Genomic DNA, 144,179 nt, shown 5'->3' with positions numbered 1-144,179 from the left:
AGGCTCCAGCTGTGGGTGCCCCTGCAGCTGGGGGGGACCAGGGTCATGGGCTCCACTGTTGCTGTTACCTGGTTCTCCACAGGCTTGGGAGCTTGTGCCACACGCACTGTCTGTGCTGCTGCTCCCAGGTTATCTGGGGGTATTGGCAATCCCACTGTCAGAGGTGCTGGGTTCACAGGTGTCACTGCCACTGCCAGGTGGGCCAGGGTCATGGGCAGCACCACCACCACTACAGAGGGAAGAGTACCTGCATCAGAAGCACCACTGGGGTTCCTGAAGACTGGTCTCTGGTATCTGCGTGGTTCCTGGAACCTCATGTGATGGGCACCATCACCACTGCCAGGATAATGGGATCTTAGATGCAGCCCCTGCTGCTGGAAGGGCCAGTGTCGGAGGCACCGCTGCTGGGGGAGGTGGAGGTGGCTGAGTCACAAAGACCACTGCAATTCCTGAAGCCTCAGGTTGTGGGGGCACCACCCACTACTGCTGAGGGAGGGGGGGGAGCTGAGCCACTGCAGTTCCTGCAGCCTCTGGTCTCTGGTGCTGGTGCAATTCCTAGGACCTCAAGTCATAGGTACTGCCACTGCCGGGGGTATTGGGGTCTTGGATGCAGTCCCTGCTGCTGGGAGAGCTGGGTCAAATGCACCACCACTGGGGGAGTGGCAGGGGCTGAGTCACAAGTATCATCAGGGTTCCTGGAGCCCTTGGGCTTGGGCCACAGTGATTCCTGATGCCTCTAGGAGTGTGGGCTGCCTGGATATCTGGAGCCTCTGTTTGTGGGCATCACCCCAGTTTCTGAAACCTCCAGTCTCAGGAACTGCTGCCACTGCTACCCCAGTTCCATCGCTTCCAGGAGGTTCAGTCCATCCACCTTCAGATGAATAGATGGACGGATCTCTCAGATGTTCTGGTATGCTGTGCAGAGATTCCTTTGTTGATCTATGGATGTCCTACTGGTTGTAATATAGAGAGGAGAGACAAAGGGAACAACTCACTCTGCCATGATGCTGACATCACCTTCCACTCTTGGCATTATTAATTCTACTTTTCTTCTCCTTTTTCCCTGAGTGAGTTTCTGATCTTACTGCCAATCTCTGATGGCCAGGATTCTAAGATGCCGCTTCATTGCCTCGCTCTTTAAGCTTTACAGAACCATCTCCACACCCACCCCCACCTCCATCCCTAAGAGAGAAATTAAGAATCCATTTGGCTAGGGCTGGCTGAAGGGTATTTGAGTGACACCATCCTGGGCCACTAAAAAGAACCAGTTCCCAGGGGTGAAATGAAATCTTTGCTTTTCCAGGATTCCTCCCCTCCTATTCAGTCTCAGACATCTGGGATATACCGCATTATCCAGCTTTATTCACCGTCTCATCCCTGTGTCTTACAGGGAATTTGATCAAAAGAGAATCCCAGAATATAAACCAGCCACACCTGCAAATTTTATTACAAGTATGTTGTTTGTTTGTTCGATTCAGAAGAGGGTAGGATGGTGGAAAATCAAGAGCTATGGGAAGACTGTCCTTACAGCTCAGCTCCTCTGCTGTGGGCTTCTTTCCAGTTGGTGCAACAGGAGATCTGGGGCCTGTGTTTGCTTTTCTTGGCACTCAAAGAGGTGGTGTCTGTAGCTGAAGACACTGGGGCTGTTGCCAGAGGCCCTGCTGGAGCTGCGACTGTGTGATTCCAGGTTCCAAGATCTCATCTGCTTGCAATGATGGGGAACATTCTGATCTTGGCAAATGCTCTCATGCCAGCACTCCGTATCCACCCGACTCTTTTCCCTACTTCTCTGACCCCCAGCAGAGCAGCAGAGTGACCTTTGGACACACACAGCTTGGCAGCGCCACTGTCTCTGGAATTCCCATATCTCCCTGGGGAACTCACCACAGTGGACACAAACACAATTACAAACTGCTAGTGACCTGGCAGCGCATTAACCACAAGCCCCAAGAGGAGAAAGGAGGGCGAGTCTTTCTTCCCTGGTAGTTGGCCCCACAGCCCCGCAGACTCCTGAGGTAGATGCCCCAGAGTGGGCCTACTTCTGACACTGAAGTTTTCTGCCATGCAAATTAACACAGCCTGAACAAAGTTAGACAAACAGAATACATCCCTTTAAATGGGAGATGTGATCCCCTTCTGTAGACTATTGCTGGTCACTAACATTAGGGTGGGTGTTCTCCACCAGTGCCTGAGCCAAGGCCCCAGCTATCATTTTGACCCCTTTGGAACTTTGGATGTGGTCAGTCTATAGAGTCTTCCAACACTCAGGCTCCTGGTTTGTCACCCCACCCTCTATTTCCCATTTGCATGACCCTCCAGCCCACTTCCTGAAACTGTGCCTCATTCCCCCAGGCAGCAGTAGCCCCTCCCAGGTTCTCACAACCATACAAGCCAGTTCCACTCCCTCCTATACTCAACAGAAAGGGTCAGCTCCTCCGCATCCCATGCAGCTCTGAGCCGGTGTTTCTAGACTTCTAATCCACAGACAGGAGAGACAAAATCAAACCCCATAAATTCACTCCCTTTCCTGGTTTTCACCTCCACAGGAACAGCATTTCTAGCTCTTCTATCCCAATCCCTCAGGCTTTTTCCTGGTTACAAAACAGATAGTTTAGAGTTTTTGGTCAACAGTGTGATTTTAGTTGAGAAACAGTCTCCATTCATCTGATATAATGTTTTAAAGTAATAATTATTGAGCTTTGCTATGTACTAGGTACCTGATAAATACTATCCTATTCAATCCTTGCAACCACCCTTTTGTGGATGAAGAAATTCTTAAGAGCTTAAGTTGCCAAAGGGGACACAGCTGTCAAGTGGTAGAGCCATCACCCTGGGGCTCCTCCCAGCTTAATTTTCTGATAACACCTCTCATACTCTCGTGTCCGTTAGGATACTTTGGGCTTCAAGAATATACACCCCCAATTCAGGCTGGCTTAACTGATTAGGATATTTACCTTACATAATAGGAATTGTTGAGGGTGGATCAGACTTCAGGGCTGCATGATTGAGCATCTTGACAATGCCACCAAGGATCCAAGGATCAAGTTTCTTTCATCTCCCCACTCTGTAAACCCAATCCAAAGGCTGGCTCCCCTCAAGAGTTTAAGATGGCTGCCACGAGCAACCAGCACCACATGCTCCCTTGCTACTGTCCCAGTGTGGAGGGGTGGGGATGGGAACACTCCTCCAGTCATGTCTGATTGGAGAATTTAGGTCATATGCCCACCAGTGGACCAAGAACAGGGGAACAAACAGAGTGATTGGTTTAAACTAGATTCCCAAGCCAATTGCTGGCAAAGAGGATGGGATGACCCTGATGGATTTAGATTATTCAGGACCTGGGAGGAGATCACTTTCCCCTACATGGGGAAGAGGAGGACATCTGGGATCTGCTGAGAAGGAAAGGGGGATGGTTACTACAACCATGGATTTCACAGTTTCTCCATCAGGGTCACTGCATATAGTTTTGCAGTTTGCACTCCAAGGTGCCTAGATTAAGGAGTGAATGAGGGCTGCTCTGCTCACCAAGCTGTGCACCCTGGTGCAGAGCTATGTCTGCCCAGAAGCAGGGGTGCCTACCCTAACCTCCAAACACAGAATCTCCTGTGTCCACCAAGCCGTGTACCCACAGGCTGCAAATTCCTAGAGGCGGTGCCTTTTTCTAACTTGCACAAAGGTACCTGTGGTGGGGACGCTTAGATTCCCCATGAAGAAAGGACTAGCTGTCCAGCTGTGAGGAGTGCAATCAGCTGACAGCCTCTAGCTGTTAGCTCCTTCAGAGTCTGCCTCAGCTTTCAAGGGGAGTTCATGCTCTTTTCTGCATGGTCCCAAGCCAGTGACTAAGCAAGATGGCCAACCAACCAACAGAAGACTGCTCTAATGGGCATTCCTTGTCCTGGAGCTCCTAGTCAGGAATACAAAGAGTTTGTCAGGTTGCATCATGATCTGATGGCTCCCCGCTGGCCAATCCTACTTCTTTGCCTTTTCCTTTCACTGGTGTTAACTCCTCAATAAGCCTTTTGTCCTCCTAACTCCATTTCAGCATCTGCTCCCTGGAGAACCCAACCTGCAATAGCACCATGATAGATAGCTGTGACTTTATCTACACCTTCTGTCTCTACTCTACCCACATATCTCACAACTCCAGAAAACCTGTCCTTCATCAACTACACTCCGCCTATCAGGCTAAAACTGCTTTTTATCTGCCTCATGACCTTCAGTCCTTTGACCCTCCTCCATTCTTAGTCCACCAGCAACCACCTAGTTTCGTTTCGTCTTGCCTCAGCCTGGACCCCATCTCAATCATGACTTGGCTAGCACCTGATTTCTCTCCACCCTTAGGCCAACCCCCAGCCCTGGGAGAGCTACAGTAAAATGTCCCTTCTTTCCTCCTGCTACGAGCCCACTGAAAACTGGGTTTAATGACCTAATGACAAATCCACACTATCTAATTTGAACTGGGCCCTTAGGGCTGCTCAGTGATTATTTTACTGATCTCTGCAGACTCCCACTGCATTGATGCCAAACGTTTTCATCTCTCTTTTTTTCCTAATGTCCCTTCCTCCTAATTTCTCCTCGAGCCTGGAGGATGGATTGTTAACCTTCTTCTTTTTATATTGATCAAGTTTGTAGTCCCTGAACGTCCCCCTTTGAGTAGGCGTCCATTGCTTTTACCTACCCAGATCCATTACACACCAATTTTCTTGGGAAGAATGGCCCCTCTCCTGTTCCCAATTCATGCAGCTCCAGTGGGCTGGTTCCCAAAGCTGAGTATGTGACTCAGGCCTGGTGGGCCAGTGCACAGTAAATGACTCAGAAATGGGCATATGAACTGTGGGGGAAGAGGGAGAATCTCCCTCTGCCCTTTTCCTTAAGGTTTTTATGGCTGGCCAAATAATTAACAAGACAGGTTAGCAGGAGAAAATAATATCAAGTTTAATAACATGTATACATGGGAGAAAGCAGGGACACTGCGTTTTCTCAACACAATAACAGAAATTCTCGTCTTAAATACCATGTTTAGCCAACGACAAAGGAGGATGTTGGGGGTGGGGGGAGTCAGTTATAGGAGATTACCACTAAAGCACAGTAAACAAGAGTAAGGTTATTATGTAGATTTAAGGCCTCACCTTCTACATTAATAAGCCTCTAGAAATGAGGCCATCCTCCCCTCTTCTCAAAACAGAGAAGGAGATACCTTTACAAATGGAGATGTCCCTTATAAATGTAAATGTTTGTCTGGCAGCTCCTTGCAGGGCCATCCAGAGAATGTGGCCAGACAGACAGAATTTCTGATAAGATGGGCTTGTTGGTGCCTTTCCTATTTTAACATTTATCCTATATTATCTTTATAGCCATCATGATAGAAGATCTGTCTCAGGAAGGAGCCATCATGTCAAATTTTTTAGGCAGTTAGTGGAGGAGGTCAAATGTCTCACAGAGAAAACAATTAAGATAAAGAGATATATTTTAGGATGGCCAAATCTTGATCTCCCACAGTCTCGCCTTTAAAACTAAAAGTTTCACAGTCCTTTTGAAACTTAAAGAAGTTTCATAGTCTAGAAGCTGAGTTGGTAGGCTGTTTCATTTCACTGAACACATTTTTTAGTCCTGATAATAGATCAGTTTAATTAAGTTTATTTTAGAAGGTGGTGATGCAGGTGGGCTCTCAAGGTTACGCCTATATTGTGGAAGCAAGCAATCAAGTATTTTATAGAAGCATTTTTATGTAAACAAAAGAAAAACAAGGTTAACGGTTGGAGCAAATTGGAAACGAGTTTGAGTTAAGAGGACAGCCAGTTAAGAAGATTTTTAGATGTCAACGTCAAAGTATCTTTTGCAGTTTAAAATGTCTCTGATGGTGTCGTCAGGTCATCTCTTAAGTTTATATCAAGTCCATCAGCTTTAGTTTGTAAGGCTTCAGGAAAAAGGGCAGGTTCAGTTTTTAGTGATTTTAAATGAAAATGATGGAAAAAATCAAAAATGTTAGTTTGGACATCTGTAGCCAGATATTTTAGGAGACTAGAAGAAATCAAGATCTAGTCCAGTCAACAGACATAAAACAAAAACCTTAAAAGACAATTAACAAAACTAGGATCTAATATCCGCAAATGTATACTATAGTTTTTACTGAAATATAATTTTTCTCTCTAAAATCACCCTCATTTTTATTAAGATAGCCAAATTAAAACTAATTAGTTTGCAAAATAAGTCTAGTTCCAATAGAGTTGGCCCAATTATTTACATAAGTACAGCAAGAATAGCAATTGATCACATAGGCTCTTTTAAATCTGCTTTGCTGGAACTTTTTGTAAGGAATCTCACATTGAACTTTAAAGGCCTCTCAAGGCCAGGAAAGCCAAGCCAAGGATTTTGTCATCAGACTTCGCCTGTAATATCTACAGATTTGGGTGAATTCCTCTCTTCCGAGGTTCCCCCAAAATATTTCGAGGTTCCTTGTACCTGCCAGATAAGTGACATTTTTTATTTATCCTGGTAAGTGCTGCTTGGAACATAAGGTACCAGGCCAATATTTCTACGTGGCTTTATTCCATAAAGTCTAATCTTCATTCTTCAAAATCTGTATGGTTATATCGCAAATATGATGTTCCAGTCACAACCTTGGTAATATAACCAGTGTTTCTAATTGTGTCCTGTTATAAGGAGAACAGATTTCTATTGAACTTATGCAAATAACTATATTGCCATGAAAACAACAATATTTACTTACTAAGAGTTTCCGAATCCTGGAGGGATCAGGTAGAGAGAAAAAGATAAATATTTTAATTTTACTTACAAAAGTATCATTTACCAAATTGTTATAAGTCATAGCTAGCTCAGGAGAAAAGAGAAAAAGTTTTTCTTAAATCTGAAAAAACAAAACATTAAAAATTCAGCAATACTTCAAATGAAAAATCATAAAAATTATAATCATCTTTATCAGTTCATTCAGTCCTGTGTAATCCATTCTCGATCCCATTCTTTTTGTTAGCAGCTTCATGAAGTTATCAGTCTCTCTATCAGATTTCTGTAATTTTTTACCAAGTTCAGTTTTATGATCAGAAAGTTTGTCAGAAACCTGTACTCCAGTATAAATGCCACAGTCTTTTCTATGAATTTTTTTGAAGTTGAAACATTTTACAAAAGCATTAGAGCAAAGAAATAAGTCTGTAAACAAGACCTCAAAATGGCAATTGACAAAGAAATTTGGTTAATTTTGTGACATACAACACTTTAAAATAATAACCAGAATTATGATTGATAACCAGGACAGATCAGAATTTCAGTAATGTTATATAATTTTAAAACACCTATATCAATAACATTTACCCACAAAATACCACCTAAGCAGGCTGATCATCACTTGTCTGACAATGCTTTTTATGTAGTTTTGCATACTGAATAAGCCTAATAAGTTTACTATCTTTTTCCTTACAGGAAAAGAGCAAATTTCTTTGAGAAGTTTCAGGGCCCTTTGAAAATTCTCAAAGAAAAAAAGTAAAAAAAAGACTTTATTTAAGATATGAATTTTGGGGAGCTTGTCAAAAACATAAAAGGGCAAAGCAAACAGAGCATTAACAGTCTAAAAAGCCTCAATAGAGAGACCTCAGTCTTTTGAACACAGGAAATTATTTTAACAGTTTTTTGGGGGTTTTTTTCTGTCTTTTAGGTAGACTTACCCAAAGGTAAAGAAAAATCTTTTATAACCTCTTTATCAAGTTCAAGAAAATTATCTTTTTAAGAGAAATAAGACCAAATTATAATTTTGTACCAGCTTACTTCTGATATTAAAACTCATTTACTTAATTAAATTTATTTCGATCTTAGCCAACTTGACCATGCAAAAACTCTTTTTCCAGAATTTCTCTTTTACAAACTTTTTATAACTTCCTTTTTACATTCAGAATTTGTCTCGTGTCTTTCTTTTCCCTCCTAGTACTTGAGGACAAATTTATCTTTCTTAATCAATCAAACAAAATATTTTTATTCTTTGTATCTTTTTTATATATTTTCCCTGTACACAGATATATTTTTTTAAATTTTTAGTAGCTTCAATCACATATATTAATTAGAAATTTTAGCCTCTAGAAACCTTAATTTGTAAGTAAAAACTAAGTAAACAATTATAAACTTTCTTTTACATTAGTATCTTGTGGCTTGGAAAATTTATGAACACTTCATAACTTCTAGAAATATGTTACTTTATAGTACAATCTTTTAATAAAACACATGTTTACCAATAGACCCAAAACACCTTTTAGTTTTCCTGTAATGAAAAGCTAAAAGTAGACAAATGTACATTTAGCAATCAATATCTAATATCTCATCTTATTTGGAAACGATCTAGATACTCAATTGAATTTTTATCATAAAATTTAGCAAAACTCTAAAGTTTTAAGTCACCAAAAAGAGTTTGGAAGCTCTAACCACCATAACACATAATTATTGTTTAAAGTTTATCTAACATTCATCTTTTTCACAACTATTTAGTTACTTATTCCCAATAATTATTTAGATTGCCTATAAGACTTCATAAGACATTAGATAAAATTAGCCATCATTTAAATTACTATTTTTGTTAACCAGTTCTGTAATAGAAATAAGATCAGTTTTTTTTTACAAAATTTCATGTAAATTTCATCATCTCTTATACCTCTAGACATAGTTATCATTAAGATTCTTATCAATAGGTCTTGGTCTTCTAATTTTGGACAAGGGAAGCATTCCCAGTCAGACATTTTAAAACATACTCAGGCAAAGTTGATGTAACCTCTTTATATAAAATTAGCTCAAACTTCTAACCTTTATAATCTTATCAACACTTATACTTTTACATGTTCTCCATTCAATTGTAACCTGAGTCAAGGTCTTAAGGCTATTCAAATTTTTCCCTTCCTTTTTCTGGCCTTTTCTTAGGTACCAAATAAATAATTATGTGAGAGCTCTCAAAACAATTTTTTTCCCCTAATTTAGAAGTTTTTCCAATTCAAAGGATCCGTCGTCTGGCCATTGACGAGTAGGATCTTCATTTCTATATTTATTCCAATAATGACTCAATCCAATAAGCCTTTTTAAGGAAAGACCCGGAGGTAACTTTCCACGCTTAGAATAAATCTTTACCATGGAAGCAAGAGGCGCCCCTGGTGAGGGCGCAGATGATGTAGCCCCCATGATCCACAGAATTCACTCCCAAAGATATTCAGAGAAAGTAAAGACCTTCGTTGCACAGGCAGTAAGGACAGTGTAGTGCTCCGGTCTCCCACAATAGTGTGGGACGCCTCCAGCCACAGACCCACTAATCTGTGACACTGGGCGGGCGATACTGGAATGGGATTTTTCCAGCACTAACAAGCAAAGAAGGTTAAGATGACAAAAGCCCTTATGGACTGGGTCCTTTATGACAAACTCCCCTGAGAGCTTGGCACAGCCGGACAAAGAGACAGTTCGGAACCCCAGTCTATTCGACTGGCCACCAAGGGGCACCCCGGTAAATGCACCTTCCGTATGGTGGAGACCAAGGAGAATATTCTCACTGGTCACAAAGCCAAGTTCTCAGGACACAGAACAAGACAAAGACTACTCTGGGAGGAAAAGGGATCAAGATCAAAACCAAGAGGACTCTACCAAATTTAAACCAAGAGTCACTAAAAGCACAAGAAACTAGTTTCCCAAATATTTTCTCTTGCCAATCTAAATTTAGAAAGAGAAAAAAATTCTCACTGCTTGCTTCCGCCGGACCCCGAAGATAGAGATTCCGGGAGGCTGACGTGGTAAGAAATCTTACCTTTTGCCGGCTTTCGTCAGGCGTTCCCATATCTCATCATCTGCAGTAGTCCAGGGAGAAGGCAGTTCTTCCAGCCAGAGAAGGCAACTTGCCAGCCAGTTAGGGTCCCTTCGTGGTCGCCAAAACTGTGGGGGAAGAGGGAGAATCTCCCTCTGCCCTTTTCCTTAAGGTTCTTATGGCTGGCCAAATAATTAACAAGACAGGTTAGCAGGAGAAAATAATATCAAGTTTAATAACATGCATACATGGGAGAAAGCAGGGACACTGCGTTTTCTCAACACAATAGCAGAAATTCTCGTCTTAAATACCATGTTTAGCCAACGACAAAGGAGGATGTTGGGGGTGGGGGGAGTCAGTTATAGGAGATTACCACTAAAGCACGGTAAACAAGAGGAAGGTTATTATGCAGATTTAAGGCCTCACCTTCCACATTGATAAGCCTCTAGAAATGAGGCCATCCCACCCTCTTCTCAAAACAGAGAGGGAGATATCTTTACAAATGGAGATGTCCCTTATAAATGTAAATGTTTGTCTGGCAACTCCTTGCAGGGCCATCCAGAGAATGTGGCCAGAGAGACAGAACTTCCGATAAGATGGGCTTGTTGGTGCCTTTCCTATTGTAACATTTATCCTACATTATCTTTACAGGCATCATGATAGAAGATCTGTTTCAGGAAGGAGCCACCATGTCAAACTTTTAGGCAGTTAGTGGGGGAGGTCAAATGTCCCTCAGAGAAAACAATCAAGGTAAAGAGATATATTTTAGGATGGCCAAATCTTGATCTCCCACAGTACCAAGCCAGACCAAGGAAACCCTTGTCAGACTATTTTGGGGGAAAAAAATTTGCTTTTCCCCTGGGGATTGGTAATCTGTAAAGAAATAAGCCTGGAGCTGTAAGCCCCCATCTTGCTCCACAGGGAAGTGCCTGCCTAAGGAAATGCTAGAGAAAAGATCTGATCCCAATGGCATCCTAGATCTCCTAGACCCACCTGTCTTCAAGTCATCATACCACAGGACTTTTCAATTATATGATCCAATAAATTCTCTTTTTCACTTAAGCCAGTTTGAATCACATTTCTGTACTTGCAACCAACGGTTTCGACTGTAGCCTCCTCTCAGTCTCTAAATTTGTTTATATCTTTACTGTTCTGACTTTATCTGTCTCTGACAGAGGTACCATTCTTGTTTGCATAGTTTTCCTGCTATGCCTTATTTTTCTTTGGGACCTTACTGTATCAATTTCCTTTCTCCATTGACTTCTTCCCCATTGCCCATATTCGTAACTGGTATTGTCTGAATAAATATTACCAAACTATTTTAAAAGTGTAATCTTTAATGAGAACAGCCAGAAGGCAGTTCTGAAGGTGTAGGAACGTGGCTCTCTGAGAGTGACCTGTCCTGCAGGTAGGTAGGGGAGGGTCATTCCGAAGGATGGCAGGAGAAATTTCCTCAATGGCACAATCTCTATCCTTCCGTGTCCTCTTCTGCATGTTCCTCAAGGAAACTAAGATTTCACTCCACACTCACTCTTTCTCTGGCAGTCAGTACGTCATTCCTGAGAAATTGCTTTGTGGCACACAAAGGTGAGCAGAATATGAGCTGTATCATTCTGTGTAATAGATTCTGCCGAGTTCAGAGGACTTAAGAGGAGAGAGCAGAACTGTGTACACTGACAGCCCTTAACTGTGCTCAGAAACTCTTTAGTGCTCAGTTGTTGGGTTGTTTCTCTGTTTGTTTTCTTTTTTATTTAATTTTTATCTTAGATCAATATATTTATGTGATTTAAAATTCAAAACAAGGGGCCGGCCCAGTGCAGTTAAATGCACGCGCTCTGCTGCTGGCGGCCCTGGTTCGGATCCCAGGCGTGCACCGCTTGTCAGGCCATGCTGTAGCGGTGTCCCACATAAAGTGGAGGAAGATGGGCACGGATGTTAGTTCAGGGCCAGTCTTCCTTGGCAAAAAGAGGAGGATTGGCAGATTTTAGCTCAGAGCTGATCTTCCTCACAATAAATAAATAAATAAATAAACAAACAAATAAAAAATTCTAAAAAAAAAATTTAAAACAAAATTAAAAGATAGATACAGAAGTTTCACTCCCCAATCCCTCCACCTTTTCTATAAAGTTTTCTGAAGTTTTTGATTTATACTTCTGTGTTTGTTGTCTATTGCTGTACAATAAATTATCACAAACTTAATGGTTTAAAACAAAGGATATTTATAATCTCATAGTTTCTGTGGGTCAGAAGGCTGAGCAGGGTATAACAGAGTTCCCTGTTCAAGGCCTCACAAAGCTGAAATCAAGGTGTCAGCCAGGACTACAGTCTCATCTAGAGCCCAGGCTCGTCTTCCAAGCTCATTCAGTTCCTTATGGTTGTAGGACTGAGGTCCCTGTTTTCTTGCAAGCTGTGGCCTGGGGTTGCTCTCAGCTCCTAGAAGCCTCCCTCAGGTCCTAGCAATGTGGGTCCCTCCATATGCAGTTCACAACACGGCTGTTTTCTTTCTTCCCAGCCAGCAAGAGAGCATCCTACTGACCAATCCCACCCATGCTCAAGAGGAGGAGATGACACAAGGCATACACACTACGAGGACAGAACATTGGGAGCCATCCTAGAATTCTGCCTACCACAGTTTCCATTGTTGTTGAGGTTTATTTTTTTATATAAGCAAAGCAAAAATGCACACACATACACACACATCTCCTCCTTAGATAAACAGCGGCATATAAAATATATGTTTCTCCATCTTGGTTTTTGCTCTTAATAGTATATCTGTAGCCCATTTCATAACAGCATATGGACATAGTCATATTTTTTCAGCAGCGTAGTACTTCCTTTTGTGTATATACCAAATTTTATTCAACCATTCTCTAACTGATGGCCATTTGGGATTTTTCCAGTATTTCTTTTGCTATTACAAATAGTGCTGCAATGAAAAGCTTTGCATAGTTTTTTTTTTTTTTTTTTTTTTTTTGGTCAAAGAAATTTTGCTAGATATTGCCAAATTCTCTATATAAGGATGACACTATTTTACTCCCCTTCCTTCAAGATGTCCCATTATAGATTTAATTTGTGATTTTCTTTTTGTGAGTGAGGTTAAGTAACTTAATATAAATTGAAGAGAAATTTGTATTTCTTTTTCTGTGAACTGTCTGTTCATGTTCTTTGCCTATTTTTGTCTTGGGTTGTTGGACTTCTCTCAATTTCTAGAAGTTCTTAGAGAGTTTAGCTCTTTTTACGTGATATGAGCAGCAAATATCTTTCCCAGTTTGTCACTATCTTTTAACTTCATATGTTGTTTTTGCTACAAAGAAATTTTCATATATGTCGTTGAATTTGTCTGAGCTTTTCTTCTATGGCTTCTGAATTTTGACTCAGAGAGAGAAAGACTTTCCCCATTCAGTGTTTACAAAGGGACTCATCATGTTTTTTCTTGTACTAGCATAGTTTCATTTTTTACATTTAAATCTTTGATCCACTTGGAGTTTACCCTATTATATGGTTTAAGGTATTAATCCAACATTATCTTTTTCAAATGTCTTCCCAATCAGTAATTTTTCAATCCTCAGGAAAACTGAGGAATAAAAGTCACCAGAAATCAAGGTGAAAAAGAAAAAAGCTATTATAAAATGCTTCATTGCAGGCTTTCTCAAGGCTGTGATAATGGGAAGTAACACTGCTTAATTATCTGGCCAGGTATGCCATGCCAACCACTAGAAACCTTCATTGAGCTGGACTTGAAGAACACTGAAACCATGTAGACTGTGGTGAGAATATGAGGACAAATCATTGATTTCAGAGTAAGAACTTGTGTACTTCTTATGCTTGAGTTGATGAAGCTTCCCCTTCTCAACAAATGCTATCAAACTTCAAAATCTTAATCTTCTCTTATTTTTTTCCTTTTAAGTTCAATTATTTATAAAATTCCTTAAAGTACTCTTGGTTTTGAATTTATAACACATTAAAATTTACTCTTTTTGGTGTACAGTCTATAGAAAGTGCAATATACCTACATAATCTTTAATCATCTATTTAGAGGTAATATTAGCACTTCAAGTAAAATGTAGAAGAAGGCTTACAATCACCTAAGTCTCTTTAGCCTTCCTTTTATGTTGTACTTGCCATTTATCTTATATCTACATACATTGAAACCTTGAACAGTCTTGCATTTTTGCTGTCAACAGTCATTTATATTTTAAAGAATTTATGAGGGAAAAATATTCTATAACATTTACCCAAACATGTGTATATTCTTCCTTCATTCCTGATATTCCCATTTTTCCCCTTGTATCATTTCCCTTTAGCTTGAAGAATTTCCTTTATCTTTTCTTTTAGAACAGGTCTGCTGGCAAGGAATTTTCTTAGCTTTGTTCCTCTGAGGATATCTTTGCTTCCCCATCGTTCCTGAAGGATATTTTCACTAGATGCAGAATTCTCAGTTAATAGTTCTTTTCTTTAAGCACTTTAAAGATGTTGTTCCGCTGTCTTCTAGGCTGTATGTAATATTTTCTTTTTCTATGGCTGCTTTCAAGATTATTTTTCCTTACTTTTCGTTTTCAGTGGTTTTATTATAATGTGTCTGGTGTGGTTTTCATTGAGATTATTTTGTAATCTTATGTGTTTCACTAAATTGGAAAGTTTTCGGCCATTATCTCTTCAAATATTTTTTCTGCACCTATTTCTTTCCTCTCTTTCTGGGACTGCAATGACATATATGTTATATGTTAAAATATTGTCCCATAGGTACCTGAGGGTCTGTTCATTTTTTAGAAACCTTGTCTCAGTTCTTTACATTGGATGATTTCTATTGATCAGTCTTCAAATTCACTGACTTCATTCTCCATTATCTCAATTTGCTATTGAGCTTATCTAGTGAATTTTTTTTTATTTCACACATCGAATTTTTCAGTTCTAAAATCTCCATTTGCCTCTTTAGTTTATAATTTCTCTCTTCAAAATTTCTATCTTTCATTCATTTCAAATATGTTCAATTTCACTTCGTAGAGGATGATTACAATAGCTGCTTCAAAGTCCATCTAATAATTCCAACATCTGGATCATCTCAAGGTTAGCATCTGTTGATCGTATTTCCTCTTGAGAATTGGTCATATTTTTCTGCTTCTTTGTATGTTGAGTAATTTTGGATTATATTCTGGACATTTTGAATATATATTATATTATGAAACTCCAGGTCCTATTAAAATCCTCTATAGAATGTTGACTTTTTAAAATTTTAACAGGCTTGGGCCAGCCCCGTGGCTTAGCGGTTAAGTGCATGCGCTCCGCTGCTGGCGGCCCGGGGTTCGGATCCCGGGTACGCACCGACGCACCACTTCTCCGGCCACGTTGAGGCCGCGTCCCACATACAGCAACTAGAAGGATGTGCAGCTATGACATACAACTATCTGCTGGGGCTTTGGGGGAAAAATAAATAAATAAATAAATAAAATTTTAACAGGCAAATAACATGGTTAGATTCAGAGTGTAAATTCTGTTTCTCCTTCTCTGGACAATTAGTTTCAATGTCAGTTCTGTTTTCAAATCTTTTTCTATGCTGCTTTGTTCTAGACCACACATGCGCTTCTCAGGGAGTAGTCTTGAATTGTGCAGTAATTTATGTCATAGATCACTTTTTAATACCTTCGTTTTGCAGCTTTGGACCTTTTTTGTACACACAAAGTTCAAGTTTGAGACATAAGATTCCAATATGGCATTTTTTTCCATCAAGTCTAAGAATTATGTGAATGTTACAATACAATCATAAAGTGTTTTTTTCCATTACTATTCCTTATGCCATTTGTTGTTACTCTCCTACCATTTCAACTTAATAGTGATTTATATTTGAATCACAAAACTAATAAAATTGATTTTCTTCTTACTGTTGTTAAAAGAATTTTGTTTTCAAATTTTGTTTGTTTTTTTAATACCAAAAGCCAATACGAGTCAAAGACATTCTTCCACACCTTCGCCTGATTTTAATCCAATTTTCCCTGTTAGTCTCAGTTTATCTCACTTTGGCAAAGAGCCTTCTTGTCTTTCCATCTTCTCTGAGGAAAACAAATGGATTTATGTTTGATTCTCTCATTCCCCAAGTATTTATCGAGTGCCTATCACGTGCTAGATACTGTTCTAGACATTGTTCAGTTAAAAAAAATAACTACCTGACACTGGAATGCATAGGATACCAGAGAAATTGGAGAATTCATTTCTCTGGAGTTTTTAAGATAATTGCTTGTCTAGTCAAGATTATTAACTGGAGGATGGCTTAAGGTGGGGAATAAACAGTCTCTTCTCAATGTTCTGAGTTCAGTGAACTCTCAAGACTGAAGTAACAAGGAGATACCATCAAACAAACCCAAAGCATCTCTGAGAGAAACCAAATTGTTTATAAGCTATTATCTCTCAAATTTTAGCCCCTCCATACCATTGCAATTATACATGTTCCTACTTCTCATGCGTCTCCCCAGAGCCCCACAAGTTTTGAAGGGAGGATAAATCCATGATGTCTGAGAAGTAAGCTAATGGCCACAGTCCAAATATCCCATCTTGTTGTCTTGGGGAAATGCTTTATATTCGAATTGTTCCCATTTTTTCCACACTGGTAAAGTCAGTGGGAAAAATATATAGTGAGCTAACTGGGATAGGAAAACAATTTTATTGTTCTATGAACAAATTTTCTTAGTATGTGTGATTAGCCTCAAATAGAATGAGCCTTCACTAATGAGAGGAGCGTAATACACATCTGATATAATACCAACTGCTTTTTAAAAATATATAATAAAAGTGATGTCAGAAGGAAACGTAATTAGCTTGCATGATTCAACCTGGGTTTAATTCTGTTTATTGGCTGTGTGATGTTGAACAAGTTATTTAACCTCTCTAAGTCCCGCTTTCCTCAACCATAACATTGGGAGAACAATAGCTATGTTATAGTTTGTTAGAATTCAATGTCTAACACAATGATAATTAACATTACGTGAATATGAATCCAAAGTCAGTAAAACTTCTAGAAGAGACTATATGCATCTGTCTGAAAAGTGTTCTTGGGAGAATTTATCCCAGTCACTTTTATATATTTTATAAATCGAATAAAGCAGAAGGATTTCTTAAAACATTATCGCCTAAGGCAGAAGAACAAATCTTCCCTTTTAATAAATGTATCCTTACTTCAATATCCAATTCAATTCAATTAGCCTGGATATTTTTGGAAGGACCTGACTATAATAATGCATAAAAGTTTGTCTAATAGCTGGCCACAAGCTTTTGCTGACACTTAATGAAATCTGTTTAATTACTCCAGTGGCCCCTATATTGGCTGCTGTGCTGGGGTCATTGGAAAACTCGACCCTGTGGTACTTGGGATACAAGAACATCTTCTGCTGATTGAAGCCTGTACCCTGTGGAAACGTTTTAATGTGATCCTTGAAGCATGTCCTAAGAAATGCTGTCAACACATATTCTTCCTTGTCAGGCCTCTATTTGATCAGGAATACTCAAGAGCTCTGTCTTTCTGCCTGTGGTTTACCACATTGTCTCCCATTTGCTTTCAAATCTGGTTGAACTGTGTTCAATGAAGCAGAGGTAGCTGAATTAGAGGGACGTCATCCACATTGGTCCTCCAGAGAAAATTTGCCATCAGATAAATCACTAAATCGGCTACCATGTTCTGATGCACAGAAGCCACGTTCTTACCACCTGATCATTCACTTGCAGAAAAACACATTCTCAATATCGTGAGCAAAGGGGCATGCCCAACAGACCACATGGAAGCTACAGTTGATCACAAACCCCCAGTATAAAGAATTTCAAAAGAAGAAGGAAAAGGCAACAATAAAAAGACAACTTATTCATAATTCACACTATCACAGATGATTTTTTTTAATAACAAATAAAAGTTTTTCAGAGACTACTATTTAATATAAAATAAAAGATATGACATAATCCTTAACAATCCATAGCTGCCTATATAAACATAAATGTTGTATATTATGAATTGATAAATTAGGGTAACTGGGTATTAATACACATAAGAATTTGCCATATCCAAAGGTGTTGAGATGTTCCCCCAATGTGTGTCGCTGCTTCTTTATTTGTTTTTAATGCATAGGAATTCCCGGGGAATAAAAAATTGCCTTATTTGTGATCATCTCACCAATTAAAAATCTTAACGTCATGGGATTTTTACTAGTTCTGAGAATGGAGAATGTTCCAGTGCACAGAACTAACTTGGTCTGGCTTTTTGCTTCCAAAACAGCTGGTGTTTACAGTAAAAGTAAGGCTTACATTTCTTTGAATAAGGGATAGACTATTTAGAAACGTGATTATTAGAGAAAATTTTGATTTCATTAAAATAATTCTATGTTAATAATTCTGTGTTAATCCAAGGAAAAACTTCAAAACTACAATCTACATATTAACCCATTTGAGGTAAACTGGAATACTTTCTTGTACTGCATTTTCATTTTATGCATTAAATAGTCCTTTCATATTAAGGAAAGATACTTTTAGAATTGGAACCTTTCTTTCCTAATCACAGAATGTTACAAGAGAATAAAATTCCTCAACTTGACAGTAATAAATAAGAACTAAACTAGCCTTTCTCTTTTGCTCTTCCTCAATCACCAATGATAACCATCAAGATATTCCTCCCCAAAAAAGTTCAGAACAGAGGCCAGCCCATGGCATAGTGGTTAAGTTTGGCACACTCTACTTCAGCAGCCTGGGTTCACGGGTTTGGATCCTGGGCACGGACCTACACCACTCCTCAGTCATGCTGTGGCGGTGACCCACATACAGAGTAGAGAAAGATGGGCACAGATTTTAGCTCAGGGTTAATCTTCCTCAAGCAAAAAAAGAAGAGGAATATTGGCAACAGATGTTAGCTCAAGGTGGATCTTCCTCAGCAAAAAAAAAAAAATTCAGAACAGTTACAGAGTGATGAACCTACCTACCAGAACACTAGGACATTGAGCTAAAGAAAGATGATAGGAATTTCTGGACCAAAAAGAAAATAGTCACAACAAAAATATATAAAATACCTAGAAATAAAAATAACAAGAAATGTTCAAGACTGTTGTAAACACAACAATAAAACAAACAAACAAAAACAACAAATGAAATTTGAAAAACCTAAGACAGATCTTATTACTGGATAGGAAACAGCAATTCTGAAAAAATTTTAAATGATATCAAACTAATCTGTATGTTCATTCCAATCTCAAACTGTTAACAGTGATTACTTCTGAGGAGTGGGGATGAGGAAAATATTTACAATACATGTGACAGACAAATCTCCCAAATAGCAATTGATAAAAATAAAACAGTAGCTCAATAGAAAAATATGGACAAAATATGTGACAAGTAGGTCACAGAGGAGGAAATATAAGTTGGTTTAAAATATATGAAAAGAAGCTTAGCCTCATTCACAACAGAAAAATGTAAAATAAGACACATCTAAGATATCATTTTTCACTTACCAAGTTGGCAAAAACCAGTTTGATAGCACTCTGTTGGCACGGCTGTGGGTAAATAGGAACTCTTGTACGTTGGTTGACTATTATTATATTGCTTGTATATTATGAATTAGTTACATTTCTATGGAGGGCAATTGCATAATATCTATTGAAATTATAAATGCTTGTATTCATTGATCCAACAATCCCGTTTCCTACAGATATACTCACATACATGGAAAATGACACAAAGTTCATCATTGAAATACTATTTAAAATAGTAAAAGATTGCAAACAGCCAAATATCTTTTGGTTGAGGACTAATTAATAAAGTATGGTACATCCATACAACTTAATATTATTCAGCTGAAAAGAAAAGGAAAAAATTCTTTATGTACTGATATGGAAAAACTTCCATGATATATTATTAAGTAAAGAAAGTAAAATACAGGAGAGTGTTTAAATATGCTAATCTTTATGTATAAGAGGTGAAAATACCAATACATATTCAAATGCATAAGAATATAACAACGGTTGTTTGGAAAAAGGGGAGTGGATTACAGGAAATACAGGGGAAAGTCAGAGGTGAGAAGGAGAATTTTCACTATATACCTTTTCATAACTTTGGATTTTTGAACCATGTGAATGCATTCCCTACTGAAAAAATTTTAACTGGATATTTTTTTCTTTATGATTTGGAAATAAACCTTTTTACACTATGAAATGACTTTGTCAATGTATCTGTGACAATCTTTTTTTTTAGTAGAACCATGGTAAAGGCAATTATATTTCAATTAGAAATATTCATTGCTTTCTCATATTTAACTTTAACATAAAGTTTATCACATTACTATAATTTAACAAACAAACAATTTCCAAATATCTTGACTATACCAATCTCTCCTGATATTGAAGCAGGTGCAGGAAGATAAAGGGGAAAATAGATTTTATATTATATCGTATATCATATACAATATGTATTTATAAAGGAACTGAGGTTAATTTTTAGACAATATTGCACTATCTCAATCCCTTATCATTGGTTTAAACTTGTCACTCAACCAACATTTTCCACAACAAATTGACTCTTGTTCACATATAAAGAAACAGTGTGTGTTCAAACAGTGCCATATTTACTGACTAGGAAAAAAAATAGCACATTCTGCCCTTGAAGAAATGTAATGAACGTGTCTATGGAAAAAAGTTCCATGGTGCCCAGTGGTGAAGGGCACAGAATTTTGGAGTAAGACCCATCTGGATTGAATCCACTGCCTATGTGACCTTGGGTGAGTTACTTCATAGCAGACTGTTTCCTCACAAGGCTGTTTATTAAATAAGATTATGCATATAAGTGGTTTAGCAGACACCTACATAAACTCTATCTTCATTATGAACCGTCTGTTCTTTAAATATCTCCACGTTCCTGTAGACATATAAGCTTGCAGAGAAAAGAAATAAGAAGAACACAAAACAGGTAGAAAAATGGAGAAATCAGTGGCCTCTAGGATACAATTTGTGGGGTTTGAAAAAGGCTCTCCTAGTCAGACACATCTCACCAAAGGGGCTCACAAGGAGTCTGGAAACTCTATTTGAGAAATTCAGCTGATTTGTCAGGCTAAGCTCCTGCGAATATGCACTATCTCTAGAAGGAGATTAATCCACTAACTATTATTATTTAGCGTAGCACATTAAACAAATGGTACTTTAATATCTACTAGCGGAATCCATCTTAGAGAACAGCCTCTGTTTGGTGAGATACAGAATCCTGATGTGCCATTTGGACTGTGGAAAGAGTCCCCGGGCATAGCTTGAATGAGGCAGGAATAAGAGAAAGGGAGCAAAATTGTTCTGCGTAAGAAAAGAACAGGGATTTGTGCTTTGGGAGCATTTGTTAGTCAGAGCAAAGGAGGAGACTATGAATTAGGGAGAAGAGAAAGGGAGCTCTGGGTCCTCCTTCCAGTCCAGAAGGGTGCAACTGCCCAGTGGCGGGAATGGTCAAGGGCTTTTAAGGACAGAAATGTCTGAAGTTTAATTGTAAGTGGTGTGCATGGCTCCATGGCCCCAAGCCCTTGGCAAGACCTCACACATAGCCCTGAGTTGTCAGGACTTTGGGCAGTGAAGGGCTTTGAGCGATGTCCAGGAAGAAGACTCGTGCAAAAGCAGGCAAATAGTACAGAGTAGGATATATGCATAGTGGAGAAGACTTCCAGAAGTGGAAAGGCAGAATAAAAGGGCCTTGGTCTGGAGCGTAGGCTCCTGCAAGAATCCTCAAACGCAGCGGAGATGGCAGTGGGGGCAAGGGACGCCTCCTGTCCCATCACTTACGGGAGGAAGCGTTGAGTCCATTTAATTAAGTCTCAAAGGATGAAGTGGCCTGGCTGCATGTTGGCTGTACTCTCCTTCATCCCAGCTCTCTAACATCTGGGAAAAAGCAAAGAGCAGGACCCAGAGGGCCTAGAGTCCAGGGTTGACAGGCGAAGGGTAACAGGAGAAAGCTTGGGAGAGAGAATGCATAAGGGGCATCAAATGGGGACAACTTAACAGTAGATAGTTGTTCTGAATAGAGAGGGGCACCCATGGTTTGAGCAAGCCCTGCACAGATTACAAGTTAACATTTCAAATATTATTCACCTAAAGTTAAATTTGGTATATGCTATGTGGGTAAATGATCAAATACTAGATTACCTGTGAAGAGTTACTGAGAGGAAAATACTAAATCTGTAACATGACAAAAACAATGGAAAGAAAAACTCCTGGAATGGGGGGAAAAAAAAACATGAAAATGGTACTTTTTCTTCCCGGCAGTCTATTTAAAAGAGTTAAATTAAGACATGAAATGATCATATCAGCCTTAATTCTCTTCTGTTATTAATTGAACACCTTCTTGGAAACAGGTAGATAAAAGTCCCACCTTGGCGAATTTGAGATAAGAGTGAATGGAAAGGAAGAGAAATTAGCAGGCTTTTCCAGTTCACACTCAGAACCATCGCGCTCTGTTTGTTCAAAGCAGCCTACAGACGCATAATATTAAACTGAACCTTTAATGTATTCTGATGTGGTGGAGCTTACAAACATAAGTCCTGTTCTTAGACACTTATCTTTGTACATAGTAGGGGCCATAAAACCAGGTGAACAGCAAAAGGCTGTTGTGAAACAAGATAAATGAAAGTTCCATGTGTTATAAAGAAATTCAAGCTGCTTCCTATGATGAAAAATATATAGATATACATATACACTGTAGATATTCCTCAGCTAAGGATAGTAGATCCTATAAGGCATTAGTTTACAGGTATATTAATATGATAAAAGAAATTATAAAATTTGGTTCTTTGCCTGAAGGAAGACTTGTTATAAACGGTAAAACTGGCCAGATGTCCAGTGATCCTAAACATAGGTAAGCTTCCGCTGTGAAACCCACCACCTCACAGGAAATAATGAGAGAAACAGCCACACTCTGTGGAAAAGATCCACCAAGAAGTAGCCAAGATAATTTCCTTCATTTGACCATAAACCCATCAAAACTTCATGGAATGTGGTTACTTTATTTATGCAGTAACTGTGTTCAGTCAACCACACATGCAGTAGCCTTCTTAAATAATGAGAGAGACAGAGAGACTGCCATGGGACCTGTTCTCTAATAGGAATTCAAGTATCAATGTAAATCTCCAGAATCCTAAGGAATTTTCTACTGAAATCAACAGTTACCAACACAGACTGACCTAGAAATAGATTATATCTTATTCCTCCTTGGTTCCTCAAAACACTTATTTTTAAAATCTAGCTACTTAAAGTGAACCACTTTAGAAAAAGAATCCAAAAGGAATAGAATCAGATATATTGATTCTGAGAGCTGATCATCAACTATGGGAATGAGGAAACAATCATTTTTTAATGAAAATTGGCCCGTTATTAATGTGGGCCATAAAAACAGTTGGAAGTCTTGATCACGGTGATGTCATGAAAGCTAGGCCTATTTGATACACCAGGTATGACCCACTTTTTCTTCTAATTTGTATTTTGTCAATGGCTTGGTGCTTGGTGATGCAGTAGATGCTGCCCAGCAGTTCTATCTGAAAACAGCTGTTTTCCCATCCTCAGTCCTCCAAAGACCAAGTTATCCATGGAAATATTTTGACAAAAGGATCGCTTATTTTAAAACATGAAACAGGGCTGGCCCGGTGGCGCAAGCGGATAAGTGCACGTGCTCCACTGCGGCAGCCCGGGGTTCACTGGTTCGGATCCTGGGCGCGCACCGACGCACCACTTGTCAAGCCATGCTGTGGTGGCGTCCCATATAAAGTAGAGGAAGATGGCCACGGATGTTAGCCCAGGGCCAGTCTTCCTCAGCAAAAAAAGAAGAGGATTGGCAGATGTTAGCTCAGGGACGATCTTCCTCACAAAAAAAAAATGAAATACAAAACAGAAAGTTACAGCCAATAAGCAATCAAATTAGCACCAAATGTTACATATTAAAGATAGATTTTAATAAAGATAACACCCATTATGGAAATGCCTAAAGTAAAAGGTAGAGAGTTCTGGTGCGTCAATATGTTTCTCTCCTCCTAGTACACGACACCACATATTAGAGTTTTCAACGGCACAGATGATGTTAGATGTTAAGGGGGGTACAACTACATATTATCCCTTTTTTAAAAAAAACCTTGTTTATTATTTCATCACAGAGGTAAAGCTGTATAACCTGTAGAGCAGCTGTTTTTTTAGGCCATCAGCTGTCATTTTGAAATTTTTGAAGCTGTGGAGCCATTTCTTCAAACAAAGGCTAGAAATCCACTTTATAAGAAGTGTAACTGCTCTGGCTAAGGGGACCAGAAGGAGAGTCAGACCCAAAGAAAACCTTTCCCAAATCCACGTGTAGAACCTGCCCCCTGTTTCCTTGAGAAGGAAAGAGTAAACGTGAGCCTTGGGTACAAAACTGGCATTGTTTTATTTCTTTATTTCTTATTTTATTTCTCAAAAATAAAAATGTGTGAAGTTTAAAAATTTCTAGGCAAAACCACACTTTGGAATTAAAAAAAATAAGCAAAAAGGCTCTATGGGTCTGTAACAAGATCTGAGCATAAATTTTAACAGAACTCGCTAAAAATTGTTAGCTTAACCTCTCTTGTTCTTGCCTCAGACTGTCGGCCTCGGGGTTCTCTTTGTTCACGGCATCCAGCAGCCTTCTCCAGAGCCGCCAGCCTCTCTATCCTGCAGGGAGAGAAGGCAGAGTGTTCATCTGCGCATATTACCCCTTCAAGCAAAATTTTTAAAGTAAGATTGTACTGGCATGCAAACTGTTTCTGTCTTCAATTTTATAATTTTAAATAGATTGATTTCACTCTACAGGGTAGGAGGAAAAAAATCTAAGTCTACAGTCGTTACTGTGATTGAGGTTTTTACTACAGGTGAACAGATATTGCCATCTGCTGTTGAGAAAAAATAAAATGGTTAAGTCAAAGTTTTTGGCCTCATTAAGGTTTTGACAACGTAAATTTAAAACGGAAAAATATGGTTTTATGAAAGTGGTCAGTTTCTTCTCGCTTATACAGATGTTTAGTATTCATAAAGTAGTTTGATAACTAAAGAGAATAGAAAATATAACAAACTAGAAAACTTTCTTCCCTAATATCAGAAAAATTGCTATGTGTAATTATTCTTACTTTTAATTAAAAGTTGAAAGCAAATCATTATTTTCTTGGTTTCCATTTGGCCCACCATTTTGGACACTACAATGAAGAAGAAATATACGTAAATTATCCCCTTTTAATTATCTTAACTTCATTTCAAAATTCAAGTTAAGATATAGATTCATTTATTTTTTTTTGTTTGTTTTCTCATAAGGCCACTAGAGATGCATAAGACAAAGTCAGTTTTTAACTTTAGATTTACCTATAAAGAAATTTTCTTTAGAAAAATAGGATAGTTAACACTTAGCTTCTCTAGGCCTCTAATAACACATACATAAGCTCAAATTTAGAGAAAGCCCCTTTAGGGCAAAAAGATACCACAAAAGCAGTGCATCTGAGTCAGAAAATCCAGCCACACTGAAGCTCTCCTCCTAGGAAAAGGAGATAGAGTTCTGTGCCTCCAGATCCATCAGTGTGAAGAACGACCTGTCTTTATTCTGGTGGCTGGTGTTGAACTGGAGGAAATGATTTGGCAGCCGAAATTAAGTTATTTTTGCACATAAAAAAGTATTTTCCCCTTTAAAGAATATTTATTTAACTCTGTCAACAGCCAAGCACCTGCCATGTCCTGTGTCAGCTATCTCGCAGTTGAGAGAAGCAGATGTGAAATGTGATGTGCGGATGGTGCCAAGCAAGCCCCCAACGTGAACGTCTATGAAGAGAAAGGAAAGAGACCTTTGATCTTGGAGTGTGTTAGTCCAAGTATGAAAGCTGATAATACATGATGCACTGAATATCGCGCATACGTGTGTGAGTATGTTTGTCTGTAGAGGTGTTAATGTTTTTAAAAATTGGTAATTGATTTTGCTATATCGACAATTCTGGTTCCAACTGCCATGGCTTATTTTGCTGGCTTCATTAAAGTATTTTCATCATAGAGCTAACACTGGTATGGTATTTACTGTTTATCAGGTGCCCTCATCCATGTCACAATTTATTTGCTCATTTAACAAATGTGTACTGAACACTAGGCATGTGCGAGGCTCTCACAAGCGTCAGAAATACAAAGAAAAAGAAACCATCCCATCCTTCAAAGAACTTCACAGTCTAGGTGAGGTGAAAAGGAATCAACCTCACAGCTGGGTTTACAAAACAATGTTAGAAGTTCCCCGACAGAGGAATGAAGGGGCGCTATGTAAAAATGAAAGAGAGCAGATCTGTTTCTGCTTGGTGCGTTGCGACAGGAATCACGAAGGTGTAGGTGATAGAAAACTGAATAGCACATGAGCCAGCAGAGGGCACACTTCCTGAGAACCACAGGTCATTGTTGGATGCCACATGCTCAGCAGGCATCAGCAGGTGAGTATGGTGAGGAAGTGTCCCAGGTATACACGCCTGGTGTTATGTATGCAGGGAAGATATAAAACAAAGGTTATAGGAAAACAGCTTATAAACAGAGAAGTAGTGGAGTGTCCACAATTCCCTGAACTCTCACTATCCCACAGTTTAGGCCCTGCATAGATAGTCCACATGTCCACTGGCTAACCTCCCAGTAGAAAGGGACCCTGTCCCATAATGCTCTAGGGAACAAGAAACATCTATGCACCATGGATGCTCCTTGGTCAGAGAAGTGGCCTTGATAGAAAGGAAGGGCCTCTGGAGCCCCCAGTATCAGCTTGCTCTTCTGGTACGCTAATTCTGACTTGCTGAGCCAGCTGTCTACTAATCTACCAAAATTGGGAAGGAGACGAGCCTCCAGAACATGCAGATTTACTGCTCCTAAGAGGAGGGGAGAACAGGACTGAAGGCTCTTCTTTGCAAAACTGAGTTGATTTGATGCTATGGGTGTCAGAGCCATCAACTATTCTTGAACAGAGAAGTAAGAGGATCTGATTTGTATTTTTTTATTTACAATTTTTTATTTGCATTTTAAAGAAGTCACCAGCATTGTAAAAGATAAGTGGGGGACAGGAGGCCAGCTAGGGAGCTACTGCAGAAGGTCAGACTAGAGGGTCTGACCCAGGGCAGAGGCAGAGAGGGTAGGGAGGATGGCTAGACAGGAGAGACGCACACTCAATGGTGGAAGAGACAGGACTTCAAGACTGGTTAGATTTGGGGGGAGGGAAAGAACAGAGTCTCATATTACCTGGTCTCTGGCTGAGTGACAAGCTGGATTGGAGAAGAACAGGTAGGGAGGGAGATGAAAGACAATAAGGTTATTTCTTAACTTTTATTTTGAAATAACTATAGGTTCACAAGAAGTTGTAAACAGTACAGAGAGGTCCCATACACCCTTCACCCGGTTTCCCCTAGTGGGACCATCTCATATAGCTATGGCACAATGTCAAAACCAGGAAAATGACATTGGTACAATGGATGTGTACAATTATTTATTTTTTTTTTTTGTGAGGAGGATCAGCCCTGAGCTAACATCCATGCCAATCCTCCTCCTTTTGCTGAGGAAGACTGGCCCTGGGCTGACATCTGTGCTCATCTTCCTCCACTTTATATGGGAGGCTGCCACAGCATGGCCTGACAAGCAGTGCCCGGGATCCAAACCCGGGCCGCCAGCAGCAGAGTGCACACACTTAACCGCTACGCCACAGGACCAGCCCCTGGATGTGTACAATTCTTTGGCATTTTATCAAATGTGATTTGTGTAGCCACCAATGCAATCAAGACATGAAACGATTTCACAAAGATCTCCCTCATGCTACCCCTTTGTAGATACGTCCACCCCTACTTCCCTCCATCATCCCTATTTCTGGCAACCACTAATCTCCATCTCTATAACTTTGTCGTTTTGAGAATGTCATGTAAATGGAATCATACAGTATATGACCTTGTGCCGGCTTGTTTTACTCAGCAGAGTGCCTGAGACATCCAAGTTGTTGCAAGTATCAATAGTCTGTTTCTTTTTGTTGCTGAGTAATATTCCATAGCATGGATGTACCACAGTTTGTTTAACCATTCATCCTCTGAATGACATTTTGGTCGTTTCCAGTTTTGGGCTTTAAAAATGAAGCTGCTATGAACACTTACGTACAGGTTTTTGGAAAAACATGTTTTTATTTCTCTGGGATAAACATCCAGGAGTGTGACTGCTGGGCCACATCGTAAGTGTATGTTTAGTTTTTTAAGGCTTATTTTGCAAGCTAAGCATGATTTTATTACCATCTTGAAAGTAAGAAATGAGAAGCATGGTGATTAGCAGCCCAGGCTTTGGAGACAATGAGACGTGGGACTGAATCTGGCATGCCATCATCAACTGCGAGACTTGGTAAATCAATTAACTCCGCTATACTTATAAGTCATTTTCTCTCACGGCTAGGTTCCTGTAATCTTTCAATGGCTTCAGAACAGCACCAAAATGATAATTTCCTGCTTTACTTGAATGCAGGACAGGTAGGATTCCTAGGTATGAAATGTATAATGCTGCCAGTTATCAAGTAAGGAAAGCAGAAGCTGGGCTGAACAGAACTGAGAACGTAGGAGAAGATGAGGCTGTTAATACTCAGGTTAAGATGGGCAGGGAGTGTGTTGGAGACGGAGACAAGAGAGGAGAATGAGGAGCTGGCTAATATTCATAGCTGGGCAACTTGAGGAAAATATAGAGTAAGCCAGTCTCAAGGCTCACACAGGAAAAAAATGGGATGTGTGATTTGATGAAGGACTCACAGTCCAGCCCGGTTCTGTTGCTGGTGGTTTTCTAGCTACAGGTGTTGTGAAGGATTCAGGAGTGGAAGCAGAGGGAAAAATAAAACATTTGTACAATCAATCTGGCAAATATTATGACTCATGCTCCGAATGCGGTTTAAGACTAAGCTCAAAAATAAGGGTGTATCACGTTGGGGTGGGGATGGCATTGGGAAATGGTCATCTAAGAGAGGCCAGGTGGGAGTCTAGATGAGCAGGAAGGGTCAAATAGATGTGAAGGTTTAGACGATATAGGCCAAGTTCAAGGAGGCCAGCAGAGGCAACAAAAGGCAGGAACATACCCAACTCTGGGCAACCAGAATCGACTATCGGGAGCTCAGCAGAATAGATGAAGCAAGTGGGGTGGATGAATTTCTGATTCTAGAACATAAACTTTTCCATTTTATCTACTTTCTGCTGTGTGTTGCTTCTGTGAATCCCCGTGCCTTTGGGTGTTATTTCTAGCCAAGAAGAGATCAAAGACCTGTCAGAAAAGCCTATCTTTGATGAGAATAAAGGATTGAGATTACCTCCTGTAAAATTAGCAGAGGCAAAGGTATTAGATGGTTTGGGTTGCAAGTAACAGTTAAACCAAACTGAGCCTCAAACAGTAAAGAAATTTGTAAGCTCATATAACAAAGGCCCGAGGCAGGGGATTCCAGAGCAAGTCAAAATAACAGCGCAATAATGTCATTAAGGACTCCATCCATTTCATATTTCTCTCTGCCATCATCCTCACACTTACCCCTTGCGGTCACAAACTGTAGATGGGTAGACAATGTATTAATCCCAGGATAAATCCCCAAAATTTCTTGTAGGGGTTTAGAATCAGGAAACTTAAAAATTAATCCTCATTAATTTAAGGCTTTGGTTGGTTGAATTCTAACTGATTGAAATTCTTCTTTGGGTCATTCTTTGTATTTTATACTTTGCCCAGGATTCCTCTCTAACATCAGGATCAGGCCACTTTCATGGGTTTAGATGAATTTTCTGTATTCACATTCTCAGGACATGAAGAGATGACTCAAAATATTTCCTTTAAAGAAAGAAGTTGTATAACTTAAATTTGTATAGTAATGTACTTTCACATGGTTTGCCTAATCTAATCTCTACAAATCTTTGTGAGTTAGAGAGAGCAGATACCAAGAACCTCATTGTAGAGATGAGGAAACAGAGGCTCAAGTTTAAGTGAAATGTCCAAGGTCACTGAGAAACTACACTGCAAAACTGAGATTTAAGCCCAGATATTCTCTCTCTCAATTCAACGCTCTTTCTGCTTTCAGGGAAAACAAGTCTGATTTCTCTAAGCCAGTCCAGATTCCACACATGAAGTCATAGTCTCCCCATTACTACATTCATAGTTGTTGGAACATCAAGATTTGGTTTTAAATTGAGAATACACACAAAAAAATTAATTAATTAAGAATACACAACAACTGGGCCAGCCCCAGTGACCTAGTGGTTAAGTTCAGCATGCTCCGCTTCGGCAGCCTGGGTTCAGTTCCTGGTCACGGACCTACACCACTTGTCTGTCAGTGGCCATGCTGTGGTGGCAGCTCACATACAAAAAGAGGAAGATTGGCAATAGACGTTAGCTCAGGGCTAACTTCCTCAGCAAATGAAAAAAAAAAAGAATACAGAAGCACTATAATCAAAACTATAGAGGGCTCCCACAGGAGGAATCATGTCAGACACTCAAACTGATATTCTCAAGTTCAGTGCAATGAAAGGATGGCTATCTCTCATTCCCTTCCACCTCACCCACTAAAGAGTGGAAAGGAGAAAAGTTGAATGAGTAACATGGGGTATGAGGAGGCTGGAAGTACAGAGGCTGTATTACTTAAGGAAGGGGATCACAGACCTTGCTCACCCTCAATTTTATCCTATATAAAATTCAGATAATAGTAGCTATAATACAGTGTTTTTGTACTAATAAAATAAGATAATCATTTTAAAATAGTCAACAAAGGGTTATTTGAGTATTAGAAGAACGAAGGAATCCTTTCACGTGACCTAGGCTCTAACTTTACATGGTCGGGGGGGAGGGACTGAAAGTTCCAACCTCCTAATCACCTGGTCGATTCCCCTAGCAACCAGCCCTCATCCTTAGGTGCTTTCCAAAAGTCAGCTTATTAACATAAACTCAGGTATGGCTGAAAGGGGCTTGTTATGAATATCAAGACATCTTTATCACTCTTATCACTTAGGAAATTCCACAGGTTTTAGGAGCGCTGTGCCAGAAATGGGCAAATATGTATTTCTGATTATAAATAACAATATCACACCAACGTAATCCACCAAAACTATTCTTACCAACGCAGGGGATGACCACGTAACGTATTGTACAAATCAGGATTTTTGAAAATGCAAGGGAACATTATTAATAATTACACTGGAATGATAGGCGCAAACAGGGCCTGTCCTATATACAAACCGGGACATATGGCAACTCTATAAATACTTTCACTTGGACATTTCACATCTCTCTCAATGTGAAAACACTGAATCATGGATTTTCCTACAAAACCTGTTCTTCCTCATATTATTAAATTCTATCTCTGTCCATCCCATTTGCTCAAGCCAGAAACCTGGGAATCATACCCAACTCCTCCTTAACCTCTCTTACATCCATTTCATAAAATCTCTATCATAGATCCATCTACAAAGTATAATGCAAATATATACACTTCTCTGCTCTATCACCTAAGTTCTCCTCCCCCTCCCCCTGTACTCCAGCACAGCACCCTGTTCATTTCCTTCACACTCTGTACAGTCATGCACCGCACAACAATGTTTCAGTCAGCGACGGATGGCATATATGACAGTGGTCCCATAAGATTAGTACCATATAGGCTAGGTGTGTAGTAGGCTGTACCATCTAGGTTTGTGCAAGTACACTCTATGATGTTTTCACAATGCCGAAATCACCTAACGACACATTTCTCGGAACGTATCCCCATCATTAAGCAACACATGACTGTAATTATATATTTGCTAGCTTACTTGTCACTGTCTGTCTTCTCTAGTTTACTGCCAGGGACCTGAGGTTTGGTCACCCAGTGCCTGGCATTCCCAGCACCTAGCACAATGCTGGCACATAGCAGGTACTCAATAAATGTTACCAGGTGAATGAATACATGAGTAGACAGATGGAGAATATCAGCAGATTTCCTGCAGAACACCTTTGGGAAATACTGGTATAAATACTGTGAAATTGAGAATAACATAGCTGGGTCTTTGTGCCCTATTAAAAAATCAGCACCTGAATCTCTGAGAAAAAGACCAAACAACCAAGTAAGGTCAGAGTTAGTACTGGGAAAAGGCAAGAATGAACACAAGGCAAGAATGGAGAAAAGTAGAAAGAACTGGTGAATTCAAACCATTCCCTCTATTCCTCTCCTTTGCTCTCTATATAACTCTGTTTCAATTCCATATCTTGTACTAGCAGAGAAAATTACATTAATGAACAGGTAAAAACAATCTTTCTGATTAAGAAACACCGTTCTGTCTGATAGAGAAGGGGAGATCTGTTAATATGGAAGTCAACCATTCAGAAGCATTACCATCATCAGTGGTTTTTTTGCTAGAGTCAGGTTGTTGCAAAGGTATGTTGCAAATACCAAAGGAGGACTTATTCCATAACAGGAATAACACATTGGACAGTCATCCAATAACATGTATTAACTCTTTTTAAACATTAACTTTAAGACAAAAATTAAACTAGACAGATACTCTCACCTCAGTTATAACATCATTCATATGAATCTCTCTGTAATAAACAAGCAACCAATTAAAGTGAGAGCTAGTACTGGGAAAAGGGGAGACTAGCGGTGCAAGATGGAGAGAGCAAGAGGACTGTGAGTTTTCATTATTGTTATATCTCACTATTGAAAAGCTACACATTGGACATATGTGCACAAGAAAAGATTCTTTCACCTCTAAGGATAAACATTCCAAGCACACTCTGTAGTTCCAACTTCCCAGCCTTTGGGTCCACATCCCTGAATAGCATAGAGCTGTTGTCAAGATTGGTTCTGCCTCAGAATTATAGCACCAGTGCCTCTGCTGTTTGATATCATAAATAACAACAAACAATGTCCATGGTATTTGGTAGTAACAAAACATCTCTAACAGGAGAAAATTTACTTGCAAATATAGCATCTGAAAGCTGCCAAGTCCTGTCTTTGGAAATGGCGATGTCACCTATCATTGTGACCAGGGCCTGGGAGTAGAGAAGTGGGAGAACAGCAGGTCCCAGAACTCTCTGAGGCAAGCCTGCTGTGTTGTAGAGAACATTTCCTTCTAAGAAGCCACCCTACCACCTCTCATAGGACAGTGCCACAATATGATTACTTGGCAAGAGAGCAATCACATTGCAGTCATGCCAATCCTCCTGCATCAGTTAAGGTACTTTTGAGTGGAAGCAACAAAAACCCCGACTCCGACTGGCTTAAACAATCAAGGTGATTTATCAGCTTGCGTATGTGAAAAGTCCAGAAGTAGAGTAGGCTTTTAAGTACAGTCCATTAAGGGCTCCACTTCTCCTCTCTGTGCTTCTGTGGACTCTGCCTTTCTTCATGTGTTGACTCTGACCTCAGAATGGCTTCCCTTTTTGTTGCTAATAGCAGCAACATTGGTTTCTTGCTTTTTCATTCACATTTGAGGAGAGACCCCCTAACTTCACTCAACCATTAAACTGAAGTTCTAATTGGACCATTCCAGAACCAATCATGACAGCAAGGGAGATGGGATTAGAACCATCCCAGATATAGGCAAGGGTTAATCCATCCCACCTACAATGCATGGCTGCAACTGAATGCAGGAGGAGGGTGTGATGTAGAAGAGGCACCATGTCCATATCCAGCCTCTGCATTGATTTTCTTGGTCCCTGTAGCTTAGAAGCACAAACAAAGCTGTCTGAAAAATAGACTCACTCAGTGTTTTTAGCCATTGTCTCTCTCACTCTCCTCTCTCTCTCTCTCATTCTCCCTGCCATCTTTACTTCCTGCTTTATTAAAACCGATTGGCAGAGAAAGCAAGGTGGGAAAGAGGATGAGGAAAGATAAGACAGGGAAGATACAATTTGTCCCTCATTTTAGTAGAAGGACTCTGGAAAAGAGTCAATGATTCAGTCAGCTCAGTTATCGAAAGTCTGCAGCTGCGACCAGAGCTAGTGCTCTGGATAAGCAGATGTGTGTGGTGATGAAGAAAATTCTATTTTAGGAAATTTTAGAAGAGAAAGCGAAATGGGTAGATTACCCAGAGGTACTATACAAGTCTGGACAATTCTCCTTCAAACCAAATACTACCCCTCGTGTTAGTCATGTACTCTTAGTAATTAAGTAAATGAATAATCTAAAAATATGGCAAATGTTGTGCATAATAATTATTCACAATAGCAGGAAAAAATTTGAAAATTACTTAAATATCCATCAGTAGAAAAGTGTTATGTAGATTATAGTACATCCATTCAATGGAACATTAGGCAACAATATTAAATAATGGTTCCAAAGGCTCTGTAATACCACAAAATAATGTTTATGATTTACTACTAAGTGAGAAAAGCACAATTTGAAATACAATTATGTAAAATGTACATATCAGATACAATTATGTAAAATATATCTGTAAAAAGAGACTGGAAAGAAATATACCAAAGATATTTGAGTTTTACTGACATGTGATTGTTCTCTATTTGTCAACTTTTTTGTGATACTGTTACATTAATTTTATAACTGAAAAAAATTAGAAGGCATTATCACTTGGCAGATAGCTAGTTAGCAGTTTGTCTCTGTGCTGGTGAAAGAGCAGGTACAATTAGGTGGTCTGTCCTCTGTCCCAACAGCACTCATCCATTTATTCAACACATAATTATTGAGCACCTATTATGTGTTAGGCACCAGGGATCTAACAATGAGATAAATGACTTAAATAAATACAAAACTTAAATAAATAAATGATAAAAGCCTAGTAGACAGACAGTAAGCAAATAATTTATTACAAATCAGGAAAACATGGTATGAAGGTAACCAACATAATGCCATAATAGGAGGGGGAACATGCTTTAAGGGGGGGTCAGAGAGGCTTCCAAGGAGGTGGTATCCAAGTTTCAACAAGGATGAGAAGATGCCAGGAACTGCAAGTGCCAGGGCAGAGCAGTCCAAGCAGAGGACCTAAGGTAAGAAAGAGCTTGGCAAGTGCTGGGAACCGAAAGGAGGAGTCCGGTGTGGCTGGAGCACGGTGCAAGAGGAGAGGAGGGTTAAATGAGGTTGGTGAGGCAAGCAGGGACCAGATCATGCAAAACTTTGATAAGAATTTTTGATTATATTCCAAGTGCAATGTGAAACCATTGAAGGGTTACATAAAGAAGAAATATGGTTCAGTTTGCATTTTAATAAGATCACCCAGGCTGCATTGTGAAGAATGATTTGATGGTGAGTAGGGGGCAAGATAAGAAGCAGAGAGACTAGTCAGAAGGTCTTTGCAGGATTACTGGTTTGAGCAATTGAGTATATGGCAGCATATACTTAACGGAGTTGGGAGAAGCAAAGAAGAAATAGATTTGGGGAATAAAATGAAGAAATCAGTTAAATTTAAATAACACTGAACTGCAATATACAATCTGCTTACATAATCTTTCTGTCCAGGAAGATCTTTAAGGATGGGGAATACATTTTTCACCTTTGAATTCTCAACATCCTGAACAATGCAACATGTTACAGACTAGGTATTTAGTAAGTGTTTGTTAAATGAATGTCACAGCTTTGCAAATATTTCATTCATTTCAGTGTAATAAGACTCTAGTTATTGTGAAAAGCCTGATTTTAGACAGTTTTCCTTACCAAGGCAGAGAAGGAAAAATTGATTGACCATTAATTATTCTTTAACTTACAAAGAGAAAGAAAAAGTATGAGATTCTGATTTTTTAATTCTTTGTTTGTTTACTTTTCTGTAGTTAAACTAAAATGGGAGTTAAAAGCCTCAATGTGTGTGTTTAAATTCTTGGGCCTGCCACTCACCTTCTTCAAGTGATTTTCGCTCCCAGTGTTTCAGTGTCTCCATTTGCAAAAGGGAGATAATGGTAGCTGCCTTATCTCACAAGGCGGTCGTGAAAATAACTCAGAGAAATTGCTTTGCCCTCCTTGGAGAGGGGCTCTAGAAAGTACGCATTATTAGATATGATGATGAATACCCACAACTTCAAAGATATTTTTAAATTGCCCCCCAAGTCTTTGAACATGTTAAGCCTATGACTGGCACCGTGTTAGGTGTTTATACATTTCTGGCAAGATTTCACCTCTTGTTAAAGCAGTAAATGGTCTTTGAACAAACGTGTTTCTCATTCTTTGATAACTATGCTTCCTTGTTTGTACACTTGAAAGATGATTATCATCTGGCAGATGAGGTCAAGTTGAACTCCTTGGTGCCATTACAGTTCAATTGCAGCTTTAATTGAGTTTTTCTTCCAAGGTTGAAAATAAGTCACTTGGTTCACTTTAGTGAGCTAAAGTGCTAAAAACTGCATTCTAAAAACTGATTGTGAGGTGAATATCACTATTTTCTGCAAATGATATGGATAAATGTTTTTCATTTTAGCTATAATATCCTCATTCAAAAATTGATATGAAAAATTCAACATTTTTATTTCCTCCTTCATGTATTTTTTCTGACGAGTTTTCCTAAAATTGCTTTTAATAGCTATAATTATGGTTTGGTTTTTTTTTTGGTGAGGAAGATTGGCTCTGAGCTAACATCTGTTGTCAATCCTCCTCTTTTTGCTGAGGAAGATTAGCCCTGAGCTAACATCTGTACCCATCTTCCTCGATTTTGTATGTGGGAGGCAGCCACACATGGCTTGATGGGTGGTGCGTATGTCCGCATCTGCGATTCGAAACTGTGAACCCCAGGCCCCCGGTGAGGAGCGTGTGAACCCAACTACTACCCCACCAGGCCAGGCCATATAATTATGCATTTTAACGTTTCTAATATAGACAGCCATAGTAGACACCAGACACACATAAATATCACCAGAGTAAAAACCTACAGCCCTTAAGATAAAATATAAGATAATAAACAACATCTAGAACAACATCTCTTATTGCAGATGTGCATCAAGTTCATAATCAGTGTTATATAAAAGAACTCATAAACATTAGCACTTTCATCCTTATCCACACATCTCTTACCCCTATACCCAACACAAATGAAAACTCTTCCTGCTGGAGTAGCTACAACACTCTCATCAAAGTGCTGTAAAATCATTCCTGCAAATAACAGAATAAGACCTACCTCTCCTCTCTTTAAGAACAGTCTTCCAGGTAAGTCTTAGTATACCCATTTGATAGATGTGGACTCTGAAGTTGGGTGACTTACACTAGATCTCCTGGCTAGGTCAGAACACAGGCTAAAAGTGCTCGATCACCAGGACACTCTCATTCCCATTTCTTCCCGGGGCAACACAAATGAAGATACTGTACACTTCTTTTCCAGGAGGGGAAATCTAAACCGAGATAGTTATAATTATAGGTATAATTATACACATAGGGTATGAGGGTATGAGGAAATGGCCTTAATTCCACCAAGTGATGGTAGAAGCCTCCTCATAGCCCCACCAGGATCTGAGAGAATGGACACTGAAAGACAGGCCTATCCCTCAAGCAGAACCACTGGAACAAATGTCCCAGGCCCTATATGTGGGGAAGGAGTAGCACTACTATTTGCAGAATATTATTAAAGTTTAATTTTGAAATTTCTGTCTTTAGTGATATTCCCAGGGGCCTATAAAAGAGTCTGGCAGCATAGCCTCTTCTCAAAAACACACTATTCTTCGGTAGCCCTTGATCTGGTGGGATGGCCCAAACTCCCACATTTCCAGGGAAGGCATTCCTGATTTCTGGTATCATTGAATTTGCCTAGGCCAAAGGTCATAAATTAATAGCCTACAATGGGCCAGATTTATGTCAAAAGTTTTTTTGATTGGCCCATTGCCATGACTTCTGACACTAACAACCCAACTTAGGCCAAACTTCACGGGTTAAGGGCACAGTCCTCCACAAGACTGCCCTTACTTCAAACACCAGCCACAAGTTCAGGGGTCCCCAGGCCACCCTCATTTTTGACCAGCTGGCTACAAATTCAGGGCTTCCCACTACCCTCTCCAGTTTGATAATTTACTAGAATGACTCACAGAACTCAGGAAAGTGCAACACTTATGATTACAGTTTTATTACAGCAAAAGGACTCAGATCAGAACCATCAAGAGGGAGAGACGCACAGGCGAGGTCTGGGAGGATCCCAATGTGAAGCTTCCACTGTTCTCTCCTGTGCCTTCAGGGACATATTATCCTCCCAACACACTGATGTGATAATACCGAGTACTGCCAACCAGGGAAGTCACCCAAGCTTCAGTGAGTTCAGAATTCTTATTGGGGCTGCGTCATGTCAGCATGATTGGTTGAATCATGTAACTCAGTCTCTGGCCCCCTGCCCTCCCAGGAAGTCAGGCTCATAATCCCAGATTTGGTCTTTCTGGCATGACCAGCCCTATCCTGAGTCATCTCATAAACTATTAGGTGCAGTCTGAGGCGCCCACCACGAATAAGAAAAGCACTCTTGCCTCTCAGGTAATTCCAAGGATATGGAAGCTACCTCCCAGGACTCAGGAACAAAGGCCCTTTATTATATACCCACACAATATTTATATTTTATTTCAAAATAGTTACCAACATTTAAAAACCAGTGTTCAAAGAAAAACCTAAATTTTTTGTCCTCCCCTGAAACATTGGCAATTTTAGGCCTCCATTCCCACAAGGTTGCTGCCCCCTTTAAAAGGGACACTCATTCTCCCCACCATCTCCATAGTCTCCATTTTCTTATTCTCGGCATGATTCACTCCTTTGTTTCCTTCATGTCCACTGCAGACATTTAAATTTGCAAACCCTGGCCTAAACTTTGGGTATTTTTGCTGTTTTTACTTCCATCACACATTATTACCTTAAAAGAATATACGGGGAAGGAATGACAATTACCTTTTGTCATTTCATCCTCATCTTAGTCTAAAACTACTCTTCCTCCACACTTTGTATGAGTGTTGGGGCATGTGTGCGCACATGAGGGCCTGCGCCATCTGTCTCTTAAATCTCGAGCCAGGCTAATGCAGAATTTTTGACTGCAGAACCAGGACAAGCTGAATTAAAACTCACGTCCATCTTCAGAATCAAAAGCTATAGCCAACTCAGGACCTTAGAAAAGAAGCCTCTCATTCTAAAGACAAAACAAAACCTACGTTTCTCAATATTTTTTAAGCCGTAAGTTCCTTTATGAGCACAAAACTCTCACATCCTCCTTTATTATTTGAAATTCAACATTAGTAAAATAATAAATGGGACAAGTACTGTTATTTTCAAACTCCATGTACCCCTTCTCTCATTACACCCCTTTGCAAATCACTTGTTTAAATAATATAAAAGGCATGAAACAAGCCCCAAGTACTTCAGGGGCCATGTGGACACCTGCACGCTCTCTCAGGTACAGGTGTTACATAGACAGTCCACCCTCAATATTCAAATTCCAGATTTGTAAATTTACCTACTCATTAAAATTTACCTGTAATTTCAAAATCAATACCTGCAGTGTCCTCAAACAAGGTGATACTCTACCTTCTCATTCCCAAAACAACACTGAAAATAAGAGCACTTTTTGTGGTCTATTGAGTGGCACTTGTTTTTTGCATTTTTGTGCTTTTTGGGGGGTGATTTTGTAGTTCACAATGACCCCCACACGTAGTGCTGAGGTGCTGTTCTGTGTTCCTATGGGCAAAAAGGCTGTGATGTGCCTTATAGAGAAAATCCATGTGCAGATAAGCTTTGTACAGGCATGAGTTATAATGCTGTTGGCCATGAGTTTAATGTTAATAAATCAATAATATATATTAAATAAGGTGTCTTTAAACAGAAAAACACATAAAACAAGATTATGCATTGATCCGTTGATAAACATGTGGTGACTAGAGGCTCACAAGAACCTAATCCTGTATTTCCCCTATTACAAATGATTCAGTACTTACTAATTCAGTGTTTATGGTGACTTTATGAAACATAACTACCACAAATAACAAGAATCAACTGTACTTGTAAAATAGTGAAACACACATTGGACTTTCCAGCACAAAATCATGTCAAAGAAGGTCGTGGCGAGATAGGGCGTGGGGGATTGAAACTAAGCTCAGAAGCAGGAAACTATTAGAGATTTTATTTTAAACCAGAAAATGACGGTGGAGTTAATGCTGGTCATCTTTCCCAGGTAAGCCAACGCAACATTAAGTTGCCACGCAGTAAAAACATGGACTTGAAGCTGGGAGGCCTAGCTGCTGGTCCCAACTCTGCAAAAAATTAACTTAGGCAGGCAGCTTCTTCATCTGCTGGAGGGAATTAAATCTTGCAGCAATAAGAAGTCATATTTGCCATAATTATTTATTATCTACAAAAGGTTTTCATATAAATTATCTCACTGGATAACCTCTATGGCCCTTGCTTACTCCAAAATTATACAACTTAAGGAAGAGAATTGTTCTGCCAAAACAGAAAAAATCTATCATATGTTTACAATACTGAGGAGAATTTTCCTTTGGAATGTTTACAAGACATTAGAGAGAGGATTTCAAATATAAGAACTAGACAACAGTTGCAGGCTTATTTTTAATTGTATTTATTAAATCACTATCTTCTTTTTAAAAATGAGGAGGAGAAAAAAAGCATTCCTAGTAGAGGGCCATCCTTACCTCCGGCCCCACACCACCACAGATTTTGTACCTGTGAAGAAGCACAAGTACCACTAGATGGAGCAGGAACAAAAGACATCTATTTACCATATTTGTAGTTCAAGAAACTCTGGCAGTCTTCAAGAGATCTTAAAAGATCACCTTCTGAGTAAATGGAAGCTTAGCGAAGCTAGCTGAGTTACTTCAAGAATCTAGAAAAATCCTCAGCAAAATCAGAACTAGAAATTCATTCAGCTACTTACCCTGTGTTCTTTCCACAAAACCATGCTGACTGGGGAAAATCCTTTTTCCCTCTTACTTAGAGAACATTAGGAGCAACAGTGCATTTCGGGGTTTTCACATTTCTTAACTGCAATAAGGGTAAGAACTGTATTTGTCAGACAACTCTGAGGGATTTACTTTAGGTAATAGGCTGAGACGCTCTAGACCTACGCGTTCATAAATTGACTGACATGGTCCTCCTGACTGACCCTTCCTAACGTCAGGTCAGGATTGGGCTGGCTATCAGCCTGAGAATTTGCCTTTATAATGCAGGCCGCTGGCACCATCTCTCCCGGCAGCTGCTGCCAGAATAGCTGTTTTAAGGAAGTGAAGGCACCGACTTGGGACGAATCCACACATAAGCCTGGAGTTAGGTTTGGGGATGAGTGGGCAGAACGGCCTGTCGGCTGTTTCCTTTAACCTAGTGGGTCTTCAGCCTATTTTCTTTCCTGAAAGGAAACCAGACCCAATTCTTTAGAGAGTTGGGATCTATATTTCCTTGTAACCTTCTTTTCCGTCTGTCACCACTTAATACTTTGCATCCGAAGGCGGAGGCAAATAAGATGAAAGCAACGACCATTACGGAACGTCATTTTCATTGTTTGGGGAACACACTAGATCTTCTAGTTAACAAATACTTATGAAATGTTTAACGGTCTCACAAAAAATCACTGCTCTTCCACACCGGATTGAGGAGACTGGTCGAGATCTACTTTGCGAGACGCAGAAACCTCAACAGAAACCGCAAAGCAGGAACTAGGTTGTGATACAATGATAAAAGGCACCAAAACCAGAGGCGGGTAATAGGATACAAGACCGTACGCAGGAACGGCTAGCTGGCTACTCGGCTCACTGCCCACTCATTTGGGCCAATTCTGGAGGTGGCTTCACGTGTCCTTCTGCCAACGTGCACGCACCCTGGTCCAATCTGCAGATCTGGAGGTCCACAGGCCCACTACTGACCGCGAAGAGAGACGGACGCGCACGATCAGAGCCCCCCCTTCCAGCAGGAAGGCAGACCCGCAGCCCCTGAGCAGGCTGCACGTGTTTGAGCCCAGTCCCGGGTGCACGTCCCACAGCTCAGGGAAGCGCACCGCGCGCGGGGACCCGCTCCGTTCCTCTCCCTGCAGCCAGAGCCTCGCCCTTGCCCCCGAGGCACCCGCGGCTGACAGAGCCCAACTCTTCGCGGCGGCATTGGGTGCCTCCGGAGAAGCCCCGGGCCGACCGCGGCCTCCAGGCGGGGCGCGGGGGCTGGGCGGGCGAGCCACCGCAGGGTCCCGGGAGGGGTGAGCGAGCCAGCGGCTGACATTTTTTGTTTGGTCCAGATTGGCTGGTAAATGGCGGTAGGCCGAGGCTTTTCCGCCCGCTGAAAGTCAGCGAGAAAAACAGCGCGCGGGGAGCAAAAGCACGGCGCCTACGCCCGGTTCAGTTAGGGTTAGACAAAGCGTGACCGCCACCCCTCCCGACCCCACTCTCCACCACCCGCCGCGCGCTCCGCTGCCCCTCCTTATAAAGGGAGCGCCGCCGCCCGCGCCCATTGGCCGAGGCCGCTTGCCTCCGCTCTCGCGAGAGCCGGCCTCGCAAAAGTTTTTTTCAAAAATTCTATTTCCGGCCATGAGGACAATCGCCGCCGCTCTTCTACGTTCTTTAGGGAAAGGTTTGGGTTTTTCTTCCGACGTACTTTAAAGGTGACAACTATGTTGAGTGCCTCTGAGCCCCGGTTTCCATCCCTTACAGACCAGGTGCGGTGTACTGTACTACTTTAAAAAAATGGAGGTTTTTTTTAGGAGTAGAAAAAACTCAGGGCCCGAGACTCAAAACAGTTTCTCAATTCTGATCATCACATTTTTTAGAGAATTTTAGGAAGATAGATACCCGAGCAGCGCTGACTAAACCAGAATCTTGGCTCAGCTGGTTGGGCTGCCTCCGTGTTCCTGCCCTGCTCCCTTCTCCTTAGAGTGCCGTCTCTTCAAGTTCTCGAGCAGAGAGGATGGGTTTGTTTGGGTATAACTACTTTATTCTTAATCTTAGCATTGAGAACTGAATCTCCCTTTTATTAGGAAATAAAGTCTTTTCAATCATTGACTTTGCTTTAATGTGTCGTGATCAGGTTTTTTAACCTTTTTTTAAGAGGAACAATCCCATAAATTTGCAGCGGGGTTTTATATTGGCCGGTGTGGGAGATCAAGATTTGGCCACCCTGAAATATATCTCTTTACCTTGATTGTTTTCTCTGAGGGACATTTGACCTCCCCCACTAACTGCCTAAAGAATTTGATGTGGTGCCTCCTTCCTGGAACAGATCTTCTATCATGATGGCTATAAAGATAATGTAGGATAGAGGTTACAATGGGAAAGGCACCAAGCCTCTTTTATCAAAAAGTTTGTCTCTCCCTGACCACATTGTCTATAGATGACCCTGAAAAGAATTGTCCTCCTGCCCTCTGAAGTCCCAGGCCACTACCCACCCCCCAACACGCTCCTTGCCTTTAGCTGCAATACTTAAGCAAGCAGCTTAGACAGAGGGACGAGTTGCTCATTTCTGAGTTTCTCCCATATATACATGTTATTAAACTTGGTATTATTTTCTCCTGCTAACCTGTCTTGTTGATTATTTGGCCAGCCATAAGACAGTTTTGGCGTAGTCGCCAGGAGCCACACTGGCTGGCAAGTTGATTATTTGGCCAGCCATAAGAAAAGGGCAGAGGGAGATTCTCCCTCTTCCCCCCGACACCGGTATAATGCTGTTTTTCATTTAACTGGCTGATTTTAAACGTTGAACTTGTGTTCAATTGGGTGACCTCTGTGGAGTTGTCGCTATTGACGCCTCAATCTAAGAGAAAAGTAAAGCCTTAGGGAAGTTGGTCTGAGACGATTTAAGATCAGGGAAAATATAACTAAAAGGAATTTTCACATTTTATTCCCTTTCCCTAGATTTCTGAAAAGGACCAGCTATGACCCTGTGGAAGAGGCTACAGTCCTCACAGAATAATCCAGACTAGCTGTTGGGTTAACTGCCTACAAAACTAGGATTAAGGATTATGTACTCACCTAACCTAGCAAGCTACTTTGGGATTGCTTTAAATTTAAATCTCTTAACCTCTTTAAATCTCAATTTCTTAATTTGTAAAGTGGGAAGAATACTTGTTTTGCCCATCTTTCTGCGATGTCAAAGTTTAAATTAGATAAATGTATGGTTAGCTCTATTTTCCCTTAGAAAAAACTGCTTTAAGAATTCTAAAATGAGGGGGTTAAGATCCTTTTCTCTACAGTGCTTGTGAATCTAGTGAGCACACCATCAACTATGCAAACTGCCCTCAGATAATCATTTTCTACACTTTATCCAATCTAGCAATCTTGCTTACAATCACTTCACAAATGCTTGACTCAGGCCAAACTGAGTTACTTGTTGCTGCTTGTACATGCCCCTCACTTTTATACAATTTAGAATCTTTTCCCTAATGTTCCCTCAGCCAGAAGTGTGTTTATGCTCAGTTCTATATATCTACATACCTACTGGGAGTACACCATAAAAGGCATCAAGGAAGGGGACAGAGATGAAAAGGGAAAGCCCACAATCCCTGTCTTCTAGGAGCATATCTAGTGAGGGAGAAAGACAAGCAAACCAAAAGATAAGGCTGCATAAATTAAGTGGTCAACAGAAGTACAAGAAATATAATGTGCTCAAGGACACAAATAATCAATTTTGACTCCATGGAGGAAGTAGCATGAGCTGGACCTATAAATTCTCTAATTCTATAAGCAAAAAATAACATTTTATTGTATTTTAAAAGTGTCTGTAGGGACATTCTCTCATTTGAACTTCACAATGACCCTGTGAGACAGATAGGGATTAGCAACCCCACTTGGAGGAGGAAATTGATCTTCAAATGATTGTTTAAACAACTTGCTTAAGTCATGCAGCTGGTAGGTGGCAGGGCCTAGACCTAAACTCACATATGCTGCCCCTAAATTCAGAGGGAAGGGCACTCTACGTGATTTAAATGCCTGCCATCCTTCAAGCCCAGCCCCAAAGCTAAATCTACATACTAGAAAGTCTCCTTGAGCCCTCAAGGTATTTTCCCTCCTGGGAACCACCAGAGCATTTTGTACTTCTCTTAGGATACTAAATCACTTTCTACCTTGTATTATTGTAATTAAGGGATGAGTTTCGCCTCTTATACTAGACTGTTGGCTTTTTAAGGACAGGATCTGACTCCTGATTACTCCTCACAGTTAGCACAGTGCTTTGCATAGAGCAGATACTGCATACTTTGAGTTATGTCAATACTGCCATCATGCTCTCAGCTACCCAGATCATTTCAGACCCTTCTTTCTCTTTCAAATCTATCTAGTTAGGCACCAAGACGTCATTTTTCCATAATTTCTTAATTCCTATTGCTTACAATCTTGAGTATAACACTTGACTACTTTATATCTAGAGTAGTAACTTTTTAACTGATCACCGAATCTCCAGGGCATTCCCAGTCCAATTTACCCTCCAAACTACCACCACATTCATCTTAATTTCCTTATGTCTCCAGGTTTTTTTTTTTCTTTTGGTGAGGAAGATTAGCCCTGAGCTAACATCCAATGCCAATGCTGAGGAAGATCTGCTCTGGGCTAACATCCGTGCCCATCTTCCTCTACTTTATGTGGAGCGCCACCACAGCATGGCTTGACAAGCGGTGCGTCCGTGCGCGCTGGGGATCTGAGCGTGCGAACCCCGGGCCCCTGAAGCGGAGCGCGCTCACTTGACCACTGCACCACCAGGCGGCCCCATGTCTCCAGGTTTTAAATCTTAACTTGTTCCCCTTTGCCTATAGGACATTGAACATAAAGCCTTCCAGTACCTAGTCACTGCTCTTATCTGCTGTATATAAGTTCTTCATTTTAACAAAACCAGTCTATTAAACATGCCTTGGATATGCTTTGTTCAGTCTCATCTCTAGCCCCTTGCTCATTTCCATTATGCTTTTCTGGATATCTGCCCTCTTCTCCCTCACCCCCATACTAATGCCACCCCACCCATGATGGCATATCTCTGCTATGAAATCTTTCCTCATAGCAACCTTCTTTCCATAAACTCCAACAAACTTAAATCTGTATCACTCACTTGGCACATATCATTTTGTACCACAAATTGCTGTCTCTCCAAGGGAAATATGAGATCTCCAAGGTCAAGACTAGTGTCCTCTAGCATTTAATTTGGTTTTACTCAATAAACATCTGTTGTTGGACTGCTTCACCATTATTTTCCCCCATTATAGAAATGCAGCAGAGACATGGACATTCCAATAATTGAAATATTTTCTGTTCTCCCAGAAACATTTAATATCCAAAGTTTTCTGTTGCACGTACTCAAAACATTGTCTTCTAACCATTTTATCTGTATTCAGAAGCATCTTTGGTGTACTATGTTGGGTCCCACTTCTTTGAACTCTGCAGCAGTGATCCACATGTCCTGGAAGGCAGACAGGGATGCAAGAATAGAGCCTCCCATCCACACCGATATTTTCCTTTCTGGGGGAGCTATAACCTGCACAGGGGTGTTGGCAGGCACCACCTTTGCTATATCCTTCACTAGGCGCTTGTCTAAACCAGGGAAAGAAGTTGATCCCCCAGCAAGGATAATATTGGAGAAAAAGGAATTCCTCAGATCTGTATCACATCTCATTATGCTGCTGAAGCACATCTTATCAATGCCAGGGCTCTCGAGGTTCATGAGACATGGAGAGAAGAGGGCCTCTGGACAATGAAAGAGCTGCTCGTGGAGCTTGATGGTCTTCCCATCAGGTAGCTGATACTCTCTTTCTATACAGTCCGGTTTCTTGGCCATTTCCTCTTCAAAGTTCATCGCCACGTAACATGAGGTTTCCTTAATGTCTGCGACGATCTTTCTGTCCGCAGCACTCAGCAGCATGATGCCATGGTCCTTCAACAGCATCATGAGGTAGTTGGTGAGGTCAAGGCCTGCCAGACCTATCTGCTGGACACCATGAGGCAGACAGTAACCCTCAAAGATGGGTACGCACTGGGTTATCCCCGCACCTGAATTCAGCACAAAGCCAGTCGTGAAGCCAGCAGCAAAGAGAGCCAGCACCCCCTGGATGGACATATAAAAGGCAGGAACCCCTAGATGCTCAAAAAACACTTCAGTGATCTGTTGCCGGTTGGCCAGTGGGCTCAGTGCTGGCTCTGTAATCAAGACTGGGCCGTCGCAGGGCTTTAGCTTCAGGTTAGCCTCATAGATATGATTCCACATGATCTCCATGTCCCCCCAGGAAGTAATGAGACCACGCTCCACTGGGTAGCTGTAGGAAGAGCAATAAGATAGATAGTAAGTTTTCATTTTTCTGGTTTCTATTCTCTTCAAACCTGAGTTAATCCCGGTATTTATTACCAGTATCCTTTTATGGGGAGTGATGGCCAGAGCCTCTCAGAGAAGGTACTGCCAGCAAAAGTTAGCACAGCTATCTTCCTCTGCAATTTTTTTTGTTGCTTTCCATTTTTCCCCCCTTTGTAAGACCCTTTGTGACTTTACAAAAATAAAAATTGGGAAATCTTCACCTAATAGTACAGTTTTAATATCAATTAATTGAAGAAAATGACCCAAATGACAAAGGTACCTGGAATTAAGTAACATTCTTAAATGAACTTGTATTTTATGAATGATAACTTTATTTGTACAGTTGAATATATTTTTGTAGATGCAGAGAGCAAGTAATGTTCCCTCTTTACATGTTTGGTACACTCTGAGATTTGGCGCCTGCGCGTTTGCACTAACGCAGGCTGGCTGCGACTTCGCTGTTCCTCGCCCCCTTATCTGTTCTCTCACGCTTGCGCCCCTCATCTGGGCCCTCCCTCCTTTCCCTCCACGCGGGGCCTGCCTGCGGGGACACGGCGGTACCTGATGGACAGCGAGCTTCTGCGGTCCTGCGCTTGGTCGCCCACGCACAGTCCCAGCGCGCCCTCGGCTGCCAAGCTCTGGCCTTTGGCGCGGCCGATAATGTTCGGGTAGACAAACTGGGGCTCCCGGGACCCAGCCAGGCCCGCCTTGATCACTCCCGAGCCGTTGTCGATCACCACCGGTAGCTGGTAGTAGCTCATGCCGCCCCCTCCGTGGCCCGGCCGCTCCGGCCACCCTGGCTGCGGGCTGCGCGGGGTGAGCAGAAAGTGCTCGGCGCCGCCCCGGGCGGCGTTACGAGGCCCAGGTGATGCGCGGGGCCCACGGCCTGGAAAGCCGCGTCACAAAGGCCCTGGCGTGGCCCCGCGGGACCTGAGCCCGGTGGTGCGGGCCGAGGGCCAGGGAGCCCCGGGCCCTTGGACTCTGCGGTCGCCAGGTGCCCTCCAAAATGCCGCCCGCGATTGTGTCTCCCCGGGGCTGGACCCCTCCCCACCTCTTGGAATCCGGGAATACCAATATCAGGAAAACTGACTTTCCTCCCCAAAGAGACAAATCTAACCCTTCACAAGAGGCTTTTTCTAATACCTCGATGAGCCATAAAAACAGTTTTATTTCCCAAAGTCATTGAATTCTGCTTAATAGGTGTCTGTCCCGGGGCCTGAGGGAAGCTCCGGAATGCGCCCTTGAAACTGGGGAAAGGTGCAAAGATTTGACAAGGGAAAGTTCTCACAAGAGGGGAGACACAGTGCGTGCTTCCGAAATCCTCGTCAACTTCTAAAAAAGAGAAACGAAAAAGTGCTAGGATTTAAATTGGTTTTAAATACTTTTATTATGGTTTTTATATACTGGGAAATAGTTTATTGTGCTTCTTTCCTGTGGTTTCTAAGCAAAATGTACTCAAAACCAAAATGGTAGAATCTCACTTTTTAATTTTTTTTAGCAATCCCCCGGTGTAATATGGAAGCTCATTCCCATTCCCTAAAAATTCTTGATTTTTAGGCATAAGAACGTCTCTGTCTCTTTGCAGGAAAAGTGATATTCCTTGGTCATATGAAGTTCAGGCTTAGAAAAATTTAAGTACATGGTGTGCCAAAAAGCGCATCTGGGCGTCTGATTTTTTTTTTACCCCATCAATTTTGCACACTCTGTAAAGCGTTTTGAAACAAGTAGGCAAGTTAGAACCTCCGGTTGGTCTACAGAAGCAGGGAGGAAATTCAAAAGCTATTTACACGTCCGTCCACCAGAGGCTGGAAGCGTCGCTTTCTAGCCCCACAACTCGCCTGGGACTCGCAGCATCGCCACGCCGGCAAAAGATACGTAATAAACCACTATTTTCCTATAGAAGAAAGCGTACGCAAAGGACGGGCAACTAGCGGCTGCTTGGTTTCTACAGTGGTACCTAGGGGGCTTCGAAAAAAAGTGCACACAAATTCCAGCTTTTGAAATAGTAGCAATGTTCAATTGGACATCGAATTGTTTTTGTCTATCTTCTTTCTGTTAAAAATTACCTTACTCTTACTTAACTTGAAATGCGTGTGAACTGCATGTTGCAATATCTCTATTAAGGAGTTTCTTAGACTTGCTTAACAGCTAAGTTTCCGTAGTGTAGTGGTTATCACGTTCGCCTAACACGGGAAAGGTCCCCGGTTCGAAACCGGGCGGAAACAGTGGCTCACTTTTCATTCTTCGCGGGACTGTGTGATATTCATTGGTTTTTCTTTCTTCGCGGGACTGTGTGATATTCATTGGTTTTTCTTTCTTCGCGGGACTGTGTGATATTCATTGGTTTTTCTTTCTTCGCGGGACTGTGTGATATTCATTAATCACGCTGACTCTATAACTAAACACACAATCTTTTGTTATTAATTTCAGGTGTACATTATTATATTTCAACTTCTGTATAGACTGCATCCTGTAACAGTACACATGTGCCCCTTTACCCCTTTCGCCCTCCCCGGCTCCCTTCCCCTCTGGGAACCACCAATCTGTTCTCCGTGTCTATGTGTTTGTCTATCTTCTACATACGAGTTAAGTCACACGGTAATTGCCTTTCTTCATCAGACTTATTTCACTTAGCATAATACCTCAAGGTCCATCCATGTTGTCCGAACTAGCAAGATTTCACAAAAGAAAACTGAGTGTAACTTGCAGAACCTTGGGAATTTGAACTTTCAATTTGGGTGGCACTTTATTTGTTCCCCAAAGGTTTTTTTATTGACAGCTTGCCACTGGAGAAGGTGCTCCAGACTTCAAAAAAATTTTTTTGAATTCAACTCACAACCTGATACTGAAAAAAATAATGTAATGTACAGTCTAGAAGGGGAGATCAAACAGTGTAAAACAGCCCTGTCGCCTCCTGAGCAGTCTTTGTATTACAAGTCATTTGGTTTTCCATTAGTTTTCCCCTTGAGATTGCAGATTTCTCTAAACGCCAGAGACCATGTTTTATTCTTATTCTATAAACTTAGTGTCACGCTTGACACCTGTTACAGACTCATAAATATCGCTGAATTAATAAATTAGCGAAAAGGGTTCTGAGAAAATTAAAGGGGAATCAAAAAGAAAATTAGAAAGATAAAATCAAGAAACAAACAGCCTCAAATTGTTTTCTTATAAACATAACAGGTTGTGGTTTTATTCACAAATAGGATTCTTGCTGAGAAGAGAGGAAAGAAGTTATAAAGAGAGCAAATAGAACCTGGTTGGAAAAACCCCAGGAGAGAAGAAAAGAATAAATCCAAGTTCACACTGTCCTTTAAAATAAAGTCGCGAGGAAATTTCCTATGGTCTTGACATAATTTTCAACAAGAAAAAAGGCTGAAGTTTTGGTTTTCTGTGATTTATAACTTTCCCGGGTACTATGAAAGAATCCACCCTAATAATCAGCAAGACTTATGTTACTGTTTCTGCGCCTTTTGTATATTACGCAGATAACCGGCATCATCTTCTTTCACTATACAAAGTCTGAATTCCATGTAAATAATTGCATTAAAATTTTTCTAGTCCAGACGCAGGAGAACCTTTTCCGGTATAAAGCCCACCTTCCTCCAATGTTGCGCGTGCTCAGTGTGCGCTACTGCTTTGCTCCGCTTTCCTGCGTCTCAGACTCTGTCACCAGGTAAGGGTATCCTGGAAACTGGGCTACTGTTGGCTAATGCAAACAAAACCCAGGGGGTCCCAAGAGCTTTCAGGTACGTAAACTAAAAAGGGGTGATCAGCCTCAGCTCAAAAATTCCCCATGGTCGAGAGCCGGAGAACACAAAGCAGCTGCTCCCACTCGTGGGGCCCTGAGGAAGGGGAGGGTGACGGGAGACGCCAAGCAACTACAAGCCCCAGCATGCAGTGCGCAAGTTGGGCTCCTGGAAAGAGGTCCGCGGCTCAGCGCTGCGCGGCCTCGGCCAGTAACGGGGGCCGAGCGAGAGATGCTGACTTTCAGCCGAGCAGAATGCTGAGAATGAGGAAGACTGGCGGGGCGCTGTGAGCGAGCCCTTAGGTCTCGTATCCACGACGCTCGCTGTTTCCGGTGGCCCCAGGCATGGCCAGGGAGTGGGGTCTCTGTGACCCAGGCGGGTGTTGGACCTCCGCGGTCCTGGAGCCGCCTGCGTTGCCACGGGACGCCTGGAGCCGGATGTGACGTCGCCGTGGAGGAAGAAGGGAGAGGCGGAGCGTGGCGCGGTGACGTCCTTCCAAGATGGCGGAGAGAGAGTGAAGAAACTGTTCCCCTTTGGGTTGCTGTAGGTGAGTTCTGCCCTTCACCCCCCGGCCCGCCATCCCCGCTCTCTCCGGACCCTCGGCCATTGCGGGGCAGGCTCCTTGGAGTTCGCGCTCAGTTCGGGGCGAAGGTGTTAACGTGCAAAGCTCGGGCGAGGCAGCCCGGGTGTTGGCCTTGGCCGCAACCTCCGCTGTGGGAATTCGCGGGAGTGGGAGCTGGGCGAAGGGCAGGGCGACAGAAGCCGGGAGAGACCGGCTTTGGTTGTCACTCTTCGAGGGCGCCTCGAGTGGAGCGGGGGGAAGGGAGGGGGTGTGGCCTCCTCGGGGCGAGTGACAGAACGTTTGACAACTCTTGGCCCCGCTCGTTCTCCGCCCCCTCGGCACCCGCCTCGCCTTTGGAAGCCACTGTGTGCACCACGGAAGCTAACAGGTTTCAGTGATTTGAAAGCAATTTTAAAGAACTCGTCCTTTCCCCATCTGTCCCAAGGAATCATTTCTTAGTGGTTTGTTAATTTTTTTCTTAACATGTGCATGCCTGCTGAGCTTGAGAGTCCGAAGGTTTCCCTGACGCAAAAGCGTGAAATTTTGCGGTGCTGTTTTTCCAGCTCGTGAAATGTTTTCAGTTATCGCCATTTATTGATGTATCCCAAGGATTGTGTTAGTTGACCAAAATGAAACAGAGAAAGGCACTTATCCCGTCAGCATTTTTAACCATATGTTTGATAAGAATTTTCTGGGGGGATAAAATGAGAACTGGTTTTATTCTTGTTTATGTTATGTCCTATGTTCCTTCTCCCCACACCATTTGCTTGGGTGAAATGTTTGATGAAAACTTAGGGTTATTGATTTACTATTTCTTTTTGTGTTTTGTTTAGAACAGGGGTAAAATTCCATTCTGGTATCAAAATGCAGTATTCGCACCACTGTGAGCACCTTTTAGAGAGACTGAACAAACAACGGGAAGCGGGTTTTCTTTGTGACTGCACCGTAGTGATTGGAGAATTCCAGTTTAAAGCTCATAGGAATGTGCTTGCCTCGTTCAGTGAGTATTTTGGTGCGATCTACAGAAGCACTTCTGAAAACAATGTCTTTCTTGATCAGAGTCAGGTGAAGGCTGATGGATTTCAGAAACTGTTGGAGTTTATATACACAGGAACTTTAAATCTTGACAGGTAAAGTACACATTTTATTTTCACTCATAAAAGCTAGTCTGTAGAGCTAAAGTAGATGTGTATTTTTTCCAGTCAGTCCCTGAACTCAGAGCCTTGAATTATTGATATGCACAATATTGTTGTTTGTTTTAATAAAGAATTCAGTATCACTGATTTGGGATGAACAGACTACGTTTTTTAAGCACAAAAAACACAAATGTTAATAAGATTAAAGCCTTGTTTCTGACACATTTGATTTATCTACTGAAACAAAGCCTGGGATTTCAGCTATGTAAACTTGAAGATTAAACACAATGAATTCCTAAGTGAATTCCAGTTTCCCCTTGCTTTTTGGTCTTTATGTTCCTCTGATCTTCTCTTTCCCTCACTCTCTTTTCCCTGCTTCTTAAGGTGTTTGGGGTAGGGGAGTGTAGATGGAGAAAAAAGGAAGAACCTCTGTGTTCATTTACTAGTGCTCCCATTTCCAGCCATAATTAGCAATGTGCAAGACCTCTTGCTGATCTTGATTCAGGAAAAGAACTTCAATGGAATGTAAATGGCAGTGACTCCAGTTATCTCTGTAAAGCTGTGATTACTAATGCTTAAGTCAGGTCCAAGGTGCTAGAATGCTTCTCTAAGATGCTTAATGCTGTCACTGCAGTAACAAAAAGAAGGTTCTGAGGAATCTGATAGTGTAGGCACTGTGTGTCTCCCATACATGATGAACTAAATAAATAGATTAATACCAATGCATTTATTGGTTGTGGGGGAAAGGTAGAGAGGATAAAAGAAAAGAGAAACCAATCATATTACCCCTGTCTTCTTTCTTCCATCATTTGTGAAAGTGTGAACATACGTAGATCATAATCTTCTGACATTGAAAGATTATGGGCTTTAGAATTAGATCTTGCCTGTCAGTCACTATGTCTCTGAGCAAGATGCAACCTCTCTGGGCCTCAGTTTCCCCATCGGAAAAAATGAGATGATAATAACTACCTTGGTGTTACTGTGAAGATAAAGGATTTACTTGAAAGCCCCCCTTCCAATGAACATTAGTTTCCATCCTTTATTTTCTCTTCTCTACCCTCCTCTCCCCCTTTAAGTCCACATTTCTTGGAGAAAAATTAGGAAAAAACAAAAAGGAAACACCTGTAATTCTGCCACCCATTGATAACCACTATTAACATTTTGATAAAAGTTCTTCCATTCTTTTCCAGATGATCTCGATAGATATATGTATCTACACATTAAACAAAATTCTTCCTTCTCTTTTACATTGCAGCTTATCATGGATATATACTTCTTTAAAAAGCTAGAATCAGGATGTTCCTTAATCTTATTGAAAAGGAAACATTTATGCTGTTTTAGAATTATTTTTAAATTTTGGTGTAATGAAATCTTTGAGTCAGTTCTGTATAAGTTGATTAAAGGAACAAAGCTGTGTCATAGATTAATCTCACATGATAAATTTACTGAATAGTGGACTATAAAAGTGCCTCTGATCTAAAAATTTAGAATAAAAATTTAGAATAATATAAAATAACTACAAAACCAGTGAATTTTGGTTGATCTTCAATTTAGTGGTTTCTCCTTCTCAATTAACTTGGCCGGAAAAATCTTGAATTGATTTGAACACACTGAAGAGCACCTTATTTTGAGCCTTCGTGCAAAGAACCAACATGAAAGTGCCAGATGTTTTGCTCAATCTTTTTTGGTACATATCCTTCCTGAGGAGCTAATTGTTTGAGCCCAGCCACAAATGTAAGAGAAGACTTATACCAAAAATACAAAGTCTGTACAACTTAGTGATTAAGAAAACAGAATAATAGGGGCCAGCCCAGTGGCATAGTGGTTAAGTTTGCGCACTCTGCTTTGGTGGCCTGGGGTTCGCGAGTTCGGATCTTGGGCGCGGACCCACACACCACTCATCAAGCCGTGCTGTGGCAGCATCCCATATGTAAAATGGAGGAAGATGGGCACAGATGTTACCTCAGGGCCAATCTTCCTCCTCCAAAAAAAAAGAAAGAAAGCAGAATAATAGAGAATTAAGTGGATTCAGGAGCCAGGTTACCTTGGTCAAATCTTAGTTCTAACACTGTGATTTTGGACAAGTTACTTAATTTCTTTGGACCTCTGATCCTTCATTTGTATGTAAAATGAGGATTAGAATAGATTTCATAGGCATGTCCTGAGGATTAGAAGAACTACTCATGTAAAGCATTTAGCCATATACCTGGCAATATCTAATTAAATGCCTTTCAATGTCTGTTTAAAAGGTGAAAGAGAGTTTGCAGGCACTGTAACTTCATGCTTGTAAATAGAAGCCAATGAGTTATTGACATAAACAAATGCTGATTGGTTCTCTTAACTGTAACTGAGATTATAGACTGTCTATGAAATAGACGTATGAATTACTGTTTCTGTACTGAACAATTAGGCTGTGACTCATTGCTAGTTTGTACTGCTCTTAAAGACTACCTGACCTTGTTACCTGTTTGGTGGTTCATTTTATGGAGCACTAAGCACAATTATAATTTGAGACTTAAGTATAATAAGTGATGGAGTGGGCCCGCCCCGTGGCTTAGTGGTTAAGTGCGTGAGCTCCGCTGCTGGCTGCCCAGGTTTGGATCCCGGGCGCGCACCGATGCACCGCTTCTCCGGCCATGCTGAGGCTGTGTCCCACATAGAGCAACTAGAAGGATGTGCAGCTGCGACATACAACTATCTACTGGGGCTTTGGGGAAAAAAAAAAAAGGAGGAGGATTGGCAATAGATGTTAGCTCAGAGCCGGTGTTCCTCAGCAAAAAGAGGAGGATTGGTATGGATGTTAGCTCAGGGCTGATCTTCCTCACACACACACACACACACACACAAAAATTAAAAAAAAAAATAACTGGTGGAGTAAATTTGGTTTTCATTGTAGGGGTGTCTCTTGTTTATTGTAATTTAATAATAGATTATGTAAAGAAGAAACATAATGTTTTCAGGTAGTGATAATGCTATATACATGCAAAAAACATTCTGTATAAAAGATGAATAAGATTGTATTTATATTTGGGGCATTTGTGCTGTATCTTTGCAAATGGAGAATTAACTTGATTACAAAAATCGTTCATTATATATTCCAAAATTATAGCCAAGGACCATAAGAAAAGAATATTTTAAGTATGTTTTCTTATCTAAGGGAAAGACTCCATTTGCAAACAGATTATGTTCCAAAAGTTTATTTGTAGTATGTTTATAAACTTGGCATGGATTTTCCCAGAGAATGAAATGTTCCCTAAACAGGTGATTAGGTTTCCAAACTAGCCTGTAAATCTACTTAATCACTGAAAAATGATTATGTGTATAATAAAAGACAATTTTCAAAAAGCCATTGTAATGCTAAATTTTAAAAAAGGAAACATAGGTGGCACTTGAGGCAAAGCAGGTTTAATTAGATGATGAGAAAATGAGTAGAGATTTGTAGATACTGTAATACACTTTCAGACACCTGAGAGGTTCACAACACTAGTTATTTTTAATTTCACTTCAAATTTCACTTTTTTTTTAGTAAAGATGGATTAATAGCACTATATTTATATTCTCAACTATGATTAAAACCCTTTTCTGGCTCATACATATAATGAAGAGGGGAAAGAGATTTTTTCCTGAAGAATTAGATAATACTTGGGGAAATTGCAAGTAGGAAAGTTACTTGACGGAGTGTATGTGGGTGTGTTGTGTGCATCCTTAAATAATTAAAAGGGTCATATTTTTAATGTTAATACCAACTCAACTCTCTGATTTTACAGCTAGGAAAGTTGAAGCACCCCAAATGCTGAGTTACCCTAATTCAGCTAGTAATGCCAGAGCCAGTGCTAGAGTAATCAAACAACCTTTCACTACACTGTAAACCTCTGGAGGGCAGGCACTATTTGAGATTCTTAATGTCCCTCTTAGTACCAGACATGGTAGATGATCAGTAAATATTGACTGGAATGTTGAACAAGATGACTTAATTCTTTCTATATAATTCTAATATGACAAATTCTCCGGCTAACTTGGGTTGAGTATCACACGCAAAAAAATGGGAGGGTGTCTAGAGAGAGCTTATTGTTCCTCCAAGTGTGAACGATGGGCCAGCAGCATTGGCATCACCAAGGGGTCTGTTAGAAATGCAGACACTCAGGCCCCACCACAGACCTACTGAATCTGAATCTAGATTTAACAAGTTCCCCAGGTGATACACGTGCACAGGAAAGTTTGAGAAGCACAGTTAAAAGTCCCTTACAGCAGAGCAGAGGAAGATAATAGGAAACAATTTTTTTTAGACTCCTCCTGTTGCCAATCCAGAAAAGCTGGTTGCTATCTGAAGAAGCCTTGGGATGAATGGGAGGAGACAGTAAGTTGCCAACAGCTACTTTTGTGTTCCAAGTGTTTTGTAAAACAGGCAGAAATTTTAATGTTTTATTTTTCTGTAGAGGTACACAGGTACCTATGAATAACCACTGTTTTTCATCTTTTCAAGTTCTGTAAAACTAGAGATCTTTGCGTGACCATTATTCTGAGTGAGTGAATTTTGTAAATTTATTCTCTTAGTTATGCCTTTTTCATCATTCTGCTTCATTAGGTTTTTAAAAGACATTGAAATATATGTGCAGCTCTGTTTCAAAAACAGTTTTTCTTTGATCAGAATATTGTCATTTAGCCTTGTTTCCTTACAGTTGGAATGTTAAAGAAATTCATCAGGCTGCTGACTATCTCAAAGTGGAAGAGGTGGTCACTAAATGTAAAATAAAGATGGAAGATTTTGCTTTTATTGCTAATCCTTCTTCTACAGAGATATCTAGTATTACTGGAAATATTGAATTGAATCAACAGACTTGTCTTCTTACTCTACGAGATTATAATAGTCGGGAGAAATCAGAAGTGTCTTCAGATTTAGTTCAGGCAAATCCTAAACAAGGAGCTTTAGCAAAGAAGTCGTCTCAAACTAAAAAGAAGAAGAAGGCCTTCAACTCCCAGAAAACAGGGCAAAATAAAACAGTGCAATATCCCAGTGACATTTTAGAGAATGCGTCTGTTGAGTTATTCCTAGATGCAAATAAATTGTCCACACCTGTAACAGAACAAGTTGCACCAGGAAATGATAATTCAGAACTCGAGTTGACAGCAGTTGTGGAAAATACTTTTCCAACACAAGATATTGTGCAAACTGTTACAGTGAAACGGAAACGGGGAAAATCACAGCCAAACTGTGCTCTCAAAGAACACTCTATGTCTAATATAGCTAGTGTCAAGAACTCTTATGAGCTGGAGAGCTCTGGGGAAGAGCTGGATCAGAGATATTCCAAGGCCAAGCCAATGTGTAACACATGTGGGAAAGTGTTTTCAGAAGCCAGCAGCTTGAGAAGACACATGAGAATACATAAAGGAGTCAAACCTTATGTTTGCCACTTGTGTGGAAAGGCGTTTACCCAGTGTAACCAACTGAAAACACATGTAAGAACTCATACAGGTAAGACTGGTTTGTGGGAGAGATCATTGTTTTTATACTGTGACTGAAATAATATTTTTTATAGAGAACATGTTAATATACAGTGTTGACAGAGAACATGTTAATATACAGTGTTGACTATTTGTGACCAAAATTTGGTTTATACTTGTATTCATAAAAATATTTAGCATTTTAGACTTGAAAATTTCTTTGTAATTGTGACCAAGTATTTAATGGCTATTTGTTTTATTGAAACTGATACTCTGAAGTCCCAATGCATGAGCTCTTTATACTGTTTTCCCTCATAGTAAAAATAAGCATAAAGTTGGTTCTAGCTTGCTAAGTATTTAAGAGAGATGTTAAAACTGATAAAGAGAAAAAGTAATTACAACTCAGGCCACTTCTCAGATTTGCTAGCATATCTCACCACCTGCTTCCTAGACGTTGTCAACTTCTAAACAGGTTTATTAGAATTACATATACATTCCTTCCTCAGCCTCTACATTTACCTTTATTTGTATACTTAGATTTATACTTTTTAAGATGCAATAGGTATTTGTCTCATTGATCCCCTTTTACTGTTAGGAATTGGGAAGCACTAATTTCTTTGAACTCTACCAGTGTTTCCAACAGTCTTTCTGGAAAAAGAGATCATATTTGTTTTTTTGCTTTTTTTTTTTTTTGTGAGGAGGACTAGCCCTGAGCTAACATCCAGTGCCAGTCTTCCCCTTTTTTCTTGAGGAAGACTGGCCCTGGGCTAACATCTGTGCCCATCTTCCTCTACTTTATATGGGACGCCGCCACAGCATGGCTTAAGAAGCAGTGCGTCGGTGCACACCCGGGATCCGAACCTGTGAACCCTGGGCCACTGCAGTGGAGCGTGCGCACTTAACCGCTGCACCACTGGGCCGGCCCCCTTTGCTTTTTCACTTCTAGCAGTTAACACCATTTTCTGAATGCTAAAACTGGTATTGTTGATGAACTCTTGAAAGCTTATATGGCTTAAGCAACTAAAACAGAGTATTTCCTTCTAAATATAAATTGTATTTACTTGTTCTTTTAGGTGAGAAGCCATACAAATGTGAATTGTGTGATAAAGGATTTGCTCAAAAATGCCAGCTAGTCTTCCATAGTCGCATGCATCATGGTGAGGAGAAACCCTATAAATGTGATGTATGCAATTTACAATTTGCAACTTCTAGCAATCTCAAGATTCATGCAAGGTAAAAACAAACAAAAAATGAGTTGTTTGATCTTTGAGTCTGTGATTCACCATAGTCTTACATAGACTACTGTTTTAGAATGCAGGACAGTAGAGTTCTACTTGTGGTTCCACCATACAACATTTGTAGCACAGTAAAGGAGCCACAGGGAAGCCATAGTGGCTAGATGGGAGGGAAATAAGATCCGAATGACGACAGGGAGTACAGACGGTGTAAGGTTTTGTAGGCCATTATAAAGTTTTTATTCTTGAGATTGAGAAATAAGTGATGTGATCTTGCTTGCATTTAAACGGATCACTCTGGCTGCTATTTTAGGAAAAGCTGTAGGATGCAGGAGTGGAAGCAAACTTACCAGTTAGGAAGCTATAGATAAAACCCAAGTGAGAGTGATGATGGTTCAGGCCAGAGTGGTAGCAGTGGAAGACATAAGTAGTAGTCAGATTCTGGACATATTTTAAAGGTAGAACAAACAGAATTTGCTACAGACTGCATGTGGGGTATGAAATAAAGAAAGAAAGAATAGAATCAAAGATGATTCTGAGGTTTTGAGCTTCAGCACCTGAAAGACGGAATTACTGTTAACTGAAATGGAGATTTGTGGATAGAGCAGGTTAAGCAGGAGTACAGGAGTTTAGGAGTAGAGTCCTGATCAGTTAAATTTGAGATGACTATTAGACATCTGACTGGAGATGTACAAAAGACAGTTGGTTATCTAAGTCTGGAGTTCAGGGAACTGGTTTGAGCTGAAGATATAAATTTGGGAGTTATCAGTCATATAGATAGAACGTAGAGTCTTAACATTGGATGAGGTCACCAAGAGAATGAATGTGGATAGAACAGAAATCAAAGACCTGAGTCATGAGGCACTCTAACTTTCAGACTTCTGGGAGATGGGCAAGAACCAGCAGAGGTGATGAGGAAGAAGCAGCCAATATAGGAGGAAAACCAGAAGACTGGGCTGCCCTGGAATCCAAGTGAAGGAAATGATTCCAGAAGGGAGCAATCAGCTCTGTCAAATTCTGATGATAGGGAGATGAAGACTGAGAATTGACTATCAGATTTAGCAAAGTGAGAGGTCAGCAGTCCTCTCACTTTGCTTGAGAGTCAAGAGCAGTGCTCTTGACAAAAGCAGCGTTAGCAGAGGTTAGTAGAGAAGAGATGAGTAGAGAAGAAATGAAAGTAGAACAGTTGGAGACTCAAGTTTTTGGTAAAGGGGAGCAGAATAATGGAGGAGCAAGTGAGGTCAAGGGTCATTTTTTTTTTGAGATGGGAGACATATCAGTGTATTTGCATGCTGTGATCCAGTGTGGGGTGGGAAAAATGGAGGATGGAGGAAATTGCAGGAGTGATATCACTGAGTAGGCAAGGGGATAGTATCTGAAGTATACCAGTGGGAGTAGTTGAATTCAGATGAACTGTCACCATCCTGTCAGAGTTAAGAAGGAAAGCACACTGTCTAGGTACAAATGCCTAGAGGTGAAGATTTGTAATGGTGGGAATTTTCTTCTGATTGCTTAAATTTTTCTCAGTGAAACAGGAAGCAAGGACATCAGCTAAGAGTGAGGATGAGTGAGGAGGTGCTGGAGGTTTGAGGAAAGAGTTTTGAAGAGTGAGTGAATGGACAAGCGAAAATAATTGCCTGCAGTATTAGGGGTGCAGCTGACCACCATATAAAGATGAGGACAAAACTTTTTGAACTGATTTCAGAACTAACGTTGTGATAACAACCAAAACATTTTTTGATAGTATATATTGAAACTGTTTATTTTAAATACATATTGTTGGTCTGTTAAGATGAAATGAAATAAAATATTTCATGAAAAATTGTATGAAAAATGCTTGCTCGGGCCACCCCGATGACCTAGTGGTTAAAGTTCGGTGCACTTCACAGTGGCAGCCCAGGTTCAGTTCCTGGGCATGAAACCACACCACTTGTCTGTCAGTGGCCATGCTGTGGCAGCAGCTCACATAAAAAAAGAAAAAGAGGAAGATTGGCCACGGATGTTAGCTCAGGGCAAATCTTCCCCAGCAAAAAAAAAGAAAAAAGAAAAATGCTTGCTATAGAGATTGACTCTCAAATTGTTTTACTTAGCAGCATAACTTTATATTTATTTACTAATAGGAAGCATAGTGGAGAGAAACCATATGTCTGTGATAGATGTGGACAGAGATTTGCCCAAGCCAGCACACTGACCTATCATGTTCGAAGGCATACTGGGGAAAAGCCTTATGTGTGTGATACCTGTGGGAAGGCGTTTGCTGTCTCTAGTTCTCTTATCACTCATTCTCGAAAACATACAGGTAAGAATGTGATACAGAGAGACTGCTTAAAAGGAAGAAAGTTGTAAATAAAAGAAAAAGGGAAATTAAGCCTGTAAAGAAAGTAGATTACAGACTTTGTAGTTATGTATGTTGTGTTTGTGCTCCTTGAAGCTTATGTTTATGATTTTCACATAAATATTAGCTATAAAAGCAGACTTATTTTCTAGAATAATGCACAGTAGATGAAATTTTTTATCATGTAACTTATATACAAAATCAGATAATTTTGACAATATATAAACTAGAGTTGAGACCTATTTTATGACCTTAGAAAAAATCCTTAGACTTTTGAAGCTTCATTTCACCTGGATAAAACTGTAGAGTGACATTAAGGGGTGGGGGTGAGTTTGGGTAGAACATTGATTTTATAACTTCTTAGGACTTTTCCTACACAGACATTCTAAGATTTGCAAATTAAACAGATACTTCAAATGCAAAGTATCAGTTTTGAAGCAAATTCTGTTGTTGAAAGATTTTCATTTGTAGGATACATTTTTTCATAGATCTTTCTTTCCTAAATGATTTTATTCCCCTTTAATAATATATAGTGGACAGCAAGAATTGAAATATGGATTGATGAATTTTCATGTTTTTAGTCATATAAAAATCAAACTTCTTGCCCAACTCTAGTCTACAAGAGGGACATTTGCGAAATAAAGTTTTATTGTATGAAAAGTACCAGGTTACATGAACATGTAAAATAATTACTAATATTCATTTAAGTTGGATCACAGTGAAAATACCTCTAAAATACAATATAAAGAGGTTTTAATATAAGTAATATTTTAGAACAGCTTACTTTAGATTATTATAATTGATAAATATTATATTGGTATAGTACACCACTTCGCTATCTTTTATTTTCCATCTAGGTGAAAAACCATACATATGTGGTATTTGTGGGAAAAGTTTTATTTCCTCAGGAGAGCTCAACAAACACTTTCGATCCCATACAGGTCTGTGTTTAGGGAGAACGTATTATTTTTTGTTCTCTCTAATTTCTTTTTATGTAAACCTTGACTTTTAAACCATTATGGACTATATGGTATCTAGTCATACTCTACCTATAGCAATATTTTAATGTATAAATATCAACTTTTTATATGCTTATTTCATTTTTTTAGTTGTTTGGAATGTGAATTAAATTTGGTCAAGAACTGCGTAGATTTTCTAAGAAATATGCTAGATCAGTAGTTTTTAAATGATTTGGATTAAATTGTACAAATAAACCAAGAAATGAAAAAGAATAGATAATACCAAGATAATATCAGATTTTCTTATTAAACAGTGTTCAGTATGCAGGTTTTAGGAATAAATTTTAATATTGACGTTTATTGTAAAAGATAAGTAAGTAGTATGCAGAAAATACTGAATGTACAAAAATTTTTAAAACATAGGAAAACACCACTTTGAAAATGTACTATTCTGACTTTTTAAAGTTTATTCCTCCTAATTCCTCTGTAGAATAGTGTGAGCACCTAGTAGACATTTAATAAATTTATTGGCAACTGCTATATTCTCATGCTCCTTAATTTACATTATAAAGCATTGAACAGTTCTTATTTCAGAAGAATTATAATGTTGCAGCATTTTATTTCGTCAGTATTTTTTAAGGATTTTCTAATTTATAAGCTACCTGAGAGCAGAAACCATAATTATGTATATTTTTCCCCCTAGCTATATCTCTTAGCCAGGGTCTGGCATATAATTGGCACTCACTAAATGTCTGATAGAAATAAAAGAGTAAGTTTTTTAGTTTAAAATTTCTGTTAATGAAAATGCTCAATTTTCCCTGAAATGGGAATGCTTTGTATAAAGTAAGAGAGTGCCTATGTGTACAGAAGTTTTCATTTTACTTTGTTAGAACCAAGTGATTAAAATGGTTATTTGAAACTAAATTTAAACAGAATAATAATGTTTGCATCGTGTTCATGAACATTGATATTTTTGTCTTAGCATCTTTTAAAATATTGAGGTTTTAAACTTTTTAACTTGTTTTTCAGGAGAAAGACCATTTATCTGCGAATTATGTGGAAATTCTTACACAGATATTAAAAACTTAAAGAAGCACAAAACAAAAGTCCATTCTGGTAATGCTTTTATTTTTTAAAAATTTGGTGCTCTCATATTGGTGCTATTCCTTAAAATGTTGAGATGCACATTATAAGATTTAAATTAGATATATATTTTTAAAAACTAGATATACACATATGAGAAACGTAGCTTTATAATTTGCAGCTAAGTTCACTGAATTTCTTTCCATATTGACCTTCTAATAAATAATACTTGAAATATTTCCTCCTTTAAAAACCTGATTTATGAACAGTTTCAAGAATGAAGAAATACATAAGCAAACTATATTATCACTGTTTCCCATACTAGAGTCTGGGTTACCTGGAGTTTACTGTAGTTATGTGAAGAAAGGGGCACCATGAACACTAGTCCAGAAATATTTAAGAGGAAATAGGGACACAGGTAACCCCAAATTGTTGTAATGTATAAAAATGGAAAGCCACACTACAAATTTTAAGTCTCTTGCTTAAAATGAATCCTTAGAAAGTTGCACTGTGCTTACCATTTTATTCTGTCATGATTAGAAACGAAACACTGGGCTTCTTCAGTGTATAGAGATGATAGTGAACATAAACATCGTAAGGATTAAATCAGTAACATCTGAAAACTGTAGTGAGTCATTAATTCAACAAACAGTTGTTAAATGCCTCTGAAGTACCCATAACTGTGCAGGGTATATGAAGTTGAACAAGGCGTAGTCCTAGTCCTCAAAGAGCTTACAATCTAGTGGGGGAGACCAGAAATCTAAATAACTATGATTACAAAACAAAATGTGGGATATAGTAGAGACACAAAAGTGCTGAAGAAGAGATTAAGTCCTTCTGAGGTGAGTATTGGAAAGGCTTACTTTTAGGGAACTTGAAGGGTGGAGATGAGTTCAAAGGATAGGGATGGGAAAGGGAGAGTTCATCCCAGGCAGAGAATGTTATGAAGAGAGTAATTGGGATAAGAAAGCACAGGCTGTATTCTTGGCTGGTTGAACTGAAGAGTAGTCTGGCAAGAACAGAGAGACTTATAATTTTATGAAAGCAAATACACAGTTTTGTCTAATGAGGATAATGAAATTGAAATCATGTCAATACTTTGGAGTGACAAAAGCATGGTAAAGCTAGTGGAAAATTTGCAGGCAAAAGTGTATCTTTTCACATTAGTATCATAATTACTCCCTTGAGTAGAGCAGAATTTCTCAGAACTTCTGAAAATATGAAAGGCCATACCTTTGAACTTAAACTTACAGAATAGCATGAACTACTCATTAACACATTTAATGAACAAATAGTGTTTGTATTATGTGTATAGCACTATTGGGTACTTTCAGAGAATTTGAGAAATATAACTTGACATTTACCCTCAGGGAATTTACAGTCTAGTTGAAGATTCAAGGCATACCTAAATAGAATGTTACACAGCAATAAGAGAGGTAGATGTCACAAGGCAGTATGTGAAAAATTGACAAATGAGTGATAAAATAGATAAGGAACAGCTCACCATGGTCTAGAACAATTAAGTCCATTTTTATAGTGATTTTGGTGCTTGAACCTAGTCTGGATTTGTGTAGATAATGAGGAGAGCAAATCAGCAAAAAAACAGCATGAGTAAAGCTGTAGAGGTTGGAATGCAAGTTCTAAGAATGGTAAGTAGATTTAGTCTACGTCAGGGTTTTTGTTTTGTTTTTACAGTGTAAATTTTTTTCCTTTCCACTTCAGGTACAGATAAAATTCTAGATTCTAGTATAGAGGATCATCCCTTGAATGAACAAGATTCCATACAAAAAAGTCCGTTAGCAGAAACTCTGGATGTGAAGCCTTCTGATGTGACTGTACCACTAGCTCTTCCACTGGGGACTGAAGACCATCACATGCTTCTCCCTGTCACAGATACTCAGTCTCCTACTTCAGAGACATTGTTGAGGTCAACTGTGAATGGGTATTCAGAACCACAGTTGATTTTTTTACAACAGTTATACTGACTTTGTGAGGATTATGGAATTGCTAAGACATCTCTGGTAGTAAACATAAACATCTCTGGTAAGGTGCATATATTCATATTCAGTTACCATTCATTCGAGTTGTGACCTGATGCTGCATCATAACTGTGCAATGCCTGTTTTGATTTTTTGCCTTTACGTCTAGATTATACACACAGCTTTTTAAGGAATATACTACATTAGCACTATTTGGGGTGGATAAGTTTTATTTTCTTTTAGAGCTGCCTTAATTCCATTTTTATTTTGCATTTTAGAATTGCCTCTCATTTGTTGAAGTGGATTCTGTCAGTTTATATGATTCAGTTTTGACCTGTGGGACTTTTTAATTTTCTTCCCCTCAAAATTGAAGCAAAATCATGATAGTATCAGCCCATGAGTGTTGCTGTTACTAAGCCCCATAGACCAATACATAAACTATGGGGGAAAAAATAAAATTTCATATTTCTACCTAAGAAAATTTAGGTACTAAATAAGAATTGTGCTATTTCTCTATTAATATATTCCATTGGAGGTAACTTTTCTAATGAAACAAAGTGTTTCTCTTAAAAGCTAGAAAACTGTATATAAATTTTTGTTAATTTAGAACTTAGTATTCTGGAGAAAACCAATGGTCAGTGCTTTTGATTTGAGTTAACAGACTACTTTTTCAAAATGAATTTTAAATATATATTTGGCATTTTTATCTTATTAAAAGATGGTTTCAAAATTTGATTCAGGTTATGTTTTAATAGGTTTCTAGATTACTGGAGATAAGGAAGATATACTGAGTTTTGAAAAATTTTGATAAGCCTCTCTTATACCTGTTATGCACTTTTTAAAATATTAAATTCTAAACAGAATTTTCTAAATGTAAACTTAATGCATACTGTAATTCACTTGGCTTCTGAATTTGATACATTATATTACATAAAGAGTTAAGAAATTCACTTCAATTATGAGTAAACATTTGAATTATCAGAAAGCCAGTTTATTAAACATTTTATATTTGAGTTTTCTATAAGTTTTGAGTTTTAAAATTTTATAAATTAAATCACATTTGATTGTTGGTGTAGTTTCACAGTAGTCCTTTTCCTTCCTAATGAATGTAGAAAATTCAGTGTTATTCTGATATTCCCTACTTTTCCCCAACCCACTTTTCTCACATATTGATTTATTTTGCTGCCTCATCTTTGGACATTAAATTATCAGTTCCACAAAGTCAGTTCCTGTACTGCTGATTAAACACCATGGTGACATTATTTCTTATTGCTGCCATGCATTAGTTGTTGCCTATTTGTTTTGTGGTTTTAAACTACACCTGTAATAAAGTTAATGTATTTTCTATTGGTATTGATTTCTTTAATCGTATTTTCTCTGGGTCCTAGTCATAGGAACCAACGGGAGGACATAATAAAACTACTTAATTCTTGTCAACTGTAGAGATCATCACCATTTCACAGCACACTCAGCATTTTCAAAATAAATTGCCACCAGTGGGATTGACTTAATTGAATCGAGTTTGAAATATTGCCTTTTTGTAATATACATCAAACTTTTTAGTATTTATTTACCTAAGAAATCTAATTATGCATGTGTATTAACTTCATATACCGGGTTTAAATACAATTTATAAAGTTATAAAATGTTCAACTAATCTATTCTGGCTTTAAATTCAATAGGAATGTTTTGGAATGTGAAGAAGTTAAAGAAAAGTAAAAGACTCAGCCTCTTTAAGAAGTCTGCTGAAATGGAGAGGTTATATTTAATTCACATCTTCATTAATCCAAGCATCTAATGAACAAAATTTTCTTTTTAACAACTGCTACAGTGATGTCATAATTCTATGAGGGCAGTAGTTACCAAAGTTTTTTTAATATGGTAATTAGCATTTTGCTTTTGCATAGATTAGCCTTCAAATTATTTTTTTTAGTACTAGTGGATTGGAGTTGATAAGGTTGATTTATTGTGCTTTTCTTCATCACATTATCTGCTTCTTAGCTAAAATAATTTTATTTTAAATTGACATGGCTTGATGCTTTTCCAGAATGACATGTAAAGAAAGTGTGAAGACTGACTATCCTGTGTTGTCATTCTTCTCATAATGCTATACTAGTCTTTATTATAATATGCATATATTTTAGTTGTATCTGATATTCTAATACTCATAATTATCATTTTAATTAAGTCCATTATTAAGTATATTTGTTACAATGCAGTGTTTTGGGAAAGACCTATTCTTAATTATTTAAGTATTACTGAGTTTTTTGAAAGTCTGTTTAGGATGCTGAAGATCTTACTGAGACGAATTATTTTCTAAATTAATTTTGTATTTATATTAGTTTATTCCTACTGTATTGTTAGATTTTAGACTTTTTAAAAAGAAATCATAGATTATATATAAATGATTTTTGCTGTTTTAAATAGTATTTGTTTTATGTTGGATTTCATAGGATGATTTTGATAGATAAACTTCAGAAAATTTATTTTTTCAAAAGAAAAGGTTCTGTCAGTTCTATTGCAACAGTAGTTTATCACTTCTTTTCCATGTTTCAATTCTACAGAAATTGTGCAAATGAGAGTAGCTGAAATGTACTTACATAAAGACAGTTAATGTACGTGTACTTTTAAAAAAAAATATATCCTAGAATAATAGTTCTAACATTTGATGCATATCAGAAACATACTTAAAAAATGATAGCCAAATGCCACTCCACCTTAGTCCTGCTGAATCAGACAATCTCGGGGACATACATGCTGGAAAAGCCCCACAGGTGATTCTAATGTAGACCAAACATGGAGAACTCTTATCCTAACCATTTCCTAGTCGTCTTCCTTTGGGAAGCACTTAAAAATGAAGCTCTTGATATAACTTCCCATCTTCTACTCAGATTTTGAGTCTTTAGAACTTGACTAGAAAGTAAAAAGAAACTGTTTTAATGCAATTTCTGTAAATTCTACATTTTCACCCATTATTTATGAACAATATTGAGATTTAGTTATTGGAGCATTAATTTCTTGAGACAATGATATGGTCTACTCTTCTGTTCTGTGCATCCCCTGCCCCCATTCATTCAAGAGAGATTTGGTGTATTTGTTTAAGGAGTTAGATAATTATCATGTAAACATAGTAACCATCCAGAAATAGAGTGTTTCATTTCGAGAAGAATTACTAAAATAAACTATGGATGTGAACAGATACTTGGATTAAAATATCTCACCAGTATTTCAAATGCTGGAAAATTATTGAAATCAGAATACATAAAGCTACAAAGATGAATAAGATAAACTCCATGCTTAAGTTTACAGTCAAATAGGAAAGACAAGCCTGAATATAACTAGCAATAAAAAAGCCAGAATGTCAAATGTTATAGTGGAGGAAGGCAAGAAAGGAAATGCTGAGCAGCCAACAGGAGTTGAATGGACAGAGAAAGGGCCACTGCTCCCCTGGAGAGGCAAACAAGAGTGGCTGATGGGAGGAATTTGCACACGCTGACTGAGATAGGCAGAATGGAGAGAAAGTATGAAATGGAGAAGAGATAGGAGTCAGACATGTTTAGCAATATACCTATACAATCTTACTTGAAATAGTCCTCTACCCTTAACCTTTGCTGAAGGAGTGGGATTAGATAGCCAAGTTTATAACCCATGATCTCACACACCCAACCACAGTTGACTGCTGAAGGGCAGGGATTAGATGGCCACGTTTGTAACATGATTCCATACTTGTGACCACAGCTGACTGAACACCTTACTGGGGAGAAACAATTCTTATGCCAGACTGAGCTGGTTAGATTTTTTTCTGAAGAATTTGAACTATGACATTCAGAAACTATGAGGTATTGGTATACATGTAAATGAAAAGATAATTTAGAACTTGTCCAGAGTCGGTGGAGCAAGCCTAAGTCTAAAGGAAGTTATGAATAAGGAGAGAAAGCTGACCTATAGAGCAAAGGGATGAAGTAGGTTTGTAGAACAAGCTGCTGAGGCCCTGTGAGAGATAGGAGTGGCCTTGGTTTTTGGCTTTGCGGTCCTGTTGTTGAGGTGGCACAGCTATGCCTCATTTCCTTGTCCTTGGATACCAGTCATTTTTGCCTGTTAGACCCTTAGAGTTAGTCCCCTTTTTCTTTTCAGTTTTATTTATTTATTTATTGTGTGTGTGTGTGAGAGGAAGATCAGCCCTGAGCTAACATCCATGCTAATCCTCCTCTTTTTGCTGAGGAAGACCGGCTCTCAGCTAACATCTATTGCCAATCCTCCTCCTTTTTTTCCTCAAAGCCCCAGTGGATAGTTGTATGTCATAGTTGCACATCCTTCTAGTTGCTGTATGTGGGACGTGGCCTCAGCATGGCCGGAGAAGCAGTGTGCCGGGATCCGAACCCGGGCCGCCAGTAGCAGAGCACGCGCACTTAACCGCTAAGCCACGGGGCCGACCTCTGGTCCCCTTTTTTTAAACAGGCTTGAGTCAGTTTCTGTTCCTTGCAGTTAGGCAGCCCAGATACCTAAATTTTGATCCTTAGCGATTAAGAAAATGGTGATGCCATTAACTGTGATGAGGAAAATGAGGTTTATGGAAGAGAAGACTTTATATTGGATGTACTGAATTTGATTGGTGGTGAGATAGCCATGTGAAAATGTCTAGCAGTAGTTGGAAATGGGGCCTGAAACCTAGGAGAGATTAAAGCTAGAGATGCAGATCTTGCAGCATAAGGCTAATAATTATTGTGATAGAAATGATGAAGGCAGTCCTGGGAGATAGTGCAGAAGAACAAAAGATGAGGACAAAATCTTGGGGGAAATGTATTTTAAAAGTGAGCAAAAGACAGATAAAGAGATGGAAAGTGATAAGAAGAAAACCAGGGTGATGCAAGTTCCATAAATACAAAAGTGACTTGGTACTGGTCACATGGTACACAGGATGAAAATCAAAGACAACACTGGATTGGCTAATTGGAGCATGATGATGTTTTGAGAAGGCAGCTGCAGTAATAATAGTGGGAGTAGAAGCCAGGTGGATATGGTTTAAGTAGTAGATAAGACATACAGTAGTTCCCCCTTATCTGTGGTGTTGCTTTCTGCAGTTTCAGTTACCCACGGTCAACTGTGGTCCAAAAATATTAAATGGAAAATTCTAGAAATAATTCATAAGGTTTAAATTGTGTGCTTAGTAGCATGCTGAAATCTCTCACTGTCCTACTCCGTCCCTCGAATCATCCCTTTGTCCAGCGTATCCACGTTGTATATGCTACCCACTAGTTAGTCACTTAACTAGCTGTCTTGGTTTTCAGATCAACTGTCGAGTATTGCAGTGCTTGTGTTCAAGTAACCCTTATTTTACTTCATAATAGCCCCAAAGCGCAAGAGTAGTGATGCTGGCAATTCAGATATGCCAAAGAGAAGCCATAAAGTGCTTCCTTTAAGTGACAAGGTGAAAGTTCTTGACTTCATATGGAAAAAAAATTGTATGCTAAGGTTGCTAAGATCTACAGTAACTTTTATTACAGCATATTTTTGTAATTGTTCTATTTTATTATTAGTTATTGTTGTTAATCTCTTACTGTGCCTAATTTATAAATTAAACTTTATCACACGTATGTATGTATAGGGAAAAAAGTATAAACCACTGTATTTCCTGCTTTTTTGCTTTCAAATTTGAAACATTGTAAAATGATGAGCATATGATCTGCAACTCTGACATACCAGGCTGTATTTGAACCAGATCTTAAAGGATGATTGCTAAGAGGAAAATGGAAGGGAGCTTATAACACTTATATGGTTACAGATTTACTCATTACAATTCAGATGTGCAGAGGAAGTGGAGTTTTCCTACAAGAACTTACATGTCCTTCCTCTTGAGTTCCCACCCAGTGGGAAGTCTGGAAAAAATTAACTTTCAGTTCTAGCCAGTTTAAAACCTAGTCTTATATAAAGGGGATATAATTTATAACATCTTAAGGTAATGCTGAAACTTTTGGAAACTTGCCATCTTATTTCTGCCCTTTGTCTTCTCTCTAAAATGGTGTCCAGATATATGGAGGAGGGGGCTTACGTGACATAATGGCATCAGGGAAGACAGTGTCTTCATCTCTTCCATTCTCTGGGAATCGTACTGGCCTGTGATGCCACAGGCAACGGCCTGTAAGATGTGTGATCAGGTTTTCCTAGCCTGGTCAGAGCCCAGTAGTTCTTGACTCAACTCGCCTCACCTTAGTTCTCTTAGGTGTGGAGAACTCGGAGACTTCTACAACTCTGTCTCAAGCAGTCCACTGTAGGTCAGTTTGCAGCTATAGCACATGTCACCCCACTGCAGGCTTGAGGTAAGCCTACTTACTTCCCATCCACCTACTTCCTATTCACCTACCTCCTGAGTCTCCCCTTGGGAGAATATAGGAATTTGTGGGTCCCCTCCATAGCACACAGGAACAGACAGTAGCCTGGAAAAGCAAACTGCATTACAAAGGTTTACTTCGATGTGGCGGTGTCCTAGCCTGAGAGGCTATCTGTTTCCAGAATCCTGTAGACTCCTCTACTACCCAGCATATTATGGACTACTACAAAGCAATAAAAGATGAATGGACTACTGCTATCTTAAACAACATGAATGAATCACACTAATATAATGTTGAGCAAAAAAAGTCAGGTACAAAAAGTATATACTGTATGATTCCATTTATATAAAATTCAAAAACAGGCAAAACTACTCGGGTGTTAGAAGTCAGGACAGTAGTTGTCCGTTGGAAGAGGGTTGGAGGAGCTTCTGGGAAGCTTGTGGCATTTACTGTCTTTTATCTGTCATTTTACTTATTTGGTCATAGTTAACATAGGTTAGCTTTGTGATAATTCATCTAGCCGTGCACTTAAGATTTGTGTACTTTTCTGTATGATTGCTATACTTCCATTTAAAAGTATAAAAACTAATTTGAAGAATGAGAATAAATACTACAGCATTGGTTCTTAAATTTTAATGAGATTAAAGATGACCTAGGTTGTAAAAACGCAGATTCCCCAGGCTGTCCTCAGACATTTTGATTCACTAGGTCTGACTCTAAGAATCTGTATTTTTAACACTTGCCCTAGGTGATTCTGATGCTTCACACTTTAAAAAATGCTGATTTAGCATCTGTGGGTTCACGTGTAAGAAATTTGTCAATTTAAATTCAAGTATGAGTTGATTTGATCTCTAGTTGCTAGGAGTAGCATTTCATCACCAGCTTAATGTTTTCCAGATGTAGTGACAGTTGTTTAAAATGTTCATATTTATTCTTATAGCGTGGCTTTATTGAATCTATTGAATTGTGCAGTTTTTCAAATTTGATTAAAAGACAAAAAATTTTATTCATTTCCTGTTGCATTTTTAACAATACAGAGACATTTGATTTTCCTGGGACATAATAGCTTTTTTAGATACAGATATTTAGTTCTAGCTATATTCCTCATGTAATAATGTAAAAGAACTTTGTAAAAAAAAAAAAAAACTAGTCTTTATCTGCAGAGGAGAGATCTTAAAATGGAAGCAAAATAAGATTTGAAACATGTAGAAAAGAACATTGCCGAGTAAGGCTTGTTAAAACCTAATAACTAAGAGTCAAATCATTAACTAGTAAAACCAATCAGTGTGTCAGGATACATATAAAGTCACTTGTAGAATTCTGTGAGCTATACAGTTTTGTCGGTTCCAGTGTAAACATCTGTTGACAGCAAACCTTCAGTAAGTATTTTTTGCATCAATGGAAGGTCATTTTATTTCTAAAATTCCATTACCAGATTGTGGTATTCTTTAATAGAACATATAAACAATATTTATGTAAAAAAAAAAGCCTGAAATCCATTTCACGTGTTTTGTTATTAACATGAACTCTTGAGTGTGTATTTTTCAACCAATTCCAGATGTTTTAAGATTTTGTTTTTCAGCACAAACTCAACCTGATAGCAGCCATCTGTTCTGGATGATTCAAATTCATCTCTCTGAAAGCGTTGAGAGTGGATTTGGTAAGGCATTTAGGTCTCTTCTGGCTCAATGACTATAACATTAAGTGAAAATAGTGCCTCATACAGTTTATTTAGATGTTCTTCCCATTTCATGACCACCACCACTGTCCATGCCCACTCTCCCCCACCACCCAGAGTATGGAAAGGTGGGATTAGGTGCTGAATATAAGGAAAGACCTGTTAAACATGAAAAATCATTAAATAGTGAGTAGGGGATATTTATCTTAATTGTTTACTGAAGGAATGGGCAGTGGCAGGTGTGTGTGTTGTGGGTTTTTTTTTTTGCAGTGTTAAATTTTTGGACTAAATCCAGCTGTGATTTGAGGAATTCACAGTACTTTAAGTGAAGGCCAACACTTAGACAGCTGTAAAGTTGACCACCACCTTTATTCCACCATCTCACTCACAATGTTTAGAGATGAATGCTATTTTCTTTTAGACTATAGAACCTCAGCTTAATTTAAATTTACCTTTTTAAAACTGTCTACGTATTTTTTTTTCCCATTTTGCCTGGCTTGAACAGTAATAAATCATTCAGATCAAGTAGCCTCTTCTGAGTACATATGAATTAATAAATTTGTGAATATAGGTCTGTAATCAAAGGATCATAGTTCAATTGCCCTCTTTATAGGAATCTTAATTTGAAAACAAGATTGGCCACGGACAACTAATTATTTGCCATCAAATCATTAAAATGTTACTGGCATCCCCTAAAAGAGAGAACTATCTTAAAAAGTTCACTGGCAGCACTGACTTGTTTGGAAAGTATATGTTTATATGTGTTTGATTATGTGTATGTTTATATATATTTGTCTGTATTTTTGAAATTGTATCAACACTCATCTGTAATATCTAAATAAGATACATAAAATACTTTACTTTTTCAACCTCTAAACCCCTTGAAATTCCCTGGGAATCTGCCACCTGAAACTTTTTTACCACTTCATGACAACTTTCAGTTAGAATACCTATAATGATAATACCTTTTTCCTTGTATGCTATTTTTACTACTTGATTATTATATTTTCTTTATAGAAAGAAATAAGTTTAGTTCCTTGATTTCTTTCTTTAGGGTTGCAATTTTAGTCTCTGTTTTGTGAAATTTCTTTGAAAAAATTACTCAGTTTTTAACACATCTGACAAAAGTAACTTGTTCTAATTTATGAAAGAAAAATTTAACAGGCAATCAAATATTAATCTCTGTGAAAGTAATAAGATAAATATGTGAAAATTATTTTAGAGCTTGTTTTTCATATATGTTGACCGACTGGTACAAGAGTAAAACCTGCATTAGATGAGTGGCTGCAAGCTTCTCCATCAGTTGGTCTCCAGTAATAATGCTTTTTAAGGCCATTGGAGACTTCTGCAAGATACAGACGTCCATCCACAACAAATGGCTCCACATCTGTGTTGTCTGGTTTTAGACGGCCTATTTGAATTAAGTCAGAATATGCCTAGGATTTTTAAGAAAAGAAAAACTATTATTAAGAAAATAGTTTATTCATTTTACAGTGCTTAAACAAATTTCAATATTCAAATTAGCTGTGCTAATTTAGTTTAAAATATTCTGAATAACATTGCTGAATTTTAATATTTTCCAGTTATTGTACATTTTTATTGATTTAATTCCACACAATGAAATTATAATCTTGCAAAACTTATAAATAAGTTTTAATGTATAAGGCACATTTTGTGTTTTATGACTCCCAGAGTTGTTAATTGTCTATATTACCAATTTTGTGGACCAAAGGTCCCATGGTCAAAATTTTCAAGTCCCACAGCAGTTCTTAAATGAAGGAGTAGGGCTGTTGTATATGCCCTTGAAGATCTGGTGGTAGCCAGGGACCCATTTCTCAGAAAAATAAACAATCACAGATTTTGGCATACAACTGTAGGGAGTTCATGAACCCCCTGAAGCTAACCTACAGATTTAGGTTACGAGACAATTCCCATAGTATTAGATGCTAGCCTGGCTGGCCACCTAATTATTTCTTCATTGCAGAATTTTCTTTGGATATCTCTTATGGATCACTGGAATCTATGTAAGGGTGTCATACAAATGTGTTAAACTAAACTGGTTTGTCAATAAGGTGGTGATTATACAGAAAGGCAGAAATTTAGCCAGTAAAAGATTTCAAGTCTAGTTGCTTTCTGCTTCAACTTGTCACTATTAGTTCCAAACTTAACTTACCTTCTAATGTGTAGAATATGGATATCATGTTTTTCTAAAGTTAAGGGTTTTTATAAAACAACAGTAGTGTACATTTTATTACTCTCTTTAGTGGTGGAATTTTGGTTAGTCCTTTTGCAGATTTTGAGAATTTTAACATCTGATTTTTTCTTCATTCTTTCCAAATGAAAACTATTTGTTACTACACTTTTTATTTTGAAAGTAGTAGCAAGTGCTCAGTGTATTTACATAAGCGACACACCAAATATTTTGGCAGTTTATACTCTCTCTCTCCAAATTCCGTGTCTTGGTTTAATTATTGAGTAGCAGATTAGAGATTGTGCTACATCAATTTAGAATAAATCAACAATTGTGATTTAAAATTTTTTTTAACTTTGGAGGAATTGGGACTGTGAAATTCAGTGATCTTTATACTTTTATGAAGTATTTGATATCTTTTGCTGTTTCAACCACAAAACTTTCCAGTAGCTACTTTTTAGGACTTATGTTAAAATGTATCCAAACTGCACTCTCACTATTTGTAATCATTTCTAAGGCAGCTAGCTGTAAATGTCTGATGTCAGAGAAGACCCCAGAAAAAGCCTTCAGTGAAGAAAACAACTTACCACACACGTAGCCTCATCAAATTTGTTTCCCCAAATGTAGATGTTAGAGAGAGTGGGATTTGTTTTCATTGATTGTGAAAGTGCAACAAGTCCTCCTCCCTCTATGTTGTTGCTGACCACTGACAGCCTGCAGGAAAGAGAGAAGTAATGACCCTGGAGACTAACAGTTCTGCCAAGAATGCATGGGTTAGCAACAGCATTTATTACAAACGTTTTACTGTGTAAAGTCTTAGCATTAAATATGTTTAATATAGTAGTCAAAATATTGACCATATAATTCCTAAAATCCAAGAAACTTAGTTCTCTAACTCAGTGCTTAATGTACCCAGTAAAGCTACCTACATTTTGGAAATCGACAGTCTGTTGTTTTATATTATTCAGTATATGTTTGGGTGGATTACAGATATATTTTTCAGGATAAAGTCATCCAAATAATATTTTCTTCTTTGATTCATTCTTATTTTTAAGTCTTGATCATATTGAATGATTATGATTTTTCTGTTAGAATTCAGGATAAATAATATAAGCAATAAGAATTTTCTCATTAATCTTAAGCAATCATAATTAGAATCAATCTAAATTTTAAAAGTTTTGAAAAATAGAAATTGAAATGTTTACTGTAACTTAATGTCAGTTTAGAAACTAAGTTTTGATTCTTCATCATGAATCTTAAGAGTTAAGGGGTTTGAGGTTAGTATTCTAAAAATTTGAGTTTTTCTGTTATTTTGATTAAATATAAAACCATACTAACGCTTTAAGACTCCTGTTGTGTGAAGCAAGAGTTTCACTGAGATAGTTTGCTCCTGCATCTTCTATTCTGTTAAAAGAAAGATCTATTACTTCCAGGGTAGTATTGCTTTTCAGTACATCAGCCAAATACACCATTCCATCACGAGTTATTTTATTGCTGGGAAAGGAAAAATATGTATATTTGAAAATAGGAAGTATTGTTCTTTTATTCATAGAGATAACATGCTTGAAAACTGTTATAGAGTAATAAACGGTACTTTCTAATTTAATATTTATTTTAATCACTCAATTTCCAAAAATGTTAATGAAAATTTGCCATAAAATATTGTTTCCATTCTGGTTTAAGTCATGCTTCGCTTAACAACAGGGATATGTTCTGAGAACTGTGTCGTTAGGTGATTTCCTTGTTGTGCGAACATCATAGAGTGTACTTACGCAAATCTAGATGGTAGAGCCTACTACACACCTAGGCTATATGGTACTAATCTTATGGGACCACCGTCATATATGCAGTCTGTTGTTGACCAAAACATCGTTATGCAGTTCATGACTTACATAATTAAACTGTGCACTCAAGTTATTAGGAGATATAATATCAGTATAAACTAAATAAAGAATAAGGCTTAGGATAAAAAGTTCACAACAATGGTTGCATTTTATAATCTTTGGACTTACTGTCTAACAAATTATCCTATGTACTATGAATATTTACATAGATTATTCCCACGACTTAACTTCTGAATTACTTAATCTATAAATTCTCACTTACCAGCTGACATCAAGGTAGCGTAGGCTCCTGTTCAGATACAGTGCATCACATAACTGTTTAATACCACAATTTTTTATATGATGCTTACACATGTGTAGTTCAACAAGGCAGTGATTTTCCTTCAACATGTGGCCTATGTGAACTGTGGACTCTTCCTAAAAATAGATAAAATCTTTTTTCTAAAATATAATTTTGAAGCTGTATCTGTTTATTCCAAACATATGCTGTTACTTAAATTAGCTTTTTAAAAAGATTATATCAGTTAAGACTGTTAGTCTACAATTTGCATTTGTTTGGCCTGGCTTTTAAAAATATTTTTGCCACAAATGTCGTCTTCACCATCTTAGAAACAGGCAGCAGGAACTTGTAAAATGCAGTAACTAAGTGATGTAAAAGAGGCTGGTTAAAAAACAATAATCATTTTTTAAAAAATCATTCCGGAAGGAAAAAATCAGACAATTGGTCCTATGATTTACTGAGCATATAAGCTCCCTTTTGCTGTTCTCTCAAGAGTCTAAACCTTTCTTGCACCCTCCATATGTTCCTGACTTTGCTCTTGATCTCCACTCTTAATAGTTTTTAGACAAAATACAAAGACTTTCCCCATCTCGATTCTGTTTTAAAAATACACTCATTAACCCCGTGATATATCCAATCCCTCCCTTTTATATTCATCCCAGATTTCTAAATATGTTTTACTCTTGTTTTCTGGTCACTGGAAGACTTTTTCTTTTTAATTCCAAAATCTAGCTGCTTCCAGGCAAAAGGTATATAACCTCGATGAGGATTTGAATACCAAGCACTTAAAAGATTTTATTTATTTATTTTTTCCCCAAAGCCCCAGTAGATAGTTGTATGTCATAGTTGCACATCCTTCTAGTTGCTGTATGTGGGACGCGGCCTCAGCATGGCTGGAGAAGCGGCACAGCGGTGCGCGCCCGGGATCCGAACCCAGGCCCACCAGCAGTGGAGTGCGAGCACTTAACCGCTAAGCCATGGGGCCAGCCCCCAAGCACTTTAAATTTTTAACAAAATCAAAGCATGTTTTAAAATGAGTGGGCCAAAGTATTTTATGGAACGAGAAGTCCCCTTGTGTGAATGCTGTATTTGTAATAAGTTTTATAGTCACTGGTAATGCTGATCACTAACACAGATAACTATATATGCTCTAATTATGTAAAAGTACTTGGAGAAAAACCTTAAAAGTTAAATGAAGCCACATAGTAATAGCAGATAGTATATGATCTTTATAATAAAACTGTCCAAATGCTGGCTTTACCTTTTACTAGTTTTATGAATGGGCAAATTATTTCATCTAGCTGAGTCTCAGTTTCGTTTTCTATAAAATAGGTGAAATTATATTTCCCTCACAGAATCAGTTAACAAAAAGTACCTGGCACAAAATAAGTGTTCTATAGAAAACTGCAAAGCATTTACTGTTGTTTAGTATTCTATAATCCTATATCTGATCTGTTTAAATTATTGCTTTGACACTGAAAAGATATACCCAAAGAAGCTGTAGTTTGGGATCTTAACAAACGCAAACTGACCAATTAGGGGGTCCAGTATTGCTCTGCGTGGTGCCTGGAACAAAGAACATACTCAATGGATATTCATGTTTTATGCCTTGGTTGCATTTTTAGGTGAAGAAGCTTGAAAGAGGGACCACCCTTATTAAGGGAGGGAACTAGTATCAGAAACGGTAAAGGGTTTTAGCTCCATTCACGGAGTTTGTGACTTAATTTGCCTAGGGTGGCACCTGGCATTGGTATTTTTCCAAGCTCCCTAAATAATGAACAGTAAAACCCTTAAGTGGAATAGGTGTGCAGGCTTATATTTGGGAACAGCAAAGTATGAAGAAACACAAGAGGATTTTACTCCACAGCCATTTAAGAGGAGAATGGTACTCAGGGATAGAGAGGGTTGTGGCTGCCTTGGAAAGGAATAGAAGCCGCTCGAGTTTAGCTGACTGCCCAGAAGCACCAGGCAGACACAAGGGCCTAGGCCTGAGAAAGGGCCCTGGGCTTAAATTTAATAACTACTCTCAGATGGATTTGGGAATAATGACACCACTCAATGTACTTACAAGAGGAATTGTGCTTCTAATGTGATTTCATATAGTTTAACATATTTTCTCAGGGCTTTAACCAGAAAATTTTGATTTAGCCTTCACATCTCCTGTCATGTCCTCAATCTGAGAACCTTCCCTGCCACCTCTTGTCCCCATGTTGATTTTTTTGTGTGTGTGAGAGGAAGATCAGCCCTGAGCTAACATCCATGCCAATCCCCCTCTTTTTGCTGAGGAAGACTGGCCCTGAGCTAACATCTGTGCCCATCTTCCTCCACTTTTTTTTTTATGTGGGACGCCGCTACAGCATGGCCTGACAGGTGGTACGTCAGTGCGCGCCCAGGATCCAAACCCCGGGCTGCCAGTAGCAGAGCACATGCACTTAACCACTACGCCATGGGGCCGGGCCCCCATGGTGATTTTGATGTCCTTCCTCATGCTCCCAAAGGCACCCTGAGCATATCACTCTCTAGACTTGTCGGTCTCCCTCCATGTGGACTGAAAGCTCCTCAAAGACAAGGGCCATGGGCTTTATTTGACTTATCTCTAGCACCCAGCACTGTGTCTGCTTTAGGGCTGCATTCAAATATTTACTGAGTGAAGGAAACACTTCACGAGATGCTTCCTTTGAGCCAGGTATTTTGCTGATCTTTAAGTAGGGTTCTTGTATTTGAGGATTCTGGGTGTCTTGTTGAGCAGTAGATATATGTACATGAAGCAATTAACATGATGTAAAATTCCAAAAATTGTGGTACAGAAAAGTGCAAAAGTAATTCAAAGGAGAGATCCACACAGGCAAAGAATGCAAAATACACTTATGAATGTGAAAAATACTTTAAAAATATGGCTAATTCTAAATTACTCATATTAAAGGGGAACAGTGAGGTAGATAATTTAAAGACTAGATAAAGTGCTGTGAACATTTTCTTTTACTAGATATTCTCTGGTTTTGTTTAGAGCAATAATAAAATGAATTCCTATTCTCTAGCTTTTTATAACTCATAAGAGAGGAAAGCCACCTACAAGAATGTTAAGGAGCAAGGAGAAGCCTTCTTCAAAGTAGGAACCATGTTTTTCCTCATCTTTCTGTCTCCAGCATGCAGCCCTACCTATCGGATCGAGCCCAGACTTCCCAGCCTGCTCATCACACACATTTGCCATTGTTACTCATGATTTCACAGACGTAATGGTTCAGTCACATCAGTATAACGAACAACAAAACAGTTCACACTGAGCTCTTATAATCGAGTCTCGAAAACTTGAATCACTGATGCTTTCGTCTTAACTACTTTGCCCCTCACAGGTTTACTCACTGAGAATTTGAGTTAATGAGAAAAAAAGATGACATGTTTCCTGCTTAAGCAAGCAACATCTAAAATCATATTTAGGTAGAAAACTCTTATCAAGAATTAATAATTTTATTTTAAATAAAAGTTTTTCTTCGTAAACAGTAGTTTACAATTCTAAAAATACAAGGCCTTCATGAACCTTCAGTAAGTAGTACCTTGGTTTTCTTCACATGTAATAATATCAATTGCCATCACTTTGAATACATACCTGTTCACCATATAGTATAGGTCGGTTTAGGTTTATTCCCTTAATTGTTTGGTTCTGAGTTAGGACTGTAGCAAATGCTATCACACTCTGCATTCCCTAAAAACAGGTAAATTCATTAAGGAAACTGACAAAGTATATAAATGAATCTCCCTAAATATTTCAAGATCAGTTATCTGGATTGTTATAAATTATGTTTTTAAAAAGTTTAAGCATTTCCTGCTCCTTAAATTGTAGGTTGATCAAATTCAGAAATGAATTGTTACTGTGTTCTTTTCTCCCTGCCCTAAAATCTATCTACAACATGCAAGGGGAGTTTCTTCAAGTCTCAGTATCCATCTCCTAGTGTGTTTGCCTCTAGGTTTGCTCCTCGAGGTTCTGTATGATGCAGACCTCAGACACACAGACACACATGTGGATCCCAGCTAGGGCTCTATGCTGCTTAGAACACATATGCTTGTACCAGCATTCCTTTATATTCATACTCTTACTTTAAGTGAGTGGGTGGCAGGACAGGAGAGGGTTACTAACCACATTTTTCAAAGCTCCCTCTCTACATTATTGGAAGGGCCTAATCCTCCCCCATCTCTGTGATGGGCACCACCACACACACCCGGCTGTTATGCCAGAAACCCTGGGCCTCCTCTCACTCCGCCACTCCTCATACCCTCCCACCCAGTGCATCAGTAAGTCTTACAGATTCTTCTTCCAAAAGATGTCTCAAATTAGTCCATCTCTATGGCCACCACCCCATCCCCAGTCCTCATGGCCCACCTGGACTGCTGCAGTAACTTCCTAAGTGGTCAGGGGCTTCCTCTTGCCACCCTCTAATTCCCAGAGAATTAGAGAAACCAGAGTAATCTTTTGAAAGTACCCGTCAGATCATGTCACCCCTCAACTTAAAGCCCTTCCATGATTTGCATTTATAATACAATCCCCTCTTCTTCCTGTGGCCCATCACCCACGACCCACAACCACAACCCACAACCACGACCCACAACCACAACCCACACAAACTTGCTGGATCTCTGCGAACTTCTCCACCTTCACTTTGAGGCACTCTTTTAACTTCCTCTGCCCCGCCACTCTGGCTTTTCAGTTCTTAAAACCTGCCAGACTCAATTTCACTCTTCATGTACTTCCCTCACGATTTTTTGCCATCTCTGAATATCAGTTTTACTATTTACCTAATAGTTTTCCATTAAATCAACTCACTTTTTCATTTATACTTTAAAACTCGGTATCACTACCATAAATGGAAAACCATAATCCCTTAAAATAAATAGAAAGCATCTGTAAAAATAAATACATGAGTATTAAAATTACCTCCTGTGTACCAGTACTGCTACGCAGACCACACTTGGGGAAGCACTATCTTAGAGTCTGTGTGTGCTGGACCCCCTGCCTGGGATGTTCTACCATGGACCCTCTCCAAGGCAGTTTTTCCTCATCCTTCAGGACTCCTACATATTACCTCCTCAGGTCTTACGCAACCATCCTATCGTGCAGATTACCCGCTCCCTATTATCAGAGTACTTGGCCATCTTTGTAGCACTTTTCTCTGCTTGTTTATTGATATTTTCTCAACTAAAATATAAGCTTTATAAGAGACCATATCTGAGGCATTCTTATATCTTTAGAATCTAGGATTGTGACTTGGTATGAGTAGGCAATATATATTGAATTTTATATATTGCTTTCCCAGAACCACACTGGCTGCATCTACCACCTTTTTAAGCTTCAGAACCTATTACCCCAGAGAACTTCCTGGGCCATCTTATTGTTTGTGTGTCCCCATGATTTTGCATTAATCTGAGGCTGTACAACAGGTTCCCAACAGTAGGCCTCAAGGTTTGAAAGCATGTTGGAGAAAATGAAACTTGGAATTTGAAGACATGCAAAAAACACACACTTCTCATTTTTAGGCCAGATGAAAGCCCAGAGCAGCCTTTGGCATCATGGTTCTAGGTTTTTATGCTACAATATAACTACTCACTACAAAATGTTTTCTAAAGTAAAAAATTATAAAAAGAAAAAAATTATACTAATTAAGTAGTATTTGTTTAATTAAAATGAACATAATCTTTTTCTTAAAAAATCCCATACAGGTTAAGAAGGGTTATGGATGGAAGTTTAGGGAGATTTTTATTATACTGAGTATTCTTCTGTAGTATTATTTACTACAATCTGATTTTATCAATAGCACTATTATGCCTAGGTTAAAAAAAAAAAAAAGCTTTTTCTCCGATATTAGACATTAGGGGCAAGCTCAATCATTCCTAAGACTGTCATTTAGCTGGTCTCCTTAATGATTCTCTATGCTGGTTTCCAGGGAGAATGATCCAATATCTGGGTGATTTTCTCATAACCAATTTACTCACCAGATCACAGTCACCCAGATCTAATTTCTCTAAGGATGAATTAATTTGTAGCATTGCAGCAAACAACATGCCACCTTTATTTTCAATCTTGTTTCCAGTCATTCGTAGGTACTTCAGAATTTTATTCTTCTGAAAAGGAAAAGAATCAAAACTTGGTTAAGTTTTTAACACACAGAGTTCTCTTTAGATTACATGAGTTAGGAGACTATATTACTATTTGCAGACTCATCAATTTTTCATGGAGATAGAACAGAATATATTCCTTAAAGGTAACATTCAGTTTCCCATAATAGATGAAAATCTGGTTTAATAGTTTAGCATAAAGAATGCCCAGAAAACAGATGCCCCAACAATGACCAGTAAATGAAGCAGATTTTAATAAACGTTCATGTCACTGGAAAATCTATAAATTTATCTTCTAAGAAAATTATACCACTTTTTTTATTGAGGTGAAATTCACATAACACAAAATTAACCATTTTAAAGTGTACAATTCACTGGCTTTTAATACATTCACAATGTTGTGCAGCCATCATCTCTAGCTAGTTCCAAAACATTTTCATCATCCCCAAAGGAGACCCTGTACCCATTAAGCAATCACTCCACATTTCCCCATTTCACTTTTAGTGATATAATTTCTCAGAGATTGGCGAATTTAATTCCTTCTCTTATTCCAATCTTTTGATAACTCTTTCACAAAGAAAATTACAGATGTTTCATTGTTCTAATGAATAAATATGAGGACATATAAGTGCAAAAAATTATCTTTAAAATTAATTTCAACCCCCCGTGAGAGCAGGAAGAAGGCAAGGATGTCCATTCTCACCACTTCTATTTAACATTGTATTGGAGGTTCTAGCCAGGGCAATTAGGCAAGGCAAGAAAAAAAAAACAAAGGGCATCTGGATTGGAAAAGAAGTAAAACTATCTCTGCATATGACATGATCTTATATATGGAAACTCCTAAGGAATCCACCAAAAAAAGCTGTTAGAACTAATAAATGGGTTCGGCAAGACTGCAGGACACAAGATCAGTCTATAAAAATCAATTGTATTTCTATACACTAGCAATGAGCAACACAAAAATGAAATTAAGAAAATTCCATTTACAATAGCATCAAAAAGAGTAAAACATTAGGAATAAATTTAACAAAAGAAGGGCAAGACTTGCACACTAAAAACTACAAAGCATTACTGAAAGAAAGAAGATCTAAATAAATGGAAACACATCCCATGTTCACGGATCAGAAGAATTAATATTGTTAAGATGGCAATACTCTCGAAATTGGTCTAAAGATTTAAAGCAATTCCTCTCAAAATCCCAGCTGCTTTTCTTGCAGAAATCGATAAACTGATTTTTTTTTTTTTGAGGAAGATTGGTCCTGAGCTAACATCTGTTGCTAATCTTCCTTTTTCTTTTTTTTTCCTCCCCAGAGCCCCAGTACATAGTTGTGTATCATAGTTGTAGGGTTGTAGCTCTTCTATGTGGGATGCCACCTCAGCATGGCTTGATGAGCAGTGAGTGGGTCTGCACCCAGGATCTGAACCAGCGAACCCTGGGCCACCAAAGCAGAACACGAGAACTTAACCGCTATGTCACCGGGCTGGCCCCAATAAGCTGATCTTTTTAAGTGATTAATTCAGATGGAAATGCAAGGGACCCAGAAAAGCCAACAGGATCTTGAAAAAAGAACAAAGAAGACTCCCACTTCTCAAGTTCAAACCTACTATGAAACAACAGTAATCAAGACAGTGTGGGACTGGCATAAGGACAGACATATAGATTAATAGACTAGAATGAAGAGTACAGAAATAAACCCTCACACTTCTAATCAATTGATTTTCAAAAAGGGTGTGAAGAAAATTTAATGGGGGAAGAATAGTCTTAACAAATGATATTGGGACAACTGGGTATCCACACGCATAAAAATGAAGTTAGACTCCTACCTCGTATCATATGCAAAAATTAACTCAAAATGGATCAAAAAACTGAGAGAGCTAAAATAAAAAACTGTTAGAAGACAATGTAAGTGTAAATCTTAGCGACTTTGGGTTAGGGAAAGCCTTCTTAGATAGGCTTTACAACAAAAGGACAAACAACAAAAGAAAAAACAGATAAATTGAATTTATCAAAATTAAAAATTTTTTTGCTTCAAAGGACACCATTAAGGAAGTGAAAAGGCAATCTACAGAATGAGAGAAAATATTTGCAAATCATATATGTGATAAGGGACTTGTATCCAGAATATATAAAGAACTCTTACAACTCAAAAGACAAATAATCCAATTTAAAAATGGGCAAAGGGGGGCCAGCCCAGTGGCATAGAGGTTAAGTTTGCACGCTCTGCTGTGGTGGCCCCGGGTTCACAGGTTCGGATCCCAGGTGTGGACCAACGTACCCCTCATCAAGCCATGCTGTGGAGGCATCCCATATACAAAATAGAGGAAGATGAGCACAGATGTTAGGTCAGGGCCAATCTTCCTTAGCAAAAGAAAGAGGAAGACTGGCAACAGATGTTAGCACATGGCCAAGCTTCCTCACACACAAAAAAATGGGCAAAGCATTTGAATAGACATTTCTCCAAAGATAATATACAAATGGCTAGTAAGCACATGAGAAGATGCTCAACATCATTATTCATTAGGGAAATGCAAATTAAAAGCACAAAACCTCTTCAGACCAATAGGATGGCTAAAATCAAAAAGACAATAACAAGCGCTGGCGAGGATGTGGAGAAATTGGATACTCATACATTGTGGGTAGAACTGTAAAAAGGGGCAGCCACTTTGGAAAAGTGTGGCAGTTCATCAAAATGTTAAGCAGAGTTACCAAATGACCCAGCAATTCCACTCCTAGGGGTATACCCAAGAAAACTGAAAACACATGAGCACATAAAAATATGTGCAAATATTCATAGTAGCATTGTTCACTACAGACAGAAAGTGGAAACCCAAATGTCCATTAACTGATGGATGAACAAAATGTGATATATCCATACAATGGAATATTACTTGGCAATAAAAAGGAATGAAGTATGTTACAACATGGATGAGCATTGAAAGCATTAAGCCAGTCACAAAATGCCACCTGTATGACTCCATTTATATGAAATGTCCAGAATAGGCATCTAGAGACAGAAAGTAGATTAGTGACTGACAGGGGCTGAGGAGTGGGGGAGAAAAGCATGGAGAGGGATTGCTAATGAGTATAAGGCTTCTTTTTGGGATGAAAATGTTCTAAAAACAATGATAGTGGTGATGGTTGCACAACTCTGAATATACTAAAAAACCCACTGCCCTGAACACTTTAAAAGGGTAAATTTTATGTATGTGAATTATATCTTAATGAAGCTGTTTATTTTTAAAAATGATTTCAAAAGTGCTCATGTAATGTCCACATTTTAATAAATTGAAGTGCAATAAAAATATACATTCCCACTATTAAAATAAGTTACATTATACATTTTACATTTATATACATTAACATTTTATTCTGTTGGTTCCAAGCTATCAGAAACTAAAATTCCCAAATAAAATGTTAGTTTAAGGTATACAAATGCTTACATGTAGTGCTTTAGCAATCAATTCTCCACCTTCAGGACCAATATCATTGAACATAAGGTTTAAGTAAATGAGATTATGTTGTTTCTAAAATAAAGAGAGAAAAGAAGCCTTTACACATGTATTATTGGAAATCAATTGATAATATATAACAGCTGCTTTATTTAAACAAAAGTATTTACCTCCAAAGAAAATCTTTAGAACCCAGAAAATCTGAAAGTCCAGCAAAAGAAACTACCATTAAGGAAAAAATCACCATTCTCATTTAAATATAATTGCAATATAAATGAAAGAAAAAGACTATATTCAGTTTTGACCAATGATTCAAAGTATGGATGTGCTTTATGTACTTATAACCATCATGTACAAGAAGTTCGCAAAAGATGACCCAGGACGTGTAGGTACCAGCTCTACTGAGACCAAATACATAAACGGGTTTTCAGTGTATTTCAAGTGTTATAAATACAGCCCAGGTCAGGACCATAGACAGGTTGCAAAACAAGTGTTTTCTGTGTGTGCCATTAGACTAGGTGGCTTCACAGTAAACAGAACTAAGAACGTTTTGATGCCGATGATTTTTGCAGCATTTTTATTTGTGATTGCTGAGAATAACTTGGTTATTTCATTTTTTTTTATATCTTCACTCTGTCCTTACACTGTGTGCCACTTTTATGGATATGAGAATTTTAAGATCATTTTAAGCTCATTAGAAGCACTTTTAGCAGATGAGATTGGGACAGGAAGTTAGGAAATTAAAAAGCCAATTTAAGGGAGGAATCAGAAAAATGATATATGCTGCTTTAATCATGTTAACTGAAAATACAGACACTTGTCAATCTTCTGAGGTTGAAACAAGGCCTTTTCTTTAAATACACCTACTCTGATTGGCAGACCACACTGTCTTTGTTAAATGAAATGCAACCATAATACAGCATTTCAACTTGGGTGTCTCCAAAGTGAAATCTGCCATCAAGGGTTAACTTAGCAAGCTTGGGGTGTTCGCACCCTCCCTGGACGTTCGAAAGAAGAGACTGTTCTTAACTGGCTCCTGGGAGGAAAAAAAAAGAGCTAAGAACATTTTGTAGTAATTTAATACCTGAAGCAGTTTTGCAGCATAGTATGCGCCAACGTCACTTATGCAGTTATATCTAACATCCAAACCTGAAGAACACAGAAGAATAGAAGCTGATACTCCATATGATGAATACTTAACATCAGGAAAATGAAAACAGGAGGTAATGATTCTTAAGGAGACATACCACTAATGTATGGCGTCTTCTTTAAAATTCTGGCAAGAATCCAAAAATCTTCACCTGTTACTCTTTCTACTGGCATTAAGCGACTGTTACCAGCAATGTTTAATGTGATTCCTTCCAATCTGTTAAAATACAAAAAAGAAACCCAGTAAAGAAATAAAAGTATTTTTCTTAATGTGTAAAAAGTAACATCATGGATAGCATTTACTGGACCCAAGTATGTACCACAATATAGATTTAACACCAAGTAACTTAAAACTACCAAATATTCTAGATTTTGCAAAGCAATTTAATATATGCTGTATAATTTTGCACACACACAATAAAACAAAGTATCCCCACTTTGGTAGACAATGACATTGAAGACGTGAGTGATTTACATAAATAAACCCAGCCCACGGGAGTCAGGGACAAATCTGGAGTCCAGACCTGGAGACTGCTGGTCTAGTGCTCTTCGTGTTACTGCACAAAATCGGGTCCTCTTGCCCGATGTGCACAAAAAAACAATTAATTACAGCATCGGCTTTTGGGGGAGAAGTCAGCTTTATTCTGTGAGATAGATCTGCAGGGGGACAGGGGGCATGTGCCCTCAGATCTGTCTTCCCGATTCAGGATTTGGGGTAAAATTTAAGAAATTATGGAGAACAGGCTGGCAGGACAGGTTTTGATTGGTGGGCTTCTAAACACTTATGATAGGGTTCTAACCATTTACAATGAGGTTCTCAACTTTTATGATAGGGTTCTAACCATTTATGATGAGGTGGGGAAGGAAATTTAACACCAGATCTCCCTGAATGAGGGACCCCTCACTTCTGATAAGAGTCTGACTTTTAAGTTCCAGTCATGTCCTGATCCTTTGTTTCCATGGGGAGGAGAACCTCTGGTTCCGACATCATTAATGTCAGGTCAAGATTTCTTCTTCTGCGCATGCTCTGGCTATGTGACTGCAAACTTTCTGAAAAGCAATTCTTAATCACTCTGCTGATAAGAGACGGGGTCAGTTGAACTGGTCTTGGAAGGCCCGTGGTTACATCCCCAGTGTATTCTACTACCTCCAAGACCTACTAACAGTGTCAGTCATCTACTTCTCTGAATCAAAAAATATGTTTTGTCAAGATTTGCAAATGTAAAATCACTTAGTACTCCAGGATTTTCACACAAATGAATATCAGTGAATATTATGGATGTAATCAAGTATTTGTCTTCCTTACCCCTTTTTAATTTCTTCATCCACTTCTTGGAGTACATGCAATATAAAAGGATTAATTTTCTGGGACTTTTCCATACATAGATTATAATAATCTTCCTGGAGACCATCAACAAGTTCTGGAGCTTTTGAAAAATAAATGCATTACCCTTCATTACATATAAATTATCCCAGGAGCTTTTTTTTCCAGAAAAAAAAATATATATAGATATAGATATATTACACTTATTTCAAAGACAGTGTGTGTGTGTATAGAGTTGGGGGTGGGGAAGAAAGGGAAACAGAATGATGAGTAGAGAAAGGAGAGAAATAGAAATAAGGAATGTGAGGGAATAAAAATGCTGTTTGGAGGGGGCCGGCCCAGTGGTGCAAGTGGTTAAGTGCACCCGCTCCACTGCGGCGGCCCGGGGTTCGCTGGTCCGGATCCCAGGCGTGCACTGACGCACCACTTGGTAAGCCACTCTGTGGCGGCATCCCATATAAAGTGGAGGAAGATGGGCATGGATGTTAGCCCAGGCCCAGTCTTCCTCAGCAAAAAGAGAGGAGGATTGGCGGATGTTACCACAGGGCTGATCTTCCTCACAAAAAAAAAAAATGCTGTTTGGAGAACTAGGCCATAGAAGCACCACTGAGGGTGGGCAGACACTAACTCGGAAGTGACATAAAGGGAAAACTAACCTCAATTATGTAATAGGCCTGGTAGCTGAGGAAGATGACATCCAGAGAAATTAAATATTTTGTCCAAAATCATGCAGCTAATAAGTGCAGGGTGCAGAATCAAACTGACTCCAAAGCCTCTTTCCACTCTGCCATGCTGGGCTAGGGTGACTCAAGATCTCTTATAATGGCTTCATATAAAGACAATTTTATCAGAGAATCTAAACTCAGTAGGGATCTGAAAAATCACCAAGATCCATAGGCTCCTTGGGTACCCTCTACACCATGCAAGTGGATGGCGTCTCTGAATACAGCTGTTGGTTCTTCCCAACACCAAGCTGAGGTCAGGCTCATAGACGCTTCACCTACCCTGGCCTTCCATTTACTCTTTTGTACTCTTTTTTTTAGGTTTTATGTTTTTTTATTTTGGGGGGGTTTTTTTGCTGGGAAAGAGTCACCCTGAGCTAACATCTGTTGCCAATCTTCCTCTTTTTTTCTTTTCTTTCCTTCCCCAAAGCCCCAGTACATAATCGTATATTCTAGTTGTAAGTCCTTCTAGTTCTTCTCTGTGAGCCGCCGCCACAGCATGGCTACTGACAGACAAGCAGTGTGGTTCCACGCCCAGGAACAGAACCCAGGCTGCTGAAGCAGAGCACGCTGAACTTGAACCACTAAGCTATCAGGGCTGGCTTCCATTTACTCTTTTTAAAGGTGATTTTTCCCTGTTCGGTCCTTAATAGAGAAGACAGAAACAAAGCAGAAGAGATCTCCTCCTCTGTTATATCTGTAGTTTTCCTTAATGATCTTATGTTTTCAATATTACTTTAAAAGCATCTTTTTCAAGGCACAGGCCTTCTGGGGTGGAAGCAACACTCACTTTTCTTAGAAGCACATACCATCGTCTTTGTTTTCAGTCCTACCTTTTGTGTATGTCTCTTTAAATACCTGTGCTCAGAGATCTCACTACTGAAGCAGCCTGGTGTCTTTAGCAGCCAGCCTCTCTAAGTCTCTACATCTCAGAGATGTCCTTTGCTGAGTGGATTATATGAACTAAAGAGTTTGCTAAAAAATTTGCAAACAAGATTAAAGATGAGGAACATTATATTAAAAATGAAAGCAAATAAACTTTTATAGTTTTTTAAAATAAGCTTTTTAAAAATAAATTTAACCCACAATTATTCCAAACAATGTGGGAATTTCAATATCAAAAAGAAAATAAACATTCATCAGCAATCCCATTGCCAAGAACCACCATAATTGAGGTCAGGGTTATTTCCTCCCCATTGTTTTTCCTTTATATGTACATACAAGCATTTTTAAACAAAACTGGAATATTTCAGTATAGTTCTATATCCTTTTTCTCCAATTAACTTTATATTGTGAGCAGTTTTCCAACATCATTAGATATTCTCTGAAAATTTTTAATGTCAGCATAATTTCTGTCTTGCAGATGGATGTACTCCTTCACTTATTTTAAGAAATTTTCATGTATTTAAATGATATTTTATCACAATATTTCCCAAACTGTGTTCTGTGGAATACTAATCTTCCATGAGATGATCAAAGATGTTCTAAATAGAATGGGCTTTATTGTCACATAAGTTTGAGAAGTGCTGAACTAAACAAAGCTCAACAGATCCCTATCTACAGCACCTCTCAAGACATTTAAACACTCAGGTGCACAAAAACTCTTCAAATTGTTGAGCCTGGAGGGGAGGGAGGATAAAAATGCTCCATTTCCCAGACTTATGTGACCATGGTTCACATGGACTGCTATCTAGAAATGCTACTTTAGTGTCCTCAACAGGAAAGAAAGCACGTAGATCTCAAACAGATTTACTTGTTGGAGCTGGGCTCCCATTGGGCTTCTTTCCGCCCTCCTGGCGACTACCTCCCTTGGTATTAAAAAGAGGAGCTTAGGATCACCCTGAGAAGCCCTCTGAGATTCAGTGCCTGCCCTCAGCTGGCCTCGCCACACTCAGGACGTGTAGAAATGTGTCAGACTTACAACTCATGTTTTTGTGAAGACATGAAGTAATCTTAGATTACAAGCCAAATATACCCACAGAAAGTTACAAGAATTCTCCTATTTACCTGGTATTGGATTTAAAATATTTAAAAGTTTCTGCTAAATTTTTCAGCTATTCTCTCTTTCATTTAAAATTCACCTGTCTTAAATTACACCCAACAGAACTAGAAAAAGAAGAATAAACAAAGCCCAAAGCCAGCAGAAGGAGGGAAATAATAAAAATCAGAGCAGAAATAAATGAAATAGAGACTTAAAAAACAGTAGAAAGGATCAATGAAACTAAGAGCTGATTCTTTTGAGAAGATAAACAAAACTAACAAACCCTTAGCCTGAGTCACTAAAAAAAAAAGAGAGAAGGCTCAAATAAATAAAATTAGAAATGAAAGAGGAGAAATTACAAGAGATACCACAGAAAGAAAAAAGGATTATAAGAGAATACTATGAAAACTAATATGCCAAGAAATTAGATAACCTAGAAGAAATGGATAAATTCTTAGACTCATATAACCTCCCGAAATTGAATCAAGAAGACACAGAGAATCTGAATAGAACAATGACAAGTAAACAGATTGAAGCAGTAATCAAAAACCTCCCAAAAAACAAAAGTCCAGGACCAGACAGGTTCTCTGGAGAATTCTACCAAACATTCAAAGAAGATTTAATACCTATCCTTCTCAAACTATTCCAAAAAATTGAATAAGACAGAATGCTTCCTAACTCATTCTATAAGGCCAACATCACCCTGATCCCAAAACCAGACAAGGACAACACAAAGAAGGAAAATTACAGGCCAATGTCGCTGATGAACATAGATGCAAAAATCCTCAACAAAATATTGACAAACCTAATACAGCAACACATTAAAAGGATCATACACCATGATCAAGTGGGATTTATACCAGGGATGGTTCAACATCCACAAATCAATCAATGTGATATACCACATTAACAAAATGAAGAATAAAAATCACATGATCATCTCAATAGATGCAGAGATAGCATTTGACAAGATCCAACATCCATTTATTATAAAAACTCTCAATAAAATGGGTATGGATGGAAAGTACCTCAACATAACAAAAGCCATATATGACAAACCCACAGCCAATATCATACTCAACTGTGAAAAACTGACAGCCATCTCTGAGAAAAGGAACAAGACAAGGGTGCCCACTGTCACCACTCCTATTCAACATAGTACGGGAGGTTTTGGCCAGAGCAATCAGGCAAGAAAAAGAAATAAAAGGTATCCAAATTGGAAAGGAAAAAGTGAAACTCTTGACATGATCCTATATATAGGAAATCGTAAAGAATCTAACAGAAAACCACTAGAAATAATCAACAACTACAGCAGTTGCAGGGAGCAAAATCAACTTACAAAAATCAGTTGCATCTCTATACGCTAATAACAAACTAGCAGAAAGATAACTCAAGAATACAATCCTACTTACAATTGCAATAAAAACAATAAAATATCTCGGAATAAATTTAACCAAGGAGGTGAAAGACCTATACACTGAAAACTATAAGACATTATTGAAAGAAATCAAAGATGACATAAAGAAATGGAAAGATATTCCATGCACATGGATTGGAAGAATAAACATAGTTAAGATGTCCACATTACCTAAAGCAATCTACAAATTCAATGCAATCCCAATCAGAATCTCAATGACATTCTTCACAGAAATAGAACAAAGAATACTAAAATTTACATGGAACAATAAAAGATCCCAAATAGCTAAAGCAATCCCAAGAAAAAGGAACAAAGCTGGAGGCATCACAATTCCTGACTTCAAAATATACTACAAAGCTATAGTAATCAAAATAGCAAGGTACTGGCACAAAAATAGACACACAGATCAATGGAACAGAATTGAAAGCCCAGAAATAAACCCACACATCTATGGACAGCTAAACTTTGACAAAGGAGCCAAGAACATACAATGGAGAAAGGAAAGTATCTCCAATAAATGGTGTCGGGGAAACTGGACAGCCACGTGCAAAAAAATGAAAGAAGACCATTATCTTACACCATACACAAAAATTAACTCAAAATGGATTAAAGACTTGAATGTAAGACCTGAAAGCATAAAATTCCCAGAAGAAAACATAGGCAGTACATTCTTTGTCATCAGTCTTAGCAGCATCTTTTCAAATACCATGTCTACTGAGGCATGGGAAACAAAAGAAAAAATAAAAATGGACTACATCAGACTAAAGAGCTTCTGCAAGGCAAAGGAACCCATGAACAAAATGAAAAGACAACCCACCAACAGGGAGGAAATATTTACAAATCATATATCCAACAAGGGGTTAATTTCCAAAATATATAAAGAACTCATACAACTCAACAACGAAAAACAAACAACCCGATCAAAAAATGGGCAGAAGATATGAACAGATATTTTTCCAAAGAAGATATACAGATGGCCAACAGGCACATGAAAAGATGTTCAACATCACTAAACATTAGGGAAATGCAAATCAAAACTACAATGAGATGTTGAAACTGCGGATGAAGGAGTTAAAATTTCCCTGGATTAGGGTGAAACAGTGCCTTGTACCCACAAGGTTACCGAGGGAAACAAAATAACCAAAGTCTCTGAGCTTGCCTTGTGTAATAGCAGGAGGACCGCTGATAAGAGAGGAACTTGCTGACAGCCCCCTCCCCCCACTTGACTAAGCATCTTGCAGGAGCATTAAGAAGCTAAAACGACTGATGGTAAACTTTAGACATCAAAGACTAAAAATCCACTGCATGCAACACATAGAACAGATAGTCAGGCCTGTGCGGAGGACTCTTAGAACTTCAGCCCCCATGGCCACATGCTCCCCCTCCCCTACCTAAAACCCCAAATAAAAACCCTTGCTTGTAGCTTTTCAGGGCGGTAGGGATCACACCGTTCTCCTTGCTCAGCGCTTTGCAACAAAATTTCTTTCTTCCACTACACCCAGGTCAGAGACTGGCTTGCTGTGCAATGGCTGCCTAAACTCCCTTCAGGTTTGGTATCAATATCACCTTACGCCTGTTAGAATGGCTATAATTACCAAGACAAAAAGTGACAAATGTTGGAGAAGATGTGGAGAAAAGGGAACATTCATACACTGCTGGTAGGAATGCAAACTGGTGCAGGCACTGTGGAAAATAGTATGGAGATGTCTCAAAAAATTAAAAATACAAATACCATATAATCCAGCTATACTACTACTGGGCATTTATCCAAAGAACCTGAAATCAACAATTTGAATGCACCCCTATGTTCATTGCAGCATTGTTCACAATAGTCAAGATGTGGAAGCAACCCAAGTGCCCATCAACTGATAAATGGATGAAGAAGATGTGGTATATACACAATGGAATACTACTCAGCCATAAAAAAGACAAAAATCATCCCATTTGCAACAACGTGGATGGACCTTGAGGGTATTATGTTAAGTCAAATAAGCCAGACAGAGAAAGACAAACACTGCATGATTTCACTTACATGTGGAAGATAAACACATGGATAAAGAGAACAGATCAGTGGTTACCAGAGCAGAAGGGGGTTCGGAGGTGGGCAAAAGGTGTAAAAGGGCACATACATATGGTGACGAATAAAAATTAGACTATTAGTGGTGAGCACGATGCAGTCGATACAAAAACTGAAATAATAATGTACACCTGAAATCACACAATGTTATAAACCATTATGACTTCAATAAAATAATTGGAAAAATAAATAAAAATAAAATTAACCTAAATATTGTATTTCAGGGTTTTATGGCACCAATAATTTATTTCCTATACTGTATTCATCTTAGGAGAAACATAATAAATCAGTCTTCAAATTGTAAAGCAAAAACTAGGAGTAACCAGTTACACAGGAAAATGTCAAGAATCTAACCCAAATTATAGTTTTCATCCATACCTAAGTCTTGAATTTCAAATAATCTTCACCTAACAGCACGTTTTAAAATTTCTAGAGAAAGGGCTTATTTGGGAGGTGGTTCCCTATGCCCTCCTATACTGGAACAGCCAAGTACTGGGAAATCAAACGGTCGCGAGTCAGACTTGAGCACCTATCCAGAAGTGACTGTGTGACTTTCAACAAGTTACTTAAATTCTCAGACCTTAAATTTCCTCTTATGCTCAAGGCAGAGCATAACAATGCCCATCCCGCGGGTGCAGTGAGAAATACGTAAGGCTTCTGGAACAGTGCCCTATTTACAAACACACTTAGGCATCCAAAGTGGAAATGGTGGGGGGAGGTGGGGCGTGCAGGTGGGGTGTGCTTTATTTGCTAGAGAGAATTCATGGACGCAGAAATATTAAAAATGGAGGCGGCACAGAGGTGCAAGGTCGGAATGTTCTCAAGACCCTCTTGCCCCCCTGGGCCCTGCTCTCTGGAGCTTCCACAAAAAAGGGCCCGAGAAGAGCACTCAGACACCCTTCCCGAAGACCGGAAGAGCCAAGCGACAGACACGCCTTCCTTCAGGAAAACCTATCGCGCGAAGGGCGGGTCCGCCGCGGGGACTTGGGGCTCCCCTCCCGCCGGCGTTTGGGGGCGCCCCAAAGTTCCGGCCACAGCGGGGGATCCGGGGACACCCGTCCGCCGCGCCGCCTGCGGCCGGCAGCCTGCTCAGGGGAATCGGCCGGGGCGACCCCGCAGCTCGGGCCCGGCGCCCCTCGGGGTTTTGTTCAGGCCAGGCGCCAAAGGACACGCTGCTTCTTACCGCGACCGTCGGCCAGGCCCAGGGTCGGAGCAGGGGTCGCAGTGGGGGCGGGAGGGGGTGACGAGGTCCCGGACGGGATGGCCTCCTCCGCCCCGCGCCACATGTTTCTCTTGCCGGGCGGCGGCGTTGTCATGACGACCGCGCGCATGCGCCTGCCTCGCCCGAGCCGCGGGCGTGCCACGTGCGGGTGCGGACCTTCTGCAAGACCCTGAGCGCCGCTTCCAGCTGGCTGCGCGGTCCCCCGCCCTTACCCGCTTGGGTCGTGAGGCCCGACTGGGCAGGCAGTGACCGCCGATGCTATGGAGGCTCCTTGATCACCATGTCTGGGTCCAGGTCACCCCGCCCTGGGTTAAAGACACACTGAGGGAGGGCGCCCCGGCTCCTTTGCAGGGAGAAGTTCTCGAGGTTTAGGGAGCACAGCTGATGGACTAGGGGCCGGGGCTACAAAGACGATTATGACACAGTCCCCTCCCCAAAGTGCGCACAGACCTGCGGGGGCCAAGTGCGGAAGCAGAGCAGCTGCATGGATAGGGTCCTGAGCTAAGGGGGCATAAAGGGCCATGCAGATCGGTCTTATGGAAGAGCAGGGGCATCAGAGATGGCTTCTTGGAGGAGGTAACATCCTGACTGGTCGAGTGAACCTACCTGGAGGCGGAACTGCTTGGTGCGTGCTGGACGCGCAGGTACTTGGGGCTGCCCAGATGAGGAGGGTTGGGCGGGGCAGCAGGCAGGGCCGGATCCACGTGGAGTCCTGTGTATCCTCTGAGAAGCACAGCTGTTATAGGGCAGGGTGCTGGAAGCTATCAGGTCTGGGTCAGCTGATGGAGGATGGATTTGACACAACCTAGGGGAGATGAAGTCTGAAGGAGCTGCAGTAGCCCAGGAGAGGCTTCATTGGGAGAATGAGGAGAAGAGGACAGAACCCACGATAGTTAGAGGGTAACATAGTCAGGATTTGGTACTTGGACGTGGGAGGGAGAAGACGAGGAAGGAGGGAAGGAAAAGCCTTCTGTCTGGGGTTGCCATCGACCAAGGAGAATGAAGTCGAAGGGCTCTGTAGAGGACTGCAGCCAGCCAGAGACTCCTTGCCTGTGAGAAGGTGAAAGGAAGACCCTCAAGGTGAAACCAGGCCGTTTATGAACACAATTCAAAAGGTGAAAAACAAAAACGTCCCAGTCCTCTCTCCCTCATGCTACCCCAAAGGCAATTCCAGACCAGTGCTCCACTGCTAAGAAACTGTTGTCCTGGGCAAGGCAGGGGCCTCTTGAAACCCTGTGTAGGGGCGGGCCGGTGGGGTAGCGGTTAAGTGCGTGACCTCCGCTGCTGGGGACCCAGGTTCGGATCCTCCCGGTCGCACAGGGATGCACTGCTTGGCAAGCCATGCTGTGGTGGCGTTCCATATAAAGTGGAGGAAGATGGGCATGGATGTTAGCCCAGGGCCAGTCTTCCTCAGCAAAAAGAGCAGGATTGGCATGGATGTTAGCTCAGGGCTAATCTTCCTCACAAAAACAAAAAAGAAAGAAAGGAAAAAAGAAACCCTGTGTAGCCCACAGATTTTAAGCATCACATCAAGTTAAACATGATGATGATAGAAAACAGACAATTATGTGCTCATTTCCCTAACAAAGTTGAGAGGTGGCTTGAAGTACTCAAGTGTGAGTGCAGGTACAATTCAGCATCTGCCCATCCCTATCCCTTCTTTAAAGTATTCTGAGTTAAGAAGGTAGAGGAAAGGAAAGAGGGTTTGAGGGTTAATTAATTGCTGCTCCAGGGGAAGGGAGGGATACTCTTCCAAGGGAGCAAGAAGTGCAGAATCAGACTGTTGTTCTAGAGTGACTAATAAACAGGGTCAGAACAGAATAAACAGAAAAGAACTCCTTTAATCAAACGGGCACCTACAGCACTGTTCTATCTGCCTTAGCAAAACAAAAACAAAAACACAGTATTTACACAGAACTACAGCCTGCAATGTCAAATGCATATCAAATAGGATGATCAAAAAGACACTGACCACATGTATAACTCATTTCCATCAGTACATTTCTCATTATCCCCAATGATTTCCAGACAGAGAAGGAATGTAGATTGAAAAAAAACCCTCCCGGGGCCAGCCCAGTCCGCTGTGGCGGCCCGGGGTTCGCCGGTTCGGATCCTGGGCCGCACCAACGCACTGCTTGGCAAGCCATTCTGTGGCGGCGTCCCATATAAAGTGGAGGAAGATAGGCATGGATATTAGCCCAGGGCCACTCTTCCTCAGCAAAAAAAAGAGGAGGATTGGCAGATGTTAGCACAGGTCCGATCTCCTCACAAAAAAAAAAAAAAAAAAAAACCCTCCCCTTGAGAACCACTGATGGGGGGAGGGGGCAAGGGAGAGAAATTTCTCTGGCACTCTGTAGTAGGAAGGTTAGTAGGTGTATCTTTACATAAGTAACTTAATAGGCATGTCTTTAACTATAGCTTTGTAGAAGATCCAGAAATATTTTTCAAATGATTGTTTCTTTATTGTAACTCTACTGAAAAAGCCAACAACATTGCATTTAATTATGACTTAAGGAAGTCATGTCTTGAGGAAACAGATAATATGATCTAGGTAAGTTGTTTCCCGTTATTATGGAAATAGAACTCAAAGGATCTAGGGGAGTTAATAGTTAACATATCCATTAGCTATTATCCCAGCTATCAGATGGCTCAACTGAGCTGCTAGCAAATGCCGGAACCAAATGCCGGAACAGAGGAAATTTCTGGTTGAGCTTTCTCACAAGTATCTGAAGTGCTGACTTCTGGCGCTGTTCATGCATACGTATTGTTTAGGTACTGAATATGCAGATGGCAAAATGATTTGGCCCATGGATAAAAGATGACTAAGTTGTATGAAAAATTTACATTCTCGTTATCTGATGAGATGAGAAGTTTCATCAGTGATTAGTAGTGGAATAGTGCCAAAACCCTTCTTGCTCATTAGGCAAGATAGTTTGGAAAACCAAATTCCAAAGAGAAAGAAAAGGTTTTGTCTATGAATGACTAGAACTACAGTTTGGTGGTATGGGTTGGGGAATGAAGTGTAGAAACATTTTTGAAAAGGGATAAAATACCACTTTGTGTCTGTTTCAAGGAAACAAGTCCTGAGAAGTTGTTTCAGATCAATAATTTGGCGACGATGGGGATGGGGGCACACTGCTCAGCACAAGCTAACAATTCTGGCTAAAGAATGTTCCTCTAAGGCCCTTTTCACCTTTAGGTGACTGATCAGAGGTTTTCAAAAAGACACAGTTGCTGAATCCCAGGTTGGTAGAACTCTTCCCTCTACAGACCTTTCAGAGCTCAATCTAAGATCATAGATTTTTTTTTTCCTTCTACCATTTCTCATAAGAAGAAAACATATCAAGCATCTCAATATCCCAGTACTAAGTATGATCAGTTTCTACTCACAGAACACTTCTAACACCAAATGTGTGGGTTTTCCACAACAAGCAATTCTTCACCTCCCTCCGGACACCAACTAGGTGTCCTAGAATTTAATTCTGACACTAACTACCCAGAGTTAGCACAGACCCCACAGGTCAAGGGCTCAGTCCCAGAAGACTGCTTCCCACTTCAGAGGCCAGTCACAAGTCCCCGGTAGTCACCTGTACGTCCACCAATGGGCTATAAATCAGAGGTTCCCACGACCCCCTCCTCAAGGTCAATAATTTGCTTTAATGGTTCACAGAACTCAGGGAAACACTTTACTTACTATAACTGGTTTATTATGGAGGACACAACTCAGGAAGAGCTAAATGGAAGAGATGCATAGGGTAGGGTATGGAGAAGGGGCCAACCACCCTCCCAGCACCTTGATGTGTTTACCAACCCGGAAGCTCTCTAAACCCAGTTGTTTAGGGTTTTTATGGGGGTTCTATTACATAGACATGATTGATTAAATCACTGGCCACTGGTGTTTTAACTCAATCTCCAGCCCCTCTCCCTTCCCTGGAGAGGGGGCCAGGGCTGAAAGTTCCAACACTCTAATCCCGTGGTTGGTTCCTCTGACAACCAGCCCCTATTCTGAAGCTATCAGCAAGAGTTAGTTCATTAGCACAAACTCAGGTATCATTCAAAGGGTGAATGATTATAAATAAATATAATTATTATTATTATATAATAATTATTATAATAATATTATATAACATTATTATTATTATAAATAACAAAAGATGCTCCTCTCACTCTTTTCACTCAGAAAATTCCTTCAGGTTTAGAAGCTCCTGTGTCAGGAACATGGGAACAAAGACCAAATATGTATTTCTTATGATATCATAATATCACACCCAGAATCTGCCTTTATAATTGGCTGAGCCACTTAGCTACTCCTCTGCCCCTGCCGAAAATCTAAAGTTGCTTGCTTATAAAAAGTTTTCCACTCAAGTCCGAAGCTTATATGGGACTTCATCTCACTATTGAGAAGAGACTTATAATTATTTCAAGGGATTTTATAGTTTCCCAGAAATTTTTATCAAAGCAAAGGGCAGTGTTACCATTACATGATTCTCCAGTCCTAGGTCAATTAAGGCAACTTTTAGCTTGTCTGTGTTACAGGGAAAAGAGCTCCCAGGTAAAATTTTAAGCAAAATCTTGAAATTATTTTAACTAGAAATGGTTATTTATGCTATCAGAGAGAGTCACACACCATATTAACCTCAGGACCCTAATCTTATCTAGCCAGTTGTGTGTAATCAGACTTGGAAACAAAAGTGTCAACATTTACATCAATGTAAATTTGAGAGGGTTGATCATTTTCCTAAATGATTTTCTCTGGCATTAAAGCTACACAAAGAAGAGCTAATTACTCAACTACCCAACCCTGGCTCCTTGAAATGACGATGCAATAGTTATTCCACTTAGAAACCCCACAGTAATATTGTAGTGTAATAAGTTAATTTGACCACGTTCAGGTGGCACTTGCTATGAAAAAATAGCCAATAAGGAATCAATCTTCCCCATTCTTATTTACTGTGGCTGAATTACTGGCAAAACTGTTGCAAATCCTGGCTTTACAACCTCCTTTTATTAAGTTTGCTAATAGATATACAATATATATAGCTTTCAGAGGGCCAAATTGGTTCCAGACACGTGTGGGATGTATCATTATATATGTGGGATATATCATTAAGGAGAGAGAATATGTGTACACACACTTTCAGACATTCTAGGTAGGTCTCATCAAGGAGCAAGATGAACGTTTGGAGAAATAAGTTCTTTTATGTGTCTGGAAGCCCAGATGCACTTATGTTAACCGTAACATAATTACATCCGTAATCCGGATGGCTAGTCCACACAAATTTCCCCCAGATGACTGTTGGAAGGCTGCAAAAGAAAATCAAGCCTGAAACCTCACACCCAAGACGAACGATTGTAATAAAAACCAGGCTTCCTGTGAACAAATGATGTTAAAAACCTCGGTGAGGTTAAGTCAGATTCTCCACTCCTCCAACTTCCTACTATCTTCTGGCCCTTTTGGTATTTAGTTTCTTTATCAGTAAAACAGGGATCATAATGGTACCTCCTTCGGGTTCTTGAGAGGATTAAATAAGTTAATTTAAGTAAAGCCTAGAGAACATAATAAGTGTCTTGGGTGTTCTATTTTTGTTTATATTATCACCTCAATCTAGATACTGTGGATGGTCTAGGAGCCTTCAGCATTGTCAGTAGTTTGTCTTTAGGAAACTGGAGATTTTTATCCTAAAGACTGAACAGGGGGCCAGCCTGGTGGCACGGCAGTTAAGTGGGCACGCTCAGCTTTGGCGGCCCAGGGTTCGCAGGTTCGGATCCCAGGCACACACCAATGCACTGCTTGTCAAGCTGTGGCAGCATCCCATATAAAGTAGAGGAAGATGGGCACGGATGTTAGCTCAGAGCCAATCTTCCTCAGCAAAAAGAGGAGGATTGGCTTCGGACGTTAGCTTAGGGCTAATCTTCCTCACAAAAAAAAAAAAAGACTGAACAGTATTAGATTAATTTAATCTGTATGATGACCAAATGACAAAAATGTTGGTGACAGCTAGTTCTAGACATAATTTAATCAATAATCAATCTTTTCCTTTCTTTAAATAACAGTGAGCAACACCGTCGCAGAGCTCTTTTTGAGGCTAGGCATTGAGTAACAAGGATCTGCACCACTGTTGTGCTGCAAGGAGCAGTAATATTAAGTGTGGGGCTGGAAGCGCACCCCCTCCATCTAGGGACGGGCCTCTGTGCCAGATGAGAGGCCCAGTATGCCAGCAGAAAAGCCCCCATCCTAGAAGGCAAGTCAAAGATGCTACGATCAACCTGGCCATCATCGCGTCATAGTCTTCTCTGCCTTCCCCCTTAGGCTTTGGGTGTATGTGTATGTGTATGTGTGTATTAATAACCAAGGACGTAGTCTTCTGTAATACAATATTAACATCTTAGATTTATAAGACTTATAAATCTAGTAGTGTAAATCTCCCAATTTTTTCTTATTATTCAAGATTGTCTTTTGCAATTCTAGGTCCTTTGCGTTTTCATATAAATTTTAGAATCAGCTTATTAACTGCTACCAAAAAGGAAAAAAAAAAAGTTTGCTGAGATTTTCATTGGGATTGCATTGAAACAATAGATCAGTTTGGAGAGTACTGACATCATTTTGTTGAATGTTCTAATCCTGGACATGATTTATCTTTCCATTTAATTTCTTTCTGGGTTGCAGCTTTAGTTCATTTTGATTAACTGTAATTTCAAAGGTTCTGCTTAGGGATCTAAGACTATGAGAGGACAGGATCTCTCTTCTAGTCCAGCCTGCAACTTTCCCTAAGGCCGCTGAGTCAACCCCAGTCTTAGTGCGGAGAACTGACTCTGCATTTGAGGCTCCTCCAGATTCTAATCCACCATGCTCGCCCACACATGGCCATTACAAGTTTGGCTGGGTTCTCCTTATCCCAGAAGTTTCTTTGCCTATGCTTGTGGAAGGCTTGCTTCTCTAGCTGCCAGTCCCCAAACTTGAAAATGCCACCAGGCGTGAAAGTGCCCACTGGTCTCTACTTGTTTAGGAAGGGCTAGTCCATCTCTGGAACTTAATTCTTTTGGCCTTTGCATCTGCAACTCTCTGGTGGCTTTAAGGAAAAATACAGTATTTTAAAATATTATTTTTCCTAGTGTTTTCTCAGTGTTTATGGTAAGAGCAACGATCTTTCGCAAGCTTCTACATCTTACCTGGAAATAGAATCAAGGCATTTTTAAAAGCTGAAAATAGATAATTTTTTTTCTTGAGTCAACTTTTTAAGAGAAAGAGGAATCTACACTTTAATTCTTCTCCCAACACGAAACACAAAAACTACATTTTATGTTGTATCATGATGTCAAGCACTAAATTTAATCAACTAAATTTTAATTTTTTTCTCTTAAGGATACCAAGTCTGGTGGCAGGTAAACTCTAATTTTCTTTTCTTTCTTTTCACAGTCCATGTTTCAGATTTTGAATCTTTGAACTTACCATCAAAATAATGGCAAATAACATCATAAAATCAGTAGAACATTCATCTAAAATTCATCAGAAAAGTGATCCACAACAGGTCTCTGATAGAACATTTTTCATTGATGCTTCGAATCAGAGCTTGGTTACCATCCCCTCAGAGATCTTAGAATTAAAAGAATTAGAAGAAGTGCATCTGGAAAACAACCAGATGGAAGAAATCCCCGAGGATATTCAGCATTTAAAGAATCTCAGGATCCTCTACCTGAACAAGAACAAGCTGAGGGAGCTGTGCCCCGAGCTGGGGAAGCTGAGCAACCTGGAGGGCCTGGACCTGAGCGACAACCCCCTGCTGTCCTCCTCCCTCCCGGTCCTCAGCGGCATCCGCACGCTGCGCGAGCTCCGCCTCTACCGCACTGACCTAGAGGAGTTCCCCATCGTCATATTGAAACTCCTTCACCACCTCGAGCTGCTCGGACTGGCCGGAAACCGCCTGAAATCTCTGCCCAAAGAAATAGTGAACCAGAACAAACTCAGGGAGATCTACCTGAAGCAAAACCAATTTGAAGTTTTCCCTCCGGAGCTGTGTGTTCTCTCCAACCTGGAGATCATTGACCTGGATGAGAACAAACTAAGTGCCATCCCAGAAGAGATCGGGAACCTGGCGAGTCTGCAGAAGTTCTACGTGGCTTATAACAGCCTTCCCTTCCTACCCGAGTCGCTGGGCCAGTGCAGAAAACTGTCGGTGCTGGATTTATCCCACAACCGGTTCCACTCCATCCCGCGCACCCTCGCCCAGCTTTCGGAGATGACGGAGGTGGCGCTGAGCGGCAACCCCCTGGAGAAGGTGCCGCGCCTGCTCTGCAGGTGGCCCTCGCTGCACCTGCTGTACCTGAGCAACACCAGCCTGCGCGCGCTGCGGCGCTCCTTCCGGAGGCTCGTCAACCTGCGCTGCCTGGATCTCAGCCAGAACCATCTGGAACACTGTCCGTTGCAGATCTGTTCGCTGAAGAACCTGGAAATCCTGGCACTGGATGATAATAAAATATGGCAGGTACTGATTCCCTTCCTGGCTATGTCATTGTGCTCTCACGGGCTTTTTAGGCTCTAAGTTGGTGTGGTTCTGTGTCTAAACATGGGCAAATTCGAACTGACTTTATGGGGGAAGGTCCAGGTTTAACAAGTATATCCAACAAGGTGATCACTTATATTACTTTTTTCCTCCCTAAATAACAATAGGAATCATAAATAGTAGCTAATATTTATTTGCAGTATGTATGTGCTGGTCACAGGGCTGTGTTTTACATGGATTATCTCATTGAATCCTGATGGTGCTCAGGGCAAGCTACCCCAGGAGGCACCACTCTGGTATGCAGATTATTTCGAGCTGAAGACAATAAGGACTCAGAGAACTCAGGAAGAATATTTGAGTTTCCCCTCCCAAACTGCCTAAAGAATTTAAAACAAAAGATCTGTTTCAAGAAGGAGTTATTATCATGATGACTGTAAAGATAATGTACGATAGAGGTTACAATAGGAAAGGCACCAAGCCCCTTTTATCAAAAACTCTGTCTCTCCCTGACCACATTATAGATGACCCTGAGAAGAATTGTCTTCCTGCCCTCTGAAGTCCCAGACCACTACCCACCCCCAACACCTTCCTCGCCTTTAGCTACAATACTTAAGCGGGCAACTTAGACAGAGGGATGAGTTGCTCATCTCTGAGTTTCTCCCATGTATACATTTTATTAAACTTGGTATTCTTTTCTCCTGCTAAACTGTCTTGTTAATTATTTGGCCAGCCATAAGAACCTTAAGGAAAAGGGCAGAGGGAGATTCTCCCTCTCTCCCAACAATCCTTGCAACAACTTTCTGATGTGGGTGATATTATCCTCAACAATATATGAGGAAAATGAGGCACAGGGAGCATCCCTAACTTGTCAAGACCACACACCTGTACATAATAGAGTCAAGTTCCAGCCTGGAGCTGCTGGGCTCCAGGGTCTATGTTCTTAACAAAGACCACCTCCTAACAGGGTTTCCTTAAACGGGGGATTTCTCTGACACATACCACCTTAGGCCTTAATGCTCCATTCATGGGAAAATTCAACAGATTTGTCTCTAGAGAAACTTTCCCACCTGTGTGCAGGGTGGCATGTTCAAAAATGTTCATCATGATGTTGTTGATAATCGTGAAGTATGGGAGACAATCTAAATGTGAGTCGGTAGAGGAATGCGCAGATAAATCTTGCACATATTTGTAAAATGGAATACTCTATCTGTGCCAAGGTGGATAGATCTCAAAATTGTGATGTTTAGGGCCAGCCCTGGTGGCCTAGTAGTTAAGTTCAGTGCACTCTGCTTCAGCAGCCCAACCTGGACGCAGACCTACACCACTCGTCTATCAGTGGCCGTGCTGTGGTGGCGGCTCACATACAAAATAGAGGAAGATTGGCAACAGATGTTATCTCAGGGCAAATCTTCCTCAGCAAAAAAAAAAAAAAAAAAGTGTGATGTTTATTAAAAAGTAAAACACCAAATTGCAGAAACTTTTAATCACACAAAACTACATATACACACACAACACACATATTTTATGGATATTTATATACCTAATAAAAGTATAAAAATATGTACTGGAAAAAAACTCGCTAAATTCCTAATCATGGCTGCCCCTGGGAAGAGGGAGGAGGTGAAGGAAATGAGGAAAGGATCATCGGGGAGCTCAGCTTTAACTGCAGTGTGTCATTTTGTTTATTAACGAAAGATTTGGGCAATGGGTACACTCATGTTTGTTTCTTTACTATTTTTTAACATTTGAAAATTAAAAAGAGCAGAGTTCGGTTAAAAACAAAAGACAACTGTAAAGGGAGAGAAAAGGAGATTTGGAAATCAACAACTGTAACCAAATAAAAGGTCTTTTTCCTGGCCACGCACACCAGTCTCTTGTTCACCATATGTTATAAAAGTTCTAGGCCTTAAAGGTTTATATTTGTTTTTATCTCTTTTTTTTTTTTATAATTTTTATTTATTTATTTTTTTCCCCCAAAGCCCCAGTAGATAGTCGTATGTCATAGTTGCACATCCTTCTAGTTGATGTATGAGGGACGCAGCCTCAGCATGGCTGGAGAAGTGGTGCGTCAGTGCGCGCCCGGGATCCGAACCCAGGCCGCCAGCAGCGGAGCGCACGCACTTAACCACGAAGCCACGGGGCCGGCCCTGTTTTTATCTCTTACTCAATTTTCAATTTCTAGAACTTTGGGGGGTTTTTTGGTTTTCCTAATTGTTATAGAGTTTTAAAACTATCTTTCAGGAAGTAACCGTTTTGGTGGTAACTTTAAGATTTAGGAAGAGAATCTAGGGTTTAATCTCTGCTTAGGTAACAATCCCCCTTGGAGGGTTTTAGAGGTTCTGTGAGAGGCCCTCTGCCCATCGCCCCAACTATTCCACCGCTGACGTAAGAAATTCATTTTACAGAGGACGAAGTCTGTCATTCTGCAGTTGGAGTGAAAGGCTCAAGATATAAAGTGCCCTTAGGAAGGATAACACATGGACTTAATTCCCACTGAGTCTTAAACAATACCTAATCCTTTCCTGTGAGACATTTTAAGAGATCAGTGTGGAGGAGAGACTCACACACAGATGGCTCCTTAACAAAGATAAGCCTCATCCAGTACCAACTTTTACCACAAGTCAACTGCACTGAAATGTGGTCATGTTCAATTTTGTTATATTGAATATGAAAATCTCTGTATACCATTGCTTAGTATTCTTCAGTTCTTATGATGGTATTTCTGTGTTTTTTGTCTTCCTGTCTCAATTTCCTATAATGCTAATCCCTCCAGTAACCTACCAATGGATTTCTCTCCATAATTACACATGGCCTTTAAGCCAGCTCCTTATCCACCTCCCCACACCCCCTACCCCACGCCCACAAAGATTTACCGGGTGGGTTTCTGGCTCTTGAAGCCTGGCCAGTAGCTTTTTCTTGCCTAGCTGGATGTAAAAATAGCTAACTTTCAGGGGCCAGCCCAGTGGTGTAGTGGTTAAGTTTGTGCACTCTGCTTTGGTGGCCTGGGGTTCACAGGTTCAGATCCCAGGCACAGGCCTATGCACCACTTATCAAGCCATGCTGTGGCAGGCATCCCACATATAAAATAGAGGAAGGTGAGCACAGATGTTAGCTGAGGGCCAATCTTTCTCTGCAAAAAGAGGAGGATTGGCAACAGATGTTAATTCAGGGCTAATCTTCCTCACCAAAAAAATAAATTAAATAAAAAATAGCTGACTTTCAGTTGTATCTAGATGGATTTCATTTGTATGGTACATTTCTATTAAGGGAGAAAACTCAACCTTAAAATGCCCACAGTTCAGTTATAGTGTCAGCAATAATTGTCCTCATCTGATGCTCTGTAGGTTTTCTGTACATCCAGATTTATTTCTACTATACTTTAATATGACTATGAAGGGATTAATGATTGGATCTTGAATATCCTGGGGAAAAAAATCTTTAAACATTCAACGTGCTTTGAAAAAGAAAAGCTAAACCTATGAGCTAAGTAAACAGCAATAAGCATGAAATTACTAGGTTATAATGAAGTGGTGAAATTGAAAAATCTTTTCCCGTTTTTTGAACTGCACTGAATGCAGATGCTTTGTACTGACAGGATCTAAGTGCCTGATAAAGAATTTAGAAATAGCCAAGAAGGAAAACTTAAACATCAGTTTCTCTGGAGATTGACTTCTTCTGATTAAAAAAAGAAAAGTAAATAAAACTGTAAACATTTTATAACATTTTTAGGAAAATGAACCCTCACCCTACATAATAAAGAAAAAAACGTCTGATGGAAGATTCCAGGTGTGTGAGACTTTTACCAATAGGTTATCCCTATAGTGGGATTTCTTTTGACCTATTCACCAATTATTTATCTATTCCGCGCATCTATAGAGAGGTCGGGCTGAACCAAACTCTAGCCATTCTCATGAAAAGTGGGGTGGCAGTTTAGGGAATGGGTGGGAATAAAGCCTGAGGGACCTGTAAGGAGGATTTCCCAGTTAAGAATAAAGCCAGATCAAGGAACAGTGGTTCAGAGGGAGTTAAGCTATTGAGATATATGGCTGGGCTTTTTTTCCTACAAGAAAATAGGCATCTCTGTAACATAATAAATAGGGTGATTGTGTCACTATTTTAAAAATGAAATTTTTCCATGTGGTTCCAGAGAACCAGAAAGAGACCAATAGGTGGACATAATAGTGATGCAGATTTTGGCTTGACAAAAGAAGGCAATATGATTAGAGGTCTCCATCCAAGCTTTTCATTCCAGGAGGTGATGTTTAAATATGGGCTGGATGGCTAGCTATGGAATATATTCATCCACCATATTAGAGGGTTAGAATAGAGGATCTTTTGAAAGCCTTCCAACTCTGAAAGTCTGGGAGTCTGTGAATAATAACTGTATAGGGCACATAAGCCTTGGTGTTCACTGGAGGGCAGAATATCACAAGGTATAATCATAATTGTCTTCATTGTTTGCTTCCAACTTAGGTTTCAACTGAAGTTTCAAAATTGCAAGAGTTAAAGCCTTTTAGGGGAAGAGGTCATGTCACTAAATTGATCAGTTCCAATAACTGAATTAATTATGAATATTATAATTGCAATATTACACTAATAACTTGAGTACTTTTTCTTTCAGTAGTGGCAAGAATTTGCTACAGTTCAAAAATCTGCAATAAAGTAGGTTAAAAATTGTTCCAGTTTAAAGCAGTGCATAAACGTGAAAAGCAGAGAGGCTCGGGGACAAAGTGGAACTCCAGACTTTAGATCTACAAGTATAAATACTAAATATGCAAATATATATGCAAACTTTTCATCAGTAGGAATTGCAAAATTGCTCTCTTTTTTAATAATCTGCCTCAAAACTAAAAGCCCAATTTATTTTCTTACTGTTAAAAATAACCTTGACCTGAAACTTATCTTTTTGGAATACTTTTAGTTACCTTCAGACTTCAGCTCACTTTCAAAACTGAAGATGCTTGGACTAACTGGAAATCAGTTCTTCTCATTTCCGGAAAAGATCCTTTCTTTAGAGTCTTTAGAGAAGTTATACATTGGGCAAGATCAGGGAGCCAAGCTCACTTATATACCAGAATCCATCAGGAAACTACAGGTAAGCCTCCCCAAATGAGCAGGCAAAGAAGTACATGCCCACTGATTCCTTAAGTTGGCTGATATTGAGAAAACACGGCAGTGTCCCCACAGGCTGCACGTGGAATCATCCACACTAGACGTCCAGCTGCAAATAAGCAGTCGTTGTTACACTTAGAGGCTTACTGAACTGTCTTACTAAACAACCCCTGGATCCAATAATTTTTCCATAAAGTTCTTATGAAGCAAACACTAGATTCCCATGCTCTCTTTTCCCTGCATAAATGAGAACCACGTCTAATGGCTTAACTGAAAAATAATTTTATTTTATTTTATTTATTTATTTTTTTTGTGTGAGGAAGATCAGCCCTGAGCTAACGTCCATGCTAATCCTCCTCTTTTTGCTGAGGAAGACCGGCTCTGAGCTAACATCTATTGCCAATCCTCCTCCTTTTTTTTTTTCCCCCCAAAGCCCCAGTAGATAGTTGTATGTCATAGTTGCACATCCTTCTAGTTGCTGTATGTGGGACACGGCCTCAGCATGGCCGGAGCAGTGGTGCGTCAGTGCGCACCCAGGATCCAAACCCGGGCCACCAGTAGCAGAGCGCGCGCACTTAACCGCTAAGCCACGGAGCCAGCCCCAAAATAATTTTATTTTTTGATGATGGTCCTTTGAATAGGTTTTCCTCTTGATCCCAATGCATAATATCCCCATTGAAAGAGCATGGGAACTCACAGGTGATTCTGGTTATTATAATTCATTTATCAATGTAAGGATCATTATGGCATACTCTCATGTTATTCAGAGCCTTAAAGAGCTGTATATAGAGAACAATCATCTGGAGTACCTGCCTGTGTCCTTGGGATCAATGCCTAACCTGGAAATTCTTGATTGCCGCCACAATCTGCTTAAGCAACTTCCAGACGCCATCTGCCAAGCACAAGGTGAGGAATCTTAGTAGATCCACAGCCTAGCAGAGTTTGAGGCCAGCATTTGTCATAATGAAGGCTTCCTTGCTTTTACTAAAGGCCAATCTCACTGTTTAGAGAGCTTAGACCTACCCCATTACCTCCTTGCAGGGCTCACCAGTGTCGTGGGGAAGGCCAAGTGCCTGCTTAGTACAGCTAAGAGCCTCACAAAGGCAGTAAGATTGTTTATTGGAAATTGAAAAGAAAAGTAAATAGCAACTGGTAAAAAACTTAGCATTCATCTGTATAGTCATTACACCACCAACAATACTTTACTGAATACCTACTATATGCCAGAATTTGGAGTTGGGGGTCTTGCAGTAAATTTGCATTAGGTCGCTAAGTCACTTGAATGAAAAAAACTATTGACCCAGAGTGGAGAAATCAGCAAGTGGGAACTTTTGGAGCTACGTGATTGACATGAAAAATCATATATGATTCATATTTAAACACCCAAACATTTTCCACAAGGCTAAACCATTCTTTATTTGTACATCCATCAATCCATTCATCCACTTAACAAGCTTTTGCTGAGCTCCTACTGGGGCCATGTTTTTAAAATTTTTTGGCCATACTATGCTGAATTTTCGGGTTTATAGATATGTTTTCAAACTATGATTATTCTTCTTTAATGAAAGGAGGATGAAGGAATCTAAATGGAAGCTGTTGCCTATCCACAAGACATTCAAATATTAGAGGCTAGAGGTGGGTGTACAGTACTCCTAAGTAGTGCTCCCGACCATATGTTTTCATCCTGGCCTTGGTGCCTGGGAGGAAAATATTCTCAAAATGTTTTAGGGTTTACTATTTTCCTGTGTCTACCACTTATTTACACTGGGTCCAACAACTTTGAGTTGTTATAAAAAAGAGAACTTGGTTTGCCTCATTAAATCTGATGTCTATTGTTATATGGCACAGCAAGAAACAAACATGTCAAAGGGATTGAACTGAGGAAAACACATTTTAATTTTCCTTGTTTTGAAGATAAATCCATCATTTTAAAAAAATTGTTTCAGCTTTGAAAGAATTACTGCTCGAGGACAACTTGCTCACCGACCTTCCAGAGAATTTGGATAGTCTCGTGAATCTAAAGGTTCTGACACTGATGGACAATCCCATGAAAGAACCCCCAAAAGAAGTGTGCACCGAAGGCACTGAGGCAATATGGGCGTACCTTAAGGAAAAAAGAAAAATGAAAATAATGGCAACAAAGGTAAAATCAGCAAAAATTCTGGATAACACATTTACAGTTGCTTTGGAGAGGGGTTAGTGTCAAACACATTGCAGATGATCCTATGGGGCTGCTCTCTGCACATCTATACTTTGTCTTCCTTGAGAGTAGAGACTCTTTTTTTTTTTTTTTTAATTTTTATTTATTTTTTATATTTTTCCCCCAAAGCCCCAGTAGATAGTTGTGTGTCATAGTTGCACATCCTTCTAGTTGCTGTATGTGGGACGCAGCCTCATCGTGGCCGGAGAAGCGGTGCGTCGGTGGGCGCCCGGGATCCGAACGCGGGCCGCCAGCAACGGAGCACGCGCACTTAACCGCTAAGCCACGGGGCCGGCCCAGAGTAGAGACTCTTATTTACTTTTTATCCCCAGGGCTAAGTGAATTTTTGAACATCATCCCAGCATCTTTATCTTTTATGTCTCTTATCTCTTTATCAGATAAGAAGCCAACAAACAGGCAAAAGAAACCAAAACCTCAAATCCCAAAATGATCTAAAATTCTTGGACTATTCACTGGAGTGAAAAGGTTATATTAACAAAGTCAGTAAGATAAGGCTGAAAAATTAGAAATCAAAGCATTTATGGAGCAGAGGTCTCGAGACCAGAGTTCTGCTCTGCCACTAACTAGGATCAAAGGGCTACGAGCCCTGTCACTCTCCCCTTGCCCACCAGGCCCCTGGAGATGTCAGGAAACCCCAGACAGACCAGGGATGTGTCCACTTCAGTCAATGTTCAATATTCTTTATTCAGCTGGTCCAAGCCAGTAGGACCGGCTGCACTAGTCCTCTAGTGTCCCTACTCCCGCGCCTGCTCCTTCTACAATATCACCTTCCACTCAGCAGTCAGGCTGATGCTGTTCAATATAGCATCTCGGATCTTGCTACTCCTCTGCTGAAATCAACGCTTGTCCAGTTTACCTGGAGTAAGAGTTAGTCTTTGGTCTGCAAGATCATCTGTCAATGGCCCTCAATCGTATCAGACTTCACAGCCTCCCTTTTATGATAATTATTACGTGATACCTCCTTTACTCTTCTGAAATTAAACTCATAAATAATGTAACCTACCCCAAACGCATCATTTTAATAAATTAGCATAATGTCCAAGCTGTAACATAAAGGAAAAAGAAAAGTAATTTATATTAAAATACTTATTTAAATATGGATATACTCAAGAACGACTACACTGGAAGAATGACCCTGGGATGAAGAGTCCCATGCTCTAGCAACTGAGCTAGACAGGCGCTTGAAGAATGAAAGTAATACTTTTTGGATATTTCCTAAAAGCATTTTAAAAAACCATGTACCCTCTTGCACATTTTAAAATTGATATTTAAAATTTTTTACCACTAAATTTAAATCATTGCAAAAGATTTACTTGCTAGTGAATTTTATTTTATTTTATTTTTTTTTTTTTTTTTTTTGTGAGGAAGATCAGCCCTGAGCTAACATCCATGCCAATCCTCTTTTTGCTAAGGAAGACCGGCTCTGAGCTAACATCTATTGCCAATCCTCCACTCTTTTTCTCCCCAAAGCCCCAGTAGATAGTTGTACGTCGTAGTTGCACATCCTTCTAGCTGCTGTATGTGGGACACGGCCTCAGCATGGCTGGAGAAGCAGTGCGTTGGTGTGGGCCCGGGATCCAAACCCGGGCCGCCAGTAGTGGAGTACGCGCACTTAACCGCTAAGCCACGGGGCCGGCCCCTCTGGTGAATTTTAAATATTGACATCTTAAAATAGAGCTGTTAGATCAACACTTTAAATGTATCCAATGGAATCTGAATACCATTTTGAGTTGATATGTCGGTCAACATCAATTTACAAAATACTTGAACAAGCTCTTATTTTACAGGCAGAAATTTCATGTCATTTCTTTTTCTTCTTGAACATTCTTGAATTTCCAGAATGCCTCTAGAGGACAATACTGTTCCCCTGGAAGATCACCATCCTAACTGATCTGCTGCTTTCACTCCCCGTCTCGTCTTTCCCATTTTCACTTTACTTCAGTCACAAATGGCATCCTCAGTGTTTTTCCAGGGCCCGAGCATGCTCCTGCCTCAGAGCTACCACTGGCTCCTCCCTCTGCCCAGAGATGCCTCCCCCAGATATGGACAAGACTCCAACCCTCACTTAGTTCAGTCTCTGCTCATATATCCTCATACCTGCTCTTGATCCACCTTATATAAAACAGCGAACTCCCTCCCCCGCATTCATTCATTCAACAAATATTTATTGAGCTTCTACTATGTGCCAGGCACTGTTCTAGGCACTGGAGGACATCAGTGAACAAAGCAGACACATATTTCTGTTCTCATATTTCTTAAAGTCTAGTGGGAGGGGAATAAAAACATGAACTGTAAAACATAAAATTATATACTATGTTAGAAAGTGATAAGTGGTATTGGAAAAAAGTTCAAGCTAAGGGGAACTGAGATTACCAGAAGTAGCATGTGGGTGAGTGTGTTGTGGGGGTTTCAGTTTAAATGAGATGGTCTGGGTAGGCCTCATGGGAAAGATGACTGCCTTAGTTGGCGCAGGCTACCGTAACAATATACCATGCACTAGGTGGCTTAAACAACAGAAATGTATTTTCTCACAGTTCTGGAGGCTAGAAGTCCAGGATCAGTGTGTCAGCATGGTCAGTTTCTGGTGAGGGCTCTCTTCCTGTGTTATGGACTGCTACGTTCTCACTGTGACCTCACATGACAGGAGAGAATGAGCTTTCTGGTGTCTGTTCTTATAAGGGCACTAATCCCATCATGAGGGCCCCACCCTCATGACCTTATCTAAACCTAGTTACCTCCCAAGGCCGTGTTTCCAAACACCATCACATTGGGGCTTATGGCTTCAACATATGAGCTGGTGGGTGAGGATGACACAATTCAGTCCAGAGCAATGACAATTGAACAAATACTTGAAGAAGTGGAGGGGCGAGCCATCTGAATATTGGGAAGAGTGTTCCAGGCAGAGGAAGCAGCGAATGCAAAGCCCTAAACTAGGGCTGTGCCTGGTGTGTCTGAGCAGCGCGGAGGCCCCCATGGCTGGAGCAGAGGGAGCAAAGGGGGAGGTAGTTAAGAAGTCAGGAGGGAGGGGCAGATGAGACAGGGCCTTGTAAGCCATTGTAAGGACTCCAGCTTTTATTTGGAGAGAAATGGGAAGCACTGGAAGGTTCAGAGTGTACTCCTAGAGGAAGGCTGTTCCTGAGTAGGTGGGAGGGAGTAAGATGTCGGGAATAAGGAGCACACACGGTCCAGTAACAAGAGGGAAGGCTGGGTACAGGCACTCCCGGTTCCCCTTACTGTGCACTGTGATCTCCATAGCACCCATCACCATCTGTCACAGTATACATTCATGCGTTCATTGTCTCTTCTCCTCACTGGAACGTAGTTCCACAAAGTCAGTGACATTGGTATTTAACTGCTGTTTCCCGTATGTCTAGTACAGTGCCTGGCACATAAGAGCACTAGATACTTTTTAAAAAATTTGCCTGGATGACTGGCCAATAGAGAAAGAGAGAAAATAAGGTTTAGCGCTCTAATCACATTCCATTCTCCAAAACCTTAAAGCCACTACCGGAACACAGACGCAACCATCTCCAGTCCACAGTGATACCAGCTGATGCTGTTTGGGTTTATCTTGTTTTCAGATTCAGGCATGGTGGCGTGGAGTGATGGTACGGAAGGGACTTGGGATATTTGAAGAACTGGTGAAATTGCAAAAGAAAGGCAAGAATTCTCCAAAAGATAAGAAAGGAAAGAAGGATGTAAAGGGAAAACCTGTAAAGGAGAAGAAGAAATAATTCTATAAATTAATGAATTGACATAACTAACTCTGATGGATTAAGAAGGCAAAATATCTAGGAATTGGATGCCTACCACACTAAAAATATTCAAAGAATTATGGTTATGTATGAAAATAAAGATTCTTACTTTAACTGAAATATTTATGGTTCTTTTTTTGTGTGTGTGAGGAAGATCAGCCCTAAGCCAACATCCGATGCCAATCCTCCTCCCTTTTGCAGAGGAAGATTGGCCCTGAGCTAACATCCCTCCGATCTTCTTCTACTTTATATGGGACGCCGCCACAGCATGGCTTGATAAGCAGTGCTTCCATGCGCACCGGGGATCCAAACCTGCGAACCCTCAGGCCACCGCAGTGCAGCGCGTGCACCTAACCGCTGCGCCACCAGGCCGGCCCCTTAACTGAAATATTTATGGATAAAATGATATCATGCCTAGGGATTGCTTCAGAATAATATCAGGGAGAGGTAAGTGTGGGGGATCCAAATGAAACAAGATCGACCATAAATTGATAATCGTAGAAGCGTATGCTAGGTACATGGAGGTTCAATATACTATCCTGTCTACTTTAAAAACTTTTAATTTTGAAATAATTATAGATCCACAGAAAGTTTCAAAGAAATGTATACAGAGGTCCATGCCCCTTCACCCTCCCGCAGTGTTGACATCTTGTATAACTACAGTACAGCAACAAAACCAGAGAATATACATCGGTGCCATCAACAGAGCTTACTCAGATTCCATCAGTTGTACATGCACTCATCTGTGTGTGTGTGTGTGTGTGTGTGTGTGTGTGTGTGTGTGTGTGTAATTCAATGCAGTTTTGTTACATGTAGCTTCATGTAGCCACCACCACAATCAAGATACAGAATTGTTCCACCACCACAAGTCTCCTTTGTGCTATTCCTTTTAGTCCCACCTACCACCTACCCCTCTCCCAATCCCTAACCTGTTCTCCATCTCTGTAATTTTATTATTTCAAGAATGTCATATAAATGGAATCACATAGTATGTAATCTTTGGGGGATTGGCTTTTTTTGCTCAGCATAATTCACTTCAAGGCCACCCAAGTTGTTGCATGTGTCAATAGTTTATTCCTTTCTGTTGCTGAGTAGAATTGCATAGTACCATAGTTTCTTTAACCATTCACCCATTGAAAAATATTGGTCTGTTTCCAGTTTCTGGCTACTACGAACAAAGCTGCTAGAAACATTTGTGCGTAGGTTTTTGCATGAGCATAGGTGTTCATGGAATTTATGGAAATGCCCTTCAAAATAAGAAATACCACGTTACCTAAAACTGTGGTTTTTCACAGTTAAAACCTCATTTACACCACTTAAAACCTCCTGATCGGGATGACTTTTTCTTTTGGAGTAGTGTTGACTTTAAATTCTACATGTCTTTCAAGCAATGATTGCAATACTAATTATTAGTATAGCAAGAAGAAAGCAAAACATAACTTGATTAGAGTACGTCAGAGTAGAAATGTGTGAGCAGACACCTTGGCCATGCAACGAATTTCATGCTCTAATGAAAGAAAACCAAAAATTTCAAAAATCACTTAGAGCAACATGAAAACTTTAAATAATGAATTAAATAGGTTTTATGTAGCAAATTTCATGCCAAAGAAATGTCCAGAGGTAATGTGTTAATTTTTTTTATTTTAATAATAAAAGATTTTACTTTAACAAGATGTGTTTTTGATAATGAGTTTTGAATTTTTGACCACTTTTTACTAAGATTTATATGTCAATGACCATTATTAGTGTTTATAGTATATATCTGAGATAAACGGCACCAGAACATAAAATAATAAACCACTGAAGGGTATACTTGCTGATAAAAATGTAAGTAGACCACGTTAAGATACGTATAATAATAGTAAAGATAACATGAAACCATTACACAGCAGTGCCTTTCACATTAGAATTTCCACACACACACACACACACACACACACACACACACACACACACACCCGTATATTTAGAACATTTAACATGTAGAGGAAGAAAAGGCAGAAAATTCCAGGGCAAGAAAAAAGGAGATGCATTACCAGAATCTAAACATTTTTGGTAGGCCTAAACAGTAAGTGAATTATATATCCAAAACAAATGAAAATCCATCTAAAAATGTCATCCTTGTTTTATAAGGTAGAGAACAAAGACATACTCATATCAGATTATTACATGCACACATTTACAAAGCTCTTGTAACATAAATCCCATTAAACGGGCTAGAAATTGATACTCCTTTGATTACACTGGGATTCGTTCATGTTCTTTTCCTCCTTTGGAGAATGTTTGTAGCTGAGTTAGGCCGTGGGAAATCAGCCTACTGAAACCCACCACGGTCAAAGCGAATGCTGCTCCTGTGATCTTGGCCAAAGCATTCAAGTTCTTCCTCCTGTGAAGCCAGGAGGATCCATCTTTTCATCTGTATCTCAGTGATCTCGGGAAGTTTGGTCACGGCACATAACAAGTGCCTAAACCATTGTCCACAGTCTCGAAAAGCTGATGGCCGAAGACTAATATCCAGCTCGGTCAACTCTTTGAGGAGCCACATGTTCTGGCAGAAGATGGCCCATCCTGTGTCACAGACGCTGTCGTTATAGCTCAGGTCGAGCTTCCGCAGCTTGGCCAGATGACCTGTCTGTATTACTGATGCTGAAAAACAAAACCACGAAATGCTAAAATACAAGAATATTCTCTACCTTGCTAGTTTCCCACTTCCAATAACAACACAGTAGCTCCAGGATTAGTAATGACAAGCTTGGTAATGATTAATGATTTGTTATTAGCTAACATCTGTATTCAGGGCATCTGGAATTACATTAGTAACAAATCGCCTCTCTGTGCATCCCAAGCACAGCTTGAAAATGGATTTTTTTTCCCTTTCCAAATCCCAATCAAAAGAATATCTTTTTTCTTCAGTTCCTGCTCTCTGCTCCACTGGAGTCCCAGCTCTTCCTGCAGACTTTCTCTAATTAAATGTGAGGAGTGATGGCTCGTGGCTTTAACTAAGGACCATTTGTAAATAGTCTTCTTGCTGTTTAATACTGTTTAATTGTTCATTGCTTATTCATTCATTCTTCATTCAACAATTATTTAATTGAACACTTTCCATGTACAAAATATACCTGGATAATTTCTAATTCACCTATGGGACTCTAATACATGGGACAATTTTCCCTCTGAATAGCACATATCACAGTACTACCTAAAATGGCACTTAATAAATAGTAGCTAACGATGAAGCTAAGAAAAGATAACCACTTCTGTAAGAGGAGGTAGGAGAGACAGTCAAGTCAAACAGCATGTGCTTCCCTTGTCAGCCAAAAGCAAGACTGGATTACAGAGATAGAGGAGTAGTGTGGAATCTTGGAGTTGGCAGGGACCTTGGAGGTCTCCTCATTCAATCTCCAGATCCATGATCAGAGAGGAATCCCTTTCACAGCTTCTCGACTGGCAACCAGCCTGATTCTGCCTAAAGCACGCTTTCAGGTTGCCCCAACAGAGTGAAGCAGCTCTCAGCAGGAGGAAGCCCTTCCTTTGGGCCCCTTCGGTGACTCTGATCTGCCTTCAGTGACTCTCCCTCATTGCCCCCCTCAGCCTGCTAGAAACCTCAGATCTTTCCTCATGCCAGCCCTGCAGGGTTGGACAACAGTCAGGTCCCCTCAAATATTCCCCCATAGGACTAAACGTGCCCTGGTCTTTCAATCATTCATCACACACCATGGCTTCTAGACCAAGCGGGATGATGCTCCCTCCCCATGGCTTTCACTTGCGACAGTTTGATTCCACAGTGTGTTTGAGAGCTTTGCAGTCCATACACTCAACAGCTGCACTCGTCCCTGGGTGTCCATGTCGATGTGCGTCTCTTCCTTCCTGTCTTTCTGTCTCAACATTACTCACCAGATTCTCAAGACCCAACTAAGTGTTAAAGACAACGTGCATGCTTTTTCTCTTTAGAAAATTTTCTATGATGGAAATTTTCAAACATACAAAAAGTAGCATAGGAGAGTGAACCGCTAGGTCCCCATCACTCAGCTCCAACGTTTGTCTTCATGACACCAGTCTTGGCTCATCTAGTCCCCTCCCCTCTATTTTTTTTTGTTTTTTGGTATCTTAAAGCAAACCCCAGGCATTGTTTTACCTTTCCCATACTGTTTCAATTTCCAATCATGTGAGTATTTATTATATTTTACTATTTTCTGTCCATTACATTTTTAAAAACCTGGGTAATAGAGCATAGGCCATGGAAATATGTTTTTTTGTAGCTTACTATATGAAAAAAATAATGCTGTTATTTATAAAAGAATAAAACATAAGCTACTAGTGATTAACAAATTCTTAAAGACTGTTTCTGTTATAAACAATCAAAGCAATATAAAAGTGGCAATGGTTAAGACCACACATAGTAATACTTGTTATTGACTAAAAAAGTGAAAGAAGGAAAAAATACCCTTGACAAAATGTAAAAGTATAAATTTGACCTAAGAAAAAAAACCTGGTCGTAAAAATTAAGAAAGAATATATAATGGCTCAAGCTATGATTAATAAAATTTGATACAGATTAAAAAATGGAAGAAGCAAATTTAATTATAGACTTTAAATGAAATAACTTAATATGTTTAATAGTGTCCAATTCAGGAAAAAAAAATAAAAAAAACAAAAGCTGATTCTTTGAGAAGATCGATAACATTGATAAACCTTTTGTGGTAGTCAGAATTCTAAAGTGGCCCCAAGATTTCCACCCTAATCCCCAGGACTGTGACTATGATAGATTTTACTCCCGTGATTAGGTTATATTATATGGCACAGTTGATGTTAAGAAACGCACATTATCCAAGTGGTGTTAACCTAATCACATGAGCTCTTTGAAAGCAGAGAATTTTCTGTAGCTCGTGGCAGAAGAGGAAGGAGGTCACAGAGAGAAGTCAGAAAGATTTGAAGTGTTAGAAGCGCTAACATGTATCGAGGAATGTGTGCAGCCTCTCAGTTGAGCTGGCAAGAAAACAGGAACCTCAGTCCTACAGCTGCAAAGAACTGAATTCTGCCAACAACAAGAATGAGCTTGAAAGTGGATTTATCCCGACAACCTCCAGATCAGAAGTGATACCTGTATTTCAGTTATGGTGATGATCAGTTTCCCGTTTAAATAAAAGCATTTAAGTTAAAGAGTCAATATAAAGAAAAAATTAAGAAATAGTGCAGGTACCACATGGATAGGGTACAATTTGTGCAGGCAGACTGTAGATGACTGCAGTTTGGCTAACACTGAGCTGCCTGGAGAATGCCAAAGGCTCATGGATGGGGGAGGCGTGGGGCAGAAGCTGGCCGCCTGGCAGGAACCTCCCACCACCACGTCTATGTCCATCTCCTTTTATGAAACACCCTCCACTGTCTTTTTGGTTTTAGAATTGCCATTATTTGTTTTAACCAGATCTCTCCTAAGCAGATGTTGGGGAGAAGCGAAGCTGTGCAGAGGGCTTAGCCCCAGGCCTTGCTGCCTTCTCCAGCTCCCTTCCCCTGGGCTCGCAGGGCAGGCACACTGGCTCCGTGCACCTGGACTGCTTTGGAACCAGTAGATACAAACCCAGGAGAGCCACATCCTCTGTCACCAGGGAACAGCTGCTCAGCCTCAGCACTTGAAGAGACGTAGAAAGTTTTAGTGTTTCCAGAAGCAGATTCAGGTTGCCACCAACACACTTATTCCAAGAAAGGTTGAATATTTCCAGAGCTGGGAGGTGAATGGAGGCTTCAGCTAAAATTAACAGAGATAAGAATAGCAATAATTTAGGCTTCCTTGAGGTCATAAGCCTTGAATTTGAGGAACCTAAGCTAGGGCAACTAAACGAAGTGAAGAACGTTGTAGAGACTGTTTTCTCCTGCCTGAAATTTATGACCTCAATTTATGTTGTCTATTTTTATTTGGGAGAAATCTTGGAAACTTTAGAAAAGTAAAAGATGATTAAATGGAATTCACTATTAACTGGGATTTTTTTCCTTCAGTTCACGTTTAAGAGAAAGAGGCAAAGAGTTTGGACAGCTAGTCAAGATTTCCAGAGGGTGTCCTGGTTTATACACTCCACTGTACAGTCACTGCTGAAATTCAGAGATGGGGCCAAACCTCCCTAGGACTCTGACAGGCCAAAATGTATTTGTGTTTACTTAACTGCAGTTACAGAGACAAGGAAGGGAAATAATGTATTTTGGAAAGATTTTTAAAGGAAATTTAAAATTTTTCTGCTTAATTCTCAGTTTCCCCTAACATTAAAATTAACCAGAACAACTTATTCACAAGTTATAGTAGTTACTTACCCTTTAAAGTATTCTATCTTCTTTCTAAAAAATAATATATGTTCAAGGGGCAAATATATCTTCTTTTATAATATTTAATAAGAAGACCCCTCCCACTCATATGGTATAGAGACCTATTAATAAGAAATGAAACTTTTTCTTCTAAAAGTGATGTAGAGAGGGGGCCGGCCTGGTGGCATACTGGTTAAGTGCTCGCACTCCACTTTGGCAGCCCACAGGTTCGGATCCTGGGCACCCACCAATGCACCGCTTGTCAAGCCATGCTGTGGCAGCCTCCCATACAAAATAAAGGAAGATGGGCACGGATGTTAGCCCAGGGCCAATCTTCCTCAGCAAAAAGAGGAAGATTGGCATTGGATGTTAGCTCAAGGCTAATCTTCCTCACAAAAAAAATAAAAATAAAAATAAAAGTGATGTAGAGAAATATATATTTTCTTGATTTACTTAATTCAAATTTAATGATAGATTTATGTCAGATGATGTAATTTAGTATATCTACTTGATTATGATTCATTGATTGAGCAGCTATAGTTGGAAAGAGCTGTGTCTTCTGATGGCAGAAGATGCAAAACTAAAAACAAAATTTTCTAAAAAAATATTCAACATTTTCCAACTAGTAAGTATATTTATGAAACATCATGTTGTTCCCAAATTTATTTTTCATAGAACTTTCCTAACTGAACATTAGTCTGAACAATGGAATGTGTTGTGTGTGTGTGTGTGTGTTTACCTAACCATTTTGGGGATTACAGACCCCTTTGAGGAGTTTGTCTGCCCACCTGCCTGCCTGCCTGCCTGCCTGCCTGTCTACCTACATACCTACCTATTTACTTACTCAACTAATATGTAGAAATACCTAAAATGTGCTTTGGGTATGCAGTGATGAATAAACACAATCCTTGCCCTTAAGGAGATTACAATCTGGGAGAAATATGGACGTTAAAAAAATCATACAAATACATACATAATTAAAAATTCCGATAAAAGCTATAAAGAAGATACAGGAGTTACTAATTTAGATAGAGACACGGTGTCTTAAAAGGTGTCTTAAAAGGGGATGTTTACACTGGGATCTGAAGGCAGAGCTCTCCAGGAAAGAATGGGGGTTAGGGAAGTCCAGAGAACAGGAGGCCTAGAGGCAAAAGAGAGCTGGGTGATATGAAGGAACCGGGAGAAGTCAACTGAGGCTGCATTCAGGGAGTGAGGGGCAGAGCGGCAGAGAGGTACCAGGGCCAGATCATCCGGGCCTTTTAGACCACATGAAGGAATCTGGATTTTACTGGAGGTGTTACAGGCAGCCATTGACTCTTTTTAAACTGGGTAGTGATAAGATCCAATTTTCTTTTTAAATGAAATTTATAGACTTTCTCCCCATAATAATATTAACAACTAACATTTATTGGGCATTTACTATGTGCCAGGCACCTTTCCAAGAACTTTACATATATTAACCCACTTAATTCTCACAACCCTATGAGATATGATACTATTACCCATTTTACATTTTACGGACAAGGAAACTGCAGCACAGAGATGTTAAGTACCTCAGGCCACAAGAGCCAGAGCCGGGATTTGATTCAGGCAGTCTGATCCCAGATACTTAGAGCAAGAAAATGTACCATACACTCTCCCCACAAAATAATTGCAATCAGTTTTAGGAGGTTCACAGCCCCCTCCCTGAGGCATAAATATAGACGACCCTTTTAAAGGGGGGGGCAGGGACCCCAGATTAAGAACTCCAAGCCTGAAAGGCACATTCCCTCCTACTTTCCCCATCCAGACACGTGGACAACGAGATGAGCAGTGCTAGGGGAGGCTGGGAACAATACACAGCAAGGACCAAGTGCATGTGGATTGAACAAACTACTTGGGCTGTAAAGAAGGGTGAGCATACCCTAAATAGAAACTTCTTAGAATTTAGAGTAAATGATATTCATGTATTTTTATTAATAGATATATTAATAAATATCTTATTTTTTAACAGAATGTGTTTATTTCATTAATAATAGCCCTTGTCTGGTCCATAGCAGAATTCATTTCTAAGGAAGTATTAACTGGTCTAACACTTAAGAGGTCAGAGAGAAGGACTCTGCTCTCATCTTTATCCAGGAAGCACCAGAATCCAACCACTCTAGTCTTGGCACGGGGGACAAAGGAGTCAAACTACCAGGCCTGAGGCTGCTATCCCTAGAAAGGCCTGCTGGAACTTGGCCCTTGGCTGACATCTGGGAACTTGGAATTTGGAAGTGTCCCCACCATTCCCTAACTGATAAGGGTGGTTCATGGTGGCTAAAGTGTTTGTGTACAAATAACATGATTTAAGCTGAACACCAGCTTTCCTTCTGAGCCTGGAGTTTTGGTACGTGCTACGTAGAGGGTGCCTGCATGGCTAACCCCAATATACACCCTGGACTGGAAGGTTCAGGGGAGCTTCCTAGGTAGACGACATTTCACACAAGTTGTCACCACTCACTGGAGGAATGAAGTGGGTCCCGTGTGACTCCGCTGGGAGAGGACTCTGGGAAGCTTGTGTCTGCTGTCCTCTGGGCTCCGCCCCGTGCACCTTCCCCTTTGCTGATTTTGCTTTGTATCCTTTCATTGTAATAAATCTCAACAGCAAGCACAACTATACGCTGAGACCTGTGAGTCCTTCCAGCAAATCACTGAACCTGGAGGTGGTGTTGGGGACCCCTGCAGCCACCGTGTACCCAAGGTGCTGGTTGCCTGGGTGTATATTTGGGAAAATGCTACAAAGTCTCTTTGCTTCAACATGTCTCCCTCTCCTTGCTGACAATGCTCTTGCCCCAAAAAGGCAGAAATGTCAGTAACCCTTGGATTCAGGGTTGAACCAAGGGATTCAGTAAACCCTTGACGTGGGCTGGGCTGGATCCATGACCCTCAGGCATGCTCAGATTCCTGAGGGAGGACAAGAAGTCCTGTTTGGAAGTGGATGCTAGGCAGTTGGCAAGGCTCACACCCTAGTAATTGCCTCCCTTTTCCCATCAGACTCACAGCAATCCCAATTTATGTTGGCACGTCAGTGAACTTGAAAGTTACTATGGACACGGACCTCCAGAGTTGGTTATATACACTTTAAATTTTAAATGTTAACCTTGCAAATGCCAGGATCACTCATGTGGCCTTCAGTAGGTCACTTTTAAGACAGCATATTCCTGAAAAGAAGACAAATCAGTACTTCACAACTTTGCCTATGGCTGAGCCTCAGAGTGAAATTCATCTGTAGGGCAGAGAGAGAGGCCTCCCCTCCAGGTGCTGTTGCAGGATCTGGGGACTTCTCTTACCGAGGGCCCTGAAAGTCTCACTTTGCAAAGCACAGTTGTTGATTAGCAACGTCTTCAATGCTGGTAAAAATCGGAGCCTGCTGAGGAGGTTTTCAGAAGAGCTGCCCATCTTTTTGTTGGCGGATAAATCTAGTTCTTGAAGACTCGAGAGTAAGGGGATGACCTGGGCTGTGAAAACACACCCGTGACAGGTTTTAGGCACCATCTCCACAAGGGTTTTCTAGGTTGTTGGTTCCCACAATCTTCTTGATTGGCAGGCACAGCTCTCCCTAGTCTGACCCCTGCCCTGCCTCACACACCACACACACCACACACACCAGCCACTCTGCCCAGTCTGCAGCCTGGGCTCTTCTACTTCCAGGCCTCTCTCCAGGCTGGCAGAGCAAAGACTTTGGAGACAGAGAGAACTGGGTTCTAATCTTGGCTCTGCTACCAAAGAACTGTGTGATTTTGGATAAGTTACTTAACTTCTCTGAACCTCAGATTTTAATAACAATACCACTCCACAGAGTCATAGGGAAGATAAAACGGCTTAGTATCTGGAAAGGCTGGGTACAATGCCCGGCACGCAACTGCTCAGTTAATGGTTGATGTTTCCATTCTTTTCTCAGAGTGTGAGTGGTGAGTACCAGGAAGGCAGTGAACAAGCAAGCAGAACGTCTGATGGTAACAGCACTGGAGGGGGTCCTGAGGGCCCCTGCTGTGCCAGGAGTGACCCTGCTTCGCTATCTCTCCACTGCTTTTCCTGCCTCCAGGCCTTTGCCCCAACTCCTCCCAGGGTGGGAAATGCAGTGTCCTGGGGTCTCTGTGGGGCTGGCTCATCCCCGCAGAGCCTTCCAGGGCCACCGAAGCCACAGTTACCCCTTGGTCACTATCACGTCACCCAATTTTATTTTTCTCACAGCACCCCCATTTTGTGATCTTGTGTGTGTGTGTATATGTGTGTTCTCTGTCCTCCTCACTGAAGGTGAGCTCTGTGTGTCGGGACTGCTTCATCCCTAGTGTGTGCAGCACAACCTGGGGCATTGGAGGCACAAGCATTTGTGGAAGGAGGGAAAGAGGACAGGAGAAAGAGAGGGGAAGGGAAGGGAGGAAGGCAGGCACTGTGATCCCAACAGATGGAAGGATTTCCCCCTCTGCTAACCCCCGCAGCACTTTGTATTTCACTGTGTAATTGGCTGAGTCTTGCCCCAACTATGAATCAGACAGAAGTTCCTTGACTGTGGATCACGGCACAGTGGCTCGTACAATTAGACAATCAATCGAAAGTTGTTGGCTAAATGATCTATAATTCCATTTCTTTGGAGCTATCTAGAATGATCAGGTAAAAGAATGTTCAATTATTTAACATCAAAAGGTATAAACAGGATGCATTTTCATTGCCATCTTTTTAAAATGAAGCAGAAGGAGAACAATGCAATTCACTATGGTTATTAAAGAATCATTAGTGTTCCAGGGCCATTCATCCATGTTGGTGGCTGCGAATCTAGTCAAGAGGGGCTAATCCCTCTGTCATACTAGTGGTAACAGTTGAGGTCCTCCAGCACCTTAATATTCCTCTGAGTAACAAGATGAGATGTGGTATTCGTGGTATTCAGTTGTACCAAGGGAAATTCATTATTTGGATCTAGCGGACTGATAACTCAGGAGTGTCTCCTCAGGTATGACACTCATAAGTAAAGGGGATGGTGATACTCCACAATGCTCCACCTGGAGCTCAGAAAGGGATTTTGTTACTTTAAAATCTTCATGAAAGTCTTAAACTCTTCTTTTTCCCAAATTGAGGGATAGGAGTCTAAGAAATAACTTAGCAGTTCTAAAAGATAGATGTTAGACCTAAAAACCTATTTTACTGTTTCCTCCCCAAATTATACTAAAAACAACTAAAAAATTCTTTTTATTCTTGTTCTTCACTGAGTCATTCATTCCATCAATCACATATTCAACACGCATTTACTGGGTGCCAATTACGTGCCAGACCTTGTGCTTGAGCAATGGGGAGACACTGAAGGAGACACACCCCTACCCGGGAGGAGCCACCATCTGGAGATTGCAAGGGCAAAGGCCCCAGGGACAGAGCATGGCTGGTGTACGTGAGCATCAGCACAGATGGTGTGGTTGGAGTAGAGTCAGTGAGGAGGAGGGGTAGAGAATGAAGTCAGAGTGACAGAGAAACAGGGAGACCACTTGGACTCTCCCAGTAATCTAGGCATGAGATGACGGTGGCCTGGACCGGGGTAGTAGATGTCTAGATGGTGAGCCATGGTCAGATTCCGGATGTATTTTGAAGGTTTATGTTTATTGTGGCCACAGATAGAATAAAACCCTTAATCTCAAGGCTATGCTTGCTGTTTGTTATGGGAAACAGCATTGATACATTACATGTTGTAATTAGAGGACTACATCTGTGGTGGGAAAGTAAGTGTAGTTACCTAAAGTTGTAATGTACACCTGTTATGCACCACCCCACTGACTTGTTCTGTAGCTTCATTTGTACCTAAGCAGCTTGACTTCTCTTGTTAGTCTGAAAGCCTCAACACCCTTTGTTTTGGCTTTCTCTCTACATCCCTGTTTGGAATAAACTTTGTGACACTAACAAATTCGTTTCTAAACAGCAACATAAATGCAAAATTTTCTCCTTCAAGTGCCACATCTATCATTTACAGATGTGTATAGGAGGAATTTAGATTCACTAACATTGCCTGGGCATTTAATACATGACAAATGCTACACTGGGGCATTCACAGAACTTTTATTTGATCTTCCTAGTAACTTCATAAATAGTAAGTTTAAGTGTACATCTCAAATTTCCCAGGTTTCCAAACATAGGCTCCAAAAGTCCTTCATTGGCTCTGCAGCATGTACTTACTCAGTGACACCACGTCACCTGCCGTCAGTGAGCACTGATGAAGATCCAGGACTTCCAGATGCTCCAACGTGGCCAACTGAGCTGCTGAGTCCTCAAAACCTCCACCCAGCTCCTTGTTGCAGGAAAGGTCTAGTTTCCTCAGCTCATTCAAGTGTCCAAAAGCAGCATCTACAAAGAAAGTCAAAATCCCATTCTGACATATGACAAGATGGTAGGCAGGAGTGGAGCAGGGGAGGGCAGGTGTGCAGAAGGAAGACAGAAAATACACTGGGCTGACAAAAGCCAAGATGGAGGAAGAACCATTGACTTCCTACCATCTAGCCCTCTTTGGACCTGACAATGGCTTGAAATGCACACTCCCTGTGATTGGCATTGATTGGCGATGGTTTTGATGGGAATCCTGCAACTAATGGCTCTCCTCTAGCTACTCTTGAGCCTTGATGTTTTCATAGATTTCTAGACTTACTCAAACTGCCAGAGAGAAGAATATTACAGGCTCTGTAAGTCGAAGGGAAAAACACAATTTCATTTCATATACTCCCTTAATATGAATACTTTATATAGGGGAGTAAGTTTTAACTATAGATGCCTCTGAAGCCATTCTTCTTCTTCTTTTTTTTCTTTTTTTGTGAGGAAGACTGGCTCGGAACTGACGTCCATTGCCAATCCTCCTCTTTTTGCTGAGGAAGATTAACCCTGAGCTAACGTCTGTGCCCATTTTCCTCTATTTTGTATACAGGATGCCACCAGCATGGCTTGATGAGCAGTGTGTCTTCCCAAGCAGGGGATCCAGCCTGCGAACCCCAGGCCACCAAAGCAGAGGGTGTGAACCCAACCACTACACCATGGGGCCGGTCCCTGAAGCCACTCTTTTTATCAGCACCAATTCCTTCCTACTACTGAGCAGAAAATAGTGCTGACATTTTCAAAAGCAAGAGAAAAATGGAGAGCTTTAGCAGCACAGAAACTTTAATTTGGCCCAGGGTATATCTCAAACCTAAAATACCCTGGCCTTTTCAGAATCAGCCATTTTAAAAGGTTATTTTTGTAAAATGAAAGTATATGGTCACTGTAAAAGACTTAGAACATAAATAAAACATGAAGATTAAATTATCTACAATCTTATTCTCCAACATAACCCCTGTTTATATTTTGTTATATTTCCTAACAGCTTAAAATTAAAATTAAATATATATAGATATATATATATAGTGAACTTACCCAATAGTTTCACACTCTTTTGTGATAATCCACATGAATGTAACTTCAATACTTTCAGATTTGAGGTACTCTTTAATCCCTGAGCAATACTGTGTAGACTGCGACCGATGTTTCTGTTAATGGAAAGATCAAGTACTTCAAGATTTTGCAGCACGGGTAGCAACTGACCTGGAAGGAAGGGAATCCAAACAAGAAGAGCGACTCAGTAAAAACGCAGGGTGTGACAGCTGGGGCAGGCAGGAGGGGACTGCAGCTTTGTGTGACCCAAGGATGTAGGGAACCCCTCTTTCAATCCAGGGTGAGAGAAAACACAGCCAACTTGGACTCCCAAGCTATCCAATCATGGGCATCTTCACATTTTTTTTTCTGGGAAGGACTCTTCCAAATTCCACTTACCCACAAATGCCCCATCCTCTGACGTGAGAGCACAATCCACGAGCTCCAGCGTTTGTATCTTGCTCCCTTCTTGGAACTCCTGGAGGATTAGAGGCAAGTTTCCTCCCACTTTATTGTTCCAGGACAAATTCAGCTCCTCGAGTTCAGGGATCGCTTTAAGTGCTTCTCCTGTTACAAAATGGCCCAAAGATCAGGTTGATCGCTAGTCCGCAAAGCAGGGAATTCATTTCAAAATCAGTACAACCAGGGCCGGCCCCGTGGCTTAGCGATTAAGTGCACGCACTCCGCTGCTGGCAGCCTGGGTTCAGATCCCGGGCGCACACCGACGCACCGCTTCTCCGGCCATGCTGAGGCCGCGTCCCACATACAGCAACTAGAAGGATGTGCAACTATGACATACAACTATCTGCTGGGGCTTTGGGGAAAAAAAGGAAGAGGATTGGCAATAGATGTTAGCACAGAGCCAGTATTCCTCAGCAAAAGGAGGAGGATTAGCATGGATGTTAGCTCAGGGCTGATCTTCCTCACACACACACAAAAAAATCAGTACAACCATTATTTACGGAATATGGAAGCTGGGACCTGTACCAGTTACATGCCAAGGAACAGAGAAGAAAAGGATCCAGTTCCTGCCCACCCCCAGCAGAGGGAGTGTCTATATTTACAGGCACAGCAGTTCTAACCCCTCCAAAGTTCCGAAGCCATGCTTATGAGCAAAAATTATTGTAAAAAAAAAAATCCAGGACCAGCCCGTGGCATGGCGGCTAAGTGCGCGCGCTCTGCTGCTGGCGGCCCTGGTTGGAACCCCGGGCGCGCACCAATGCACCACTTGTCAGGACATGCTACGGCGGTGTCCCACATAAAGTGGAGGAAGATGGGCACGGATGTTAGCCCAGGGCCAGTCTTCCTCAGCAAAAAAAAGAGGAGGATTGGCAGGATGTTAGCTCACAGCTGATCTTCCTCACAAAAAAAATTAAAAATTAAATTAAAAATCCACCTGTCAGTGGAGTGTTTTACTGAGTTGTTTTTGTGGTAGTAAATATTTGTACTAGTCCACCTGCTTTCTCTCATTCACCCTTTCTGGGATCAGCATTGCTGAGAAGCTTGGCCAGAGGTAGAAGTGCAGTAATGCAGTGCACTGGCCACCACAGGGATAAAGCTCACATTCTCACCAAGAATATCACATACAACTGAACGACCACTGCCGAGAGGAACTAATAATAGAGCATCAGGCACCAGCAACTCATAACAACCACACAGCCTTTGTGGGTAGAGGAGGGTACAGTGAGAGAGGTGAAACTTGACATTTTTGAATGCATCTCACACAGGAAAGCATCCAAGGGCTACAGAGTGGAGGCTGGGAGAGAAGAAGGGAGGTGACTGGAGAGATCAGCCTTAGGAATGATTCACTACTTTGAGTAGAACAGGAGAATACTTTCTCAAAGTGCAGAGTCAGTCTTAACACCAAACGACTAAGAGGGCTGGAAAGTCCCCTGTGCCCAGAGCCTCTCTTCCACTGTCTGCTACTGGGTTTGGACTTCTGCCATTGGTTATACATTGCATGGACTAAGGTTTTAGGAGTCCAGGAGCCCCACGTGAAAATGCATGTTCTCCCAGCACAGGTGACATTTTGTGCACCATCGCCAGTCAGTTGGGGGTGGCTTTCTATAGCCCTGAGGCGTCCCCCAGGATCGGAGAGGAAGAGTGCATGTTTGATTAGCTATGTGTGCAGTGCACATGGTACTAGAGCACCGTGCATTTGCCACCCGGCACTAAGCGATTGTAACAGGTGTGATAATGTTGAAATGCCTCCTGATTTATGTTCTATTATCAGAAAACCATTTATTCTCCCTTTACCCCATTTGCCATTCAGGCTAAGGAAAGCCCCTTCTGATGGGAGAGGATGCAGAAGTCCTTCCAGAGGAGAGAAAGACTCTGGGTGCAGGGTGACAAAGGTGCAGACTGGCTCCTGGGCCAGAAAAGTTTGGAGTGGGGTCCAGGGCAGAAATTCCATTTCCTGGTTTCTTAAGAGTGGAGGTTCATGAAAAAGATTAACCATAGAAAATAAACTACATTTTCTTTTCATGCCTGAGTAACAGTATGTTAAATTTGTGACTCTGTTACACAATAACCAGCTGCTAACCAGTAGGGCTGAATTGGTCATGTGAAACCACAGAAAGGTAATTTTGGATGAGGGAATAGTGAAATGAGGAACTATTGATTATTGAGCACGTACTAAGTGCTAGGCATGTAGTAGGTACTTTACAGAAGTTACTTAATCCTCACAACAATTTTTTGAGGTGGAATCACCCTCATTTCAGAGATAAGAAAACTGAGGCTCAGAAAGGCTAAATAATTTGTTCATGGTCACAAAGTTAGTTAGAAGTGAGACTAGGATTTGAACTAGAATCTGGCCAACTCTGAGACATGCAATGTTTTTCCTTAGCTATAGGGAGGGTGGGCCAGGGGGAGCAGCTGGCCCCCATTTTCTAGGGAAGGATTAGGGAGAAGACATTGGGCATGAACTGTGTTGTTTTTACAGAAATCTTTACAGAGATATAAATGATCAAAATATGTCATTCAAACCATTCAGACCAAAAAAAGAATAAAAAAATATTAATGACATCTAAACATCAGCAAGCATCTTAGTAAAGCAGTTGGGTTAGTAGCATGACACATTTTATCCTATGTTCTATGTTATTATATGTTTAGCATATAAACTAACTTAACTGAAGTTCTAGTTCTAGTTAAACCAGTGCTTTTAATTGAAAATCTTGTTTTGATCAATTTTTTTAAATGGGAGTGGAAAAGAGAAGAGATTATTTTGGAATTGGAAAAGAACTTAATTATTATCTACTCCAACTCCTCTATTTTGCAGATGAGGTTAACAGATCCAGAGTGAGCAAGTTTTACAATTATCTCCATTTAAACTCCATGAGAGCAGGTACCTGGTCAGCCTTGTTCCCCTCTCCACCCCAGGGCTTAGCACAATGGTGGGTACAGGTTACACAGCACTTTACAAGTTATGCAAGTGCTCAACACAGCATTGCATCATGCGCAGTGCTCTTGTCTGTGAGCACCCACAGGGGCCATGTCCCAGATAGCTTGCCCTTGCAGGTCGGGCTGCAAGTGAAGCCGTCTTTTAAGGGAAGCATTCATCATACCCAGTGCTCGAACATCATCAGTGGTAAGTCTGCAACTACCCAGCCTCAGGATTTTTAACTTGCTGACATGATGCATTTGCTGGGTGATCAAATGGAGGGTCCCACCCACGAAATCATTCCAGGAAACATCCAGTTCTTCCAAATCTGGGACAAAAGGCAGTAAAGCAACTAGAAGTGAACAAAAGAAAATACAGATTCGCATCAGTAACTTGTGATTTGTAGTAAATAGGATTCCCAGCCTATGTGCACAGGATATAGTTTTGCTCTGAAAGAGAATAGAGCAGGGGTGGGCATGTTGACTTGCAACAAAGCAAGGATCTCTCAGATGTGCAACTGGAGAAATTGTGACATTTACATTTCCTATTTCTTGGGATGTCTTCTATTTCTGCAACTAACTGCACTCTGAAAATGCAGCGGTGTCTCCATAAGATTTCATAGGACTTCCTTTATTGTATCAGAAATGGTAATTCTACTGCTGCAACTGCTACTACCATTGTCACTGTAATGTGTATACTAGTCCTTTTACTGTGCAAGACCCTCTGACATCCATCACCCGTCATCCTGGTGGACCCTCAAGCTGATGGCCTGGGGAATGCTCTGTTGGCAGGACTGCTGAGATTGAGGGTGCCTGTTACCTTTTCTTTTCTATCTTGATTATCTGGGAACAAACCACCTTAAAAACCTCCTGTTATACTTAAATGGACCAACATGTGGAGGTTAAGACAGGCATAAAGCCTGACTGGAACCTTCTGAATCTCCGCCATTGCTCGTTAAAAGTAAAGTGAAAAAGATTCTCAAAGGCTATCTTTTTCTGAAGCAACAAGACTTGAGAGTGGAAATGCCAAAGCAGAGGAGTAAAGTTCTCTGCTTGCTTGCTTTTAAACTCCTGTCTTGAATGTTAAAACGGTGACAGCAGTCAGAAGCGGCATGGAGAGCTTCCATAGTTACAGGCACAGCAGCTCCAGCCCTTCCAACATTCTGAAGCCATGCTCACAAGTGAAAAATTGCTTTCTTTTCACCAGCATTCAAAGTACTTTAGCCATTTCATCTTGTTCACCATGATTCTAACTTTATAAAGTACAAAAGACCACTGAACACATTAAGAAGGAAAATAAAACCAGGATTCCTGGGGCCCACTCTCAAGATTCTGGTTCAGTGGGTTTGGGTTGGACTCAAGTGCTTGCATTTCCACAGATTCTGAGACACACAGGCATTTGGGAACCACAGACATGGTTAGAGTCCCCTCTTAAGAGATCTGTCCCAAATATAATGGCATGGATTTCAATTAAAATAGTCAAGGGACTCCTCACTCAAAACACAGTTCATTTGATACTTCTCTGTTGGTAGACACATCTAATTTGTTTCTTTTTTTTTTTTTTTTGGTGAGGAAGATCAGCTCTGAGCTAACAACCATGCCAATCTTCCTCTTTTTGCTGAGGAAGACTGGCCCTGAGCTAACATCTGTGCCCATCTTCCTCCATTTTATGTGTGACGCTGCCACAGCATGGCCTGACAAGTGGTGTGTCGGTGCGCGCCCGGGATCCGAACCCAGGCTGCCAGCAGCAGAGCGCATGCACTTAACCACTATGCCATGGGGCCAGCCCCGACACATCTAATTTGACTAAAGGCTTGATTTAAGGTATCTGAAAAAAAGAGGGGAAAAAAGGTGGTGATGGTGATGTAGAAAGGGGGTTCTTCACACACAAACTCCTGCACAGTGTGACAAAAGGTAGCTACACTTTTGTGTACAAAAGGTGTAAGCAATAATTGCTGGTAATTATACTTTTCATTCCACAGATAACTAAACAACATAAAAACCCATTAAAGTCCCAGCAGGGCTCAATTTTATGGACGAGTTTCATGAATTCATATCATATGCAAGAACAGATGTTTTTTCAGGGAGCAAGAGGCAATCAATCAGTAGGGAGGTAAAACTGCTCAGAAAAAACAAACAAACAAATGAACCTTCCTCCTAAACTCAGCTCAAATCTTTGAAGCATGAGGAAGGATCAATTAGCTTGTTTAAAAAAAAAAAATAGTGGTGCCGTCGCTATTCCCGAGTGGTCTGGGGCCACTGTAGACCTTGGGTTACCAAGTGAGCAGTGAGTGTGTTTTGCCTGCTCATCTCAACCTAGAGGCCCAGGTTCCTTTCTGCGAAGTCAGCCACGTACACACCCATTTCCCTCACGTCTGCTGTTGTTAACCTGCAGTTATTCAGATCTAGATGCCTGTCGACAGCCTTTGTTCCCAGCTTCTGCAGGAACTGCTCATTTTTCTCCAGCCTGGATCCCAGGTCCATTTCCAAAGCGAGAGGCTTAGCTGTATCATAAGAATAAAAAATAAAATAAAATCTGTTAATGACAGATAGTATTAAAGATGCATGATGAGCACGATAAGACAAGTGGAAAGACTGACAATAACTCTGAACTGGTCCCTTGCGAAACCTCAACTCAGAAGGAGAAGCGTTTACCAGGGACAAACTTAACCTCTGCTCCTGCCTCCAGGTGCTCAACACTGACCAGTCCAGTGACCCGTTTCTTACAAAGCAGCCTGAGGAGCTCAGTGACTTTTCTTCCATGGCCTGACCTGGGATTCTCAGCATGCGGGCAGAGTTGTGTTCCTGGACGAAGAGGTAAATGTGTTAGCACAGCGTTTAAGACGAGCGCTGCTGGATATCTTTGCACAGATATCTTGGGTGAATGCAGCTGCTGGAGGTAAGCACAGGAATTTGCCTCCTAACCAAACAGGTGAAGGAGGGGAAGCACTGCAGTCACCGCCCATGAGCTTCAGATGGCTACAGGGAGCGAGTGGAACACTTGCTCATTTCCTAGACCATTCAACTGAAAAATTAGGAAAGAGTAGCCCTGGGAGAGCTTTGGCATTGTCTAAACTCCAGCCAGACAATACGTTCAGAAAGTCTCATTTGTCCTTCTTGTTATTAAGGACTACTTATATGGCACCCTCACCGAGTTCCTCTGTAATAATGCTTTATTAGCATGATATCACTCTAAGAGCAAAAGCTATAATTTTCTTGAGCACCTATTAGGCACCAGTGCTTCATCTACTGCATGTGCCAGCATTTATATCACTTATACAACACATCATCCTTTTGTAAGGAAAAATGAATATGCATGTACCAATAGTGACTTTGAAGAGGTTCTGTAAGTGAAAACGTACAATTTAAAACATATACAAAGAATATACTGGAATCCAATAGGAACGCATAAGTTCTGAATGTGCAGTAATTTATATTCTACTAACCCTGACAAAAAAACATAAAAATCACATAGCTAAAAAGAAATATATTGGTTCCAGTGAAAATTAAAAGATAGTAAGAATTACAGTAGTAATAAATTTAGACTAAAATATTAGCAGGATCCTAAAAACTCCACCTCTCCTGCACCGTGTGTCTTGTATATCCACAGGGTGTACCTCTGTGCTGGGATGGTTGGTGTTGCCACATTCCACCGGTAGGAGGCAGCAGCATCTACCGTTTTACCTCTTCCCTAGGGCCTTCGATCTTTATCGTGGAACATTGGACAGAAGGTATTTTATTTTGGACGGGGTTGCCAAGTTTAGGAAAAACAAAAACAGCATGTCTGCTTATATTTAAACTGCAGGTAAACAAAGAATCGTTGTTTACTAAAAGTCCCAAATGCATGTATTTTATCTGGCAACCCTCATTTTAGGTGGAGCAGAGGAGAGTTGTGGACGGGGAGGGGGAGGGACGGCCTCCTACATGCCAGTGAGTACAGGACATCCTGTGTAAACTTAACACAAGGAGTCATAGTTACATGATTTCATAAATTTGGAAACTGAGATTCAGAGAGACTGTTAATTAGTAAGTAGCAGAATCAGAATTTGAACCCTGAACAGTCTGCACCAAACCCATTGTGTGTGTATGTTTTTTTTAATCTTTGTGTTTAAAAAGATTTTTCTGCATTGTATCTTATGGCTTTCTTTTGTTTTTAAGCTTTTTGTCTCCATGGGCTGTACCTACAATCATGCTGAAGTTCCAGCCCCACCAAACCTTTTTCTCTGTTTTCTCCTCACGCCACTGTTGTGTCAATCATTTCCTTTACTGTCAAACGTTTGGAAAGGGTGGTTTGTACTTGCTGGCCCCACTTCTTCACCACATTTACCAATTAACCCTCTACATTCTGGTTGCCACACTCAACTATCCAAATAAATTGATTCTCAAAGGTCACCAACAATAACCTACCAATTGACAGATTCAGAAATCTCTTCTCAGACCACGTCCTCCTTGGTGCTCTGTAATGTCTGAAATGATTGGCAAGTTCAAGACAGCACAACTGGAAGACCTGGTTCAAATCGTGGGTCCATCAGGTGAGCAAGTCACTGAACTTCTCTGACCTTTCATTTACTCATGTACAAAATGGAGACTGTAATTCCTGCCCTGTTCATTTCCCAGGAGCATAGGAACTTAAATTTAGTGGGGGCTCCCAGGGAGGCGGGACTCTGCAGTGCCTTTTACATGAGAGGTACTTTGTAAATATTTGTTGAATGAATAAATCAACAAATGAGTGGAATGAATGAATATTAGCTTTACAGTTCCGCAATTACCAAAATAAATCAACATAATAAATCTTTATCAAAACACCTAAGTATGAATATAAGTACCAACTAGACATCTCCTTACAGACTATATATATATATAATTTTTTTAATCTATGACACCCTTTCTTCGAAGGATATCTTTTGTCACTCAATATATAAAATAGATGAGTCAGAGCTGCTACAGGTCAGCTGAGGTGGGAGGGCTGGCGCTCAGGGGAGGATACAAGGCAATCACACATGAGAAATTCTATGGGGCGATTTGGTGCCTTTTCCTGACTACTTTGCTGCTGAACCAAGCTCTTGCTTCTCCAGGTGATTCTGTGAGCTAAGCAGTATCTTCTCATTAAGTTCTCTTCCCACTTAAATCTGTAAGGCTTGGTTTCCACTGTTTATGAGCAAGAGTCCCAATGCTTTCGTAAAACATTATTACATGTTTGTAACATGGGTGCTGCTGTACAGGGAACCAAGATAACAAGTTCCCGTTTTCAAGGAGCTACCTGTCTAATGGACGAGACAGACAAGAAAGCCACAGTCACAATACAGAGGAGAAGTGCAATGGTGGAGGCATGCAGAGTTGCATGGAAGCCCAGGGTAGTGACAGTATGTACCTCAGGTCTGGTGGATGGGTCTTGGCAAGGTTCCAAGAGAAAGTGATGTGTGAATTGCACCTCAAAGAATGAGTGGGAGTCAGCCAGGTAGGTGACATGAGGGAGGGATAAACGGGCAACGGGCGCAGAGGGACGTTGGTAATACAAGGGAAGGTCTTTCTAGGCCAGAGAACCCCTTGGGGGAACGTGGCCAGTTCAGGAAACTGCAAGTAAGTAAATCAGAATGTCAGGAGTACAGGATGAAGGTGAGGTTGGGGAAAGGCAGAGGTCACGAAGAGACAGACAACTGATCGTGAACACCTTGAAGACCACCCTCCGGAGTGTAGACTTTGTCTTTAAGGCAAGAGAGACTCAGTGAAGGATTTGAAGCAGGATAGAGACACCATCGTATCTGTGGTTTAGAAAGAGTGCCCAGTAGCATTGTAGAGGACAGTTTGGCTGGAGAGCAAGGCTAGAAGCAGAGAAAGCAGTTAGGGAGCTGTCACAGTGGTCCAGGCGAAAAGCAGTGAGAGCAGAACAGCAGCGGAGAGGAGGAATCAGGTCTAAGAGCCATTTGAGGGGCAGAATTAACATGATTCCAGGAGCCACTGAATTTTGGGAGAAATGGAAATAGAGAAGCCCCGCATGGGTTGAATAGCCAGTGTTGCCCAACCAGGATAACCAGCTGCCCGGTCTTGTACTGTTAATTTAATTACAGTTATGGGTATTCATTAACCACATTCCTGAAGCGCCAAATCATACTTTAGAACAGATAACAACAATTTTCTGATAGAGATTGTCTTTTTTTAAAGGTAGACTTGACTTCCTATTTCCAAAAATATATTTAATCTACTTACAAGTAAAATGATATTATTTTCAGTATTTGATGCAAATAATCTGATGGAAATAAGGGTCGGTATAAATGAAACAAGATTGGCCATGGATTGATAATGTCAGAGGGAGGTGATCACGGGGGCTCCCTATACTGTTGTCTCTACTTTTGTACGTTTGCATAAAAAGTTTAAAATGTTTTAAATTTTTTAAAAGTTTAAACATTTAATCTAACAGAAAATATATTGATGGCATTGTATATGACACATAACTAGAGATTTGGCAATATTTTCATAACCCTTGAAATTGTAATCTCTGTTCTAGGAATTTATACTAAAAAAAATAGATGAAATAGGGTGAAACAGGAAATAGGGGAGAAGGAAATATTCACTGAAGGGCAAAAAAGGAACTTAAGTAATTATGGCATATGCATGCAATGGAATATCATGCAGCTGTTAAAACTGGGCATATGAACAGCATGTAGCAATGTGGGAATTAAGCAGTATAATAATGTGCTCCTGAAGTAGGGTCACAGCTCCATGTAAGATCAAGAGGGGTTTGCAAGCTACTATAACTGTGCAAAAGACGCCCGTTCTGGCCCCCCGCTGCCTCTCTGACTTGTCTCCTACCGCCCTTGTCCTCTCTGCATCTCTCACCCTGCTTCAGCCTCCCCGAGCTCCTGGCTCAAGCACTCCAGGCTCAGTCCCATCTTGGGTCTTTGCATTTACAGTTCCCTTTGCCTGGAAAGCTATCCCCACAGACATCTACACGGCTGGCTCCGTTCATTCATTCTACATGGCTGACTTTATTCCGATCGCTGCTCAAATGCCACCAAATCAGAGACTCTTTTGCTCCAACCCCCTCTAAAACAGCACACCCCGCCCATCACCCTCCATGTCCTTAGTCTGCTTTATTTTTCTTTATATCACTTATCACACTGAAATTATGTCTGCATTTGGTTCCTTGTGTACTTAAGGTCCTGTTTTTCGTGGCTATATTTCTAACACAGCAGCGGCTGGGACATAGTAAGTACTCAGCCAATGTTTGTTGACTGGGTGACTGATCATAAATGCATGCAAATAAACAAAAGACTGAAAAGAATCTGAAGGAAATGGTCATTTGTGTTAGAATGAAAGGAAATAAGGTATTTTCTCTAAACTTTTCTGTAGTATTATGTTACTTTTGATAATTTAAAAGTAAAATTAGTGAACTATTTAAAGCATTTATGTAATATAATAAATGTTTAGAACAGAGACTCATATTAGGTTTACTTTAACCCATATGATCTTTTTAGGGGAAAACATTATTCTAAAAAATAAAGAAATAGCAGTCAGAAGTTTACCAGTGTCTAAGGTGGCTGTCTTCTGTGTCCCATCGCCGGGTTGGAAATCTGTTGTGTTAAGGTCATTGCTCTCTTTTCTGCTTTCAGATTCGGAGGACCTGAGTTTTGAGCCCTTGAGGAATTTGTTGACAAATGAAGTCTGGAGTTTAGTTTCTCCGTCTGAGGGATTTTTCTTCCTTGTTTGACTCATGGTCAAGTTGAAGGGGTGTTTCTCAATAAGACATCTTCCTATTGTTTTCTGTTTTCTAGGATTTCTAAGAAGAGAATATGACTCTGCCAGGCCTGTATGAAATCAAAACTTCCCTACGTGAGTTTTTATTTCCTGCTTTTCTTTCTGTTTTTATTACTGGTAATGTTTAACGTAAAAATAAGAATGATGTAACCCAGGATCCGGGAACCAACAGATGGTAGCAGATACAGATCCAAAGCAAATTTGAGTTTTTAACTTTGCCCTATTTTATTGTGTGAGATACAGGTCATTAAACAACACTTTGGCAAGTGCATCAAATGTGCCAATACTTTTTATGTTTCAGCAATTAGACTTACCTTCTAAGAGATGGTAGTAAAAGAGGAGTTAGCATGTCTCCAAGCTGTCTGGCCCTTCGCAGAACTGGCACCCAGAGGAGTTTCCCTTCAGTGACCCCAGCCTCCTCTCTTTGCACACGGCTTCTTTTTCTCAGTGCAATTTTCACTTTCTCTACTCCAGCCCTGCACCGCGACCCCCCCTCCCCCATTAAAAACACATTGGCAGTCAAGATTTCATTCACTCCAGAAACAGAACCTACTGTGGGCCGGCTACTGTTCTAGATCCAAGAGATTCCGTGAGAATAAGACACGGCTCATGTCTTTGATGGAGTCTTAACCTGGTGGGAAGATGAACCTGAATGTGAATGATTGCATGGGGATAAGGGCCATCAAGAAGGAGAGACCCAAGGAGTCCGGGAACCCACGGTTGGACTAAGCCTGCCTTGGAGAACAGACTTTGAACAGTGAGTGACATTGCCTGAGTTCTGAAGCACTGGGAGTTCGCTAAAAACAGAAGAGAGGGGCAAGTGTCCCAGGCAGAAAAAACAGGCTCAAAAGTTTCCAGGCGTGAAGGCCCAAAAGAGCCTCGAGTTGGCTCCAGGAGTGAATTCTGGTTTGCCTGGAGCAAGGGATGTGGGAGATGGAGGTTAGGGGCCTGGTAGAGGTCTGATGTGATTTGAGGCTAAAGATTCATAAAGGCCAATCTATTATCCATCCCGAGATTTGCTTACATTTTAAGGGAGAGTTCAAGACTTAAACTAAAGGGATAAAACTGTAAATGGAATTTTAGCTTCTGTTAATAAAATTTAGATCCTGTCCTTGGGCCAGGGCTTAATAGATATTCTTGAAATTACAATGTTCTTGGCTTCCTCCTTATAAAATAGGTCTTTCTGGGGGCCGGCCCAGTGGCACAAGCGGTTAAGTGCGCACGCTCCTCTGCGGCGGCCCGGGTTTCGCCGGTTCGGATCCCAGGTGCGCACCGACGCACCGTTCGGCAAGCCATGCTGTGGCGGCCTCCCATATAAAGTGGAGGAAGATGGGCATGGATGTTAGCCCACGGCCAGTCTTCCTCAGCAAAAAAAGAGGAGGATTGGCAGATGTTAGCGCAGGGCAGATCTTCCTCACAAAAAAATAAATAAAAAATAAATAAAATAGGTCTTTTTGTAATATTATGTTGCAGAATGGCTCAAGAAACATTTTGCACACGGCGTCCTAAAAATGACCTTGCAGAGCCACCTCCACGCCTGGGGCATGGAATGTTCCATACACCTGGAGTACTATTTTAGAAGTCACAATTGAGCCTTCTTTTCTTTTTCTTTCTCTTTTTATTTTCTTTTCAAATTAGAGCAGAATCCAGCCCACGTTTACGCAAGAACAGGCAGCAATGGAACCAGACAATTGTCCCAGGCCACAGCCCCACAGCTGGCCAAGCCTCAGTGTGTTAGGTGGGAAAGAAAGACCATTAGTTCGTGAATCCAGCCACAACCCGCAGCCCTGGCTGTCCCGTTCCCATTCTGCCTTCACCCTGGGGGCCCTTCTCCCTGTACTGGTCCTCTGGCCCCCATCAAAGACTTACCTCCATGGCCATTTTCACTCAAATTCACCGTTTGGAGATTTATACAGAACCATTCTCTGGAGAGCCATCCCAGTAAATGATTTCCCTTTTTTCCCCCAATGCACTGACTCCAACTTCCAAGTCTTGAGAAAACACTGCTGGATGGTGCTCCAGGAAGTGGTAATTTACCCAAGTAAACCCCACCCAGCTTGTGAGGCCGCTGGGTTCTCGGTGCAGATGATACACTGGGGGGCAGAATGGGAAGGGCCGGGCAGCCCGGGAAGGCAGGAAACAACACAGGGCCCAAGGAACAGAAGAGGAAAGAAAAGACCACTGGGGGAGCCAGGGAGGGCAGGAAGGAGAGCAACGCAAGAGAAGGAAACAGCCGAGAGGCTAACGGGGACTCAGAAAAGGAGCAGACGCGTGAGTGCAAAGGAGAAAGAGCTGCGTATTTCTTAGGACACAGAAGTTTAATGCTCATGTTGAGAAAAAATATATACTTTTAAATGTGTTTGGGAAATTCCTCTTCATATACAAATTTTAACAAGTCCTCAGGCTCCCATGCGAATTCAAACTCTAACACCGGCTCACACAAACTTCCCTTTGAGAAGAGATTTTCACATATTGAGGTATATGGGGTAACTATTCGGGTTCAAAACTGATTCGGCTTGAAAAAGCCTGACTTATGGCCTATCAAACATACATTGTACATCTGCTTAA

General features: G+C 40.2%; 5 protein-coding genes and 1 non-coding gene across 15 annotated transcripts; 3 read left to right on the top strand and 3 right to left on the bottom strand.

The window, feature by feature from the left end:
• Positions 1-45,674: 45,674 nt before the first annotated feature.
• ACTRT3 (actin related protein T3) lies at positions 45,675-47,706 on the bottom strand. The gene is made up of 2 exons (XM_058555592.1): positions 47,507-47,706; positions 45,675-46,910 (listed from the first exon to the last, which is right to left on the bottom strand). The coding sequence occupies exons 1-2, from the start codon at positions 47,704-47,706 to the stop codon at positions 45,992-45,994; spliced, it is 1,119 nt and encodes a 372-aa protein (XP_058411575.1). The 3' UTR covers positions 45,675-45,991.
• Positions 47,707-49,097: 1,391 nt separating this feature from the next.
• On the top strand, positions 49,098-49,170 carry TRNAV-AAC (transfer RNA valine (anticodon AAC)). Its single transcript has one exon. It is a non-coding gene; the product is annotated as a tRNA-Val (tRNA).
• A 1,965-nt stretch (positions 49,171-51,135) lies between these two features.
• On the top strand, positions 51,136-66,778 carry MYNN (myoneurin). Of its 4 annotated transcripts, none has more exons than XM_058556387.1 (8): positions 51,136-51,241; positions 52,095-52,386; positions 57,072-57,865; positions 58,908-59,067; positions 61,190-61,368; positions 62,262-62,345; positions 63,393-63,479; positions 65,169-66,778. In XM_058556387.1, exons 2-8 carry the CDS (start codon positions 52,121-52,123, stop codon positions 65,429-65,431), a joined length of 1,833 nt encoding a protein of 610 aa, XP_058412370.1. In that variant the 5' UTR covers positions 51,136-51,241; positions 52,095-52,120; the 3' UTR covers positions 65,432-66,778. The 4 variants fall into 4 exon arrangements, with proteins under 4 accessions (XP_058412370.1, XP_058412369.1, XP_058412371.1 ...); XM_058556386.1 differs by having other exon boundaries at positions 52,090-52,386; XM_058556389.1 differs by lacking the exon at positions 51,136-51,241 and adding an exon at positions 56,679-56,749 and having other exon boundaries at positions 52,317-52,386.
• A 5,593-nt stretch (positions 66,779-72,371) lies between these two features.
• Positions 72,372-97,236, bottom strand: LRRC34 (leucine rich repeat containing 34). 2 transcript variants are annotated; one of them, XM_058556384.1, is made up of 11 exons: positions 97,159-97,236; positions 89,761-89,881; positions 88,553-88,671; positions 88,390-88,454; positions 87,297-87,380; positions 83,733-83,861; positions 81,355-81,450; positions 77,730-77,884; positions 76,962-77,117; positions 76,211-76,337; positions 72,372-74,868 (listed from the first exon to the last, which is right to left on the bottom strand). In XM_058556384.1, the coding sequence occupies exons 2-11, from the start codon at positions 89,832-89,834 to the stop codon at positions 74,665-74,667; spliced, it is 1,209 nt and encodes a 402-aa protein (XP_058412367.1). In that variant the 5' UTR covers positions 89,835-89,881; positions 97,159-97,236; the 3' UTR covers positions 72,372-74,664. The 2 variants fall into 2 exon arrangements, with proteins under 2 accessions (XP_058412367.1, XP_058412368.1); XM_058556385.1 differs by lacking the exon at positions 87,297-87,380 and having other exon boundaries at positions 97,159-97,214.
• A 7,421-nt stretch (positions 97,237-104,657) lies between these two features.
• Positions 104,658-116,906, top strand: LRRIQ4 (leucine rich repeats and IQ motif containing 4). The gene is made up of 5 exons (XM_058555591.1): positions 104,658-105,680; positions 110,620-110,793; positions 111,578-111,716; positions 112,757-112,953; positions 116,613-116,906. The coding sequence occupies exons 1-5, from the start codon at positions 104,658-104,660 to the stop codon at positions 116,763-116,765; spliced, it is 1,686 nt and encodes a 561-aa protein (XP_058411574.1). The 3' UTR covers positions 116,766-116,906.
• A 1,817-nt stretch (positions 116,907-118,723) lies between these two features.
• LRRC31 (leucine rich repeat containing 31) lies at positions 118,724-143,955 on the bottom strand. Of its 6 annotated transcripts, none has more exons than XM_058556381.1 (10): positions 143,481-143,558; positions 141,380-141,491; positions 136,217-136,360; positions 134,042-134,209; positions 130,878-131,045; positions 130,482-130,649; positions 129,261-129,428; positions 126,392-126,559; positions 122,365-122,532; positions 118,724-119,432 (listed from the first exon to the last, which is right to left on the bottom strand). In XM_058556381.1, exons 1-10 carry the CDS (start codon positions 143,490-143,492, stop codon positions 119,101-119,103), a joined length of 1,608 nt encoding a protein of 535 aa, XP_058412364.1. In that variant the 5' UTR covers positions 143,493-143,558; the 3' UTR covers positions 118,724-119,100. The 6 variants fall into 6 exon arrangements, with proteins under 6 accessions (XP_058412364.1, XP_058412362.1, XP_058412360.1 ...); XM_058556379.1 differs by having other exon boundaries at positions 141,380-141,633; positions 143,481-143,545; XM_058556377.1 differs by lacking the exon at positions 141,380-141,491 and having other exon boundaries at positions 143,481-143,955.
• Positions 143,956-144,179: the final 224 nt, after the last annotated feature.

The sequence above is a fragment of the Diceros bicornis genome, chromosome 15 (assembly GCF_020826845.1).
Source record: "Diceros bicornis minor isolate mBicDic1 chromosome 15, mDicBic1.mat.cur, whole genome shotgun sequence".
Classification (NCBI taxonomy): Eukaryota; Metazoa; Chordata; class Mammalia; order Perissodactyla; family Rhinocerotidae; genus Diceros; species Diceros bicornis.
The sequence above is the reverse complement of the archived record's forward strand: the minus strand, read 5'-3'. Positions and strand labels throughout refer to the sequence as shown.

Excerpts from the sequence above, each read along its gene's own strand:
- LRRC31 (XM_058556377.1), bottom strand. The coding sequence starts at position 143,940 with ATGAGCATTAAACTTCTGTGTCCTAAGAAATACGCAGCTCTTTCTCCT. Across the intron at positions 130,650-130,877 it reads AGAGGATGGGGCATTTGTGG|GTCAGTTGCTACCCGTGCTG; the intron begins GTAAGTGGAATT and ends CCTTCCTTCCAG. Across the intron at positions 119,433-122,364 it reads AGAGGATGTGGCTCTCCTGG|CATCAGTAATACAGACAGGT; the intron begins GTTTGTATCTAC and ends TTTGTTTTTCAG.
- LRRIQ4 (XM_058555591.1), top strand. The coding sequence starts at position 104,658 with ATGGCAAATAACATCATAAAATCAGTAGAACATTCATCTAAAATTCAT. Across the intron at positions 105,681-110,619 it reads ATGATAATAAAATATGGCAG|TTACCTTCAGACTTCAGCTC; the intron begins GTACTGATTCCC and ends GAATACTTTTAG. Across the intron at positions 112,954-116,612 it reads TGAAAATAATGGCAACAAAG|ATTCAGGCATGGTGGCGTGG; the intron begins GTAAAATCAGCA and ends TCTTGTTTTCAG.
- MYNN (XM_058556387.1), top strand. The coding sequence starts at position 52,121 with ATGCAGTATTCGCACCACTGTGAGCACCTTTTAGAGAGACTGAACAAA. Across the intron at positions 57,866-58,907 it reads ACATGTAAGAACTCATACAG|GTGAGAAGCCATACAAATGT; the intron begins GTAAGACTGGTT and ends TTGTTCTTTTAG. Across the intron at positions 63,480-65,168 it reads CAAAACAAAAGTCCATTCTG|GTACAGATAAAATTCTAGAT; the intron begins GTAATGCTTTTA and ends TTTCCACTTCAG.
- LRRC34 (XM_058556384.1), bottom strand. The coding sequence starts at position 89,834 with ATGGAAAAGTCCCAGAAAATTAATCCTTTTATATTGCATGTACTCCAA. Across the intron at positions 81,451-83,732 it reads ATCTGGGTGACTGTGATCTG|GGAATGCAGAGTGTGATAGC; the intron begins GTGAGTAAATTG and ends ACCTGTTTTTAG. Across the intron at positions 77,885-81,354 it reads CTATACTATATGGTGAACAG|GAAGAGTCCACAGTTCACAT; the intron begins GTATGTATTCAA and ends ATCTATTTTTAG.
- ACTRT3 (XM_058555592.1), bottom strand. The coding sequence starts at position 47,706 with ATGAGCTACTACCAGCTACCGGTGGTGATCGACAACGGCTCGGGAGTG. Across the intron at positions 46,911-47,506 it reads AGAAGCTCGCTGTCCATCAG|CTACCCAGTGGAGCGTGGTC; the intron begins GTACCGCCGTGT and ends CTCTTCCTACAG.